At 40.8% G+C, this 144,179-nt stretch overlaps 1 long non-coding RNA gene across 2 annotated transcripts; it reads right to left on the reverse strand.

The window, feature by feature from the left end:
• Positions 1 to 45,825: 45,825 nt before the first annotated feature.
• Positions 45,826 to 101,454, reverse strand: LOC116569487. 2 transcript variants are annotated; one of them, XR_004277056.1, is made up of 5 exons: positions 101,346 to 101,454; positions 100,688 to 100,827; positions 47,999 to 48,100; positions 46,119 to 46,258; positions 45,826 to 45,965 (listed from the first exon to the last, which is right to left on the reverse strand). It is a non-coding gene; the product is annotated as an uncharacterized LOC116569487 (long non-coding RNA). The 2 variants fall into 2 exon arrangements; XR_004277057.1 differs by lacking the exons at positions 47,999 to 48,100; positions 100,688 to 100,827; positions 101,346 to 101,454 and adding exons at positions 61,352 to 61,531; positions 63,150 to 63,255; positions 63,399 to 63,479.
• Between the last annotated feature and the right edge of the window lie 42,725 nt (positions 101,455 to 144,179).

The following is a 144,179-nucleotide window of genomic DNA, read 5'->3' on the forward strand; positions in this document are numbered from 1 at the left end:
GCAAAGGAGGAGTCCAGAGAAACATGTGCTCATTGGCAATTCTGAGCTGAATCTGCTTTGATGTTGGAATAATGATAGTGATTTTCCAGAAGTAAATCTCTCCTCAACTGGAGATTACAAATACCGATTACAGCTGAATATCTGCGGGACCCGTTCCAGTCTAAAAGTAATGATAATAATCCTGAGAAGAAAAGATAACATAGAATTGTACAGTGATGAATTTGCAGTGGAAAGAGGTGCAATTTTCCATCTTACGCCAAGGGCTTTGTTCCCCTTTTGAGTGAAACAGCCAAAGGAAGACCCAGAATAGAGAAGAAGAAGTACCGTTTTCATTTTTATGGGATTCCTACTCCATTTGCAATTTGACCATGTTACCTCTGATAAGCATCCTCAGGGGCCCGCCCATGATAGCCACGTCTCTGAAGTTCAAAAGAAAGACACACTTCCTGTCGTCGCTTTCCGCAGAAGAAATCACACAAACTACTCTGGAAGCAGAATAATAACATCAGAAAAATCAGAAAACGGGCCAAAGTTGTTTTATAGCATGATATAGTAGACTCCTTGAAATGACAGAAATTAATTCCAGGAGACATCTTTAGTTCCCATAGACCCCCCCCCTTCCCTCCGCCCTATGGCACGTGCTTTGGGACACAGCCCCATGTGCTTTCCAGTTTAATTACATCCTATCTAGTAGACGTCTTTGTCATTGTGTTTGCAGACAAGATGGCATTGTCTTCAAGCTGAAGTGAGTTCTTCCTGGTTGAATGTGGATTCTCCCCTCTCTGCTATTCTCCACTCATAATATGCTCATGGTGACCATGCAGCCCGTACATCACAGAACTCCAATATCCTACAAGGACACAAGTTAGGATATAGGTTCCACTGGCCAACAGAAACTTCAACAGTTTAGTGAAGATGTGTGCTATCTTTATCCTCTAGACCACCCATTACAACGCCAGCTAAGCATCAGGATAGGGGGCTGCCATGGTGAGGCACAAAACCACAGAGCTTGTGACTCAGGGTGTTGTAGAGTCCAGTGCCTTTAAGCATTCTTGCCTTATGGGTCTGATCTCTCCAGGCAGACAGAGGGGTCCCATGTCTCCTCTCCCTCACAGACTCCAGGTGAGTATACGTCAGCAGTCAATGTTATATCCAGAATCTGAGCTGCAAAGGACTTGGGACAAGTCCTTAGTACTTTTCAAACCTTATCCTACATGAACGAGTTGGAAATGAAAACTGAATGCAGTAGACAATACCTTGCTGTCTGTGAATGGGGTTGGAAACACTGTCTAATATCAGAATTCCATCCTCACTCCTGAATCATGTTTCAAATTGACTCGGGCTGTAAGATGGAAATTACTTTACCTCAGCACTTAGAATCATTTTTGTGGGCTTTGGTGTTCCACTACTTTTTAAAAAATATTGCAGATGTTTTTAAGATTTGTATTGCCTACAATGGCCCACTGTTCTCTCTGCTGTTTCTAGGTGTCCATTATATTTTTACAGATCCAATTCAGCATTTACTGTGTTTCTTCAAACTTAAGATTCACCAGTCTTTGGTCATGGAAACTCGGCCACATTCCCTTTGAAGAGAGCCTGTCGCCTTTCTGTGCTTGCTGATTCTTGAGAAGGCCTGTTTTATGTCTGTCTGACAATCTCATCATCTCACATGTTTATGGAGGCTCCTCTCTCTCTTCTCCTGACCCAGTGTGGTATTAAAACCCAGGTGCTCATCTTGATGGTCATTCCCTTCAGGGATGCCTTGGCCTTTCTGGCACACAGGCCTTTGCATCTTTATTCGGATCCATTTCCCTAAATGTATCTGATGTTGTATTGAATCTGGAATTGCTAGAGGCTGAAGTGAGGAGAGTTCTGGTTTACACGGTTCTCCTTGTTATAGGCAACAGACGTGCTTGATCTTCACTACTTTGGTTGCTTAAATATGTTCCTCCTACAACAAACCTCTCCCTTCAGTCCCATGCTAGTTCCCATTATTGGATGAGGATTATTTTTCCCATTATCGAATGGGTAGGCTCTTTAAAAAAATATATATATATATATCATCCAGGGAAGAAACAAGAAAGCAAGTTGATTCACAGGCATTCTAGAAGCCTGCTCTGAAAAGTCCCTTATTCCTCTAAGTATTTCCCATTGATACCAATAATGTCTCTGTTCAAGGCTAGTTAAACCTGTGTGTGATTTTTACAGATCCAATCCAAGCCCCAGAATGCCGTTCATCTTATGTGAGTGATTTAGCACTTCCCTCTCTCAGCTGACCAGTGTCATTAGCTACAGAGTCAATTCTTGCACATTCCCCCTCCCGGCTTTCCCATACCCACAGCCCGACAGCTTGCTTTTCTTTATTTTTTTCCCTAGATCTACTTATTTATTTTTAGAGCTGGGTGAGGGACAGAGGGGAGAGAGAGAGAATTCCAAGCAGACTCCCTGATGCTGCAGAGCCTGATGCAGAGCTCCATCCCAGGACCCTGAGATCATGACCTGAGCCAAAGTCACCCAGGCACCTCTAAGTAAATTCTGTCCTACATGTTAGAAGGAAATACTACTTTTGTTGCATTAAGAATTTCTTCTCCAACTCAGCCAGCACTGAGGTGTGCTTCCATAGAAAAGACCCAAGAAGGAAACCAAGCCTCTTCTGAGCTCAGCAGGGAGGCTGGTCTTGGCTAAACAAGAAGACACCATTGGCTTATGCTAGTCAGAGCCTACTGGGCCAAAGCTTGTGGAAATATTTATAACCACTCACCAGAGGAGGAGTCCACACATTCCCTCAGGAGTCCCGGACAAACGCTGTTATCTCTCTGAGAACTGGCAGCCCAGAACCTTATCTGTGTTCCTATCTCTCCATCACAGACTCCTCCAGCAGCATATTTCAGCTTGTCATGGAAAATAAACTCCCTCCTGGGCTAAGAGGAGTTCTGGAGCAAACCCCACGCTGTGGGGGTAGTTACTGTTCTCACGAGCCAATCTCCGGTGAGGAACAAAGCTATTCCATTGGGACAAATCTAGCAGATGTGTTCTGGCTGTGACGGTGGACCTGAGCCTCCAGGCCATGGACAAGCAGCCTGGAAACTTGGGTTTTTGTCGGAGCTGCACTTCTTGGGGGCAGTGCCCACGCTGGAGGAAGCATCTGCCAGGAAACAAAAGGATGCTGAAAACACCTCTTCAAAATCACTTCCTGATTGGTCTTTGAGATGATAGTTTGGGGACTCCACACAGTATGGCCCAGCCTCCCACTGAAGGGCTGGACCAATCATGGCAGGATAACGGTGTCAACAGGCTGGAATCCTGGGGTGGCGGGGACATGACACAAGGCACTCAAGTCATACCCTTCAGTCTAGGACCAAACAGTCCTTCCTCTCTATCCTCCAACATTAGTGTCTAATGCTCAGACTCACCTCAAGGGTCCTCCCTGGGATCTGTCCATCCACGCATCCCCACTAAACCAACAGGAGTGTTAGGGACCTGAGGGAAAAGCAGCATTAAACACATTCCAGATGCAGTTGGTTCAAAACCACGTTGTGCAGGGATCTGGACAGGTAGAAATGAGTTTTCAGTACTTTCAAACTCAAATGGGCTTCCTATAAAGCAGGCGTAGAAAGGCTTAAAATTCCCAGACTCTCGACTAATAATCATGCGTCTAAAAAACAGTACCAAAGGACTCCCTTCCCTCTACTTTCTTTTGCAATGAGTTATTCGGGGAAAGCTCATAGGTATCACTTTTGAGAAGGGCTCATTCTGGGAGGAGGAAGAACTGGTCGGCAGGGGGAAGAGAATAAAAGTCAGTTGTAGGATTGACGGGCTAAAATCCCAAGGCCTCAGAGAGAAAGTCTCTTTTCACACATCACCTCACCTGAAAGAGTTTCATCTGCCAAATTTTGGCACATTCTAGAAGATCATGTAACTCGGGGAGGTGTCAAAAAGAAATTATGAATTTCTCTAAAATGAGCTTAGGAATCGGCAGCGAGTCATAGTGTGTTACAGAGAGTTTGAATTCAGATGGTAAACTCCTAGAAATTAGTCTCGAAAGACTCAGGCTCATGCACTCGAATTACCAATCACGTGTTTGTATTTGGTGGTGGTACTCAATTCCACATTTTTCCCCACCAGCTCGTTGTCACTGTAAAAATGGCATCCAGTACAGAAATACTGAGATCTGCAAGCAGGTCTCTGTACGAACACTAAGATACCCTCACTAGAAAAGATAATATTATAACTTTCATATAAGGACTCTTTTTTCTTTTCTTTTCTTTTCTTTTGAAACTATTGCAGACTCACCAGAAGATGCAGAAACAGCACGAGGAAGTCCTGGGCACTAATCCCCAATGGTAATATTTTATATAAGGTTAGCACATTATCAAAACCAGGAAATGGACCGTGCATAATACCAATGAACCAGACAACAGGTGCGACTCAGGTTATATCCGTGTGTGTGTGTGTGTGTGTGTGTGTGTGTGTGTGTCCCATTTTATAGCTGAGTGTTTAGTTCTATGAAATGGTACTGCATGAATGGACTCCTGGAGCCAACATCACAGCCCAGACAGAACACGTCTGTCACCATCAGGGGTTTTCGCCTCCTGCCCTTTTATATCACATCTGCTCCCCTCCCAAATCCCCAAAAGTCACTCATCCGTTCTGGCCCTCTATTGCTGTTCCTCTGAGCATGTTATATGAATTGAATCACACCGTATCTTACCTTTCCATATGGGTTTTGTTCACTTAAAGGAATACCTTTGAGATCCATAAAAGTTGCTGGGTGTATCAATAATTTATTTTCTAGTTATTATGGAGTGGCATTCCATGGCGTGGAGGTGTCACACTTTCTGTGCCTGTTCACCTGCGGAAAGGTATTTGGGTTGTTTTCAGTTTGTGAAGATTATAAACAAGGCTGCTATTGTAAATAAACACAGGTTCTTAAGCAGGTTTCAGTTTTCCTTTCTCTAAAATTAATGCCCAAGAGCATGATTGCTGTGTCATCCAGTAAGCTTAGTTTACTTTACTTTCATTTTGTAAGAACCCCCAAAGTATTTTTCATAATGTCTGTACAACAGACATTCCCATTCAGCAACACAGGGGGGATCCTATTTCTCTGCTTCCCCCTCAGTATTTGGTACTAACTTGCAATGTGTTGCCTTGTGTTGTGTTGTGTTGCCATCCTAACATGTGTGCATGCTTTCTGATAATTATTTTAAGTTATATGTACCTAACGGTTAGCCATGTTGAACATTTTTTCATGTGCTCATTGCTATTTATAGATCTGCCCTGTTGAAGTGTCACTTTACGTTTTGGGGCAATTTTATCATCAGATTGTTCATTTCCTTACTGTTGAGTTCAGAATGTTCCTTCTGTATTCTGAATGTGAGACCCTTATCTGATAACGTGACTTGCACATAGTTTCTCCCAGTCTGTGTCTGTCCTTTTCATTTCCTTAACAGTGTGTGTCACAGAGCAAGAGTCTTTCATTTTGGTGTAGTCGGGTTTATATATATATTTTTTTACCTTTAGGGTTCATGTTGCAGGGGTCACATCTGAGAACTCTTCACCTAAACTCAGGTCACAGACTTTTGTCCTGTGTTCTCTTGTAAAGGTTTTAGACTATTTCACTGTAATCCATCTTCAGACAATTTTTTAATTAAGTATGAAAAATGTGTCACTTTAAAAAAAATCAGCCTGTATTTGTCCAATTATTCCATCACTATAACATTATTCTTGTTTCTTTCTGAAATCAGCTGGCTGTGCTCACTGGGTCTATGTCCAGACTTTCCACTCTGCTTCATTGACAGGTACCTGGCTCTCAGCCAACATCACACCTACTCAGTTGTCCTAACTACAGAATAAATTTTGAAATTGGGTGATGTGATTCCTCTTTCTTCTTCTCTTCAAAACTGCTTTTGCTAATCTAGTTACTTTGCAGTGCCATGCTCAGTATCAACAGTCACCAGGAAAAAGTGAATTAAAAGCAAACAAGACACATTCTCCATGAACTAGGATGGCTGTCATCACACAGTACCAGGTGTTGCTGACCGGGTGGCAGAGTTGCAGCCCTTCGATGCTGAGGGCAAGAATGTAAGATGCTATTTCCATTTTCACACACTGGCCATTTCCTAAAGAGTTGCACATATGATATGATCCAGTAATTCCAATACTAAGTACAACTTCTAGATATTTATCCCAGAAAAATAAAACTATTTATTGACACAAAGTTTTTTTTGTGACTATGCATGACAGTACAAACATGAAAAAGAATCCAAATGTCCATCACCTGGGGACTAGATAAACAAATGCAGTATCTCCACTTAATAGATTACTGCTTATTGAAAGAGGCGGTTGCTACTGATACATATTATGATTTGGATGAAGCCCAAAACAAAGGATTGGAACCAACTTATGAAGAGAAGCCATTAACAGAGTCAAAAAACAATCTGTGGGATGGGAAAAAGATATTTACAAACCATTTTTCTGATGGGGGTTAGTATCTAAAAAATATATGCAAAAAACTCACACAACTCAATGGTAAAAAAAAAAAAAAAAAATTCAATTTTAAAAACAGACAAAAGACCTGAATAGACATTTCTCCAAAGAACATTAATGAAAGGCCAATAGGCACGTGAAAAGATGCTCAAATCACTAGTCATCGGGGAAATGGAAATCAAAACCACATGGAGATACCACCTGGCACCTGGAAGAATGGCCGTCTTCAAGAAGACAAGAGGGAAGAATAGCTGGCTGGGATATGGAGAAAAAGGAACTCTGGTGCACCAGTGGTGGGATTATAAACTGTAGAACCACTCTAGAATACAGTATATAGGTTCCTCAAAAATTAAAACTAGAACTGCTATGTGATCCAGCAACTCCGTTTCTGAGAATATAACCAAAGGAAAAAGAAGACAAATTTAGAAAGATATGTTCACAGTTGTATTATTTATTTTATATTTATATTATTATATGTTTAGAAAGGTATGTTCAGGGGCGCCTGGGTGGCTCAGTGGGTTAAAGCCTCTGCTTTTGGCTCAGGTCATGATCCTGGGGTCCTGGGAAGGAGCCCCACATCAGACTCTTTGCTCAGCGGGGAACCTGCTTCCCCCACTCTCTCTGCCTGCCTCTCTGCCTACTTGTGATCTCTGTCTGTCAAATAAATAAAATATTAAAAAAAAGAGAAAGATATATTCACTGTTGTATTATTTATTGTAGTCAAAGGAAGGAAGTACTCTAAGTATCCATCAACAGATGAATGGATAAAGAAGTAATGGCATACACACACAATGGAATATTATTCAGCCATTAAAAAAAACAAAACAAACAAACAAAAAAAAAAAAAAACAAGAAAATCGTGCCACTTGCAAGAACATGGATCCTGAGGGCATTATGCTAAGTGATAAAAATCAGACAAGTCAAATGCTGTATGATCTCCTTCATACATAGAATTTTAAAAAATCTGGGTGCCTCAGGGTTCAGTCAGTTAAGTATCACCACATAATAGATTACTGCTTACCCAGAGCAGTTGTTGTTACTCTCTCTGGCTCAGGTGATGATCCTGGGTCTTGGGATTGAGCCCCATATCAGGCTCCCTGCTCAGTGGGCATCTGCTTATCCTTCCCTCTCTGTTGCTCCTTCCTGCTTGTTCTCTCTCTCTTTCCCAAATAAATAAATAAAATCTTTTTAAAAAAAAAAATCAAACTCATAGAAAAAGTGATCAGATGTGTGCTTACTAGAGAGGAGTGTGGATAGGAGGTTGGTGGTTGAAGGTTACAAACATCCAGGTACAAGATAAATAAGTACTAGGAGTACAGTGTCCAGTGGGATGACTATAGCTAACACAGCTGTGTAATACAGATGAAAATTGCTAAGAGAGTACAACCAAAGAATTCTCATTGCAAGGAAAAAATTATTTTTCTTCTTTTTTGTTTTCTCTTTTTATCATATTTTTATCAGATTATGGGTGCTAAGTAAGCTAATAGCACTAATCATTTCACAACATATGCAAGCCAAATCATTATGCTATATACCTACACCTTATACAGTGATCTGTATCAATTATATCTCAATAAAACTGGGGAGGGGATTAAAAAAGAACCACCTTAGAGTCATTATGTGACTCTCTGCAGTCAGCCCAGCACACTCAAGGGGGTTGAAGAGATCCAATGTTCCAGCCCAGCTAGGAAGGTTGGGGTCATTTGTAGGGTCCTGGGCTCCTTGAATGCACCATACATTCTATTGGCCCACAGGTGTATCAACCACATTCTTCTTGATTCTGTCTAAAGTTGGGTAACTTCTTGCATAACTGAAAATATAACTTGTTGAGGAGTTATACAACTCTTTAGCAATACATTCCGGAATGCGTCTGTGCTTTCCGAAGCACATTACTGCAACCCATCGACGATGTTGAGGTGACCAGGTTTAACAGGAAAACATGTTTATCAACAAGGTGACATTTTGGTGGGAACTCTAGTTGTGAATACAATGAGAATATTTATATACACACACATTAAAATGAAGAGTGGGAGAGCACTTGACTTGTAAGCATTAAGTCGCACAAACACAAAAGCACCCTAGGACATCTCATCCTTAAATCCCATTATATCACTGTTAGACGAAGACTATTTCTTCGTAAATCCAGTTTTATATTCTATGGCCTTGTTAAGAAAGCTCTGGGGCTCCTGGGTGGCTGAGTTGGTTAAACATCTGACTCTCCCTTCTGGCTCAGGTCATGATCTCAGGGTCAAGGAATAGAGTCCTCCACTCAGCAGAAGTCTGCTTGAGCTTCTCTCTCTCCCTCTCCCACTGCCCCTTCCTCCATTCACACTCCAAAAATAAATAAATAAATAAATAAATAAGTCTTTAAAAGAAAGCTTTGAAGGATGGATGGTCTCGAATATACATCTTAACTGATGAGTGGATTCATGGAATCATGGAATATCCCAAAAATGGAATATTTTTCAACAATGAAAAGGAACAAAGTGTTGGCACACACTACCTTAAGGGTGGATCTTGAAAATATCATTCTAAGTGAGAAAGCTGGTGTCAGAAATTATCATATGGTGTGATCGCATTTATATTAAATTCCAGATAGACAAATCCATAGAAATAGGAAGTGCTGTTTGCAGAGCACTAGGAGAGAGAGGGTGCGGGCTGTAGCAAGGAGCATGGAGAGTGGCTGCGTAGAGATACCATGTTCTTTGGGGATTGGTGAAAATGCTCTAAAACGAGACTATGGTGAGAACTGTGTGTCACAAATATACTAAAAAGCCATTTAGTTGTCCACTTGAAGTGGGCAAACTACACATGTAGATTATATTTCATGAAAGTTTTTAAAATTCATCTTTAATAGTGGGGTATCATGATCATGTCTATTAGATCAATTCTCTTAACCTAGATTTGCTAAAGATACTATGGGCTGCAGCACAGCACACGTTTCCACCTGCAGGATTTAGGAGTCGTCTCTCCTTGCCTATTATTATCAATAATACAACTAAGGCACCTATTAGAATAACAGCTTTGATAAACTGAGCAATATCAAAATGATTCCAGGGGCGCCTGGTTGGCTCAGTGGGTTAAGCCTCTGCTTTCAGCTCTGGTCATGATCTCAGGGTCCTGGGATCCAGCCCCGCATCGGGGGGCGGGGGGGTCTCTGCTCAGCAGGGAGCCTGCTCCCCTTTCTCTCTCTCTCTCTCTCTGCCTGCCCCTCCAACTACTTGTGATCTCTCTCTCTGTCAAATAAATAAACAAATCTTTAAAAAAAAATAATAATTCTAATGGGTCCAGTCTTTCCAAGAGTCCAAATCAATAGATGATGCATCTCCAAACATGACACCTAGCCTATACCTTGTCAGGAACTTTTTCGTCATTAATTCTGTATATTTAGTGTCTTCTAGATGGTCTCCTCCAGTTGGTGACTTTAGGATGCTTCCCTCTTTATGTAAATTTAACCCTCCTTGATATAAGTGAGGAGGAGGCTGTTTCTTACAGTTACTTCATTTCCCCAGAAGAGCTAATTGCCCCCTTTTTCTCATATTCATTACTTGATGCATATTTAACACCCCACATGAAATTCTTGGGTTTTGGCTTTTCATCACATTTCCAAGTCTATTTCTGTTGTGCTTACAAGGCGAGACATCGTTCATGGGAATCATTTCTCAATGGGTACCTCCATAAACTTTTCTCTCAAATTTAATTCAGTTACTTTTAGAGTAGAATTAGCCTTCTATTATTCCAAAGACTAGGGCAGGGAATGACTGGTTAACTATGGGTCTCCTAGGAAAGTCATGTGATCGTTGTTGCTCCTCTGGAGATTACGTCTAATGTATTTGACAATTTCTTTTACCACCACAATCATGATTTCCTTTTTTTTTTTTTTTCTTTTTTTAATTCTTGTCCACATGTGAAAGCCTACACTTGGGTCACATATTTCATTTCATCTTGTGCAGCCACAGCTTTACTTGATCCACTGGATGATAATATCATATCTTCATATATTCCTTTTTTGTAAAGACAGGATTGCTTCATAGGATGCATTGCTCTGGTTGCCTACATCAGTTTTTTAGAAGATTTATTTATTTATTTTGGAGAGAGAGTGCACTCAGGGGGGAGTGCAGAGGGAGCAGGAGAGAGAGAATATCAAGCAAACTCCCCACTGAGTTCAGAGCATGATGGGGGGCTCCATCCCAGGACCCAGAGATCACAACCTGAGCTGCTATCAAGAGCTGGATGATTTTTTTTTTTAAAGATTTTATTTATTTATTTGACAGAGAGAGAGGAGGAAGCAGGCTCCCTGCTGAGCAGACAGCCCAATGCAGAGCTCCATCCCAGGACCCTGAGATCATGACCCAAGCTGAAGGCAGAGGCTTTCACCCACTGAGCCACCCAGACACCCCAAGAGCTGGATGATTAACTGAGCAAGCCACCCAGGTTCCCCCCGGTTGTCTACATCTTTAAGATCGTATTAACAATCTCTACATTACTGGATATGTTAGTTAATTTTGTCATCATGGGTCATTGAATAACCACTGAAGTTCAAGCCTTTACCTTCTATTCACTTCCTCCTTTCTTGTGTTTTATATTTTCTTGAGTTGTTGACATTCCTGTTTTGATACCGGGCTTTCTGAAGGGCACTTAGGTCTACTTCTGTTCCTATACACTTAGTTGGATCTCTCTCTCTCTCAACTATATGTTTTAGTATTTTGTCTCCCAAAGAATACAGTTAGAGTGACACTTAGCCTTCTTTCTGATCCTAATGGTATAGGATCAATGAGTCCAACCTTTTGACCAAGTAGTTTTTATGTGGGTTTTAATGTTATACCACATGTTATTTAAGCCAATGCCTAATTTTTAAAAATTTCTCTCATGATGGCAGGATATCTCCTTTATGGAGCCACACGGGGAAGTCAGGTCGATAGCCCCACAGGTTTCTGACAATCTGTAGCCATTGTGAGATTCTGTTATTTTATTTTATACGAAAGCAACAATATTTTAGATGACTGTGATAATAGCTGCTATGAATATTTTGGCCCCAATTATATTTTATAGTCATAATGTTTCTCACAGTTCCAAACAAAAACCTCTCACAAGGTGTATTGAGACTCTAAATTTTGGGGGTGTATATATTTTTGAGCTTTACTGGTACCAGGAACATATTTGGGGGTCTACCTTCTAACATATTTAAATATATAGATACAATTCTTGATACTGATTTTTTTCAGGTATATATGTTATCCATTCCTCTAGATTAGAGGCATCTACAACTTTTTAGCCAAAAGTTTAAGAGTCATTTGCATATATAACTAAGTTAATTTATAGGTTTCTAAACTATATAGAATCTAGGCTCCTACTTTCTGTCCACCTAGAATTTTTTTATTTTCCAGTCATGGAACACCTGAATCAAAGAGTTACCTCCTTTCAAAGACTCTTGTAATCTGAGTTTGCTTGGTCAGCACATTTTTCTGGTGGTCTTTTGGGGAATTGACTTTTGGCTTTGGGGAAGATCATTTCCTGAGATCTGCCAGGCTACATCTTCTCTGCCATCTTATTCGTCTTTACAAAATCTGGGTTTTTTTTTTTTTTTTAAAGATTTTATTTATTTGACAGACAGAGATCACAAGTAGGCAGAGAGGCAGGCAGATGGAGAGTGAGAGAAGGAAGCAGGCTCCCTGATGAGCAGAGAGCCCGATGTGGGACTCGATCCCAGGACCCTGAGATCATGACCTGAGCCGAAGGCAGCGGCTGAACCCACTGAGCCACCCAGGCGCCCACAAAATCTGGGTTTTTAAAAAAAAATCTTTAAGTAAGATTTTATTTATTTGTTTGTTTTAGCGAGAGAGTGTGTGTGCAAGTAGAGGGAAGGGGTGAGACAAGCAGACTCCTCGCTCGGCATGGAGCCCGCTGGTATGGGCTTGATCTCATGACCCTCAGGTCATGATCTGAGCTGAAATAAAGAACTGGATGCTTAACTGACTGAATCACCCAGGTGCCCCTTTACATAATCTGTCTTGATAAGGTTAATTTTCTGAAGTGCCTGAATTCACAACAGAATATTCAGTGACTTTTTTTTCCCCCAAGGTATGGATCTTGATAAATAGTTTCCTTTTTAATTTTTTTTAATTTATTTGTGAGAGAGAGAGAGAGCACAAGTAGAGGGTAGAGGCAGAAAAAGAGGGAGAAGCAGACTCCTCTCTGAGCTTCTGAATCAAGGGCTCGATCCCAGGACCCTGAGATCATGTCCTGAGCAGAGCACCTAATCAATGTGCCACCAATGCAACTTGATAAATAGTTTTCTGCACTAGTTTGTCCTATTTTTTGGTCATTGTTTTGAGGGAGTTTATTTTTTTCTTGCTTGTTTTTTAATGAACATACTATCAATTCTGTGTCCTTATTCTTTTTTTTTTTTTTTTTTTTTTTGAGGTGAAATTCACACAGCATAGAATCAATCATTTTAAAGTGTACAATTTGGTGGCATTGGTGTTTTCACAATATTGAGCAACTGCCTCAAAAGCATCTTTGCCACCCTCCCAGGAGGACTCATACCCAGTCACTCCCCACTGACAGACGAAGGGATCAAACAAAATGTGGTCTATGCATGTGATGAAATATTCTCCAGCCACCAAAGGGAAAGAAGTACTAACAACGTAATGGCAGGGATGGAACCCTCGAGTGCCTTTTGATCGTTATTCATATAGAGATATGAGGTCTTCTAGGATCTAGAATTTGCAGAGAGTTTATGTGGAAGGTGGAGCAGGTCATGTTCCACTGGCAGGAATTTCCACCCGTCCACAGGATCACGATGTGCACGTGCTCCGCTCCAGCCTGCAGCACTGAGCACCCAGGTGGAAGCCATCTCCGCCATAGCCACCCTTCTCTCAAGGAGGACAGGCTCTGGGACTCTGTCCTGCTTTGTCTGGAATCTACAGCCACCTCCCATGGTCCTGAACTCCAACTACACCCCAGTCTTTCCTTGTACACTATGTCTCAGGATTAGGGCTATTTCCTAGTATTCTTGTTCTTGTTTTTGATTGGTGTTCGGGGGAGTGGGCAGAGAAGGCAGTGTGATTTTTACTATGCCATTTTTCTGAGAACAGCTGCATCGTGTTAAAAGAGCACGTGCACGGACTACTCACCTTCTGTCCGTGGCTGGGATATTCTTCCCCAAGGTTATAAATCGCCCAGCATCAAGGAGACTATAAATGGCAGCACCTTGATTGGAACCAGGTTCCTCTGCTTCTGAAAGTTTGCACTTCAACATTTTGCAACGCGACTTTTAGTACTTGAAGAAAATGAAAATATCTGCCCCTCGAGTCTTCATACCTCAAAAGAGGAGAGCCAGGTTATTGCAAGGATTGGATGAAATAATGTGTGTTGGCTACGAAGCACAAAGCATGTGCTCCTTGGATGTTGAATTGAGTTGCCCTGAAATGAGTGAAATGAATTTAGGAGATGGGTATTCTCTTTGCTGGCAAATGTGTGACTTTCAGAGTGCTGGGCCTCTGAAAACAAGGTCCAGTTAAGATACCACATCTCACCTGATCTGAGGAGCACAGAACATTGAATTGCTAAGTGTGTTACAGTAAGTATGGTGTCTGTGTGCTGATTGTCATGGGTGCCAAGGTCAAGATGAAGAGAGCATCTGGGAGTGCTTCAGTGCCTTGGTAAGTTAAGCATCAAACTCTTGATTTTGGCTCTGGCCATGATCTCAGTGTTGTGAGACCAAGCCTTGCGTCAGACTCAGTGCCGAACACAGAGTCTCCCTGGGGTTTTCTCTCTCCCTCTCCCTTTTCTCCTCCTTCTCCCATGTTCTCTCACTCTCAAATAAATAAATAAATCTTTACAAAAGAAAAAAAACAGCATCTGTGCTAGTGTGTGGGGGGTCACAACCCACCCCACTGCTCATTGGCCATGTCACTTTTGGCTGAGAAAAGCCAGTTTCCTTTCTGAAAATTAAGGACAGTAACCGTCCTAACTCATAGGTCATCATGAGTTTTAAATAAGATCTGATGCATCCAGGGCTTATGTCATACCCAACATGGTCTCTGCAAGATAAATGTCCACTGTTGTACCAACGCAACTCCACACTCACACTCCAGCCAGTTCAGCCTCCTAGATAGGATGGAAGCTTCTGCCAGCTTAGGGAAGACATCATCCTTGTCCCCGGGAAAGAACATCTCCCATTCTCATCACACAGGTTGGCCTTCTGGTTTTGAAACCAGTCTCCTGGTACTTACTCAGCATCTGTTTTCCTTCCTGCATCTGATCAACTCTGGTTGCCTTTAAAACAAAATTGCTGAAACCGCAAAGCTGAGAACCAGAATCCAGATCATGGGGAAGCTATAAATGGCGCAGCCTAAGAAGACAGCTGGCCTCCTCAGATGACACTTGTCCTCCCACATAACCCAAATTCCAGCGGAAGGAATGTGTGTAGAAAGCACATTATTCACAATTTGATGTTCTCTGTGATCTAAGCTCCTTTGGAATGCGGGGGGCTTCTTCCTTTTGCCTCAGCCCAAACTACTTGCTTACCGAAGACCATAACACTCCATTACTCAGAGGAAATGCTTTACACTTGCAAATCATTCTGGGAAGCCAAATGAATTGGCATTTCTAAGCCACAAATGTGTGTGTGTGTTTTTTTTTTTCCTTAAGGAGGCTTACCAACCTAACTGTGCAACAGATCCAAAGTGTTACTCATCTTGTTCAAGAAACAGCATAATATAGAACTCTCCCATTCAATAAAAAAGAAAAAATCAGTTATCCCTTTACTACGTGAGCTAAACCTACTGTAAATATCTTAAAGATTCCCCCAATGACATCAGAGAGCTGATAACAGCAGTTGGAGTTTCATTGTCATGAGGTAGGTGCCCACAGGGGAGACAGATCCAAGCTACTCCAGCCGGCAAAACAGGTGTAGGGGAATGTCGTCACTCTCCATTTGGGAGGAGGAAGAAGAGGTCTGCATAGTGGCCCAGAAGGATCACACTAGGAAAAGGAAGTCAAGATGGCCACAAATAATTGAGGCTGTCTGTCTTGGTTCTGTCAGATAGCCTCTGTATTCTCAATAGAATCCTTCAACTTTTTCTTAGAAAAAGAAATCTCCAACACTTGGAAATGAAAAGCCTTCCTAAGTTCTGATTGTTATTGTCAAACCAGAGTTAGCCAAATTTCACCATATCGCTCTTGTGCTTTTAGGTTAGCTTGGCACACAGATACACCCAGCGAGTTACAGACACCAGGGATGTCTGCTATAATCCCTGGGGTGTTTTCCCCTGTCCTCATGCCAGACCTTCTTTCCCATTTCTGATTCCTTTTGTTTATTATTTACTAATGGGTTTATTATAATCTCAGTGGTCCTTTCTTTAATTTTTTTATTTAAATTCAATTTAATTTACATATAATGCATTGTTACTTTCAGGGGTAGAATTTAGTGATTCATCAATTGTGTATGACAGTGTTTGTTGACATACAATGTTATGTTAGATTCAGGGGTACAACAGAGTGATCGGACAATCACTGCAGGTACCCTCTGTCCCTAAACAAAGTTATTACAATATTTGACTATTCACTATGCTGTGCTTTTCATCCCTGTGACTTACTTATTTTATAAGTGGGAGTGTATACCTCTTAATCCCCTTCCCCTACTTAGCCCCTTACTGCCCACTGGGCAACCCCCAATTCACTCTCTGTATTTATAAGACTATTTTGGCTTTCTCTTTGTTTGTTTTATTCTACTCTCATTTAAATTTCTGCCTTTGAACAAAGCCTTCGTGCTCCTCTCTATGACTCTGACCTTCAGCATAAGCCCAAAGATGCCGAATCATCATATGTTTCAGGATCTAGCTCCTGAATCCTCCTGAGAATTCCACATCCTGCCACCCTGGGAAACCAGCCCTAGTCCTTGCCTGTGAATCACTCAGACTGCTTGTTGCCTGAGCCCTGTGACGGATCTCAGCCTCATGAACTGGATTCTATATCCCCCTCTGAGATCAGTAAGACAACACTGGCTTTGGAAATGGTTTGGTGAGAATCAGAGAACATGGCCCCTTAGGACTTACTCAGAGAGTATGGCATTTCACCAAGGAACATTTACTGTTCACCCAGGAAACCCTGTCTGCTCAGAGACTAAATAAAGACTGCTTCAGAGCACTCCTCCTATGCAGTAAACACCCAGGGGGTTTAGAAATCTCCCTTATAAATCTCCTCAAATAATTATCTCTGAGAACTTCTGTGGGCAAGCCCTGGAAGGTAAGACCCATTCCCTGCTCTTCAGTACTAAAATGACCATCCATCAGCAGACACACTCTTCCCTCTTGACCAGCAGTCACGTCACAATGACCGCTGCCTGTTTCTATGAATAAGATTTAATGGAATTCAACTGCACCATCTGTGGTACCTTCCCACTACACTGGCAGAGATGAACAGTCACAACAGAGACCAGGAGATCCCAAAACCCAAAATACATGTTCTCTGGGCTTAATATACAGAAATTAATGACTACTGCTCAAGACCATGAGCTGGTCAGCTTTTTGATAATGTTGATACCTATTTTACTCATAGAGTATTCTTCTCTGTTATCAAATAGCCTGTTCAGTGTTACGTGATTTTTCTCTAAAACTGATTGAGATGAGTAATGGTGAACATTACTGGTCTGCTTTTCCAGAATGAGATTGCTCCGTAATAGAAAGTGGATCTTCACAAGTTAGTATTAAAGAGAACACAGTTCAGTCACAAAGTCATCTATAAGAACCAACACAGCCTGGGGTAACACATGTCCTATCATGCAAATCAATTCATAATTTAAATATTTTTCTTGTTAATATAGCAATTTGTTCTCAATTCCTACAAATGTCAAAGAGAATTTGAAGACTTCTATGACCTAATATTTTCCTTTGAAGTCAGCTTGTGGAAGAGTTAACCCATGTGATCACCAGGCCATGCCACTGAGAGGGAGTTGTACACAGTCTACAGTGTAGAGTCCTTAAGAATTGTGCAGTACCCAATGTACCCAACTGTACAGGGTGGACCCATGAATTTCTGGGGCAAATTCACAAATAGATCGAGATAAAACAGGATCAGACTGTCCAATTGCAGACTGTCCAAATTGCATATCTTTTCCAGTAATGATGTTTATCCATAATTTGAAGGCAGGTGAAGCAGAGACAGGTCTGAGGCTGTTGCCATGGGTCTCCAGATCATTTCCGACCACATTGGATACATGCTGACCCATTTTAGCATCTGAGGTCTCTAAGTGATGTATGTAGCTACATGCTACGGAAAAGAGAGAGATCTGAGTCATGAAACATCTTTGATTTATATTTAACTTATTTATAGGTAACTGTTTGGTTTATACGACATTCTCTGTCTTGTCATGCCTTATACATCCATAGTCCTAGGTGTTTCTATCATGAGCAACCATAAACAAGTAAATATGTTTTGCTTGAATTTCCCAGGGATAGTTACTGTCTTTTCTCTCCAGCAGACACTGTTTTGTTCACCAGTAAAGCAGTAACAGGGATATTTGATGGAGTCACTTTCTCTTTTCCCTGAAACGGCTCCTTAACCTTCCACTTCCCAGAATGTTTACTTGAGACAGCCTGAGCAAAAGAAGCCAGGTAGAATCTTCATGCACAATAGCTAAAAGGCAGTGAATCTAGCAGTAGGTCAGTATCAGTTTGAAGAGAAACACAGATTGAGGCAGAGAACAAAGAAAGTGTCCTCTGAATCACGCTCCTGCAGGATCAGGGCACATATTTTTAGGCTGGCTGCCATTTCAGATGGGGGCCACACAGCTCCTTAGAAGAAGCAGAAGATTGTGGCAGAGGGCACTCAGGACGCTGGAATTGGGGAGAAGAATTGCTTTCCATTAGACTTCCATCTACCCCAACCAGAGAATATGTGAAGATGTTAGCTCACTTCCATGAGCCGTGGTCCACTCCTCAATGGAGATGAGTGGTAGTGCTCACTGTGTGGTGAGGGGTAGCGGTACGCAAGTCCTGGCACCTCTTGGCACCGTGAAAATACTGCCTGTCCTGTGGTTTCCAGCCTTGCCACCACCTTGTGCAGGCTTCAGACCAGAAAGACCTTTATCTTAGAAAAAGGCAAAAGAAATTTCTGTTAGTCTTTCAGTGCAGTGCTGGTGCCGACCTTCTACCTCATAGACTTGCTTACAACTCTCTATGGGCAGAGGGTAATTTATAAATTTTTATGGAGTAGAGCTGCCAGTAATTTCTATCCAGTGGAACGCAGGATCCTGAGTTGTGTGGCTAGTGGCCCTGTTGGATGTTAACTAGCATTGTATTTAACCTAGCCATCCACTAGACGCTTTTATATCTCTCGGTTTTCAAATGCTGCCTGGACTGGCATTAACATGGCTAAGTCAGTGTCCCCTGGAGAATTCATGACCTGAGTAAAATGCCTGGCACATGCTTACTTTATATTACTATGAAATCATCTGTCATCTTTAGAATGGTACAATTTGATGAAACACACTCAACGGATTGCTGGCAGATTGAGACAGAACTCTCTGCCCTACATGCTATGTGGGAAGTTCAAGGCCAAGAGAAGACATTTTGTTGACACGGGGCCAGATGTAGAGTGTGGATGGAAAGGGAGGGCCCTGAATCTGCTCACGGAAGTTTCCCCAGTCACCCCACCCTGTTGTCCCTGGGGCGTATGTCCCATCTGTCTGCTTTAGGGAGATCCAACACCATGGGCAACGAGACATGCTTGCTCTAAATCTCTGAGGTGTCAACCTTGTCTTTTTCCTTTTGATTGCCACTCTTGCTTTTCCACAGGATCGCTTGCTTCCATCCTCAGATGATTTTGCAGACCAAGGTAAGGAGTTAGATTTAGGAGCAAAGAGACTCAAGTAGTCTCTCAACCTGCTCTTTCAGCCATTTTAGCCAGCAAGGCAAAACCAGTTCTCCACGCCACTTAGGATATATCACCAGAATTTGGGGCAAAATTAACGAGAGTTCACTTTACAGACTTGGTCCTCCATTCTCGTGTCCTCCTTAGGCAACACATAGGTATCTGAGGACAGAGTTACAATATGTGAGATTTTGGTGACTGGTCAAATGTCATTGCCTCCATGACAGTACCTCTTTGGGATGAAGACTTTCCTAATTCCTTCTCATGAAAATTCTATCCACATATTCTCTTCAACAGCTTGGCAGTGACCTTTCTCTTAGCATTTTCCTTACTTTCTATCTGAAGCCACCTCATCTGTCCCTGAAGGCTTCTGATCCACCCCCCTTGGCTCCAAGCTCCATAAAGAGACTATCTTCCATTTGACTTATCCTTGAGAAATAAGGCTTATATGTCTTCACTTTGATAGCTTGCTGAAGGAAGCCCATGGCCCCCAGAAATCAGGACCACTGAATTTATTCCATTAAAGGGAATTGGAGATAATGCACAGGCCAAGAAAACTGCTGTATTTGTTAGTCAGGAAGGACAACACTAAGAATAATACTTCTGCTAACTTGAATTGGAGACACATAGGGTAGAGCCTGGAGCTGCTGAAAAGCTTCTGTGGGAAATTCTTAAAATTAGTGTTTAGAACCCTTCCTTCCTTCAACAGAGTGGTTCTCCACCTTCAGTATATGTAGGTCTTCTGAGGAGGCTGGAGAAGTCCCAAGACCCAGGCTGCACTCTAGATCATTCGATCAGACGTTTGGGTCTTTTCTAAACTTCCTCAGATTCCCCGGGGTTCCTGTCTTAACACTGCTTCCAGATGTCTGCAAGTTAAATAGGTTATATGTGTGTGTGTGTGTGTGTGTGTGTGTGTGTGTGTGTGTGTATATATATATATAAATTATATATATATATCAATGAAAGATGTATTTTATATATTATATATAATATTAAATATATATCAAAATAAATAGTGAAGCTTACATTTTATAAAATTAGCATGTGAGATTTTAAGTTGCATAGTCCTATTTTGTGTTATCTCATCTTATTTTTTTAAAGATTTTATTTATTTATTTAAAGCATGCATTGGGGGAGGCAGAGGGGAAGAGAGAGGGAGAGAGAATCCCAAGCAGGCCCTATATCAGCAGAGAGCCTACTGTGGGGTTTGATCTTAGAACCCTGAGCTCCTGATTTTAGCCAAAATCAAGATTCAGGCACTTAACCAACTTAGCCATCCAGGCACCGCTCATGTTATCTGATTTTAAATTAGACATACTCCTAACCACCTTACAGGAGTTTCCCAAGTAAGGCAAGATTCTCTTTTGGCAATTTGAACCCCAGGAAGTAACTGTGTCTGGAGTTAACTTAACAATGTTCACACTTCCACAAACTCACCCAACCTTGAGCTGGACGTGGCTGTTTGAAGTCTCTCGCCCTTCCCTCATCAACTGCTCACTCTCACATCCCACATGCACTTGCCGATATTCCTCCCAACCATTCATCACGTTTTTAATGTGCAGGCACATGCGTGCTATTTTTCCTATGTGGGAATCCAGCAAACAGCTTTATGCAGCTCTATTTATTGAAAAGAATCCACTGCACCCATTACTGAATTTAAGAAGATGTGATTATTTTCTTATACTTTCACTGCAATTCTTTTGGCACTCTCAAAATAAGCTATTGAAGCAAAATCACATTTCCAATGATAACCGTTTCCTGGATGAGTTCTGTCACTTAACTTCCCCTCCTGCTGGTTCTGAGACTTGATTGCTTAAATACCTTAGAAATATTATGACTCATTCTGAATTTCGTTGGTATTTATGATAACATCATCCAAAAATCAGAGTGTATATTCATTTAAACCAAAGTACAGTGATTGAATTAGTTGATTTTCAGCTGACTCATCCAGTGTAGATTAAAACATAAAAATAATCTATGCTTCCTAAATATTTAGTCAGTTTTTTAGGAGTTTTGAAAGGGTTAATCAGGAAAAGGCCTCAATAATTACACTGCTCAATAGTGTAAGTGCTTAGGACTACATCAGCTGATTTCCCTCAATCTCAAAAATGGTCTTTCAAGCACATGGTTGAGCGAGTTGCTTTGTCATTGACATCCCCAAGCATTAAACTAGGTGGCAAAGTTTTGTTCTCGGATAGGGACACAGCCGTAATGTTCCAAATTAAAATATAATCTTTATAGACCAAAGGAATTCAAGAATTATTCCTGAACTTCAGCCATGCTGTATAAATTGTGCTGGGTGAACAGACTATACTTGTGAAAATTCCCATACCTAAAAGTAAGTCATGGTTTAATGTCGAAATGGAAAATTAAGCAAGCAATGACCATGCAGTTCAATACTTACTGTGTAAGAGAAGCTCAGGAGGTTGTGGACTTTAAAAAGGAGCTGCCTCACTCGTTCTCATAGTCATTGAAGAAATATCTCTGGAAAGAGATATTTCAGCCAGGACTTACCAGTTCAAGTCAGATGGTAGGAAAAGAGAAAGATGCACGAATGATCAGAAGTAAGACTACACCATTCACAAACAGCATCTGCAAGTATCTCGGCAGCTTTCATGAGGGATTTTGATGATGGCTCACAAGCAGAACTACTTGACACAGGTGTGCGTGCTTATGTGTGTGTGTGTGCTTGTGTGCGTTGTAGTAAGACAGACAAATCTGAATAACAATGTAAAAAAATACAGTTTCAAAGTAAAGAATGAATTGGCACAAATATAGACACATACAACAATAGAACAGAATAGAAAGCCCAGATATAAACCCACACTTGTATGGCCAACTAATCTATGACAAAAGAAGCAAGAATATCAATGGAGAAAAGTCAGTCTCTTCAATGAATGCTGTTGGAAAAACTGGACAGCCAAATGCAAAAGAATGAAGCTGGGCTATTTTCTTACACCATATGCAAGAATAAATTCAAAATGGATTAAAGGTCTACATGTGGCCTTTAAAACTTAAAACACTTTTAAATTTATAGAGGGCACGGATTGCATGGAGCACTGGGTGTGGTACAAAAATAATGAATACTGTTATGCTGAAAATAAAAAATAAATTAAAAAAAAACTTAAAAAACTTAAAACTTAAAAACACTAGAAGAAAACATAGGCAGTAATCTCTTGGACATCAGTCACAGAGACATTTTTCTAGATATGTCTCCTTGGACAAAGGGAACAAAAGCAAGAATAAGTATTGGGACTATGCCAAAATAAAGAGCTTTTGCACAGTTAAGGGAAAATTAAAAAAAACATACTGAATGGGAAAAGATATTTGCAAATGATATATCTGATAGGGAGTTAATCTCTAAAATACATAAAAATTTACACTACTCAATACCAAAAAGACACCAAATAGTCTGATTAAAATGGGCAGAATATATGAACAGACATTTCTCCAAAGAAGACAGCTCAACATCACTCATCATCAGGGAAATTCGAATCAAAACTACAATGAGATATCAGTTCACACCTTTCAAAATGGCTAGCATAAAAAAGACAACATATTCCTTTTGGTGAGCATGTGGAGAAAGTATATCCTCTTGCACAGTTGGTGGGAATGCAAACTGGTACAAACACCCTGGAAAACAGTATGGAGGTTCCTCAAAAAGTTAAAAACAGAACTACCCTACAATCCAGCAATTGCACTACTGGGTATTTACCCAAAGAATACAAAAACACTAAATCAAAGGGATACATGTACCCTAGTGTTTATAGCAGCATTATCTATAGTAGCCCAAGTGTCCATCAACTGAAGACTGGGTAAAGTAGATGTGACATATATACACAATGGAATATTAGTCATAAAAAGAATGAAATCTTGCCATTTGCAATGATGTGGATATAACTAGAGCGTATTATGCTAAGTAAAATAAGTCAGTCAAAAAAAGATAAATACCAGATATTTTCACTCACGAATGGAATTTAAGAATCAAAACAAACAAGCAAAAGGGAAAAAAAGAAAGAGAGAGAGATGAAAATCCAGAAACAGAGTCTTAACTTCAGAGAACAAACTGGTGGTTACCAGTTGGGTGGAGAGACAGGAAAATGGGAAAGGTAGGTGATGGAGTCAAGATGAGCACAGGGTATTATACAGAAGTGTGGAATGACTGTATTTTACACCTGAAACTAACACAACATTGTATGCTAACTAACAGGAATTAAAATAAAAACTTCTGAAAAAGACAACAAATGTTGGCAAAGATGTACAGAAAAGGAAAATTTTGTGCACTATTAGTGGGAATGTAAATTCATGCAGCTACCTGAAAAACTGTATGGGGTTTCCTCAAAAAACTAAAAATAGAAATACCATGATCCAGTAACTCCACTACTGGGTATCAAAAACACTAATTTGCAAAATATATATGTACTCCTATGTTTATTGCAGCATTATTTATAATATCCAAAATAGGGAGGCATTGATAGATAAATGGATAATATAAATATTCTGTAATATATATTATGTATATATGCATATATACCTGTATATGTGTATATGCATATATACAGTGTAGTATTATTCATCCATTAAAAAAATGAGCTTTACCATTTGCAAAAATATTGATGGGCATAGAGGGTATTAAGCTAAAATGAAATAAGTCAGGCTGAGAAAGACAAATGCCATATGAGTTAATTTATATGTGGAATCTAAAAAACAAAACAAAAAAACAAACAAAAGACTGTTAACTATAGAGAGTAAACTGGTGATTGCCAGAGGGGAGGTGGGTGAGAGGAATGAGCAAAATAAATGGAGGAGACAAAGAGGGACACACTTCCAGTTACAAAATAAATAAGTCACAGAGATGAAAATACAGCATAGGGATAACATGCCCATAATATTAAAATAACATTATATGGTGACAGAAGGTCACCATATATTACCATGATGAACACTGAGTAATGTATAGAACTGTTGAATCAATATGTTGTACATCTAAAACTAATATAACATTATATGATGAGTATACCTCAAAAAATAAAGACAAAATAAATACGTCACAGGATGAAAAGTATATCATAGAGAGTATATCTAAGAATATTGTAATAACACTGTATAGTTAAAAAATCAATAAATGGGAAAGACTTACACTCAACCAAAATAGAAAAAAAAAATAGAGATAAAATTTACACTCCGTCCTAAAGTAACAACGACAACGACAAGCTGGACAAAATGTGTTAAGCAATGGTTTCAAAACACTGCCTTTGAGCCAACAAATGAAACAAATGATCTGAGGCTGGAGATCAAAGGCTCAGGCTGGGGCACAGACAAGATGGAGTTGAGTGGACTCTGAGTTAGAGGAAGATCCTGGAGTCTGGAGAGACCACAAGGGAGTGCCAGAGACGAGAGAGCTAAATGAAGCACAGACTCTGGAGACCAACAGAAGGTTCCTTATGAGGGTTCATCTGAAGGCTGACCACACATATATAGGTGAAAAATAGGAGTCTGGGCGAAGAAGCATCTGACAGCACTAGAGGAAACAGTGCCTGCTCAAATATATTCCAGAAACAGCCGGTGCTTCCAGCCAGCCACTAGGGGCATCAGGAAAAGTACTCAGCTGTTCCTCAATTTAGCCACAGAACATAATCCCTAGCCCGAGCACTGTTCTAGTGTTCTAGTACACCTAACAATTTTTTGTTTTGTTTTGTTTTTTAAAACTAACCCTGAAAAGATCGTACTGTTTCAAAGTAATTGAACTGCATCCCAGAATCTAGACCAAGAATACTTACGGGTGGTGGTAGGGGGGACCTGGGGGGCTCCGTGGGTTAAGCCTCTGCCTTTGCCTCAGGTCATGATCTCAGCGTCTTGAGATCAAGCCCCGCATTAGGCTCTCTGCTCAGCAGAGAGTCTGCTTCCTCCTCTCTCTCTACCTGCTTCTCTGCCTACTTGTGATCTCTCTCTCTGTCAAATAAATAAATAAAATATTAAAAAAAAATACTTATAGGAAGTTAAAAGTAACTAGCACAAAACAAGATAAAAATGTATCCTTTTTAACATCCAGTCAAATATTACCAGGTACACAAATAAGTGAGAAATTATGACCACCAAGGAGGAAATTAAAGCAATTGGAACAGATCAAACAGATGTTAGAATTAGCAGACAAAAGCCTATGCAGATTTTATAACTTTATCCTATAAGTTAGAAAAGTAAGTAGAGAAATGGAAGATATAAAGAAAGATTGAAGTTAAACTTTTGGTATGAAAATTGCACAATCTGATTTTTTTCTTTAAGTGCTGGATGATATTAACAGCAGATTGTATCACATAAATGGAAAGATTAGCAAATATGAAAACATATCAATAAAAATTACAACAGTTTGAAACAGGGAATAATAAATTAAGAAAAAAATAAAAAGAGCATTAGCAGTGGGACAGCTTTTCAGTGGTCTAACATATATGTGACTGACTGAAATCCATGATGAAGGAAGTAGAGCAGAAAAACATATTTAAAGAAATAATGGTCCGAATTTATATAAATGTGATGGGAATTATATGCCCACAACTCTGAGCAAATCATCAAAACTCAAGCACCAGAAATAGGTAGAAAACAACATCAGCGCACATCATGATCAAATTGCTTCAAAGCAGGAATAAGAAGAAAAAACATTAAAGCAGCTAAGGGTAAAGTTGGGCCCTGAGATACGGCAGTATTTTTAGAAAAAAAAAAAAGTGAAAAGAGAATGGAACACTGTCTTTAAAGTTCTAGAAAGGAAAAAAGTGTATTTTGGTTTAGAAATCTCTGTGCATTGAAAATATCTTTCAAACACAAGCTAACTTCATCAAGTTCCTGCCACACAACAGCTTAAAGAACTCACCATAAAGAATCTTACACCATCAGGGATGTCTGGATGGCTCAGTTGATTAAGCAATTGACTCTTGATTTCAACTCAGGTCACGATCTCAAGGTCCTGGGATCTAGCCCCTTGTCATGCTCCATGTTCAGTGGGGAGTCTGCTTGAGATTCTCTCTTTTCCTCTCCCTCTGCCCCTTACACTGCCACCCCATGCTTTCTCTCTCTCTCTAAAATAAATAAATAGATCTCAAAAAAATAAAAAAGACTCTTGTACTATAAAACAGGCTAGAAGTTGTTGAAGGTGATGTAGGAGAAAATCTACATGACTTTGGGTATGGCAATGAATGTCTTTTTAGTTGCAACTCCAAAGACTTGATCACGGAAGAAAGAATTGACAAGCTAGACTTCATTAAAACAAAACAAAACAAAATTCTGCCCTGCACAAAACACAGTCAAGAGAATGAGAAGATAAGCTACAAGATGGGAGAAAAATATTTGCAAAAGACCTCACTGATAAAAGACTGTTAATCAAAATATACAGAAAATACAAAAAATAACAATCAGAAAAATGAGCAATCCTATTAAAATATGGACCAAAGACTGTATCAGACATTTCTCCAAAGAAGATGTCCAAATGACAAGTAAGCATATGAAAAGATGATCCACATCATATGCCATTGAAGTGCTGCAAATTAAAACATCAATGAGACACCACTTTTGACTATAAGCATAGTCAAAATCTGGAACGCTGACAGCAATGAATGTTGGTGAGGATGTGGAGCACCAGGACTTCTCATTCCACTACCGATGGAAATGCAAAATCACAGTCAATTTGGAAGACAGTTCATTGGTTTCTTACAAAACCAAACATACTGTTAACCATATTATTCATCAATCATGCCCCTTGGTATTTACCCAGAGGAGTTGAAAACAGGCCCACACAAAAACTTGAACATAGATGTTTAGAGCAGCTTTATTTGTAATTGTAAGGATGTCTTTCAATAAGTGAATGGATAAATAATCTGTAGTATACCCAGACAAGGGATTATTACTCAGCACTAAAAAGAAATGAGCCACGGAAAGACATGGAAGAAACTTAAATACATAGTACTTAGTAGGGGGAAAAAGCCAACCCAAAATTCTGTATGATCTCAAATATATGACATTCTGACAAAAGGAACTACTGTGGATAAAGTTAAAAGACCTAATGGTTACTACAGCTCTCATGGTGAGCATTTCAAATTGTAGAAAATTGTTGTATCACTATGTCAGACACCTGAAACTAATATAATATTATATGTCAACTGTATTATGCTAGCTCAAGTTCCAAATTTCTAATAACATTGTGATTCTTTCTTTTTAAAAATTTATTTCTTTTATTTGAGAGAGAAAAAAGGGGGGGTGCAAGAAAACATGAGTGGGTGGAGAGGAGGAGAGAGAGAATCCAAAACAGACTCCCTGGTAAGCATGGAGCTCTTCATGGGGCTTGATCTCATAACACTGAGATTATGACCTGAGTCAAAACCAAGAGTCAGATGCTTAACCAGCTAAGCCACCCAGTTGTCCCAACATGCTTGCTCTTTCTGGTGACCAGCCTCCATCCTGAGTCATTTCCTAGCACAAAGTCAAGTGCGATTCAAGTTGTTCATGAATAACAATGACATTACTATTGTTGAAGAAATTCCAAAGGTTTCCAATGTCTCACTAAAGATCCAAAGATAAAGGTCAGTTATTTTTTAATTATATAAGTCATGGGTAATATAGTTAACATCGTATATTTGAATCAATATTAAGTCAGTTTCAAAAGTATAACATATTTACTTCTATAAAATCCTGTCTCCAACTTATGTTTTTATTGTCAGAAATTACATATTTATACATATGTATCCATCAAAATGATAAATATTTTTCACTCACTTTTTATTGAGTTATAATTGACATATAACATCATATTTCAGGTGTACAACATGATATGATGTCTGTATATATTGTGAAATTACATGCAAATAATTATACATTATTTTTCAAATAATGTATACAAACCAAAAATACAGTAATACTATTATATTTATCCACATAGCTACTTTAAAAATTGTTCCTTATTTCTTGGTATGGATGTGAGTTGTTGCCCAGTGTCCTTTTATTTCAGTCTGAAACCCTCTTTGGCGCTGCTTGTAGGACAAGACCTACTCGTGAATATTTCTTTTTGTTTTCCTTTATCTGGGCATGTCTTAATTTCCCACTGATTTTTTTTTAAAGAAAAGTTCTGCTGTATATATAGAATTCTTGAGTAATACCTTTTTCCCTTTGAATATGTTGTCCCACAGTCTTCCATCATACATGATTTCCAATGAAAAATCAGGGCGGGTCTTAAATATGGCTGGTATGTTAAAGTCATTTACCCTTTGTTACTTTCAAGATTTACCCTTTTAAAATCTTTCAGCTGTCCGATGATTGGGTCTCTCATTGTATTCTTTAGACTTCTTGGATATGTGGAATCATGTATGACCTCAAATTTGTTTAAGTTTTTGATCATTATTTCTTAACATATACTCTCAACATCTTTCTCTTTCTCCTCTCCTGAGATCACAACTATATCTATGGTGATATATTTAATGGTGTCCTATCAGTCTCTTATGCCCTGTTCATATTTAGTAATTATGTTTTCTTTCTGCTTCTCAGGCCGAATCATCACCTAGCTTCGAGTTCACAGACTCTTATTTCTCTTCACTCATATCTATTATTAAACCCTTCTAATGAATTAATCATTTTATATAACTTTTCAACTCCAAAATTTTTATTGATTCCTTTTGTAGAATTTCTTTCTCCTTATTGAAATTATTCTTTCTGTGAAACAGAAAATACTTTTAGTTTTTAAAGAATATTTAAGAGTTAATGACACTTTTGTCTAGTAAATCCATGTCTGGATTTCATCAGGGAAACTTGCTGTTAATTCATTTTTTTGTTTTTTCTGTGTATGGGTCATGTTTTCTTGCTTTCTTGTGTGCCTCAAATTTTTTTTGTTGCAAAGCAGACATTTTAAATATGTTTAATATGCCAATCAATTCTGGAAAACAAGTTATCCCTCTTTACCAGCATTTGACATTGCTTACTGCAGGACTTGTTATATGTTTAGTGGCTTTTACAAATTAATTTTATGGAATCCATATTCTTTATCATGTGTGGCCTCTGAAGGCCCTGTTCCATTAGCTCACTGGATGTCTAGTTGTTTGACAGAATTCATTAAATACCTGAAACAAGCAAACAAAAATCCCAGTCTTTGCTGATGGGCTCTGTGTGCTTGGAAATGCTTGGAACTGCCAGCCAGTTTGAACCTTGCCTTCATTTTCCCTTCCTATTTGCAAGAGTCCAAAGGTCAACCAAAGACAGCTACTCTCTGAGATCTTTCCTGACTATGTGCCCAGCCCTAACCTTGCACATGGCCAAGATTCCCAGGAATCTTGGAATCCCAGGAATAGGTGGGGGCTCTTCAAATCCTTATTTCCTAAGCGCCTCATTCCTTAGCCTTTCCTCTAAAGCTTTCACTTAATCTGTTGTTCTCTCTATAATTTATACCTGCTCCAGGTGGCAGCAATATATTTGTCTTTAATTGTTTTAAACAAACATCTCTGATTAGGTTAATCAGCCCTGGGAGAGTTATGAGTCATACAAAAATAAAGGCAAGTCACTTTAACCAGCCTTCATGGACACACCATTTTCCAGCTGGGTTGAAACAATCAACCACAATTCTTTAAGAAGAAGGTCCATCCTGCTCTCTTCAGTAATAGCCTTGTATACCAAGAATACAGTACAAAGTTTTCAAGGCCAATATTCAAGGCCTCCCAAGGAGGGAAGGATGGTACCCACATCAATTAAACACTGCAAAATTCTCTTCCTTTATATTCTTTTTTTTTTTTCTTGACTAAGTATTCTCCTGATAAAAGTAAGCTTTTTTTTTTTTTTTTACTTCTAGAGTTCTGGAAAAGTTTATTCTTATAAATTTTGCCAGTTAATTTATTGTTTTGTGGGGGAATAGACTCTTGGAGCTCCCTACTGATGTCTCCATTGAGGATCTTGTAGAATGAGAATGTAAGGATGTACTAAAACAAAAACATCTTGCACTTGTGAGAACCCACAAGTTGGTATTTCAGAATAAGCCCATATGTAAATGAAGGACTTCAGTTCATAATAATACATCAATATCAATCCATTACTTGTGATAAATGTACCATAATATCTTAAAAAATTAACAATATAGAAATCATGATAAATGGATTAGAGTAAGTTATTAAAGATGTTAAGGGAGATAATTTCTCAGAACCAAAGCACAGCCTATTTTTTATTAAAATTTCCTAATGACATATTTCACTCAGAAATAAGTCAAGCAGAGAGAGTCAATTATCATATGGTTTCACTTATTTGTGGAGCATAACAAATAACATGGAGGACATGAGGAGATGCAGAGGAGAAGGGATTTGATGGAAATTGGAGGGGGAGATGAACCATGAGAGACTATGGACTCTGAAAAACAGACTCTGAAAAACAATCTGAGGGTTTTGAAGGGGCAGGGGGTGGGAGGTTGGGGAAGCCTGGTGGTGGATATTATGGAGGGCACATACTGCATGAAGCACTGGGTGTGGTGCATAAACAATGAATTCTGTTACACTGAAAAGAAATTAAAAAAAAAGGTTTCCTAATGAATGTGAAATATGATGAGTTTTAAAAGTAATCATCAACTTACTCAAAATTATGAAATCATAAGCCATCTAAGATAAAGACCACATTCTGCAAACTTCCTGGATACAAAACAGGTCATCACAGAGAATGAAATATTTGGCTAATGTCAGATTTTTCACTACCAACCCTATGTATTAGAAGACATAAGACTATTACCTGTAAATTCTCAGGAACTTTAATTTTTAAGATTCATCACCCAGTCAAACTACCAACACATTTTGAATCCAAGGTAAACAAGCCTTTTGACAAGTGCAAGAGCATACATATTCTATTTATTACACTTTTTAGGTAGATACTTGAGGATATGAGGCAGAAATTAAGGGACTAAGCCAAGAAAAGAATCAATCACAGATGAAGGAAATTCCAGACAGTAGAAGAACAAATCTAAGAAAAACAGTGGTGAGTAGTTGGAGAGATAAAATAGTCCATAATAAAACAAGGCAAAATTACAGAATTTTTTAATGAATCAAAATTATAATACATTGGGGAAGAGAGAAAAACCTAGAATAAAATAAAGGTATTTGATGAGGTTTGAAAATGGAATTAATATCAACTTTATACCAGGCATGTCTCTATTAGATACAAGGTATTGACACCCAGAGCATATAATTTAATCCTAACATAATATTAGATTTTACTCAATCTTGAAAATGTAAAAATTCTGTTGAAACTTGGAGATTGGGAATAAACTAAGAATACTGACATCACATCTTTGTTCAATATCCGGTAAAATAATACAAATATTTCAAAGGAAATAAACTATCATTACATGCATACTTTTTTTAAACTGGGCATTTGAATAGCACAGAAAGCTCAAATAAACATGAACTAGCTAAAGTTTGGGGTTGCTGACATGTAGATTTATAAAAGATGTTGACCTAAAAAATGGAGTGGTATCCTGTGTACACAGATTGGATCAATATTGTAAAGGTGACAGTATTTTACAAAGTAGTTAGCCCTTGGACAATGTGGACTTGGGTTGTATGGGTACACTTGTACATGGGTTTCAGAAATCTACGTACAGTACTGCAAATGTATTTTCTTTTATGGTTTTCTTAATATTTTTTCTTTAGCCTACTTTATTGTAAGAATATAGTATATAAAACATACACAAAATACTTGTTAATCAACTGTTTATCCAATCTATAAGGCTTCCAGTCAATAGTAGGTGAGCAGTAGATAAGTTTTAGAGAAGTCAAAAGTGATATGTGAATTTTCAACAGTGTAGGGAAGGGGGGTTGATACTGTAACCCTCCATGTTGTTCTGAAGTAATCTATGTATTGTTTCATCTCAAAATAAAATTCCCAGTGGGGGGGTGTGTGTGTGTGTGTGAATTAGTAGGATAATTATAGTTTATATGGAAATAAAAAGGACAGACATAGAAAAATAGTATAATGAAGAATTGCTTACTGCACAAATATAATTTATTTGATATTAAACTTGTTCAAAATTGTAAGTTAAGACATGACCACATTTTTCTACCGGAATCAACAAACAATGGAATAAAATGGGAATTACAAAAATATACACCAATATAATGGATACTTAATTTGCAACAAATTGGTATGATAGAGTAATTGAGGAAAGCTTTATCTTTTGTTTACCATTGTTGGATCAATTAGACGACAGCATAGAAGTTCATGAAAATTGATATCTAACGTCAATTACACATGGATTTTAAGTCTAAGTGAGAATTATAAAACAATAAAGACTGTAAAAAATAAAGACTGGAAATATCTCTGTATTCTAGGCATAGGGAAATAGTTCCCAGAAAAAGAAACCAATACTTGTCATAATGGAAAATATTAACAAATTGACTTTATTAAAATTAAGAACTTTAGTTTCTTAAAAGACATCACCTAGAGAGGCAAATGGCAAACCAGAGAACGGGAGTATATTTACCACTCATATAAGCATCAAAAGGCTTGTGTCCAAAATATATGAATCAATTCTACAAAACCATTCATCAAAAACCAATAACCCAAGAGAAAAATGGGCAAGAAGTACTGAAACTGGCACAGCAAAAAGGGAACAATGAACCTGTGAAAGGTGCTCAAGCTTACAACCAATAACGGGAATTAACACCCAAACCACAATAGATATTTACTGCTAACTTGACGGCACGACTGAGAGCCCTATTGAGCATAAGTAAATAGACATGATAATGTATTTTTTCATTTGTCTGAAGTTTTCCAAGGCACACAGGACCTGAGAACAGGGACTTGGCAGGAAAGGGAGCCTTCTGCAGGCTGTTTATTCCCTCTGTCCTGCATAATACCCAGGCAAGGAGAGAGGCCTGGGGAGGCTGGTGGGTCACAGTGTCCCTCAGAGTTCTGGGCGGTATCACAGAGGCACCGAGGACAACAAAGTAACATGGGCACTGCTGAGGCTCATAGAACCCAGGGAACCAGGACCCCAGAGAGCAGGAGGATGAAGAGAAGTGATGCCAACACTCATCACCAGTTTCTCCCTTAAAGTATTTGCCAGTTAGGCTTCTCAGCTCAAGAAGCAAAAAGCATAAGCACAGCAACTAAGCAACAGAGCAAAGATTTTCACAATCACACGGTTGTGAGGAGCAAAACGAATATAGGAGCTACCAAAGGGGAAAGATTAGTACTCAAGAGACCACAGACACTCACATGGGACCCCAGGGTGTAGATGTTAAGAGTGGGGATCATTCAGAAAGGACTAAGACATACCAACATGGAAACCAAGCATGTGTAAGCTCCTGGGTAGATGGAGGTGATGTGCCTCTGGGCTGCCCAACCCAGGAATTCTGAACCCCAGGCAAACTTCTCCCAAAATGAAGGCATCTATAGACATTTGGTGGCATTGATTCATATGGCCATGAAAACAAAGACCAAGATGGTAGATGTCAATGCAAATGTAACAGCAATTACAATAAACTTAAATCAAATTAAAAGACAAGAGTTGACAGATTACGTTATGAAACAAAACTTGAAAATATGATGTTTATAAAACACATGTTTGTTTTTTGTTTTTTTAAAGATTTTATTTATTTGAGAATGAGAGAGAGAGAGCACTAGAGGGAGGAAGAATCAGGGGAGAAGCAGATTCCCTGCTGAGTGGGGAGCCCAATGGAGACCTTGATCCTGGGTCTCTGGAATCATGACCTGAGTGGAAGGCAGACATTCAACCAGCTGAGCCACCCATGTGCCCCACAAGACACGTGCTTAAATAAGATTTGAAACTACAAGGTTGAAAAAGGTTATTTCATGCAAACATTAACTAAAGAAAGCTGGTATAATTAGGTCGATATTAATAATATTAAGACATATTACTAGATATAAATAGGGACATTTCCAAATGACAAAGGGTCAATTAAATATGAAAGTATGGAAATCTTAAATTGCCTGCACCTGTTCACATTGCTTGAAAACATGTAGAGCAAAAGTTGAGACATAATCATTGCTGGAATTTAACACACTTATCTCAGAAACCAAACAAGTTAAGAAACCAATCAGGAAGGTTATTGAAGCTATAAACAAAAAGGATAACATACTTGATTGACTTGATGACTTGATATATGTAGAATGCTTTAAGCAACAACTGCAAAAAATACTTCCTTCTCAAGTGGAAATGGAATATTTGCAAAACTGATCATGTTTTCTGCCTTACCACAAGCTACAACAGATTGCATATGACCAAAATAAAGTGAGGTTTTTGTCTGGTCACGATGGCAGGGAGGAAGGCAGAAATCTGTAATTACAAGAAACCTGGAGAATTTCTCGAAGTGTGGAAAGGAAGCAACAGATTTCTAAGTAACTGATAAGTCAAAAAAGTTTAAAAAATATCAAATTAGACCCAAAGAAAGTAAAACAATGGAATGTATATAAATAAGAGTAGAAATTGATAGAAAAATATGTCCTTCGAAGAAAAATCCACAAAGATGTAAGTCAGTTCTTTGGAAAGTACTTTAAGGTGAATATCTAAAGTCTTTCTCCTGAGATCATTAACAGGACAATAGCTGCACTATAAATTCTTACTTTGTCATTCTACTAAACATTCTAGAATGTGAAATAAATCAAGAAAAAGAAATTTAACATGACCCGTGTGTGTATAATATGGAACAGAATCTTCAGTGAAACTATTTGAATTTTAGTGAATGATTTTAGCTGTTTGCTTTATACAAAGTCAACACACACACCAATTTCACTGCTTTGTGTCACACCAAAGCATTAAAACTGAAATTGGGGGGCACCTGGGTGGCTCGGTGGTTAAGCCGCTGCCTTCGGCTTGGGTCATGATCCCAGGGTCCTGGGATCGAGCCCCGCATCGGGCTCCCTGCTCGGCAGGGAGCCTGTTTCCTCCTCTCTCTCTCTCTCTCTCTGTCTGCCTCTCTGCCTACTTGTGATCTCTGTCTGTCAAATAAGTAAATTAAATCTTTAAAAAAAAAAAAACTGAAATTGGAAGAAAAAAAATCATTTACAAATTCATCAATCAACCTGAAATACTTAGGAATAAATTCAAATAAAGATTCACATGAGCTCCACGTTGAAGACCTACAAAAATAGAGGGACATATCATACTGGTGGATATTGCATATTATATTTTCATTCATGTTATATCAGCCGTACATACATAGAATCACATGTATGTACAAGATGAATCAATGGGATATATATGCATGTGTATGTATGTGTATGTGATGTACACATTCTACTGATTCTGTTTCTCTGGAGAACACTAATACACATATTATCCTAGACCTATTATCCCTGCTGCTATTTCATCCCCAGTAGTGCTAAGAAATAATTAATCTACTGTCTGTATCTATAGGTTTCCTTTTTTCACAATTTCCTGTGAGTGAAATTATTGAATATGTGTACCTTTAGGACTAGCATTTTCCATTTGACATAAGGTTTTTGGGGATGATCCACATCATAGCATTAATCAGTGATTCATTCCTTTATAATAGCCCATTGTATGATATACCACATTTGGTTCAGCCATTCATCTGTTGATGGACATTTAGGAGTTCTGACTAGATTGGGTTGTTGTCGTTTTCCATTGACCTTAATTGCTGGCCATGGTAATACTAAGAGACTTCCAAAGGGGCCCTCTGTACTCCAGACATGCCCTTCCTCAGCTCCACTGTGGAGTAGCCGTCCAATTTCTCCTCGGGGGGGTCAACACCCCAGCTGCACAGAAACACCCTTTTCTGCCCACATGCATGAAGAGACTCTGTGGGTGGTGGGCTCTGCTTCTGGTTCCCTGGAATCCTGCTAGAGATGTAAATGACCTTCCTTCGGAAATAAGACCTCAAGGACAGCAGAGCATAAGGTCACAAGAACAGGAAGCCAACCTTTTGCTAGTGGGTCACTAGAGGTAATAGTGAACTGTACTAACCATTCCCATCCCTTGATTCCTGGACCCATGAATCCAGGCTGTGGGAGGGACAGCACCACCTATTCAACAATGATTCAGAGCATACACCCTCTCCTGGAGAAACCTGGCCCAGCCCTGAACCGTATTGTGCCCCAGCTGTCACTGTAACTGAGCTTTCAAAAACTCATTCCACTGTTCTGTGAAGCCAGCTGCTGCAGGAGGGCGGGGGATGCGGTAAGATCAGGGTTTCCATGAGCAAGCACCCATTGCTGCCCCTCATTTCCTGTCAGGTAAGTTCCTTCGTCAGAAGCGATGCTGTGTGGAATATTGTGATGGGGGCTGAAACATTCTGAAAGCGCAAGGACGGCAGTGTTGACAGAAGTGTTGTGTGCAGGGAAGGCTAGTCTGCCTCCGCGTTAGGTGTCTATACCACTAAGAACAAAACACGGCCCGTTCCATGATGGAAGTGGTCCAATGTAATCAACCTGCCACCAGGTAGCTGCCTGAGCACCCTGGGGACTGTGCCCTATCGGGGTGCAGTGCTGGTCTCTGCTACCGGCAGACTGGGTACTGCCAGTCTGTGGCCACTGCCAGGCAGGTTTTGTGAGTGGAAGCCATGGGACTGAGCCTATGTATAACTTCCGTCTCAGCCACCATGGCCATTTTGTTCATAAGGCCATGGGGGGATGGCAAGATGGCTGAGGAGAGAGACAGACTGGTATCCACAGAATGGGTCACCTTATCCACTTGATTATTAAAATCCCCCTCTGACATCTTCCTCTGCTAAGAATTCACGTGGGACACTAATACCTTTATGGTTTTTGTTTGTTTATTTGTGTTTTTTGGCCAATTCAGCAATGTCTGTCCATGTATCTTTTGCTCAAATTACATTTTCATTTTCATCCATTTGCTAATGATGTCCTTTCTAAGTCCCTGACCATCTGGACAAACGATTGGCCACTGCCCATGAATTGATATATAATCACCCATCTAGCCATTTCTCATTCCAAGTAAGGTGAAAACACAGATGCAGTCCTTGAAGTTCTGCCCACTGGCAGGATTTCCCTTCATCACCTCCTTCTGGGACATCCACCAGAGGGGCTCTAGGGCTACAGCTGCCCACATTCAAGGGGAGCCTGTACACCATACAGAACCACCCATAAACCAGGCCCAGTCTTCTTTTCCTCCATCAGTTGGTAACAGGGAACACTATGAAGTCACAGGTACAGACAGGGAAAGAAGGCAGGTGTAACAGGAGTCAGGACCATGTGCCTTGGGGACACTTGTTCCTGGAACATATACCTTCAGGGCCTGGGTGGAGCTGATCTCACATGTAACTCTTCCATTTGATGGTGGAGAGCTGCTGAGTGTGCCTGCTTGACTCGTGTCAGATAACACCTAGTTCATGATGGACAGAGCAAGTGGCACCATAACTAGGTGGCTCACAGAGGCCTGGTAGCAGGCAAAGAGCTGCTTCTCAAAAGGAAAGTAGTTATTTGCAGAAGGTGGCAAGGCTTGGCTCCAAAATTCTAAGATCCCTCACTGTGATTCTCATATAAAGGGCTTGAGAAAGGCTCTGAACCACATCCTTGTCTGCCATTGCATGTCAGGCACCACTGGACCTCCTGGGTCAGCTTGCCCAAGGAGAAGAGCAGCTTGTAAAGCAGTCTAGACCTGTTGCAGAGACTTCTCTTGTCTTTGATTCAACTCAAACCAGCAGCTTTCCAAGTCATGCAGTCAGTGGACTGGAGTAGCCCGCCCAAATGAGGAATATGTTCCCCTCCCATCCAGAGACCCACTAGGCTTGATGCCTCTTTTTTGGCTGTAGAAGGAACCAGATGCAGCATGTTATCTTTGACCCTAGAAGAGATCTATAAAGGGAATGATAACCATAGGATGGGCTCAGGGTCCCGCTGGGTCCACTGCAAGGTGGACCTGAGTTAAACCAGATGTCCCTAAGCTCCTGCTCCCACTAGCAGGCTACAGTGGTATTCTGGGTCTCCTGGACTTAGTAACAGTTCAGAACCAGAATCCAGTAATCCCTCAAAGTTCTGATCATTTCCTTTACCCCAGTGCACAGTTACCCTGATGCAAGGCCACCGATGCCTTTGGGGAATGCTGCACAAAAGGTTAACCATATGAATCTTGGGCACTGTACCGGTTCCTTCCTTGAGGGCACCCCGCCTCCCCTTCATTCAAGGGGTCCTAAACTGACTAGCTCAATCCTGGGAAATGACAGAGGGGCCATGACTCTCTTCTTATGATTCAGGTTAGACTTTCCTTCCCTTAATCTAGAAGTTTCCTGCTAATCCAGATCTACAAATAATGTAGTAAGCTTCCCAATGATTTCACTTCCAGAAACACCATGATCCACCCACTGCCGGAGGCTGCCTGGAGTCAGAGTGTTCTGATTGCTGCTTTGGTTCCACTGCCCATCATGGCAACCACACCCATCTTGCCTTGGGTCCTTAAGTGCCACCACCACGTTGAGTGCCACCACGTGGCCCTGCCACCCCAGGATCCAATTACTCGCACTTGACTTAGGATTCCTTACTCAGTGGCTGCAGTGTCCACTGGAAGGTCTGGGCCACAGAAACAGCAACCACAGAGTGATGAAGCAGTGAAGACCGCCGCCAGGGCCACTCTCACAAATTTATTTCTCCTAGTCTCCTGGACTGTGTCCTTCAGTTGGTTCTCTGTCATTAAGAATCTGGTCTTTTTGACCCCCCCCCTTTTTTTTTGTTCCCTTTGTTCATCTGTTTTGTTTCTTAAATTCCATATATGGGTGAAATCATATGGTATCTGTCTCCCTCTGACTTACTTTGCTTTGCATAATACTCTCTAGATCCATCTATGTTGTTGCAAGTGGAAGACTGGATTCTTTTTGGGGGGCTGAATAATATTCTATTGTAAGGCTATACCTTATCTTCTTTATCCAGTCATCTCTTAAGGGACACTTCCATAGTTTGGCTATTGTAAATAATGCCACAACAAACACAGGGGCACATGTATCCCTTTGAACTAGTAGTTTTGCACTCTGGGTAAATCCCAGTGATTACTGGATTAGAGGGTAGTTTTATTTTAACTTTTTGAGGACCCTCTATACTATTTTCCACAGTGGCTGCACCAATTTGCATTCCCACCCACAGTACACAAGTCCCTGAAGCTATAAAATCCTTCTACATTAAACCAAGGTGAGTCTGGCATTTCCAACTTGCTCACTGCGGACCACTGTGGTCTGCATTCCAGCCAACCATCCAGTGACACTGTCCGGGGCTGTCCTTACTCCCAGAGCTGCCACCACAGATGCAGACTCTTACTCAGTTCATCAGCTGGGTCTGGTCCTACTTGATGCTCCTTTCATCCTATTCCACCCACCACATCCATAATGAGAGCTAAAGCAGTCGGCCTTTGCATTTGAGGCAAATTTAAAACTGCCTCTGCTGCTGACTGCAAATATGTGTGAAAATACTAAAAACCCTTGAATTGTACATGTCAAGTGAGTGAACTGTATGGTATTTGGGGTCTATCGCCAGAAGTCATTAAAACAACAGCTGGGCCATTAGCAATAATGTTCCTTACCCAGAATCTCCTGTCTTCGGCGGGGTCTGTGGCAGCCTGACACAGGCCGGGGAAAGTCTCCCAGCGATATTTCCTTTAGAAAGCGCCAGCCTTGCTTCAACCTTCTTCTCTTCCCTCAGCTGAATGGATCCAGGGGCAGAAAGCTACTGAGTCAGGACGTAAAGTTCCTGTGGACTTTTGAGCTTGCACTTGATTTCAAGAGGTGAGATGTGAATTTAAGAACGCCGGGAGGAGGTATGTTTCCCGGAATGTGGAGTAAACTAGTTTATAAAGAGAAGGGAGATGGTGAGTGTTCCTAAAATTCAGCTACTGTGTGGATCCTGGGGTGCAGACAGCACCGTGTCCTTCTTGTGGCTTGTTTGCGCCGTGTGCACGCCCCGTATCCTTCCATCAATTACGAACCTCTGCCTGATCTAACTACTAAAAGAGCACAACGTTATTTCAATTTTAAATAAGTATTTAAAAACTACGGCACGCACGTGCCCAGTTGCCAGGTGCGCTCACTGCGCCAGTGGTTAACTAACAGTAGATTTTGCCCCCATGGGGCACTCGGGGTCCTTCACAGCAGCGGCTCTTGTCACTGTTCTCACTCTTTCTCCAAAACTGTCACATCCACGCATCGAAATAATATACTTCCAATGCTGTGGCTGGATTTTTTTCCCTTTTATAAAGTGTCTCTTTATTTCCTGATTTGAAAGAGAAAATTGAGCTTTATTGCAATGTCTACTCCACTCTTACCCTTTCCAGCTGAATGCAATCCGTGGTTCGTACTAAGCAATAAGCAGGAGGCTCCTATGACAGCTGTTTAAATGTTGTCGACTGAAGAGTCCAAGAGTTTATTATGGTCCTACATTTTGTTTTTCTGATATTGTATTTTTCTTTCTTTCTTTTTTTTTTTCCTTCGCAGTGCCATCTTTTTTTTTCTTTTTTCTTTTTTCTTTTTTTGAAGTTGTTAAACCTTCCTAAAACTTGCAAGTATACTACCAGCAACTGATACTCTCTCCCCTAGATCAGCAACTTCTAGCATTTCAACAGTCGCCTTCTCTTCCTCTCTGTCTTCGACAAGCACACCGTCTCCAACAAAGCAACCTGCAGCCTCTCATCCCCTCACTCTGAGTGCGTTTGCATGGGACCCCTAAGGACAATGCAGGGTTCCATAGATCTTCGATCCAATTAGTTCACAGCTCCCCACATTCTCACAATATTTTAATATAATATATAAGCCATGTTCAGATTTACCCAGTTGTTAGGTAGCTTTTTAATTTTTTCAAACCCAGACTGCAAACCAGGACCACCCACTGTATTTAGCTGTCGGATCTCCGTCTCCTCCGATCCGGAACACCTCTTCAGCTCCTCCTCCTGTTCTTCTTGTCTTCCCTGATGTTGACACCACCAGAGCCTCCAAAGCAGTGATTGTACGATTTTTTGAACTCCATCATACCAGATCTGTGAACAGTTTTGAGTAGTCATGGGCTACTTCCTTTCCAGACCGTAAGTTTCACCCCCACCCAGTCTGCACTGACCTTTCTCTCTTGGAGCTGCTGAAAAAACCCATGCCTACCTACCTTTTCTTAGTTTCTTAGTTTTCTGGAACATGTATTTAGTAGCTTTGCAAGAAAAGATGCATGGGAACAATTAGCATTAATTTCGAGAGTTTGGACCCATTGCAAGGTTGTCTCCTAAATGAAAGGCATGCTTCCAGGGAGCCTGATTTTACTGGATTTTCTTGTCCTTCCCCCCTTTGTCTTCCTATTGCTTTCTCATACCTGCTAGGTAATCCCTCATACTGTTTTGTGCTCAAATTAGTACACATTTTTATTATAATTTAGTAAGGTCTTGAAAAGGAAAAAGAAAGCAAATTTGCCCCCGTCGCCATCTTCAACAGGAATTAGTACATAAATTAAATATTTTTCTCTCCTGTTTTTTTGCCATGTATTTGAGAACCCACTCCATTGTCTTGGATTTTTTTTTTTAATTAGCACCTTCTGTAGAACTTCATTTTATGATAAAGTTCATTAATGAAATGTTCCTTCTCACACCCATCATCTCGTGTGTGTCTGAGGCCAGGCTTTCCTGACAATGCCTTTGTATATATCATATTCTTTGTTCTGAGTGTTAACCCCCTATTATGGTTCTATTTAACTAATTTTCAAATTTGCCCATAATAAAACAACTGCTATGACCCAATTACATAAGCAAAAACAATTTTGACACACTCCTCCATTCTTTCCATTGAAAGGAAGGAAAAATTCTTCACCCTTCAGTGTCTTCCATCTGGACTCGGAATTAAATTGGCAGGAGACAAATTAACGAGAGAAAAAAAGAAAGTTTTGCTATATGCACACAGAGGCCCAATGATGGAATCGAGACCTGAATAAATGACCAAGATAGGCAGCGTTTATGCTTTTTTTTAGACAAAGAGATAATCGGTGAGGAAATGACAAGACAAAGAAAACTTAACTTTGTGAGTTTTAATTAGTAGGGGATTCTACGCAGAACTGCCGTGGAGGTGGTAGATAAGAAAAAAAGGAACCAGATTTGTTTCTACAGGTTTCTTGGCTTTCAAGTCCCTATCTCCAGAGATAAGGATGTCCTTTACTTGTTGGGAAAGGAAGGATGTTTCTCAAACGGGAGATGTGTTTCCTGCTTTCTGGGGGACAGAGGAGGGTCTGAGTGTCCTTGAGCCGACTGTTTCTTCAATAAATTTTATTTAAAACCATCACTATGGCAGGGTGCTGGGTGGCTCAGGTGTTAAGCTTCTGCCTTCAGCTCAGGTCCTGATCTGAAGGTGCTGGGATGGAGCCCCACATCAGGTTCCCTGCTCAGCAGGAAGCCTGCTTCTACCTCTCCTCCTGCCTCATTGTCCTTCTCTTTCCAGCAACTAACTCACTAAAAACAGTCTTTAAAATCATCAAAAAACCGTGTGTGGGGAGACACGCCCTTGTTCCTTCCACTACCACCATCGTCAGACTTTGCTGAGGCCTTTTCTTTCCCAGTTTATCTTACACATTAAGTCCTAAATAAAGTCTTTGATATTCTACTCAACTTTATTACAACCAGAGTTATAAACAAAAGACTTAAAGTACCCCCTTAACTGTTGTGAATCATCAGAGTAGTCTTCCTATGGCATAAATATTTCAATTTCAGATTATTGCTTTGGATTCATCCATTAACATCTAAATATGCTACATGACATATTTAAAACAGCTCTTCAGAGAAAGAAAAAACAGGCAGAATAATTCTGAACCTTTTCATACTGCCAACCTTTATTTTAGCCCTTCAAACTGCTTTCATTAAACAAGCATCTCGCTCTTAACATCAGCCATTCAGCACGGAACACTAACCCTATGCCCATTTCTAATTAATTGTGAAAAAAAATGAATTTGCATGACATCCAAAGTCTGCAGGCTGGATCCTAAGACACAGTAAAAGCACTCCATATAAGAAACTATCATGTTAAAATGTAAATGTAATGTTTAAAATGTAAAAGGCTGAAGAGAATCTTCTCTTAGGATCAGGGATTATGAATTCCGCTATTTGCATCCGGTCCCTTGGTAGGCAGCCACAGCACCTCCCAGGGCTGCCAACATTCAACAGATAGATACGCTCGTTTTTAAACCTGGAACGAATTTCAAACATTACCCCTGACTACGATGAATTAATACATGGGCTTGATATGGAATGAGAGATGACCTTCTCCTCTCCCCAGCTTCATTGAAAACATGGTGCGAAGTCCTGGGGACAGATCTCTCTCTCTCTCTCTTTTTTTTTTCAAGATTTACCTCCTGAAAGGAGGATACATTGTAAAATATGCATATTTTATGTAGATTGAGTATGTAAAAGCAAAGGTAAGCCTGCCTCGAAGATGTTAAGCCAGGAGAGGTCTGGCAAGATGGGCCTCTGTTGACTGGACACAATGATTTCTCCTTCCAACTGAACGCAGGGTACATTTTCTACGGGTGTTCAATGATTGACACCTCGGTCACCCTCATTTTTGTATCTTTATATGTAACCTTTAGGATTTTAGCCTGCAAAGGGCTCTTTTTTTTAAATACTTTATTCATCTATTTATCAGAGAAAGAGAGAGAGAGAGCACAAGCAGCAGGAGCATCAGAGTGAGCAGGGAGCCCGATGCAGGACTCCATCCCAGGGCCCCGGGATCATAACCTGAGCCAAAGGCAGCCGCTAGACCGAATGAGCCATCCAGGAACCCCCAAATGGCTCTTTATTTATGGAAAAGAATGCGTCTGGCTATAGCTAAAGATTGTTTTCATGAAATTTGCATCAAGTATCCATACTCATATTTTTAATAAATTTTTCTAAGCATCTCATCTGTGCCAGACGTGGTGCAGGGATACAGTGGCCTTTGGAGCCCTGGTAATTCCATAATCGTTTCTGATTCCTATCAGTTATTGTTTTGGAGAGCTTTTTGGCTCAACTTGCATTTCATCTCAGTCACAATCATGCTGTTAAAAACAGTGGGTCCAAACTCGAGTCACTTATGTTAAGCCCCATGTCTCCAAACTCAGACTTTACCATTACAGGTCTGTCTCACCCAGATATCCTCAACCAGTCAGTCAGGTGTCACCTGAGCAGCACCTGTGAGGTCACCTGCCTGACAGACCCTCCTGTCCCTGTAAGGAACATAACCTTGTAATAGCCAACCTTTTTCACCTGGCACAACTTCCTTGTCCTCGCTCCCTTCTGTCTACAACAGTCTTTCATCTCGGACAGCCCCTTGAATCCCCGTCCTATCTGCTAGACTGGATGCTACCCACTTCCAGCTGATTTTTGCTCAAGTAAACTGCAAAACTTTTTAAATGCATTTTCTCCCCTGTGTGGTGTAGTGGGAAAAACTAAACACCTAGAATTGAAGATCTAAAAAAAGGTATGAGGCTTAGGCATTATATGAAATGCTCAGAGATTCGGTTTCCTAATACAAAAAGTGGGAATGATAGAGATTTCAGAGATTAAAAAGATAAAAAAAGTAAACAAAATAGTAAACATTTGTGGGAACAGTGGAATACAATGACTAAACATCAAACTTTGGAATCTGCAAAATGCACACCTGCTTGTCATTGAGTGAGCGACCCGGAACACATCTGGGGGTTTGTCTGAGCCTCGTTGTCCTTATACGTGCTCCGTGGATTCAACACAGGGACCAGGAGTCACAATTCCCTACATTTCTGTTGAAGTAAACCTTTTAATTTCTGCCAAATCTGGGCAAATATTAAAGATCAGTGAAGATACAGTCACGAGTGACATTCAGAATATGTCTAGGCTAAGTGTTTTCTAAATGGCATTTGTGGGGCACCCGGGTGGCTCAGTCGTTAAGCCTCTGTCTTCAGCTCAGGTCATGATCTCAGGGTCCTGGGATTGAGCCCCGCATCGGGCTCCCTGCTCAGCAAGAGGCCTGCTTCTCCCTCTCCCTCTCCCACTCCCCCTGCTTATATTCCTTCTCTCGCTGTCTCTGTTTCTGTCAAATAAATGAATAAAATCTTAAAAAAATATATTTTTTTAAAAAATATTTTTTTAAAAAATATGAGTATGGATACTTGATGCAAATTTCATGAAAACATTTATTCTGTCAAATAAATAAAAAAAAATCTTAAAAAAAAAAATAAGCGTATGTTTGTGTTGGGACGCCTGGATGACTCAGCTGGTTAAGCATCTGCCTTCAGCTTGGGTCATGATCCCAGGGTCCTAGGATTGAGCTTCATGGGGTGGGGAGTCTGCTTCTCTCTGTCTCTGCTGCTCCCCTGCTTATTCTCTCTCTCTGACAAATAAATAACATATAAAAAATAAATAAATAAATGTGCTTTTGTGGGTCTGAGTGTGTGTGTGTGTGTGTGTGTGTGGTGTGACACTGGGGCCTCATCATCCTTTTATCTACTTTTGTTATTTGGGAAGACAGAAAACCAAACAACCAGCCGACACGCATTACAGGGAGAAGCACAGCTTTATATCACTGAGAAGATCCAGTTTCCCAAACCCACAGTTATTAGATGAATACCATTAAGCAAGACATTACCGAGACCATGGCAGCCCATTTTCCACATGGGTCTCAAATGAGTCCTGATGATCTTCGGGTCTGAAAGGGAAAGCAATTTGGTCCTGACCGGGCACTGCTGGACTGAGCCATTGAAATGAGTCAGCCAGCCTCTGTCAGGATGCCTTATTTGCAGATCCCGCTGGCCCGAGAAAGTCCACACTGTAACTGGCTGCTCACAGTGAGGACTCTGACCTTTCTGCTGGTTGGTGGGAAGTAGGTGATGGCTCCGAGGTGCCAGAACCCATGGGAAGCCGGGCATTCATTCCATGGGGTGACTTTTCAGCCTTGCCTTTAGTTGAACAGAAACCTCGATGCAAAATTTTGTTAAGTACCTCAAGGAAAGATGGAGAAAAAAATCAATTTTTTCAGTCAGATCAAAGATGCTTGTCTACTCTTTCAATTCCTATTTACAGAGAGTTTTTTTTTTAAGGGTGTTATTTATTTATTTGAGAGAGAGAGGCAGAAAGGGAGAGAGCACAGAGGGAGAGTGAGATGGAGAAGCAGACTCCCCACGGGGCCAAGAGCCCAACACAGGACTCGATTCCAGGACCCCCAGATCATGACCCAAGTGGAAAGCAGACGCTTAACTGACTGAGTCACCTAGGTGCCACTGCGCAGAGTTATTAAGAACTAAGTAAAAAGCTATAGGCAGATTTACCTAGGAGAAATGACAACTTCTTGATCCTAACTATTTCAAAATAATGAAATTACTATTAAAAGGTGTATGGGGAGATAGAGAGGAGAAGGGAGTTGGGGGAAATTGGAAGGGGAGGTGAATCATGAGAGACTATGGACTCTGAAAAACAATGTGAGGGGTTTGAAGGGGCGGAGGGTGGGAGGTCGGGGTATCAGGTAGTGGGTATTATAGAGGGCACGGATTGCATGGAGCACTGGGTGTGGTGCGAAAATAATGAATACTGTTATGCTGAAAATAAATAATAAATAAATAAATAAATAAATAAATAAATAAAATGTTAAGAAAAAAATGAAACAAAAAGGTGTATGGTATATGTTCTATAGCTTTTCATCTTCAAGTAAATAATTCATTATTTGGATTGCTTAGTATTAAAATGTGTTTCCATAGAAACTAAAGTGTCACAACTTGACTTAATTTAAAAGTTAATTCTGATACAAATGGATGTTTGATTAAGTTTCCAGAAACCTGCCTATGTTTCTTGATTGGTGTTGTGGTTTATTTTTCTAAAACACAAAAATGAAAATAGGACCGCGAGTAAGAATATTTGAATAAAGATGGGAAAGCCTGGCAATGTTTTACATACAAGTAGTGGTTATGAGAAAGAAAACGGATTTGTTTACTTTAATGTAAATGTGACCCAAAACATTTTTTCAAAAAATGACAGTTAAAATTTTGTACAAATCCAGGCTTATAGACACAAATAACACACAACTGTTATGTTTCTAATAGCATTTATTGCATGGATAATATAATATCCATGTTATTTTCAATAATCATCCACTATATCTATATCCTATCAAGTACATTTTTTTTTTAGTTTTTTTTCATGTTTACTTGCAGTGCTTATCCATTCGTTCTTTATGTCCTGTACAAACCCCAATTAAGATGTAGTTCTGACTCCATACAGTCATCCCACAGTGTAGCAGAAAGAAGAAACCCACGATAGTTAAGTAGCAATTTTATGTTTGAAGAGCCAAGTGGAAAACGGTTTCTTCCTTGAACTTTTAGGTACTGTAAAAGTAGGCTAAATCCTGAAGGTTTCCCCAGATTCAACCCCTCAGTGGAGGTCGTAGTGGGGAAGGAAGGCATCATCCTCTGTTAGCCCTGGAATCATTACTGTTGGATTGGATCGCCGCCATCACAAGGACGTGACTCCTGGTTGACCTGGGAGCTGGAGCCCAGCAGCAGGGGACTTCCATACTAGAAGCTGCTCCACAGAAATAGCCTTGAGACAGCGTTATGGTGCTGAGACCATTGGGATGGTACGCTTGACCGAGACCAGATAAAGCCTCAGCAGAAACCTCAAGATTTGGCAGGTGGGAGCAAAGATCTCCTTGTTTTGTGGAACCCAAGGCAAGCCTTACGTATGAGTTACCTTGCTCAGTGCACCCGTTGCCTGCCCATCTGGCCTGGCCTGCCTGTTCCGTCTTTCCCTGCCCTTCACAGGGGCCTAGTTTCAGATCACACGTGGGAGGCTCTGAGGACAATGCAAAGCAACAATTAGGTCAGTGCACATTAAACCTGTGCCAAGAACACATGATAGGACAGTAACTGAGATTAATTTGTAGAGGGGTGAGATTGCCTGATAGTTACATAGCACCTTCTGTTTGACCAAGCAATTTCACATGCATCTCTTGCAATCATTCTTTGATGAAATTATGGTTACTTACAATTAACAGTTCAGACTCCTCATCTGCCTTTGGGGATTCTGAGTTTCAATTAGCAGGTAACTAGATCGTACTGAATAGCAAAGCATGCACTTTTAACTATAGATCTAGCTTTCTGGGATTATCACTTCTGCACTTTTTTTTTTTTTTAGTAATGTATGAAACATACGGAATTTGTTGGTTTTCCTGATTTTGCCTGTCAGAGGACATTTGAAATGGTGCTCAATTCCCAGACCAAAGTGAGTGGCTCTTTTTTTCTATTATGTATTCATGCTTATCTCTGGATCATTTTCATTTAAGTCACCATCAAAAGTCTCTAATTTAAGCTGACAAATATATATTTAGTGTAGACAAAAGGATTTGGAGAAATAAAGACACTTACAAGGCCAAGACAATTTTTATTAAGAATTCTTAGAATTGGAATAGGGAAGGTATTGGAGTTATTTAACCACATTATAAAGATATAAGTGATGTGAAACTTAAATATTATTGTGATAGAGTCAACTGTTCAGAACAGACCCAAGTAAAATGTCAGTACAGAGGGAAGATAACATTTCACAGGGTTTATCAGCAATGGCTTTTATTAGATCATGGGATTGGGGTTTATAGCAAGCCAATTAAAAGAAAATTCTTTTTTTTTTAATAGTTTATTTATTTTAGAGTGAGAAAGAAAGAAAAAAAACATGTGAACTGGGGGAAGGCAGTGGGAAAGGGAGAGGGACAAGACTCCACACTGAGCTCAGAGCTGGTTCCAGGGCTCAATCTCATGACCCTGTGATCATGACCTGAGCCCAAATCAAGGATTGGATGCTTAACACACTGAGCCACCCAGGTACCCAAAAAAGAAAAATTTTAATTTAGATTAATACTATAAGCTATACAGCAAAATAATTCACAGTCAGGTTGAAGTATGAGAATAAAAATGTAAACCAATGATATATGCTATCTATAGTATAGGGCAGGACTTCCTAAGAATCATGACACCATACACAAAAATCAGAGAAGAAAAATGAATAATACTTGCAACTTTGTATTCTAAAAGTTTACTATAAACAAAACTTAAAAATAAGGGAAAAAACTAAAACATACTTTCAAAATAATTGAGAGATAAGGATTCATTATAAGATGCTTCATTACAGAAAGTTCAATAGAAAATGGGCATGGTACTGAGACAGATAATGCAAAAAGGAAGGAGTAGAAAAAGAAACTAAGCATACAAAATGTGCATTAAAAAAATCAAAGATGAACACATTGAAATGGCAAGAAAGTTCATCATAATAGAAATGATGACAAAAATGTCAGTGTAGGAGGGAACTATGAAACACCATATTTCCACAAAAGCAATATATAAAAAGGCAAAAATGGTCAGAATCAAGTTTTTCAGATCTGTAGAATCTGTAAACAAAATTTAAAACATCCAGGGTAATGCTTACTGAAGAAAGAAGCTGATGAATTTTGTAAGAGCTGTAGTATCTCAATTACTGGCTTACCATCTCTCACCAGCTTTTACACTAAAACTATAAGATGTTGCTCAAAAAATTAAAGAAGCCCTAATTAAATGAAAAGACACATCATGTTCATGTATTAGGAGAGATAACATGGTTAAGGAAATAATATTACCTAAAGGGGTCTACAGTTTCAGTGCAATCCCTATCAAAACCCATTAGCCCCTTCACTTTTTTAAACAAATGAATATGTTGATTCTAAAATTCAAGTGGAATTCAAAGGACACTAAATAGTCAAAACAAAGAAGAATGAAGTAGAAGAACATACACTTCCCAATTTGAAAGCACACTACAAAGTTAAAATAAACAGAAGAGTGCGGTACTGACATAGGATAAGAATATAGGGCAATGAAGAGGCCTTAACAGTGTAGACAGAGTCCTACAGCTACATTCCATTAATTTTCCACAGGGTGCCAAGATCATTCAACAAATAAAGAATTGTTTCTTCAATATATGGTTCGGCGACTATTCTAGATGCAAAAGAATAAAATTGAAACTTTACCTCAGACAATATAACATTAAATCAAAATTGACCCCTCCCCCAAATAATAATAATGATGTAAGAGCTAAAGTATAAAGCTTACGGAAGGAAGCAAAGGTGTAAATATTCATGGACACAGATTAGACAATGCTTCCTTAAATACGACACCAAAATTACAAACAGCTAAAGGAAAAGATAAATTAAATCCCTAACCCCAGTGTGACTCTATTTGGAAATGGGTATCTTCGGGGGAAGTAATTAGGGTTAAATGAGGTCATAAGGGTGGAGACCCAATCCAAAAGGACTAGTGTCCTTATAAGAAGAGGAAAAGATACGAGAAAATCCCTCTCTCCTTGTGCATGTGGAGGAAAGTCCATGTGAAAGCACAGAGAGAATTGGGCTATGTCAAGCCAAGGGGAGAGGCTGCAGAAGGAACTAACTCTTCTTACCTTGATCTTGGACTTTCAGCACCCAGAACTCTGAGAGAATCCATTTCCATTGCTTCACCCACCCAGTCTTGGGGTTTTGTTACTGCAGCCCCAGGAAACTGACACATTGATGAAAGCAAAAATAAATAGTGAAATAAAAAAGAGATTCAATCTAGAATTTACACTTCTAGAGATAAATGTCAAGACATGAATGGAGACATGTGTCCATTTTTACTTATTCCTTTTTGCATTTTTTTTTTTTTTAAGAGGGAGCGAGAGTTCTAAGTGCGCTCTGCGGTGAGCACAGAGCCCAACATGGGGCTCAATCTCTGAGACGGTGACCTGAACCAAAACCAAGAGTCAGATGCTTAAATAACTGCACCATCCAGGCACCCTGATATGTGCTTATTTTTAACAAAAAACAAGTTGTGGTGCATGTTATGCAGCTCAATATAGAATATACAGAAAGAATATAAATTTGCTATCTAAAATAAAGAACAGTTATTATAAATTTTACACCTATTTGAGGGAATAGTAATTGCTATTATAAAGAACTTCTACATAAATGCATTTATACACCATTTTGCTAAGACAAAATTTTGACTAATAAAGTAATAATTCTCCATTAAATACATTTCTGGAATGAAACATATATTAGCATACTGCAAGATCTACAGACTAACATTGATTATCTCCAGATGAAGCCATGGTGTGGTTGGCCAACCTACACTGGCCAATAACAGGTGATATTCCGTATACATGTCATTCAGTGAAACCAAGTTGATACCTTGAAATTGACTGTTGTGGAAGTATTTACATCAGACATTAAAAATCAAGTTTTAAACCATAAGTGACTCTTAATCTCACAAAACAAACTGAGGGTTGCTGGGGGGAGGGGGTTTGGGAGAAGGGGGTGGGATTATGGACATTGGGGAGGGTATGTGCTTTGGTGAGTGCTGTGAAGTGTGTAAACCTGGTGATTCACAGACCTGTACCCCTGGGGATAAAAATATATGTTTATAAAAAATAAAAAATTTAAAAAAAAACAAAACCAAAAAAAAAACAAAAAAACACATATTGAAATTAAAAAAAAATCAAGTTTTAAATTTCATTTTATTTATTGTTTAGACATACTGGCTTGCTAGCCTACTACTGGCTTTACATTGATGGTATTTTCTGTTTGTTTTAATCTTTTCTCTGTGGTTCGTGACACCTTCTCATGTTTTCAGTACTAATCAGTTTTTGGTTACAGCTATCTTCTACTCTTCACATAATTTCACTGTTATATGATTTGTGATTTTATTTGGTTGAGAATTTTAATTTAATTTAGCACAATTTATCAAATTTTATTTTTCACATTTTATTTTTAAGTTTAATTTTTAAAAATTCCAATATAGTTAACATATGGTGTTATGTTTAGTTTTGGGTGTACAATACAGCGATACAACAGTCGTGTTCTTTACTTGGTGTTTATCATGACAAATGTACTCTTAATCCCCTTCACTATTTCACTTGTCACACTGCCCACCTCCTCTCTGGCAACTACCAGTTTGTTCTTTATAGTTAAGAGTCTATATTTTGTTTGTCTCTTTTTGTCTTTGTTTTGTTTCCTACATTCCAGAGATGAGAGAAGTCATATGGTATTTGTCTTTCTCTGATTGAGTTGTTTTGCTTAGCAAAATACTTTCTAGCTCTGTCCACATCATTGCAAATGACAAGATTTAATCTTTTTTATTGCTGAGTAATATTCCAGTGTGTGTGTATGTATGTGTGTGTGTGTGTTTACCACATCTTCTTTATCCATTCATCTATAAATGAGTGTTTGGTTTTTTTTCATATCTTCTTTATATACATATTGCTGTAATAAACATAAGGATGTATATTTCTTCTCAAATTAGCTTCATGGTAGGGGGGCAAATACCCACTTTTCTCAAATGATTCTAAAAAATAGAAAAAGAAGGAAAGTTTCCAAATTCATTCTGAGGCCAGTGTTACCCTGATACCAAACCAGATAAAACACTACAAAGAAAGAATATAGGTCAATATCTCTGATAAACATAGATGCAAAAATCCTCAACAAAATATTAGCTAACCAAATCCAACAATACCTTTAAAAAGTTATTCACCATAATCAAGTGGGATGTATTCCTGGATGCAAGAGTAGTTCAGTATTTGCAAAAGAATCAATGTGATACATCACATCAACAAGATACAAGATAAGAACCATATGGTCATTTCAATAGATACAGAAAAAGCATTTGACAAAGTACAGCATCCATTCCTGATAAAACTGCTCAACAAAGTAGGTTTAGAGGGAACATACATCAATGTCATAAAGGCCATATTTGGAAAACCCACAGCTAACATCATACTCAGTGACAAAAAGCAGATTTCACCTACATCAGGAACAAGACAGGGATGTCCACTCCCTCCACTTTTATTCAACATAGTATGGGAAGCCTTAGTCACACCAATCAGGCAAGAAAAAGAAAGAAAAGGCATCCAGATTAGTAAGGAAGAAGTAAAACTTTTTCTATTTGCAGATGACATGATACCATATACAAAAAACCTCAGAGTCCACTAACAAACCACTAGAACTCATAAATAAATTCAATAAAACCACCAGAAAAAATTCAATGTACAGAAATCTGTTGCATTTCTATAAACTTATAATGCAGTAGCAGAAAGAGAAATTAAAAGAACACAATCCCATGTACGATTGCATCAAAAACAATAAAATGCCTAGGAATATTCTCAAATAAATGATTAAAAGATCTATACTCTGAAAAGTATAAAACATTAGTCAAGAAATTGAAGATGATACAAATAAATGGAAAGATATCTTATGCTCATGGATTAAGAGAACAGTATTGCTACACAAAGCAACCTATAAACTTAATGGAATCCTCATCAAAATGCCAGTAGCAATTTTTGCATAATTAGAAAGAGTAATCCTAACATTTGTGTAGAACCACAAGACACCCCAAATAGCCAAAGCAATCTTGAGTTTTAGTGAAAACTAAAGGTATCACAATCCCAGGTTTCAAGACTACAAATCTGTAGTAATCAAAACAGTATGGTGGTGGCATAAAAATATACACATAGATCAATGAAATGGAATAGAAATCCCAGAAATAAATCCATGGTTTCTAGGTATTTAATCTATGACAATGGAGGCAAGAATATCCAATAGGGAAAAGACAGGCTCTTCAACAAATGGGGTTGGGAAAACTGGACAGCAACACACAAAGAATGAAACTGATCACTTTAACATTTGATTTTTAAAATCTGCTCAGATTTAGTTGTTTTTATGATATGAGACAAGTCTAACTTATTTTTTTACAAAAAATAACCAATTTTATGGAAGTATTTATTGAATGATACCTAATCCCCCACCACTCTGCTATATGTAGTCAATTACAAATCAAATACATTTATATGCATAGATCTATTTCTGGACCCTTTCGTATTTGTTATTTGAACTGTTTTCTTCTCTGTGGCCGTTTGTGATAGACAGAATAATGGGTTGCCAAGGATGTCTTCAGGCTAAACCACAGAATGTATGAATATGTTACTTTACTGGCAAAATGAATTTTGCAGATGTGATTAACTTAAGTCTATTGAGTTGGGGAGATGACCCTGAACAATCCTGGTGGGTCCAATGTGCAGTTCCTCATGAGCAAAAGGCTGAGATAGGAGAGTCAACACCAACAAGCAAGGGCGATGGCTGAAGCACAGTCAGAGACACGGGATTGAGAAAGTCTCCACCAGCCATTGCTGGCTCCCACGGTGGATGGAGGCACTAACCAAGGAATGCAAGTGGCCTGTAGAAAGTCAACGTGCAAGGACAGAGATTCTCCCTTATCATCTCCACTGAGGAATGCAGCCCTGTGGACACCTTGAGTTTAACCTAGACTTCTGTCCTCCAGAGTTTTAAGATAATCAGTTTCTATTGTTTTAAGTCACTAAATTTGATGTGATTTGTTACCACAGCCGTAAGAAATAAAAATACCATCCATCATGACCTTCACCTGGTAGTGCTCTGTAATAAGCACTGTTGAGTGAGGGCCCAGGTCTCCGTGCACTGTTCTTCAGAAGTCTCCAGTCTTCCTTGATCGAACACTTACAAAGCAAGGAAACTTTCCTTCTCATAAATAACCACAGACACACCTGCTTTGTGTACACGCATATATGCACATATATGTGTGCATGTCCAGATATGCCAAACTTCTTGGGACTTCAGAACATCAGACATATAGATCATCATTTCTCAAAGTAGGGTCCAAGGATACTAGAAGTCCCAAGACCCTTTTAGGAGAGTCCCAAGATTCTCCTTTCGCTGTTCATTTATATGTTACAACAAACCGACTACAGAAACAGACCTGAGAATCCTGCCGTCTTCTACCAAACAGATAGTATCTTTTCAAAAATAGAAAACAAAGCTACTCTCCTTGTGTTATGGAAACAACAGTTATTTTTCATAAAATATGTGTGATTTATGTTACATCTAATGATTTCTTATGGTCATTTAAGAGCTAAAAATACACACTTTAAAATGTTCTAAACTTCAATGTCTCATCAGATAAATGTCGACCGATGCAATGCACACAAGAAAAGCCTCGCTGTAATCTTTAAAAATTTACTGGAGGTGAAAGTAGTATGCAGAACAATAAAGATTTAAAACTGTTAATACATGTTAAGTTTTAAGCAAGATATATTTATGATGCCAAGTTTCTCTATGAATGAACACATCTCTTTCATGTATATCTCTGCTTTTATTAAATAGTATCTGATGAAAAAAATAGTATCTGATGACTTCCAATAACATTTTAAAATTATTTCAAAATATTGTGTGTTTTTTGGTAAGTTTGTTGCTAAATAATTAGTACTTTTGTTTCTGCTTTATGAAGTTTATAAATGTTATAAGCATGTTTTATTTATTTTATAAGGTCCTACTATACTTTTAAAAATGGTATATTTTCTATTTTCTGTGACCTTGGGATATTCCTAAAAATTATCTTTAGATTCTTTGGGATGTTTGTTATCATAGGCAAAAATTTCCTACATTTTCAATACTTACAAGTGTGTTTTTTCTCAGTGCCTAATTACACCATCTAAGATTTTCAGTAGAATACTGAGCAAATCTGTAAGAACAGGGCATCTTGTGTGTAGGTGCCTGTAATTGCCTTAAATTAAAGGAAGGTTTCAAAAATTCAGCATTAATATGATATTTGCTGGAGGAACTTTTTCTAGGTTAATATTGTTAAATCAAGATAAGAAACATTTCTGTTTTCCTATATTCCTATAATTTTTTAATGCCAATAAATAAGTGTTGAATATCACCACATGATTTCTCTGTACTGTTAACATCTAACATAAGGTTAGACTAGACTCTGGCAGTTACAAATATTCCCCAAATCTCACTGCATTACCAGAATAAATACTTTCCTTAAATTACATCATTGTCTATCACAGGATAAATGGGGTATCTTAATACTTCTGTATCTACTAAAGAGTTTATGTCTTTAATTTAAAACATTCTCATAAGAGTTTCTGGGTGCCTCAGTCATTAAAAGTCTACCTTTGCCTCAGATCATGATCCTGTGGTCCTGGGTTCGAGCCCCACATCTGGGTCCCTGCTCAGCAGGGAGTCTGCTTCTCCCTCTCCCCCTCCCCCTGCTTGCATTCCCTCTCTCACTGTCTCTCTCCCTCTCTCTCAAATAAATAAATAAAATCTTTTTAAAAATTTAAAAAGTATATATTCTTACAAAGAAAATTCCATGCCCAGGCAACTTCAATCATAAATTCTTACAAATCCTTCCAAGAGGATATAAAAATAGAAAAAAAAAAAAAAACAATTTGCTTTAAGAAGTTACTGTGGTGTAACCTTGATATGATCTGAAGAAGAGAACTGTAAGAAAGGAAAATATCAGGAAATTGTCTCTCATTAACATAGGTATGAAAATAATAAATAAAATATTAGCTAGTGTAGTTCAGCAATGTATAAAACTCTAAATAGACCATGATTAATTGGTGTATATTCCAAGGTTGGTTTAATATTAAAAAAATAAATCAGTGTAATTCACCACATTAAAAAATAAAGGCACAAAGACAGCAATCTTGGTGGTTGCAAAGTACAGCATTTGATAAATTGAAAAATCTGGAAAAAGAATTCAAAAATTCCGAAATTAATGGAAACTTTCTTAATCTGTTAAGGATCGTTTACAAAAATATATATATATATGTAAGCAATACCTTCTTCATGGTGACAGTTTGAAAGCTTTCTTTTTGATCTGAAGAAGAAGAAAAGAGGTCTACTGTCAAAACATCTTTTCCCCTTGTGTGGGAAGTCCCAGCCAGTGCAATAGTAAGGTCAGAAGGAGCAAAGTGTGAAGATTCAAAGTAAGGGAAAGCTGTGATGATTTGCACATGACATTCTCATGTACACAGAAAACACAGAAGAATTCACCGTTAAATTAGGTTAATAAGTGAGTTTGGTAAAGTCAATCAGTTCTGGATCTGATCCATGCTGGACCTATAATCTGTTGCTGATCAAAAAGTATTAATTGATGGCATGAACTAACAAAATATACTTATAAACAGATTTAATAGCAATACATAAGGGCTCCACACAAAAATTATAGAGCTAAATAAATGGAAAAAATGTAAGGTGTTGATGGACTGGAAAATGCAATATTACAAAGATGCCATCAACTTCCAATTGAGCTGTTGATTCAGTCAAGACGACAGAGCTTTTTACAGTCCATATTTACGAAGTAGTTCTAAATCCATATAAAAATGTAAAAAACCAGGCTCCTGGGTGACTCAGTCTGTTAAGCATCTGACTTTTGATTTCAGCTCAGGTCGTGATCTCAGGGTCATTGAGATCGAGCCCTGAGTTGGGCTCTGTGCTCAGCATGGAGTCTGCTTCAGAGTCTCTCTCCTTCTCTCTCTGCCCCTCAAATAAATAAATAAATCTTTAAAGGAAATGGAAAGGGCCAAGAATAGAGGAGATGATCCTATGGAATCAAAACAAAACTGGAGATCCAAGATTGCCAGGGGTAAAGGGAATGCAATAAAGATGTAATGAAGACAACATCACTGTCCAGGAACAAAAATGGAAACACTGGACTGAGAATCATAAGAGAGGCTGGAAAGGGACCCACAGATAGTTGGACATCTGATTGACGGCAAAGGTGACACCCATGCTGAGGAAGAAAGAGTTAATTTTTTTATATGTAACTGTTTCTTCATTAAGAGAATATTCTTATTTCTACATTCCTTTTTGAAGCAGGTGGCATACCAGGTGTCTTACAGATCTAAAAGTAAAAGGTAAAACAATAATATTCCTGGAAAACATAGAGGACTCTCTTCTGGAACTTAGGAAAGGGAAAATGTCTTATGCAAGACACAGCAAGCACTAGTCATAAAGTAAAAAATTAATAAATATGCAAAGCAAGAATTTCCATTCATTATGATAGCTAAGGAAAGCAAAACCGTCAGGCACTATGTCAAGGAGACAATTCCCAAACTTCTGACAATGGACTTGCATATGAAATATACTTCTTCCTTTTTTTTTTTTTTAGGAAAGTGGGGAAGGATCAGAGGGAAAGTGAAAGAGAATCTCAAGCAGACCACCTCACTGAGTGTGGACCCCAATGTGGGGCTTGATCTCAAGACCCTGAGGTCATGACCTGAGCCAAAATCAAGAGTTGGACACTCAACTGACTGAGCCACCCGAGCGCCCCTAAAATATATTTCAAACTCTTTCTAATCACTCTTAAAATGAAAGTGCCATAAAAATGGGGAAAATATTGTGGATTTTCCTCTAAAAAGAGATCATTGCCATGACCACGATGGTTGACAAAATGTAAAACTTCATTCATTAGAAGGGGAATGCAAACAAAATCATAGTGAGGTAGTTGGAAGAGCTATATTTCAAAGGTGGACGATGGAAACACACTTAAAGAGATTGTGAATTAATTGAATCACTTCAGAAAACTATTTGGCTGTATCTACTCAAGGTAAACACATACCTACCGTCACCTAGCAATTCTATCCGTAGGTATATTCTCAACAAAAAACAAGTGTGTGTGTGTGTGTGTGTGTGTGTGTGTGTGTGTGTGTGTGTTCCCTGAAATCCCCAAACAAATTTTCATGGACATATTAGTCATAATAACCCAAAGTTAAGCATCACCAAAATGCCCATCAAAAATAGAATAGGGGGGTGCCTGGGTGGCTCAGTGGGTTAAAGCCTCTGCCTTCGGCTCAGGTCATGATCCCAGGGTTCTGGGATCAAGCCCCACATCGGGCTCTCTGCTCAGCAGGGAGCCTCCTTCACCCCCCTCCCTGCCTGCCTCTCTGCCTACTTGTGATCTCTGTCTGTCAAATAAATAAATAAAATTTCTTAAAAAAAAAAAATAGAATAGGGACTAAACAATGCTGTATTCTTAGAATACTACTGGAAATTGAAGAGCGAATATAACACACAGGGTATCTATAATAAATACAAATGTGAGCAAAAGCAGCCAGGGGCCATGCTGTCTACTCTGTAGGCTAAGTACAGAAACAGGGGCAAATCTATGGTAAGCTATGACAGGGTTACCTTTGTAACTGGGTGGTGTGCCTGAGAAGACTTATGAAGTGCATAACTGTGTTCTGATAAGGTTCTGACAGTAACAGATGTGTTTTCAATTTTGAACATTCATTCAGATATAAATGCATGATTAAACACCTTTCTGTAAATTTCAATTAAATTAATTACCTCCTGGGTGGCTCAGTGGGTTAAAGCCTCTGCCTTTGGCTCAGGTCATGATCTCAGGGTCCTGGGATAGAGGATGATAGAGTCAGGCTTTCTGCTCAGCAGGGAGTCTTCTTTCCTTCCTCTGTCTCTCTCTTTCTGCCTACCTCTCTGCCTTCTTTATCTGTCAAATAGATAAAATCTTCAAAAAAAATTAATTACTACCCTCTCTATTGACAATGGTCTTTATCTGCAGCTCCTGTGTGTTTTTCTCAACCTAAGATTCACAGATCTATCCGATTACTCAATATTTCCACTGGGCATCAAGTGGACATACCAAAAGTCATCTGTTCAAAGGCAAAATCCTGCTCTTTCTTCCCAACTACACTGGACCTGCAGCCTCCCCATTTTAGTTGATGGCAACCCCATCCTTCCATTGAGAGAAAAACTGGGGAGTCGTCATTGATTCTGCTCTTGCTTGCCCACTACCAACCCCTTCTGCTCAGGAAATAGGGTTGGCTCTACTTCCAAATATATGCGGATCCCCACCACTTCCCCCTCTTCCAGTGTTTGCTGCCTGGTCCAAGGCACCATAATTCTTTGCCTAGGTGACTAGAACACTTTGGTCCCTGTTTCAACCAGTGCCCCCTTTCGTCCATTCTCCATACAGTTAGTGTGATTCCTGCAGGACTGGAATTGCATCTGTGGAGAGAACCCTCTGGACTATCTGGATTAGGCAGATGTGAACTACCCATCCCCGGATGCCTCTCACTTTGCCCTTCTAAAGTATACAGATGGGAGTGAGGGGCACCTGGTGCATAATGGGAGAGAGCCAGGATTCATTCTGACCACCCACTCAGACATGGGAGAAATGAGAGGGCCCAGAAGAAAGGTAGGGGACAAGTAAACAACTATGACTGGCCATGCCCAGTGGAGGCTTATTTGTAATCTATTTCTGAATTTACACCATTGATAAGGTATGACTCTCTGGATATTCTTTAATTTAAAGTATTTAACCCCAAATCCTTAATTTAATGTCTTTACCCTATGAAGAGTAAGATAGGGGTAGGGAGGTATAGGGGTCGCAGGTCTCCTGGGCAGTGTAGCAGTAAGGAAATTGATGGATGTGACCAAGGGTTAACCTTATTCACACTTTCTGTTCATTATGCAAATCCTGTCTCAGCGCGAGGCCTCCCTTGCCACCTGGGTGAAATTAGGGTGGATCCCATGACTTTTCTGGTGACTCTCAGATAATAAGAATGTAGCCACCATAGGCCATTTCCTTCGGCTTTTTGTCTGTGAGTAATTTTCAGGCATAAGCCTAATACCCATTCAACATGTCCCCTAAAACACAGAGAATGTGTTTCTTTGTCTTCAAATGCTTTCTTTGGAATACTTTTCAGAAGTTAGACATACTGGGGACATGTGACTTCTAGCATACTGGCATTTTTCTTCAGAGAACTGCTTTTCTTCTTCTCCTTCTCCTTCTTCTTCTTCTTGGTGGGGACGGGGGGTAGAGAGAGAAAGACTCCTAAGCGGGCTCCACATTGAGCATGGAGCCTGTCTCGGGGCTTGATCCCACAGTCTTAAGATCATGATCTGAGCTGAAATCAAGAATCAGATGCTTAACCAGCTGAGCCACCCAGGCACCCCAGAGAAATCCTCTCCTCTGATCACTCAAGCTCTTCAAAACTGAGCTGCAGGAGGGCCCTGGGTTGTGGGATTCTAAAGTCTCTTTGACCATGGTTTTTGAAAGTCCTCTATCAGTAGTGTTTGGGTTGTCTAGGCACTTGCCACTCTTCTTCTCCAGGGCACTAAGTCTATCTCACATTCCTTGTAAGATCCTGTTCACGGGCTCTAGAGCTTTCCTTTAATTGGGCTCATTAAGCCCGTCAGCATGAACCTACCCCCCTCCTCCCCGCCGCCAAGTAGGGTGGAGATGGACATTCACAATCGTGCCCTGGCGCCGGGGGAGGAACACGGGGTTTCTTATCATGGTTGTGTGGTCTTGGACATATTCAGGACAGCTCTTCTCTTCAGTTTCCATGTTGTAAATCATGGCCTTTGACACCTGCTCGTTACGATGCCTGTGAATTTGATAAAGCAACAGTATGAGTGACTTGCATATGCCACGAGGGACCCTAACATGCATTCTGTGTGTTAATCATGGTGCTGTGAAGTATAAAGTTTGAAAAATAATTTCTAAATGCATACTCTCATTAACCCAGTGCAGTATTTTTTCTAGTACGTTTATTGATGTCAGAAAAAGAAAAAAAAGCAAATGTATGGGTGTGTGTGTGTGTGTATGCACACATAGGCAAATGGAAACATGTAGTTTTCCTGATTCCAATCAAGCGTCCAAGCTCCAAGCTCCCTGCTTCCTGTGTGTGAACAGAGTACACGCCACAGTGTGCCTCCAGCATGACGTTCTGTGAAGGCAGTGGGTGGCAAAGCAGACTGAGATTTCCAAACCCCTGTCCTTAAAAGATTGAGTTCATGCCATGCCTATTTTCTGACCACAACACTATGAAGCTTGAAGTCAACCAACAGCCAGCCCTTACCTGTCCAACTCTGAAGAGACCATTCTTCTGAATTTCTCTTAATCTGAACATCTGTTCTCTCTGTGTCAACTGTCAAAAAATCTTCCTCTCAAAGTGCTCAAGCACTAACAATTAATATGTTCTATTTGAGAAAGTAATAATCCATTGCCTGGATAAGAGGCTCTTACTGAATCTTAAAACAATAGTAGGACAAAAATCTTACTTTTCTGGGGGCTTCAGCAAGTTATTTCAAGGAAGTGTCCTCTGGTTTTCTTGAGAGCACTACTTAGTTGTTATTTAACACTCCCTTCTTAAGTGCCACATCATAATAAAACCTTCACATATTCAAATATTCAACCTGAGTCTGGTAGTGTTCCTCAAAATCAATAAAATGTTTAACATTTTTTAAAAGATTATAATTGTGTATCCCCACCCCCCCCCCTGCAGCTCTGGTTAAAGTTTTCATTTTGTGTCTTCATGATAAGGATCTGAGTATTAGCAAATGTAATTGTTCTAAAATTCTATATGCCGGGGGCCAGTGACAAGTGGACAGTATAGGCTTGCCTCCCTCAAGCAAGTGTGTAAGAACATGAGTATAATTAAAAAATCTGGGGACTCAGACTGGACCACCATAAGTAAAGAGGTAGGAAGAAATTATTGTATGCCATGAATCTTAATACTTGTCAGGATTTCTCTGATGCTTGAAAATAATAGTATTATTAAGTACTGTGCACTTGGATAACAATGACAGAGTGTCTTGTTTTCATAACTGCTAGGAATAGACTTCAGATGTCTAGGGAGACATAAACACTAAGAGCTAATTCAAATTGGTCCTTTATTGTTCAGATACTGTTCCTTTGCCTAATCCAACCAATTTCCCCATAACTTACCACGAGGAGACTTCTGCTGCTCACACATTAATTCCTGCATTTATCCACCTCATATATATTAAACTAAGTTTCCTGTAAGATTCCAGATACTGGAGATTATGCTGCTTACAGACCCACTGAGGCTTCCTCTCTGGTTTCTAGTTGATTCATGACCTCACCTGAATCCTGCTATAATTTTTTTCTTGTTTATCTTATTTATCAAATTCTTGTGATTTGACCCTACCCTCTTTGACTCCGTGTGCTACCTGGATTACTGGCATTTTGTTGATACTCACATCAAAGGGGTTTTAGTTCCCAGGAGGTTGTCCCTGAGTGGGGGTGGATGAGGCATTCTATGAATACTCTACTGTCATTTGTTGGTCTCCCTCGGTAAGGGACAGTCTATGGAGAGCAAGAGAAGAAAAGTGGAAGCCAATCTTTTAGACCATTCACTTTCATTGATGAACTCAACGTTTCTAGCAACCTTCCAAAGACAGGAGTGGAACTTTGTCTTACAACAAGAGAAACAGAAAGAATAGGTTTACGTGAAAGGGTCTTCTCCCCACTTCTCATGACCAAAGTTCAGGCCTCCATCCCAAAAGTTCTGGCAAGATCCAGGCATAGAGTCAGTTCTTTCTGCACCTGTTGACACAATGGCTTTGGAACTCCCTGAAATTCTAGGTAGCATCCTCTATAGGATAGGTCTAATACTGTGTGTGTGTATGTGTGTGTGTGTGTGTGTGTGTGTGTGTGTGTGTGTGTGTGTGTATCTCAATATAGGCAACAATTTTAGAGCTTAAGGGGAGAAGAGTGAAAAAGAAGTTTTGCTACTTGTCTTTAAGTATGTTTGTTGTTTCTAATTTCATATGATGAATATCTTAGTTTTAGTCACTTTTATATAATACCTACTATATGTATTTGTTCAGGTAAAATAGGTAGACATTGAGACAGGAAGAGCTCTCTTTTTGCTGCTTTTCCTCCTCTCTGCCCTCTCCCTAGATAGTTTTCCTTACGCTCACGATGTGATGACAACGCTCACATAATCGACTCCTCAAGATACATGGACAGTCCAGAGAGCTCTTCTCTGCTCTAGACCCATTACCAAAATGATGGTCTTTACCCTAAAAGAAAAGAAAATGCGTTCTATTTTGTCTGCTGTCACCACCACCCATCATTTTATGTAACTTGGAAAGTTAGTTTTTGATGCCATTCTCCATTTCTTGCAAAGATAATTGATCACTTAGTCCTGGTGTGTTATTATTTCTAGCAAATCTCTTCCCTCTGTTTTAGCCACGCTCTCAATATCGTAGTCAAAGTTAACCATCATCTCTCTTCTCTTCTGGAACTCTAAGAGCCTCCTAAACAATCAACACACAACTTTTTTTTTTTTTCACCATTCATTCCCTTCTCCACATACAACCAAAGATGCCTTTCAAACTCTAATGTTCAAAGTCTATGGGACCTGCAATGTTCCATAGAATCTGGGGCTACATTTGGGTCCTGGCCCTATGCCATTCCTCCACTCATGCTGTGATTCGAACTCTCTTAATGTTCCCTCAAGTTCTCAATTTCACCATGCACCTTGGCACCCCTGCCCCAAGCCTTTTTCATAGGGCATCTACTCACCCAAATGTCCTCTATCTCTATCCCTAAGCAGGGGTCAAGGCCGTCTGTTGACTTAAATTGTCAGCACAATCCCATCTTCCCATGAAAACTTATTCTGGCTTCCGTGTGGGTCCTGTGCCTTCTCCACGACCCTGCGCATCACGTTCTTCTCCACATTCCCCATTACGTTGGAGATGCTTTAAGGCTGATGTTAGTCTAATATTGGGTGGGTGGTGACCTACTAGCCTGGAGACAACCTCAGAAGAACTGGTAACTTTTCAAGTGTCTATGGCAGCTCTCCCCTTGCCTCATCCTTTTAGCCTTTTAAACCGGCTCATTTTTTTGCAACAATGTAACACATACATTTGTTAGAAACACAAGTTACCACCTATCCATTTTTCTCCCCTCACACAACTGCATACATGATTCAATGTGGGCCAATACTCTTTCCCAAAATTCTCAGCTTAAGGAATTTCATGGTAGCATCTTTGAAAGAAGTACAACTTCTCTGAACACTGTATTTGGGCCAGTAGCTTTCTGTGTTTATGGATGTGGTATCTGTCACAGTGGTGATAGGAGGAGATATTGCAAAAGCAGAAGCAGCAGGGACAAGCAATAAGACCAGTTGGGGTTGAAAAGGGTGGCACAGCGGCTTTCCAACATTATCTGCAAAGAAACTCAAATTTGAAGATCGTCTACAGCTGAAAAATAGTCTTTGAGGCAGCAGCAAAAGACAGTGTAATGTCCCAGAAAAAAATACCTGCATCTCTTCAAGGAAGATCCTCAGTGTTCAAATAACCATTCGCTGGGGATCAAATTGGCAACAAAATAAAACAAAGAGAAAATCTGAGTCAAGCAGGTTGGTTGCTTGTGTCTCACACAAATAAATGATTGGGTTTTTTATTTCCAACCTATACCTGTTTTTCTTTTCATTAGGAGTTTTCTCAAAAAAATATATAATTTAAGGCCCCAATATAAGAGTAACAAAAAACCTTTTGTAACTTTTCTACATTTTGGAGTATCTACATTATAAAATTCTTGTTTCCTGGTCCCCTCATTCTTATATAATTTGGTGTTAATACAGGCAAATTGGGTTCTTCCCCAAGACCATGTCTTCATATTCCTCCCAAGAAGCATGGAATTCAATGGAGTCACTCAAAATTGCTGAATTTACTCATATTTATTTGTGAATTATTTGATTAAATGAGAGTAATGATAACGACAATGAACATTCAATGTAATAATCTCCTTTCAAGTATCCTCCACCCTCCCTGGGCACCCACCAGCCTCCATAAACCATTACTCATGGCGCTCACACGACTCTTTTTCCTGTTCATTAAATACACTAATTTTGACTGAGAAAACAGCTCCTCCTCTTCTTTTCAAGATGCAAGTGTGAAACGTATGATGAAAAAATGAATCACTTCTGGGAGGAGCTGTTAGGAAGAATGTAAGTGTATGAATGAGATAGCAATTTGCAAGCATAAATGGAAATTTCCACTCCACCAGCCCAGAGGGAGAAAGCAGCGGAAAACAGATTCAACAGTGACATAGACCCTGCCCACACTCACAGGTGCAGAGCAACCTGGTCTGGGAGAGGTCAGAGAGTATAGGGTAGACAGCATGGCTGGGGTGGGGGTGGCAGGTATGCAGTGGAGCTCGTCGCCAGGTGTGGGGAGGGACAGTCTTGATGGGATGTGTCTCCTCGTGCTCAGAACCATCAGTATGGGCACGCACAGGGCAGTCTGAGCATCAGTCTGGAACTGTCTTTCCAACCAAGACAAGAGACCTGAGCCCTATGCATATCAGGTTGCCCTCCAAGCTCAGTGCTCTGTGTCTGGGATTCCTGTTGAACTTCACAACACACCTGATGGCACAGGTTACCTGCCCATTTCATAGGCAAGCAAACAGGGAGAAGGCTGGGTGATCCCCACGTTGGTGGCTAGCCTCAGCTTCAAGGGGCCTGGGAGTGTTTTTTTGCGGGGAGGGGAGCTGGGGGGGGGGCAGGGAGCCACATCCTAGGGCTGCTCTAAAGTTCAGGGAAGCTTGGGGAAGGGACAAAAAGAAGCTGATGGCTCCTGACCACACTGCTCTCAACCCTGGCTGGAGGGGGAGGTGTTAGCTCAGAGAAGCCACAGGCTCTGGACTAAAGCAACTGGCACTCTTAAACCAGTTTTGCCATTTTTCATCCTTCTTATTCTAGACTGAGGGTTTCAACTCCATAACCATATCAACTCCATTTCAATACCATAACCCTGCAGGAGGGTTTCCCCTCCTGCAGGGTTATGGTGAAGATCCCACAAGAGGACACTTATAACACACAGTCAGTACTTCATAAATGTTTCCCTGTGAAGATGTGTAGCCCAGTGCCCAGTACTGAGTGAATGTCAGAAAGCATTTGATAATGCAATTAATAAATTAATTAATTGTACTAAGAGACAGGAAGTAAACAGCAAAGGAAAATGCATAGGAACCATAAAATATCTGCTCACAAGATTGAAAGACATTAAGAGCTATAAATGGGCTGGATTCCTCTAATGCCAAGGAGAAGGAGGCATTGAGAAGATCCATTTCCTTTTCTACATTTTATTTCACAGTTTTGTCTTATTTGCTAAAAGTGGCTTCATGTTCTGCAAGCTGCAGGAACTATGAGACCTAAATGCACCCCTTCCCAGCACCACGGGGTGAAAAACTGACATTTGTTAACTTGTTGCAGTCTTGTTTTATTTTATAAGCTTCCCTTTTTCCCCATTCCTTGGGATGACCTTGACCATCATTCATTATTGGTCTTTGGGAGAACACAGGTCTGCAAGGAAACAAACAGACACCTGTCCTTATGAGCACAAGGGACACCACTCGACAGATTGTCACAAAGGGACCCTGACAGGGGCAGGGTCACACAGCCTGCCCCCGCTGGCTTGGTTATATGACCAGAAACTACATTCAGTTGAAATCTTAGATAGATGAGACTTCCATCCAATGCTGCATCAGAAAGTCACATCTCAGGTATCTTCCCCATCGACACGTAACAATAAATGAGATTTTTAAAAAGCAAATAAACATGGCCTGAGATTCCCAGGCAGAATGGATCTATACACTCATATCACCACCTTTGTTCCAAACCCAAACCCACAGCCATTATAGAAAATGTGAGGATAGAAAATTCAAATTTCACAGCCATGTTCAGAAATAAAGCTATCAATTCCACGGGCCAGAAATGTAAGTGGAAAGTGGCCAGCAGGAGCCAGGGCTTGGGCGTGGGTCAGGACACAGACTCAGGCTCCCAACATCTCCTGCAGGTGACAGGAGGTGGGGGCAGAGTGGGGGGGGGGCTGCTTGGGCTGGACTGGGGCTCTGCACCTGGGGCAGGACTCCAGAAACAGCTGTTGCCAATGACTTCCTGGGCCACCGCAGGGGAATTTACGTTTTGGAAGCTCTTCTTAAGAGACAATAGAATTTGATGAATACTAAATTGGTACAAATGTGAACATCTATTGAGATGAAGAAAGGAAATCACAACATATTATACATTTTTAAAAGCTGGAAAATGCCACCAACATCACAAATCTAGAAAAATAACAGTATGTATTCACTAATGAACTGATCTAGTGCTCTAACAATTTGCATCTTGTATTTTTACATATTTCTTTACCAAATTCTTCGTGCTTATGATTTACAGAACAATGGCATTTTCATAGAACGCCATGTGTCCTATTACTATGTATTATAAATTCTCTCTAGAGGGCATATGAAGGTTATGCAGACTTGGTTCTAGCACAGTTGATATAAATAATTTTTGTGATATTGATACTTTGTTTTTCTTCTTTTGGTCCTACAGTTATTTGTTGACAATGACTTATAAATTTTTGGTAGCTTTGAGAAATTTGAGAAAACTTCTAGTAAGTTTTTATTAGTGAGTCAATTGTAAAATTGGTGGCATTCCAAAACTGATTGACCAGTGACTAATAAATACCCTCAAATTAATACTCATTAACTGATTTGTTATAACAACTTCCTTTAGTGCGACTTAACTTTTTATCTATATCAATGTCATTCTTCAAATAATGTTGACAATACATTTAGAGAAAGGTCTCTATGTAAATATGATTCATTTTTCATTAATTAAATTTTCAAACAATCTAAGAACCTACTTGTTACTTCTTTTTGAAACACATCTTTTTCTCTTAGTGACTTAAGCTGGGTTCTAAGAGCAGGAATGAGGACTTGGTTTATTGGATACAGTTTCAGTTTTACAAGATAAAAAGTTCTGAAGATGGACTTCTGGTGATGGCCCCAGAACAACATGAATGCATTTAATGTTGCTGTGAGTACACTTAAATATAGTTAATATGGTCATTTTAAATTTTTTAATTTATTTTTAATTTTTTGAAGATTTTATTTATTTATTTGAGAGTGAGTGTGAGACACCAGGAGCAGGGAGAGGGGAAAAGGGAAAGGGAGAAGCAGGGAGTCCAACATGGGGATTGATCCCAGGATCCTGAGATCATGACTGGGGGACGCTTAACTAACTGAGCCACCCAGGTGCCCCAATATGATACAGTAATTTTTTTAAGGTAATATGGGGCTCCAACTCACAATTTGGAGATCAGGAGTCAGATGCTCTACCGACTAAGGCATCCAGGCACCCCTAATATGGTCATTTTTATTTTATGTATATTTCACCATAATAAACAAAAAAAATGTGATTGATCTATATGTACTAAGAAATAACCACTATCAGGCTATAGTATGACAAGAAAATAATGTCAAAAAATAGAGAAACATTAACATCTTTATTGAAACGAGCTACCACATCCACAAGCCAAACTTCAAAAATCAGACATTCTAAACATTATGAAATCTTAGTACAGGGGGCATCCCATAAGTAGATTAATGTCTTAATGACTCTGAGCAGAGTAGAAGTATTTCAGGATTTAGTGTCTCCATCCAAAAAACAAAACAAAACAACACAGAAAACAAAAACCTCTATCCAATGATTATATAATCAGAGTACTAAACTCTACCTTTTACTGTCTAGCCTGTGAGAGGCAGATAGTAGCAGGGAAAGGCCATTTCGATCATTCTCTCCACAAATATTTATCAACCATGAGCAATTTCCTAAGAACTAAGTACTGGGAAGGCAGCAGTTAATTAAACAACCAAAACCATGCCCTTAGGGGGCTCAAATTATAGTGAGGATACACAGACAATAAAGATAATTTTTAAAGTAACATATAGACCATGTTAACACCAGGGTCCTCAGGTTCAGTGAATTAAAACAGAGGACAGTAATTGGTGCTTACTTATGCTAAGAATCGCTCACTGTTTCTCTGAAATTCAAATGTAGTGGGGCACCCTGTGTTTTTTCTGCTAAATGTGGTGGTCCTGCTAATTAAGCAGAACTTATTTAATACAAAATATGATGATCACTGTTGAGAGGAGGAAGATTCAGGGGCAGTTACGTAAAAATAAAAACGTGAAGGCTTTTGATCAAAGGAAGACATATAAGTCGACAAGAAGCCGTAGAGAGAAAATACCAAGTGTCAGAGGTCGTCACTATGGATTATTCCCATTTGGGTTCTACAGAATTGAGGTGAGGTCAGAGGGCAGCTGCGGTTGAACAAACGGAATACAAAGTTCATTTGAGAGAAAACTGTTACCCTGCACATAGCATGCTGATGGCAGCCCGATGAGGGAATATGGTGTCTAAAACATACACTGTATCTGTAAGGGTCCTCTTCATGTTCTGTGACCAGCATGCTGACCACAGGTATGGGCAGGGATTTGAAAGACATTTGGACCACCAAGAAGTAATAAAGGAAAAGAATCCTGGCTGAAAAAGGGAATGAGAGTGCCTGCTGAAAGGTCTCTGGGCACCAATGTTGGATTTTTCATCTACTACCTCTGGCTCCCATGTGAGTAGAACCCTCCATGGGCAGGTATGGATTCCACCTTCCATCAGCTCAGAGGTCAGAAGTGACAGAGACCAAAAGTGCCACAAGCTCCTTCCAGGAAATCTGTGCTCCACTGGTCTGACAAGGACAGAAAACCTCAGCAAGCCTTCCACAGATCTCCACCCCCTTGTTGGCCAAAGGGAAGAAGAAAGAGTCACCACCTCCATTCTGTCTATGAGTTCACTATTTATCAGGTCACAATAGAATAAAACTATCACTGAAACTTCAACGCCTGTCTTGTCACAATGGCTCAGAGACAGTGACCGGAGGCTTACATCTCTGCTTCCCATCAGCGACTGGTGTGCATCTTAGATATTTTAAAGTAATGTTTGTAAGTCACCCATACCCACCTTCCTTGTACGTTCTTGTGCTCATCTTTTTCCCTAAGTCATTTCATACCGACAAAATCATCCACAGTCTGCTGGCCTCTGCACCTGCTGGACATACACTTGGACATCCACTTAAGGACATCTTTGAGCTATTCCATATCCATTTCCCCATGACACCAGGCTGGTTTTCCTTTGAATATTTGGGGATCAAAACTGTGTGCCTGGCTTACATCACTGTCCACCCAGTGGATGGGTGGACATCAACCCATCCTGGGTTACAGCCACACCTCCACCAGCTTCATCTCCACATGGTTTTTTGTCCCTCATTCATTCCCTTCTACATCCACTAATTCCTTTAATCAGTGATGCCCACCTTTGCATGTTAATACAGCCATATGATATATAAGAAGTATCTACTCTGTGTCAGGTACATGAGACATGCTTTCTAGTCACAAGCCCATTTTATCCGTGAGCTATTCTTAACCTACCCAATTATAAGGTTGACACTAAGTCCAGAATTATTTCTACTGAATTCTATTGTCCTATGTACAAAACTGAAATCAGATTCAGTACAAGCTCTCTAATTCAGACTCAATCACATAAGAAACCTGTTCTTATCTGTTACCATCCATTTCAGAAGATTCTAGACAGAAAAAAAAATCAGAAAGATATACATAGGACAGTTAGTTGACAATGGGGTTAATTGTCTCTTTGGACAGAATTATGTCACCACAAAAAATTCATATCCATGTCCTAACCCCCATCTCTGTAAATGTAACCTAATTTGGGGATATGGTCTTTGCAGCTGTAATTAAGGATCTTGAGATGAGATCATACTCAGTTTAGGTTGGATTCCAAATCCAATGAGTGGTTTCCTTATAGGAGAAGGAAGAGAGAGAATTTTGATGCAGAGAAATAGAGGAAAAAGTCCCATAAAGGTGCAGGCAGAGAATGGAGGGCAGCCAACAGCCAAGGAATGCTAAGCTTCGCTGGTGGTCACCAGAAGCTAGGGGAGAAGCATGAAACGGTGTCTCCCTCACATGGTCCAGAAGCAAAAACCCAGCCGACACCTTGATTTTAAATGTCTGGCCTCCAGAACTGACAGAATAAGTCCCTATTGTTTTAAGTCAGCCAGTTTGTGGTCATTTTTCATGGTGCCCCTGGGACACTAGTATACTCTAAACAGAAACTGCTGTCCTCTCTTCAAGGATGTTCCTGATGGATCATTAGTGTGAGCGGTGAGCTCAGTATAAGAGCGACACCTTGGGATGTGCAGGGAAACTGTTTCTATCTCTCTTTCTGTATTTCCCTCTCTGGTACTTTATTGTCTCTGCTAGATGGTGTGAGGCAGGGAATTCCTGTTCATATGGGTGTCCAGGTGGCTCTTTTGCAAATACATCTTTTCTAGCTGTGGTTTCATTGGGTGTTGAAAACACCCAATAAATATTACCTCTTTTCCTCTGATTGAATGTTGTAGAAATTGAAAACCAAAGTTGATTATAAGATGGAAACCAAAATGTGATCTTCAATCTGACAAAGTCTAAGCTGGAGGGTAGAGTATGGTCTTGTGTGGAGACAAGTGGGCTCTGCATACTAAGCTGCAGAACTAAGCACATTTACTCACAGTGCTGGGCACTGGGGCTTTCTCCTCTCTGGTAGACCAGACAGAGCAGCAGAAGCAGTAGAACATCTGCTCTCAACAGAGCAAAATGAGGAGATTAAACAAGCATACCCACTGTAATCTTCCTAAATTCCCAATCAAAATGAGCCATGCTGCCGCCCCTGGGATGAAGCTAGTGAGAGGACAGAAGACACCTGGTGGGTCCCACCAAAGACGTTGCATTGCCATGGAGGGAAGAAGCATTTACTGCTGTAAAATCAAAAGGTCTACATTTAAGAGGAGAAAGCTATATATAGATGACCATAGTGACCTTTCCCAAGATAACTTTATCAGTAATTCATGTAATTAAAGAATGCTACGTTGTCCTGAAAACAAATGATGGGCTTAAAGAAGAGTCACCACTTCCTTTCTCAATACCCCAACAGCATTTTGCCTTTAAATTTATGGTAGGATTTTGGAAACGGTGTTATATATCAATATAATGTATATCAACTGATATAATGTATACCAATCTACATGTTTGACTTTCCGATTAGACAGTAAGAACACTTACATATTTTATTGATGTCTATATTCTTGACCCATTGCCTGATCTTGAAATTATTTCCTTCATTAAACTTTCTCTCTTCCACTGAATTATTAGCTCCACTCAACATGTTTCACACCCCTGAAAGTAAAAGCAGACTCCTGGAAGTTAAAGTGTCATGTGAAGGGGTGACTGGGTGGCTCTAAAGGTTGGCTGTCCAGCTCTTGATTTCAGCTCAAGTCGTGGTCTCAGGGTTGTGGGATCAAGCCCCACATTGGGCTCCACACTGAGCGTAGCGTCTGCTTGGGATTCTTTTTCTATCTCTCCTCTTGTTGTCCCCACCATCTTTCTCTGTCTCTCAAAAAAAAAAAAAAAAAGCTTGATGTTTTTAATTTAAATCATATCATATAAGCATAAGAGAATAAAAACACAAAGTGTGGTTTATGACACAGAAATGATGATATATAAAGAAAATATAGGATACTGGGAAAGTGGTAGGCTGTAATGGGAAAGATGGATAAAAGACATCCTTGAAATAAGGTGAAAAATCTAAACATCCCCAAGCTGTGATTTATTAATTCATTACAATCCTCTGGCCACCAGGTCATTTGAGAGAAGTATGTGTAGGAAGAATAGGTCTGAATGAGGTTTCAAGGGGTTGGCCGCTCAAATGTTGATCCAAACCCATACATCCAAGTTAGAAGTGGTGGCTTTAAAAATTACACTGATATGGGGGACATGGGTGCCTCTATTGGTGAGGCATCTGCCTTTGGGATCGAGTTCTGAATTGGACTCCCTGCTCAGCGGGAGTCAAATAAATAAGTAAATCTTTTAAAAGAAACAAAAACAAATTGCACTGATGCAAACTCAGTCATCTACTCATTCATTCATTCATTCATTCATTCACTCACTCACTCAACAAACACTTTATCGAGCACTTCTTTTGACACTGGCACTGGCACTGGCACAGACACTGGCATTATCTGCCTATGGGAGGCAACTGGACATGTGGGTTATAGCTTTTCCCTTACAGGATTTCTAGGGATGTCTTCATCTTAGCTTGTTTATCCTATTTGTGGTTTCACCACTGACATAGGCTTATTGCAGCCCCTACCCCGCCCACTGCCTCATCACAGTGGGGCCTGGTTATTCTTGTAGAAATGTTTCCTTTTGATGCTTCACTCCTTTAAGATTATCTATCTTTATTCAAAGAAAATAGAATAACTTTGCTTTTATGAAAGATTTTCATGTTTTTATAAAGTTTAGTAATGCATGCTTTTAAATAAGCTAATAAAAAATTCCTAAATTTGAGTTAAGTATACATTTGTCATCTGAAGTACAGCTTGAAGTGGTATTATTATAATTTTATATAGGTTAACATCAATTAGACCTAAAAATATATTCTAAAGTACTATTGTTCATAAAAAACATATATAATGTTTTAACTAGATTCCTTGTATCTATGAATTAAGTTTTATCCATTGTATTTTTTTTGACTTATTAAGTTTTTTTAAAAGATTTTATTTATTTATTTGACACACAGAGAGAGAGATCACAAGCAGGCAGACAGAGACAGAGAGGGAAGCAGGCTCCCTGCTAAGCAAAAAGCCCAATGCGGGGCTCAATCCCAGGACTCTGAGACCGTGACCTGAGCCAAAGGCAGAGGCTTAACCCAATGAGCCACCCAGGTGCCCCTAAATTGTTTTTTCTTTTTCTTTTTTAAGATTTTATTTGTTTATTTGACAGAGAGAGAGAAAGAGAGGACAAGCATGGGAGTGGCAGGCAGAGGGAGAGGGAGAAGCAGACTCCCCTGCTGAGCAGGGATCCCAATTCGGGACTCGATCCTAGCAAACTGGGATCATGACCTGAGCTGAAGGCAGACACTTAACTAACTCACCCAGGTGCCCCTAACTTATTAGGTATTTTATTTTAGTTACCCTATTGTTAGCGTACAGTGTTTTATTAGTTGCATAGTGATTCAAGTCTTCCGTGCTATCACCTGGTACTCATCACAACAAGTGCACCCCTCTGTCCTCAACATTTATGTCACCCATCCCCCACCCACCACCTCTCTAGTAACCGCCAGTTTGTTCTCTATACTTCAGTCTGCTTCTTGGTTTGTCTCTCTCTCTCTCTCTCTCTCTCTGATTTTTTTTGCCTTTGTTCATCTATATTGTTTCTTAAATTCCACCTATGGTGAGATCATAGGATAATTGTCTTTCTCCGACTTCTTAGCATTCCACTCTCTAACTCCATCCATGTGTGCAAATGACAAGATCTCATTCTTTTTTATGGCTGAATAGTATTTGATAGTATAATATACCACATCTTCTTTATGCATTCGTCTGTCTGTGGAAACTGAGACCACTTCCATATCTTGACTATTGTAAGTGCTGCTGCTATAAACATAGCGGTGGGGGTACTGTCTCATATTATGTTTTTCTATGCTTTGGGTAAATACCCTTTAGTGTGGTTAGTAGATCACCTTTTAATTCTGTTCATTCTATTTTTAATTTTTTGAGGGAACTCCAGAGTGTTTTCTGCAGTGGCTGCACCAGTTTGCACTCCCCCAACTGTGCACAGGGTTCCTTTTTCTCCACATACTTGCCAACACCTGTTGGTTCTTGTGTTGTTGATTTTAGTCATTCTGACTGGTATAAGGTGGTATCTCACTGTGGTTTTGATTTGTGTTTCCCTGATGCCGAGTGATGTGGATCACTTTTTCATGTGTCTGTTGGCCATCTGGATGTCTTCTTTAGAGAAATGTCTGTTCATGTCCTCTGCCCATTCCTTAATTGGATTATTTGGTTTTTGTGTGTTGAGTTGTGTAAGTTCTCTATATATTTTGGATACTAATCCTTTATCAAACATGTGATTTGCAAATATCTTCTCCCATTCTGTGGGTTGACTTTTAGTTTTGTTGACTGTTTCCTTCATTGTGCAAAACTTTTTATTTTGGCATAGTCCCAATAGTTTATTTTTGCTTTTATTTCCCTTGCCTCGGGAGGCACATCTAGAAAAATGTTGCTAAAGCCAATGTCAGGGAAATGGCTGCCTGTGCTCTCTTCTAGGATTTTTATGATTTCAGGCCTCATATTTAAGTCTTTAATCTGTTTTGAGCTTTTTTTGTGTGTATGTAATGCCAATAGAGTATTACCCCCACCTTAAAAGACCACCAGAGATGTGAGTCAAAGCCAAACAGCAAGGGTCGTTTATTGCAGGTTCGAACCTGGACCTCTGCGCCGCTCGTTGCCGATAACGCCGAGAGGTCCAGAGCTGGGTTGGTGCAGGATTTTTATAGACAGATACAAACAAGTTTCGGGTGGGGCTGAGCTGATTGATTGATAGTTTGAACAGGCATACTTGGCGTCAGTGGATTGGGTCAGGGGACCCCGCGCGAAAGCAGACAAAGCAATCTTACAGAAGCAGAATGGCCGGTTAGCCCACGCATGCGAAAAAAGCACTACCAGGATATTGAAGGCCTGGTTACTTATCAAGTAAAGACAATTGGGAGTCTCCTGGTGGAATGTTACATTCCTGCTATCAAGCATCCTTGTTAATGAGATTTAGGTTTAGAAGAAATTTAACTTTATTTACTTTTCCTTCTACCTCCGCCTCCTTCCGTTTTCATGGAGGGGAGGGTGACATTAGGGCTTGAGGAACTGAGTTCTGTGTCCCTGGAAATTGGGCTATTGATAAGGTAACTTCTTTGTTGTAAATCTCAAGAACATTTGCAAACCAAGGGAGACTCCTACCTTGCAGGACTGTGATCTCTGCAAGTTAACTATTTATCGTTTTATGGCAGTCAGGGGTGCCTGAGGAATGCTACACATATGGAGGGGAGCGGGTGAAGGGGGGTGGTGTAAGGCGCCAGCTTTTGCTTTGTCCTCAGCCAGCCTCCTGCTCCTTCATGTATGGTGTAAGAAAGTGGCCCAGTTTCATACTTTTGCATGTAGCGCTCCAGTTTTCCCAACACCATTTGTTGAAGAGACTTTTTCCCTCATTGCATATTCTTTCCTGCTTTGTCAAAAATGGATTGACCACATAATCATGGGTTTGTTTCTGGGCTTTCTATCCTATTCCATTGATCTATGTGTTTATTTTTGTGCCAATACCATGTTTTTTTTTTATTACTTTACAAATTAAGTTTTTAAAATATTTATTGTTTTCTTTCTGTTTTTCACTCTCCCACTGTTTTGGCTCTCATGAAAATATCCATAATTTTTACCTTTCACAATCACAAATATTTTCCTGATAGCAACAAAGATTGGAAAATATATTTAGATAAATTTTAATGCAAAAATATGTAAGTTGGTAAAATCGTGCTTGCCAGAGGAGGATGTTTTCCAAAATCTGACAGTAGACATTCACAAACTGTAATGATCAGTACTCCTTTGTATGTAAGAACAAGTCAGTGTGGTAACAGGAAATTAGACATTACTGTGGAGATACGAGTTATATGTGCAATTTGCCACTTCTGAATTATGGAGACTTGAGGGTATTTTCCACCTATTGCCTGAATTTGTTTCCTATCCTGGCATCTGTAATCCCAGTTTGATGGTTCTATCTGTATATTTGCATCTGTCCTGGGGTCCATCTTATTAAATTTTCCTACTGGATTATTTATTTTTCAAATGTTCACAAACTTATTTTGAAGTAACACTGAAGTACCACTGATGCAGAAAAGTCCAGAGACCATAAGTGAACTGCGGTATGAATTTCTGCAAAGAGAAAAACTTGCAAAGTCCCAAGATCAAAAAACAGAGTAATGCCAGCTCTATAGAAGTCCATCTCTGGCCACTCCTCGCCTTCATCGGGACTGCGTTCACAGTAACCCCTTGACTTATAACCATATACCAGTTTTACCCCTTTTGAAGTTATGTTAATAAACTTGGATAATAAATAAATTTGGGTTATTTGCCTTAACATTATTTTTTTTAAGACATGTTCCTTGTGTTGGGGGTTGTAGTGGCACAGGGATAAAGCTTGCTGCATAGTAATCATTTAAGAATATATCACAACTAATGTAACACTCCCCTTGTCATTAAGTATTCACATGTTTCATTTGTTTGCCAATTTCAGTTACTTCTTCAATAAACAATCTCATCCATGTTTTTATTTGTAATTTTGTATGATAAGCTTTATAAGTACATTTGTATTGCTTACGTATTTAGCCTTGCAATTTTAGGGCCATAGGCAGTCTAAGTTTGGAATTCCAAAGTTCTGTATCAGCAAAAAGACTCCATACCTCCCCACAAGGGAGAAAGTTGCTGCAACAGAGCTGGTGTTGTTCCTTTTTAAAATTTTTTTTTTTCATTTTGTCTATTTTAGGAAGTCTATTGTTAGTACCACACTGAAGTTATAATTTTTATTTTGCTGGTAGGCAGGTAATATGAGATTGCATACATTTGTCAAGTGTCTGTTTCACCCTTTTGCCTATCTTTATTATATTTTCATTATTTGCCAACATTTTCACACTAGGATGTGTATCTTCATTATCTTAATGTTTTGATAAATGTTTTGTTATTTTATATAGAGCAATTTTTTAAAGGTTTTATTTATTTAACACAGAGAGAGTGATCACAAGTAGGCAGAGAGGCAGACAGAGAGAGGTGGGGAAGCAGGCTCCCTGCTGAGCAGAGAGCCTGATGCGGGGCTCGATCCCAGGACCCTGAGATCATGACCTGAGCCAAAGGCAGAGGTTTAACCAACTGAGCTACCAGGTGCCCAAGCAAATTATTTTATTTTTTTTTTAGTATCCTGTTTGTGAAATCTTTACGAATGCTGAAATCATAAAGATATGTATTCTTTTATATTATTTAACATATCATAATTATACCCACAACACATCTGGAATTGATGAGGTTTGTTTTTTGGCATAGAATGAGATTAATTTTCTTCCAAATAAACATTCAATTGACCCAACATAGTTCATTATTTTTTCCAGTGTGATACAATATCATCTTTGTCATAAAGCTAGTATTCTTATATTGGTAAGGGTTTTCTTAACCTTACTATTGACACACCATTGGCCTATTTCTCTTCCATATGTGTGTGTGTGTTGTGGTTGTGTGTGTGCCAGTACCATCCTGTCTTAAATACCATCACCTTTAAGAATATTCAATATTACCTCTTACTTGTTTGAATGGCTGTCAAAAGAGAAAACAACAAGTGTTAGCCATGATGTGGAGAAGTTGTGGGGATTATTGGTGGAGTTGTTGGTACAATTGTAAAATGTTACAATTACTATTGAAAACATTATAGAAGTTCTTCAAAAAACTAAAAACAGACTCATCAATCCCATTTTTGATTAAATATCCAGAAGACTTGAAATCAGTCTTAAAGAGGTATTTTTACATCCCTGTTCAGAGCAGCATAGCATAGCCAAGAGGTAAAGGCAACCTAAATGTCCACCAATGAATGAATGGATATTAAAAAAAAAAAAGTTATATACATAGAATGGAATATAATTCCTTCCCCTTAAAAGGGAAGGAAATCCTGTTCCATGCTGCAACAGGAATGAAATGTCAGGCTAAAGGCAATCACAAAAAATCAAATACTGATTCCATTTATATGAGGTATCTAGACAGTTAAATCCATAGGAACAGACAGGAGAATAGTAGTTATCAGGGGCCGTGGGAAGGGAGGAAAGGCAAGTTGTGTAATAGGTACAGAGTTTCAGATTAACGCAATGAAAAGTTTCGAAAATTTTTTTCTGCTTTAATGTGAATACACTTCCTACTGAATGGTACACTTAAAATGATTCAGATGCTAAATTTTATATTGCTTTTTACCACAATTTTTTTAAAAACACATGTAATATGATAAATAATTGATAATTATATGATAATAATATGATAAATTACTGTGTCTTTAACATTGTCTTAACTATTGGAGCCCTGGGAATTTGTATACATTTTTAAACGTTCTTCTAATTGTCTACAGAAAAAAAGAAATGCTGAGGTTTTGGATTGATTGTATACTATAGATCAGTTTTAAAAAATAAATTTTTACGTCTGTAATTTTAAGCTTTAATTTTCGAAGATACTATATATCTTGGCTCACGTATGATGCTTAATTTCTCTGATATACTTGTAGTTTTGAGGGTATAAGTCCCATTTATCATTTATTACATTTATTCCTAAGAGTTTATTTCCAAATACTATTGTGATCTTTTTAATCCCATTTTTATTTGTTGCTAGAACATAGAAATACTAATGATTTTATGTTGATATACTCAGTGATTTTGCAAAATTCATTTATAAACATGATAGCCCACTTGATGATAATGTTGGATTTTCTATGTATTCAACAATGTCACCAGCAATATGACAGACTTTTTAAAAAGATTTTATTTATTGTGCTCGCTTCGGCAGCACATATACTAAAAAAGATTTTATTTATCTATTTGAGAGAGAGAGAGAGAGAGAGCAAACATGGTGAGGGAGAGAGACAAGCAGACTCCCACTGAGCATGGAGCCTGATTCAGGGCTTGATCTCAGGACTCTGAGATGATAACCTGTGCTGAAAACAATATTTGGGCACTTAAGCCGCTGAGCCATCCAGGTGCCCCAATATGACAAGACTTTTTTTAGTTCCTTTCCCCTTATTTATTTCCTTTTCTTCTTACTTAGGCTAGGGCTTCCAGTATAATGTTGAATTCAAGTGTGAATGGCAGATACACTTTTTATTACTAATTTCAGTATAATGGAGTTTCTTTACATATTTTGTTTCTGTATCTTACTCTGCATATTTTTGATTGGTCTGTATACCAATCAAATAATAATAATAATAATAAACAGCTAATAATAGTGAAAAATAATAATCATTATTTACCATCTATCAGCACTATAGTGTATTATAATAAATGATAATGGTAACCAATAATATTTAATAATAAACAATCGTAAGCAACTAAATCATAATAATAAACAATGAAATACTAATAAATAATAATAACAAATGACTAATCATAATCATTATAAATAATAATAATAATTAACAATAATAATAAGCAACTACAAACAAGGCACCTGGGTGGTACACTCCATTAAGCGTCCAAATCTTGGTTTCTGCTCACATTTTGCTCTCATGCTTATGAGATCAAGCCCCACACAGGGCTCTGTGCTCAGTGGAGAATCTGCTTGAGATTCCTTCTCCTCCTCCCCCCTTCTACCCCTCCCCAGCTCACATTTGTGCATTCTCTCTCAAAAATAAATAAATAAATAAATTTTAAGAAATAAATAAATGAAATAAAAATGATTAATATAATCAGGCCACTTCCATAATCTTTTTTACTGTGTCTCATCTGCTGATAAAAATAGAGTTCTTAATTGCTGGAGAATATTTTTTCAGTTCTATAACTTAATTTAATTATCAATGTTCCAGTTGTATGGTAAATGTTTCTATTTTTTCAGATATCTATTCTGTAATAATAGCCTTTTTGTTTTCTTCTTTTTTTAAGATCTTTTTTAATTATTTGAGAGAGAGACAGGGAGTGCAGGAGCAAGGGAGAGGACCAGCAGGCTCCCCCCTAAGCAGAGAGCCCGATGCAGGGCTTGATCCCTAGACTCTGGGACCATAACCTGAACTGAAGACAGACACTTAACTGACCGAGCCACCCAGATGCCCCTAATCATAGCTGTTTGAAGTTATTTCCTCTTAACTGCAGTATCTGGGTCACCTGTGTATTTGTTGCTATTGTCATATTTTTTCTTGCTTTTGGTCATGGGGTCCTCTATCTCGGAATGTCTGGTAATTTTACTTTAGTGTCAGGTGTTGTTCATGAAAAATTTTACAGATGTGTGTGTGTGTGTGTGTGTACATATATATATATATGTTGATGAGAAACATACACACACACACACACACACACACACACACACACACATATATATATATATATGTTGAAGAGAAAAAAACATGAGTATGCTTATAGCAGCAACCTCTATAGCAGCCAAAACCTGAACACATTATAGTGCTATCTGATAGAAGGTAAATAATTTTGATTCTTTTATACCATGGACTGCCAAAAAGAAGTGAGAATAAACAAAGTATTATTATATATGACCACAAAGATGAGTTGCCACAAAAACAAAGTTAGCAAAGCAAAAGAAAAGCTCTAAGTAAGAGAATTTTCTGTATTATTTATACATAAAAGGGTGTACCAATAGGCAAATTAAACTCAGAATTTCAGAAATCAACATAATAATTACTTTTGGAGAGATGAAGCTCTTGAGTGAGGATTTCTGAGATGCTAAGATGTGATCATATTCTTAAACCATGGACTGACCCTACATGTATGCTCACTTTGTGAAAAATCACTGTCTGGACACTTACAGTTAGTGAAGTATTTGATATACATTAAAGTTTGATAAATTTGGAAAGAAGCAATGCACTCAGATTTGACTTTCATGTCACGTTGAGTGAAATCCAAATGCCTGATGACATAATGTGGTGGTAAGGCTGCAGAAAAACAGGTACTCTCATGCAAAACATTGACTGTGAAGAAGAGAAATTGGCACTATCTAGCAAAATTTTATCTGAGTCACAGTTTAGCTGAGGAATCCCACATTCTGGATGTGTATCCCAGAGGCAAACCGGCACATACATAAGATAAATGTACACAGAGATGTCTCCCGACTGAATGGAAGGGCAGAAGACTGGAAATGAGCCAAATACCCATTAGTGGGGAGCTGCTTAAATGACTACTAAACCCCACTGGGGAGTACTATGCAACTGTTAAAAAGGAAAGAGGACCATCTCTAAGTACTGCTAAAAGGAGTGCCCAAGATACTTTTTTTTAAAAAATGAAATGAAACAAAAAGGAAGGAATAGTGATTGACACAGTGTCTTCTATTTAACAAAAGGGAAGAAAACCTAGAAGTGCATCTGCCAAAGTTTTCCAACAAGAACAGTAGACTAATTTATACACTCATGAAAATGGTTTCCTAATGGGGAGGGAAGGAATAGGATGGCAATGCATAGAAATTGGGTAAAAGCAAGACTTTCCTAACACCGCATACTTTCGTGGTTATATTCCTATCATATGTAAATGCTTCATACAAGATAAGACTGTTAAGTCAAAATGAAAAACAAATCTTAACGCTGACATAAAACCATTCATGGGTGAAAACCATTTTCAATGAAACAATTTGATGTAGAGAAACTGCCTTGAAACAGTCCAGTGGGACTGGAAGGAAATGAGTGGGGCAAAGAGCAGGGTTGAGACCGTGAAAGCTGAATGATGGAGATACGGACACATTCTGCTATTCCTGCTATTTTAACATACATTTGAGACTGTTTAGAATGAAAAAATCATGCCAAGAAAGAAAAACCTACAGTAAATATTAGGAGTGACCAGCTTGGTCTGGTATCATAACCAATTTTGGGTGGGGAAATATTTCCTATTTTGCAATAAACATGTATTCCTGTATTGTTTTTTCTCCTTTAAACATTTATTTGTTTGTTTTGAGAGAGAGAGAGCAAGGGGAGTGGCAGAGGGAGAGGGAGAGAAAACATCTCAAGCAGACTCCATGCTGAGCTCAGAGCCCAATACAGGGCTCAATCTCATAACCCTGAGATCATGACCTGAGCTGAAACCAAGAGTTGAATGCTTAACCAACTAAGCCATCCAGGTGCCCCGACATATATTGCTTTGTAATAAGGAAATAAAAATAGCAATAACAAAAAAAGCATTAAAGAAGAAATTCCAGCTTTTCTTTGACCCATCATAGCTAAGTTCTCTAAAATAACATAGGAATTCACATGGTATGTGGTAAGTAGAAGACATCTCATTCATGAGAAGTGAATGATGTTCATGTTTGCCTTAAAAGTTCATTTCTGCATTAACATTTGGTTAATTTTGCATTATTTTGTTTTGTTTTGCCATATTAATGATCCATATCTCTATTTGTGTATTCAAAGCATAGATTTATTTTAACTGCAGGTTATATAAGATATAGTTGCATACTACTTAAAGTGTCTCCAAAATCATGAATATAAAACTTTAAGGACATAAATTGCAGTTAGGGAAATGTATTTTATCCATACAAGTTTTATTCAATTTGATTGACATCCTAATGAAACATAACCACTGTTCTAACCCAGGAGACAAAGAGCAGAACAATGGCATAAACAACAGGGACAGGGATCTGGAGAAGGGGAAAGCCCTGGAAAGCATGCCCATGTTTTCTTTATGGAAATGTTATGGCAAAGTGATGAATTACAGAAGTGTCTTATAAAAATCATTTGACATCTGTTTAGGGAGATTTTTACCTCTGCAGTCATAATTACATTGTGTTTAATTGAAATTTGTTAAACCAAAAATCGGGGCAAAACTTTTCCTAGCCAGCTGTTGAAGGGTAACGAGATAGTATGTTTCCCATCATTGTTTAATTTCCCTTCAAATATAGAATCTGTTGACATCAGTTTCTTCATAAAGGAGAGAGAGAATACACACTTGATGTGCCCTAGAAATTTGTTTGCATTTAATTGAGTTTCGCCTTTATTTTCTAACTCAATTTGACACGTGTTATGTTAACAGAGTGATTAATTGTTGACTTGTTCCTAGGGTTCTATCAAAATTTAGCTTTTTTAGTAACCCCTCCATGTAAAAAAAAAAAAAAAAAAAAAAGCTGATACAATTCAGCAGCTAAATTCCAGTAAAGCAATGGGGGATAGCTATCTATCCCAGCTGGTGAGACACAAGCCGTCATGGTATCCAGGCGCCAGCCTGTCCAGAAGCCTTAATTTCGGCCACGTACGAGAATGGGTTCCATGTGCATGGAATTCAAAAGAGCGCTGTGGTCAGAGAGGCGGACTTCTATGACCTGCTCCTGTGGATACTTGGTGGCACTTTTTACTGGCCGTATGTGACCTTAGATAAATGCCTACAGCTCTAGTTTTCTTTGTGACAGTTACTTAGATAAATGCCTACAGCTCTAGTTTTCTTTGTGACAGTTACTTCATTTATAAAAATAGAAATAGTGGAAATAATAATATACCCACGAGACACAGACCATCAAGTGAGCACGTGCACACGGCACTTCACAAAGCACTTATTGTTTTTGTTTTTATTTATTTTTTTATTTTCAAATACTTGAAAATTTTTATAGCACTTAACTGTATATTGCTTATGCCTTAAGCAGTATTTAAGGGTGAACCAGTGTTAGCAGTATGAATGCGGAGTCTTGACTCCATATCTCTGGAATTAGTCCATTTTCTCTTTACCCACCTAAACATCCACTTTCGTCGTTTTCACTGAGCTCCTGATCCACATCCAGCTCTTGGTACCAGATTCCTGAGTTCCATTCCTCCTCGCATCACTTAGCAAATAGTGCCTGAGTGTTGTCCGTGCCCCACGATTGTTGTGCACCGGCTTCTCCTTGCTCATCACTGGTTTGCTGTTGAGCTTTATTTCTTTCAATTCCTACATCCTTTTTAAATTTCCTAGCAACTCCAAGCATTCTGACTTGATTACCCCTGTGCCCACCACTGCTGTGCAAAAGAATTCCACTGACCCGATATCTCGTCTGCCTTAGAATGTGGGGAAAGGTCTGAGAAACAAAACAAGGAGCTCTGAGAAATGCTGTGCATTAACAGGCAGTGCCAAAAATGTTTTTAGGAAAGTCAGTGGAGGACAGTAGAGGAAGATAGGAAATTATCACTGCTTCCACTTTCATAACAAAAATTGGCAGTGCTCCCTGAAATTCTCACAGACAGGCAGATAGAGCCAAGACAACTGAAAAACAAATGATAACAGTAGGCACAAACTAATAAAGTTGAGTTGATATTGCATTTATGAAACTTGTGATTCGAAGGCTAGATTGACTCTTTTGTAATTAATATATTAGTCTTCATGTGGAGAAGCACGCAGGCCAGTAAGAAGCAGAGCATCAGGCAAACAGATGGAGGGCCTCAGGCAAGCAAACACTCTTTGCGTGGCCATGGTTGAGTACATTTTAACAGGCAAGAATTTCCACCATAAGCACCTAGAAAACTAGACAAAATATATGAAATAACTGTTTTCAGACATCAGCCAACAGGCAGTACAGGAACGTAATCCCTGAAAGGAAACAAACGCAGTGCACATCATCATGATTACCCCAGTTCTGCCTGGAGGCACCTTCCACATGGCAGCACTGGGCAGGGAAGGCTGAATGAACTCAGCAGTGTTTTCTGAGCTGAAGGGAGGGATCCGAGTTTGGAGCTCTGGGGGTAGCTGGAATTTGCAGCAGACGTTAGGATTCTGAATAGGTGTTCCCTTTTACTATTCAGCTGTGGATGTATGGGTCAGGATCGCAAGAAAAAAGTACCAGAGAAACTACTTGGAGCTGTGGGCTGAAAAGCTAGCAAACTTTGCAAAAGAAGATGTTCAAGTTCCGTCTACGGCCATACCACCCTGAACGCGCCCGATCTCGTCTGATCTCGGAAGAAGATGTTCAAGTTCCAAGCAGCCAGATAGTGAAACCTTGTTGAATCCCCCGGTGACCGGAGAGAACACAGAGTGTCCATACCCTAAGAGAAATGGGAACCAAGCCTTTGTTCACAGAAGTAGGTACCACCAAACATTAGATAACACAAGCATTTTTCAAAAGCTTAAGCAAAAATACTGAGAAAGCCGAAGAAGAGAAACCCGCTACATAGCACGCACTCCAAATGGAAGTCATACTGCCCACAAAGAGAAGAAAGTGGGTTCTTGGACAGATAAGCCAGTGAGGAGGTTGAGCTATAATTTTTCAGTGAATGTGAGCTGTGGGATTTGCACCTTTCTGAAGACTCTTCCTCCAGGAACCCCACTAAGACCCACAAGAAAATTTGGGGAGAATTGTAAGAAAGCTCCTCCATGGTGCAAGAGCCTGGGGGCAGGAGCGTGCTGCAAGCAATACTCGGACTTCTCCCTGGCTCATGTGCTCCATGGAAAAAAGACTCAATCTCCAGACAGAAGGCCATCCAAATGGGTAGGCTGATGGTGTGCTATTGGTTGGGTGAAGGGAACAGGGCCACCACGATGAGCCACCTAGACCTGTCTCCTGTCCCACTAGGGAACAAAAATTTTATCTTCTGGGAATACAGCATCAAAACCGTAATGTGAGGATGCTGGTTGAAATAATCTCAGCTGGGAACAATAGGAATAGAAAAACAGCTCTGATCCAGGGGACCCAGAATTACATCTCGAGGAAGAGCAGGAACACTGCTTTACCAGTTGTAGCCCAAGACCGAGACAAAAGCAGAACGTCAGAGAGAACTCGTTGCCCCTCCGGCTGCTGCAGATGGTGATGGTTGAGTAAAGGAGCAGGAGAATAAACACAGGGGTTTGCAAGGGACAGCCTCTCCAGAGGGCAGTGAGAAAGAGAAGACACAGAGCTCTTACTGGATGAATTTGATGTCTTTGGTGCATCTACAAATATAAAAACTAACCCAGCTCTTGATAAAATTAACATCAATACACAAAGTTCTCGGAAGGAAAAGTGTGCTCATCTTCAAGCATACAAATACCTCAATATCCTTTGTTTTATACAATGGGTCTGGTTTTCAGTGAAAACTTATGGTGCATAAGAAAAGGCAAGGAAACACAGTCTGAGGTTATAAAGCAATCCTCAGAACCACACTCCTGTAGGAAGTGGAGGTTGCCCCTGTCAGGAGAACTGTGGCGGATACCTTAGTGGTCCTAATGCAGTGATTCTCAGCTGGGGCAGGGAGGTGCTGCCCCCACTAGGGACATCTGGCAATGATGGGCTCAACTAGGGGTTGCTACGGAATCCAGAGAGATGCTGCCAAGAATCCTGCAAAGAATGGTCCCTGATGACATAAAATTATCCAAACCCAAATATCAATAGCGCTATGGTTGATACATTTTGCTCTAATAAAAAAAGTAAAGAAAATGTAAGCTCAGGTAGGAAATTTTACCAGAGAGATACAAAGTAGAAGAAAGAATCTGTTGAAGATGGTAGCAATTAGAAGACAAAAACAAGGGGAGCTTGGGTGGCTCAGTGGATTAAGCCTCTGCCTTCGGCTCAGATCATGATCTCAGGGTCCTGGGATCGAGCCCCGCATGGGGCTCTCTGCTCAGCAGGGAGCCTGCTTCCCCCCTCTCTCTTTGCCTGCCTCTCTGCCTACTTGTGATCTCTCTCTGTCAAATAAATAAATAAAATCTTAAAAAAAAAAGATAAGCCAATAGAAATAACCCAAACTGAAAAAAAGCAAAAAGAGAAATAAGAGTGGAAACAGCTCTTAAAGAAGAGAGCATTTAAGAATTGTGGAAATTTAGCCAATAAAATACCATAGTTGGAATCAGTAGATGAAGTAAAAGAGAGAAAAGACAGAAATATTTCAAACAATTTTGGTGAAGAATTTTCCAAAATTCCTGACATGACTGAAGTCCAAGAATCTCATAGAACTTCAAGGAAAATGAGTATCAGTGACACAAACACTCAGGCCTAACCTTCAAGTTGCTAGAAATCAAAGGCAGTGTGCACCCTGCAGAGGCATATATATTAAACTTGGAAAGAGACAAAGAAGGGCATGATGTGTGCCCAGGGACAACATGAAAATTTGTGAACACGGCTTTACCCTAAATTTCGGTTAAGATAGTAACCTTCATGGTATGTGTTTTGTTTTCACAAGAATAAAAGGAAAAAAATTAAAATATTTTTCAAAAGCTTAAGAAAAAATATTGAGGAAGCCAGAGAAGAGAATCCCATGACATACATGGCACACACTCCAAATGGTAGTCCTATTGCCCGCAAAGAGAAGACGGTAGGTTCTTGTCGGGGGGAGGGGAGGGGGCAAAAATTCTTCTCTATCGCCATGGTCTGTAGCCATGAAGAAAATAATCGTATTGAGAAAAATGCCATTTGTTGGTATTTAACTTTTATATTTAAGGAGAAATTTAAATTTAGTTTATTTTTCCCATAAGGGGGAGGCATAATAATGATGAAAGCAAGGTTGACGGAGACCACTCCCTGCAGGAGAATAAGGATACGCCTCACGTGAAGGGAGCCTGCGGTAAGTCCTCCCAGCAGAGATGCCTTAACTGAGTATCCCAGAAAGAGCGTATGGTGGTTTCCCAAGGGTCGAGGTGCTCCACCAGCCTCCACCACACAGAACGACTCTGAGAACTCTCCTCCAGAGGAGAAAGCTGGCAGTCAAGAGGAGTTACCTGTCATCAGTCCTGAAGCCATGTCCCAGCTGAACCAGCTCTCCCGCTGGAATCCCTCCTTGGAGATTTTGCAGAAAAGTTACTGCACATTGACTTACGACAATTATCTGGAAAAAGCAGTTTTACTAAGTAGTTCCCCAGACCTGGTGATTCAGAATGCAGCTTAGAACTGATAGGCTTTTAACAAACTCTTCTCTTATGTGGTGGTTATGTTTTTTTAAAGGGTTTTAATCCTTGGAGATACCAATTCCACTTACAGGTGGAATTATAAGATGTCTGTGATTTACTCTAAAAGGTTGGAGGGGTAGAAAGTGGGCAGAGCTTTGAATTGAACAGGATTGGGCAGGAGCTGATAATCGCTGACACTTGGTGGGTGTTGGTAAACGGTGTGATATTTCACTAAAGTAGAACATTAGAGGGTTATCTGAGATCACCAAGAGTTGTATTACTGTGAACGCTAGTTTTCCGAGATGGGAATTTAATTCTAATGAACTAATTTTACCCTAGCAGTCAAGGGATGGGTTGATACAGGATATCAAAGAGACACAGGCTCTCAAATGATTATTTGGGATTTCCCCGATGCCTCCCACGGAACTGTTTTCCTCCACACTAACTATATTCTTAAACAATCTCCTGACATATGGCAGAAAAGACAGCCACAGGCCGTTCCAGCCTTGCAATTCAAAATACTCTCACAGTAAATACAGTAACCCCTTCCTCCTGTGCCCCTTTACATACTGAACAGTGTCTGTGTTATACTCATCAAATCAAGTTGGTTGGTCCTGCCCTGGTCACTGGGCCCAAGGGACAAAAGAGGTGAAGACTGGCAAGACAGATCCTTATATTGGCCCCCAAGGACCCTCCTGTTTGTGACCACTGGCAACTCTGTAGCTACATCTACTCTCCTCCAACCATACTGGTCTTTCTTCTGTTCCCCTGATATCCCAGGAACTCCCTCCCCTTATGACTTTGGACCTTGGCTGGAATGTGCTTCCCCCAGAATCCCCATGGCTAACTCCCTAACCACCTTCAAGTCTTGGCTTGAAAGTTTCAAGTGTTATGCCCTACCTTCTTCTCTCTTAGTCTCCCTTATTCTATGGTGTCCCTCCTATACAAGTGTCTTACATTTCTATAGGATAATACACACACAGAGGGGAAGCTGGTGGAGAAACTGGCAAGCTGTCAGCATTACCCATGGTAGTGAACAGTGTTACAGTAGCAGGTTATGGTAACAAGCTTGGACTTCAGCCTGTGGGCATCAGGAAACCACTGAAGGCTTTTGTAAATGGAAGTGGCATAATCAGGTTCATTTAAAAATGTTCTCTCTGACTGAAGGATAGAAAACGAACTAGAGAAGGCCATGCTGGAAGACAAGAAGACTGACTTCAAGCAATGTGTAAAGAAGTGAGCGATGGGTCCTGATAGAAATACACACCACCCTACCCAGAGCCTGTGTGGGACAAGACATCTTCTCAAGTTGCCTACAGTATACAACATTTAGAGTCTTTACCTTAACTCAGTTAATATAGCTTTCTTCTTATAAATAAAAGTTGACTGTAGAGCAAAAAATTGGAGTTCTTGGTTTATAGTGCACTTTCAGAAATTATCAGTTGGATCTTCAACTGAAAAGTCTAAATTTAGAGTACCCTTCAAGACATAATTACAGGTAGTATAGGACCAAGTATATCTTTTTTTTTTTTTTTTTTAAAGAGAGAGAGAGAGAGAATGCACAGGCAAACCGTGGGATGAGGGGCAGAGGGAGAAAGAGAGAGAGAATCTTAAGCAAGCTTAAGCAAGATGTGGAGTTCCACGCAGAGCTCGATCTCCCAAACTTGAGATCATGACCTGGGCAGAAACCAAGAGTGGGACTCTTAACTGATGGAACCACCAGGTGTCTCTAAGATTGAGTGTGTCTTAATTGAAGGCAAAGGAATGTGAGGATTTCAGCTTAGGACGTGTCAGCTAAGGAGCACCTTAAGTCTGGCTAACTCTGTGTGTATTTATAATAACAGGTGACCAAGGGGTTCACCCACAATTAGTGTACTGCAAGCCAAGTCCTTCATGTATTGAATGTGAACTACTGAATGTCAGAATGTGACTTTCACATGGAGATGACATAGAGGGTCCTCCCCAAGTTGAGAAGGGTTTCCATGCCATGTCACCAAGGTTGAGTCTCAGTCTGTGAACACAGATTTAGATCTTTTTAATTAATTACTCAGAGTTTTGTAGTTTTCCGCATATAGATCCCATACATAATTTGTCAGATTTATAACAGTTACCCTGTCCTTCTTTGTTCCTACCTGGATACAGACATTTCAGCTATACTGATCTCCAAGCCATCTTGTGAGGCTCAACCGGGTCCTTCATTCAGTGCTCTGAAAGGCTGGGAAAGCTTTGGCTCACTCTGCCCATGATTTCCCTGCAAGGAACTCATGGATGGGGGAGTTAATTCCCTCTTGCTCTCAGCACTACAGCACTGGGAATGGGAGGATGCAGGCAGAGTGTAATTATGTAATTTTCGTGTGGTTGTTATCAGGTTCCTTGCTCCCGTGTGTTGTTACAGCTTCTCAAGTGCACTCCAGAGCACTTGCCAAGCTACTCTCGTTTGTGGACAGCTGTCTAATTGTATGCTTATTGAAAGCCAGAGCCTGGGAACCTCTACTCCACCTTAACTGTCATTCATTTTTTGTTGGGTTGTTTTCTTATTGTTGAGTTTTGGGAATTCTTTATATATTTGGACACAAGTTATTTATCAGAGAGATGTTCATGAAATATTTTCTCCCTGTCTTTGTCCTATCTTTACATTCTCTTAACAGTTTTTTTTTTGGTGTGCCTGGGTGGCTGAGTTGGTTAAGCATCTGCCTTTGGCTCAGGTCATGATTCCAGGGTCCTGGGATCAATTTCTGCATTGGGCTCCCTGCTTAGTGGGGAGCCTGCAGCTCCCCCTGCTTGAGCTCTCCCTCTCTCTCTCTGTCAAATAATTAAATAAGTTCTTCGGAAAAAAGCCTTTTTTTTTTCTTAACAGAGTCTTTCACAGAGCAGAAGTTTTTCATTTTAATAAAATACAACTGAACACTTTTTCTTTATTGCACTTTGCTTTCAGTGTTGTCACAAATATTGCCAAACCCAAGGTCACTTCAATTTTCTATTTTTTTTTCTTCCAGAACTCTTAGGGTTTTACATTTTACATTCAGGTCTGTGATTGATTTTGAGTTAATATTTGTGAAGGTTGTAAGGTCTGTGTCTGGGTTCATTTTCTGCACATTTTTTTTTTGCATACTTATATCGAACTTTGTCAGCACCATTTGGATAAAATATCCTTTCTCCATTAAGTGTCCTTGCTGCATTGTCAGCATGTGTGGGGGCCCATGGCAGGCTCTGTTGTGTTAATATATTTCTATTAGTACATTTTTTGTGTTGTTGTCGTATTGTTGTAATTGTTGTATTAGTATATTTGTTATGTTGTACTGTTGTAATTGTTGTATTAGTATATTTGTGTTAGTATGTTTGTTGTGTTGTACTGTTGTAATTGTTGTATTAGTACATTTGTATTACTATATTTGTTGTGTGGTATTGTTGTATTTGTATTAGTATATTTGCTGTGTTGTTGTTATGTTGTTGTGATTGTTGTATTAGTACATTTGTATTAGTATATTTGTTGTGTTGTTGTAATTGTATTAGTATATTTGTATTAGTATATTTGCTATGTTGTACGTTTTGTCATATTAGTATATTTGTTGTGTTGTTGTAATTGTATTAGTATACTTGTATTAATATATTTGCTGTGTTGTACTATTGTAATTGTCATATTAGTGTATTTGTATTAGTATATTTGCTGTGTTGTTGTACTGCTGTATCTGGTGTATTGATCTATTTGTCTACACTTCCTCCACTACCATGTGGCTTTACTTTCTGTAGCTTTAAACGAAGTCTTGAAAATGAGTAAATCTTGCAACTTTGTTCTTCTTCTACAGTATTATGCTGGCTTTTCCAGGTCTTTTGTCCTTCCACACAAACTAGAAAAGCAGCTTGTCAGTATCTTCAAAATATCTTTTTGGGATTTTGTTGAAATGGTACTGAATCCGTAGTTCACACTGAGAAAAATTAACATGTCACCAAGGTTGAGTCTCAGTCTGTGAACACAGATTTAGATATTTTTAATTAATTACTCAGAGTTTTGTGGTTTTCCACATATAGATCCCTTACACAATTTGTCAGATTTATAGCTGTTGTTTTTTGGGTACTATTGCAAATGATTTTTTTTTTCATTTCAAATTCCAGCTGTCCATTGTTGATACACAGGAAAACAGCCAAGTTGTGTATAACTTTGTCTCTTGTGACTTTTTTTATATTTGATTATTAATTAGTTCCAGAAGATTTTCTCTCTATTGTTTGGAATTTTCTGCATAATCATGTCATCTAAACAGAGGCAGCTGCTATGTTTCTTCCTTTCCAATCTCTGTACCTCTTATTTCTTTTTCTTGACTTTTTATCTAGCTAGGACTGCTGGCACAATCTTAAATCCCAGTGACGGGGCTTCCTCCTCTCCTTGTTCCTTCTCTTGGTGGGAAAGAATCTAATTTCTCCCCATTAACTGTTAGCTGTGTATCTTCATAGATATTCTTTATCAAGTTGGGAAAGGGTTTTTTCAATTTCTGTTTTACTGAGAGTTTTTATGATAATTGGGTGTTGAATTTTGTCAAATGCTTTTTCTTCATCTATTGATAAAATCATGTTATATTTTGAAACTCTGCATTCCGGTGAAGTGGCGGATGAAAATGATGAATTTCAAATACTGAGCCAGCCTAATTTGGATAAATCATACTTGGTATATTTACTGTATAATTCTTTTTGCACATTATTAGGCTTGATTGGTTAATAGTTTGTTGAGGCTTTTTGGATTGATTTTCATGCAAAATATTAATCTCTATAGATTAATGTCTTTCTCATAATGTCTTTATTTGGTTTTGGTTATTGGTGTAATGCTGACCTAATGCAATGGATTAAAAAGTGGTCCCTCTGCTCCTATTTTCTGGAAAAGATTGTGGAGAATTGCTATCATAAATTCTATAAGAGTTTGGTAATACTGACCAGTTGAAACCACTGGACCTAGTTCTTTCTTTCTTTTTTTTTTTTTTTTTGGAAGGTTAGTAATTATTAATTTAAATTCCTTTTATAGATTTAGCCATTATCTGATGATCTACTTCTCCTTGTGTGAGTTTTAGAAATTTGTATGTTGCAAGAAATAGCCCCATTTCATCTAGGTAATCAAACTAATAGGCAGAGAGTTGGTCATTGTATTTATTAAACTTTTAATGTCTATGGGATCAGTAGCAATGAGATCTCTTTCAGTTCTGCTATTAAAAATCTGTGTCATCTCTCTTTTTTTCTTCATAAGCTGGAATAGAATTTTATCATTTTATTTATCTTTACAAAGAACCAGCTTTCAGCTCTATTGATTTTCTCTACTGTCTTCCTGTTTTTAATTTCATTGATTTCTGCTTTAATTTACATTTTTATATTCTTCTCCTTCCTTTACCTTAAATTGCTCCACTCTTTCACTGGTTCCCTAAAATGAAAGCTGAGATTATTAATTTTATGTGTTTCTCCTTTTCTAATATATGGAATTGATACTATAAAATTCTAAGTAAATACTACTTTCACTGTCTCCCATAATTTCTGATAAGTTGTAAGTTCATTTCATTTAGTTCAAAATACTTTTTATTTTAAAATTTTTTTTCTATTTTATTTTATTCTTTTATTTTCCTGTTATTGTGTTCCGTTAGCCAACACACAGTACATCGTTAGTTTTTCATGCAGTGTTCAGAGATTCATTAGTTGCATATAATACTCCGTGCTATCTGGAGACTTCTTCTTCGACCCATGTGTTATTTAGAAGTGTGTTGTTTAACCCAGTCAGTTGTGGATTTTCCAGCAATTGTCATGTTAATGATTTCAACTTTAATTCCACTGTGGTCTGAGGACATAGTGACTATGATCACTGTTCTTTTAAATTTGTTACGGTGTCTTTTGTGGACCGGGATGCTAGCTGTTTGAATAAATTTAGGCAAGCTTAGGAAGTATATATTCCCTGTGGTTGGAGAGGGCATTTTGTGCATATCAATTAGATCACATCGATTGATATCTGGGCGTTTTTGCTTGCATTCTGGCATGCCCTGTAACTTCTGTTGCAGGTGGATATGTTGCATTGCATAGCAGGAACAGAGGTGGGTGTTTAGATTTATGTTAATTGGGCCAAGAGTCAGGCTGGTTTAATATTTGCTGTAGGTGTAAATGTCTGAAATTTCCCATTCATTTAGCAAACTTGTCTGTGCCTCCTGTCATGTTCTTGAGCTTCCCTGAGACTTCGTCCTTGGATTACATAAATTTATTTCAGCTCTTTCTAGTGTAATCTGTGTCACTATGCTGGGGCCTTGGTGTGGTGGTAAGGAGGGGGATGGAAAAGTTCTAGGACCTTAGGATCACATCTCAATACTACAGGAGACTGTGTTCTTCCTGGACTCTGACTTCACGAGTGTCTCTCAACTCTCTCTTCACCCTCTTAATTGAAAATGGAAGGTTAAGAGGACTGGAGTAGGAAAAATGTCCTTCCTCCAAGGGGGGATGAATCTCAGATAACTTTTTTCCCTAGAGTCTACATCTTTCTTATGAGGCATGGTCTGGAAATGTTCCACAATGTGCATATGCCCTTCCTCTGCCAAAGCAACAGTGCTTAGGAGTTTCTGGGTCTGGCTTAAGGACATGGTGGGATTCCTGGAGGTTAAACCCATGATATGTGGGGATGCAGGGGTTCCTGATTCTCATGTTAGTGCATACCCAACCTGTAGCATCTTGTTGAAATAGCCATGTAACTTTCCTGTGAGTGCATGGCTCCCTGAAGCACATCTGATCTGTGAGTCTCCTGAGAATGAGAGGGGGACATTTGCCCTGCAACTTCTGTCCTTTTATGGGTTCACGATTTCTGAACTTCCTTTCAAATCCCAAAAACTTCTCAGATGAGTTGATCTGCCTTTCCTCATCCCCATTTCGAAGATCCAAAGAAAAGTCAACATTTTTCTTACCAGGAATATTGCAATGGTCCCCTCACTGATCTCCACACTCTACCCTTGTGCTCTAGCTCCAATCAATTCTACACGCCACCCAGAAAAATGTTTTAAAATAAAAATTAAATCAATTCTCTCCTCTGCTTAAAGCTCATCAGAGGTGGTAATGAAAATTGAATGGTGAGCTTTTCTGTGTACACTTTAAAGCTTTTGCCCATGCAAGACATGGTGAAATGATCGCTAAGGAATGTAAGATCCTTCCTATGGAAAGAACAGAGCAATGTGGAGAGAGGACCATGGCTAGAGACGTCATAAAAGATGGGAAATGTATAAATGCATGGCAGCATGAGAAAGGCAGAGAATACTAGAAGATGAGGTTGGGGATGGTCCAGCATGTGAGACGTGTGGTGAGGGGTGCACGAACTATACAAGCACCCTGCTCGCTCTTCAGGATGGTGAGATACGTGGATAATGAGAGACCCAGGACTCCGTGGACGATGCCAGCTTACACAGGAAATTAACTAGAATCTCTCTGAGGAGCAGTTCAACACTCAGAGACACTCCACCACTACATGCACCAACAGAGCTACCCCAGCTCTGCCCTAGAGAAAAAATCAAGCTTGAGATAAATCTGACTCACAAAAAGACTAAAGAAAACCGCATAGGAAGCAGACACTAGTCAGAGCTAAAGGCGAGAATGAGGTATCACCATGTCCAAAGGGATCAGATGAAAATATGTGAACAGTTTTCCTCACCCTTTGTTTCTATGGTGCCCCCCTGAATGCAGGAATAAGTAACTGAATGAATGAGTGAGTGCATAGGGAAAGACTGAAGTGGCTGACTTCTAAATATTTCCAGTTTTATGGTTTGGAGATTTTACAATTTTTCCAAGTATCTCTCTAGAAAGAAAATTCTAGAAGTTAACTGTTGCAGCACTTGGGTGTCAGTTAAGTGTCAGCTCTCAGCTCAGATCACAATCTCAGGGTCTTGGGATCCAGTCCCACATCAGGCTCGTTGCTCAGTGGGGAGCCTGCTTCCCCCTCTGCCCCTCCTACTCCCTCGTGAGCGCGCGCTCTCTCTATCTCTCTCTCCCTTTGTGTCTGAAATAAATAAATAAAGTCATTCAAAAAATAAAATAAAAGCTAACTGTTAATTGGAAGTCCCATATGTGCAGGGTGCTGTTGTCTGATAGTCTGTTCCCTGTGCAAGGGTAAGGAGATGGGTTCCAGGGTGCTTTAGCCGCCTGGTGTGTCTGCCGCAGTGCATTTGTGCTGGAGACGTGGATTCGCTAGGTCCCTCAGCCTGGCTTTCAGTGACACAGGACATCTCAGCTCCTCCTGCAGATGCCTAAATCAGTGGCGACTTTCATAAAAGAGTGGCAACTTTCGTTCAGACCTGGCAGGCACAGGAAGTCGTAATTCAAATTCTATTCACTAGTTCAAGACACGTGCTCGTCCTTGGGCCAGCATCCACTCTGCATGTTTAATGCACCAGTTACTGCTGAGACAGTCCTCGCGTGTCTATTAATCTCTCAAATTAAGGAAAGCCAGGTACTTCTTTAGCAATTTATGTTTATGCCCGTTGAACTGATTTTTAGTAGGCTCGGTGTAAATCAGGGCCGGTGAGCAGGATAAACAAAACACAGTTCAAGAAAGGTCAGTAGTATCGCTTATGAATATGGATACAAAATCCTATACTTAATATTAACAAACCAAACAGAACAGTGTATTAAAAGGATGATGTATCACAATCAAGCCAGGTTTACTCCAGAAATGTACAAAGGATCTGACATTTTAAAAAGTCAATTAATATTATCAACACTAACAGAGTTAAGGTCTCCAGATGTTTTTGTTACCTCAACAGATTAAATAAAAGCATTCAATAAAACACAAGCTCCATTTGAGATTAACAGACACAAGCAAATTACTGACTCAATGAGCCGAAACAAAAAACAAAGGACTTCCTCGACCTGATAAAGGCTATCAACACAAAAACTAACTTCGAGTTTAAGGAACAAGAGCGTCCACTTATCCCTACCATGCAAGGGTGTACTGAACGTTTTGGTCAGTGGTGTAGGGCACGAAAAAAATATTTGTATATGTATATGGATCAGAAAGAAGAAAAAAAATAAAACTACCTTTTTTACAGATGACTTGTTGCATAATAGAAAATGTAAAAGTCTTTAAATAAAATATTAAAGTGAATAAAAGTATATAAGAAAACATAATAAAAAATAGTATTCAAAAATCTTATTTTTTTTAGATTTTTTAAATTTATTTATTTGACAAACAGATCACAAGTAGGCAGAGAGGCAGGCGGGGGCGGGCGGAAGCAGGCTCCCCGCTGAGCAGAGAGCCCTATGCAGGGCTTGATCCCAGGACCCTGGGATCATGACCTGAGCCGAAGGCAGAGGCCTTAACCCATTGAGCCAACCAGGTGCCCCTCAAAAATCTTTTACATTCTTATGTATCAGAAAAGAGATACCATTTAAATAACATCAAAAATGCAAAGTATCTAGAAATAAATCTAACAAAATATTTGCAAGATTTTTTATGGAGATCTTTATTGATAATATTTAATGTTATTATGGAAAAGTATCGAAATCCATATAAACGAGGTAATAGACATGTAGTAGAAAATCATGTTCATGCATTGGAAGACTAAATATTTCAAAAATTCTACCTCTCTATGATTTGATCTAGAGTTAATGTCATCTTCATTAAACCCCAAGGTTCTTTGTTTTGTTTTGCTTTTCTATTGCTTATTGACTAGGGGTTGTTTGGGAGGGTGGGGTAGGGAAGGGAGTTGGGAAGAGCATGGCCAAAAGAGTCCAAAATCTCTCTACACTTCTAAAACACTGAGAGGGTTGGCGGGCGTGGAACAGGACGAGGTGAAGAGATTAGCCATACTTAACACTGAGGTTATTTTGAGATGATCATAGAACAGTGTGGGTTTAGAATGAACTCAATGGGATTCAGATCCCAGAAACACATGGATGGCACAGGTAGTAGGGCACACTGAGGGGAAATTGAAAATTGAAATTGAAGCATCTTCATCAACTGAGGTGAGAGAACATGTATCCACATGGGCAAAAAGGAAGTCGAACCACTTTCTTACACCAGTTCCAGGTGGATTAAAGACCTCAATTTCATTTCTTTTTTTTTTTTTTTACGTAAGATTAGGGGCAGAGGCAGAGAGAGAAAGAGAATCTCAAGAAGGTTGATGTCCAGCACAGAGCTTGACATGGGGCTCCATCTCAAGACCCTGAGATCATGACCTGAGCCAAAATAAAGAGTCACATGCTTAGCTGACTCTGCCACCCAGTGCCCTGAAAATATGCTTAATATAATTAATAAGCATGAAAACACAAATTACAACTGTGGTCAGACACCATTATAACCCAATGGGTTGGCAAAAATTAAGATCTCTTACATGAACAATTGTTAGAATGTGGAGGATGTCAACTCTCATATGTGGCCAGGGAGTATGTCAATTGTACAGCTACCTTTCAGCATCAACTAACACTTACATGTTCTTAAATCCAGAAAATTTGCCTCTAGACATATTTCTTAAAGAAAACCTTGCATCTGTGAACAAAAACTATCCAGCATTGTTCGTACCAACCAAAACCTAGAAACAACTTAGATCTCCATTCACAGCATATTTAACCCATTGTAGCATATTATACAATGGAATACTGCAAAGCAATAAAAAGATTGGTAATAACAACCTGAGCATCCACACAGATAAACCTTAGGTATTTCTGAGTAAAATAAGCAAGTCAGAAGAATATCTCTGTATGATTACATTCATCTGAATTTCAAAACGGTGCAAGATCGAACATCACATCTTTAGACATTCGTGCACAGGTGATAAAATTGTATTTACAAATGGCAAGGGGCTATTTACTAAAAATGTCAAAATATCTCTTGGAAAGTGGTGGGGAGGGACACAATTTGGGGATAGCATGTGGGGGTTAATCTTTATAGTGGTTACATGGATTTTCACTTTATCATTCTTTAGTATGTATATATTTACTTCTTATATGTTATATTATATACTTCTTTGCTATATATCAATTATGCATATTTAATATAAATATTTAATATATATGAAATGTATATTTAATATAAATCTTTAATATTGACTTATGCAAGTATACTATCTATGCTTTTTGGTCTCATGTCCTTCTGATAAATAGGATTCTTATAAGAGGACATAGTATTGAGTAATATTGCATGAGTGGCATTATTAAAGCATGAACAGTACAGTGTGCTAATGAAGTCACACACTCATTAGGATAATTGGAGGAGAGGGTGAGTTGTAAAAGTGGAGGAAGGAGGTGGGAGTTGATTTTGCAAAGGAACATTGTAAACAGTGGAGAGGGCTTAGGTTGTCACCCAAGGGACTTAGAACCATGCTGTCAGCTAAAAGATGCCAAAAGTTTTAAAAAGAGGTGTGATATGGATTATAAACTCATCACAAATCCTTAGGGGGACACATGCGCACTTGCACACATGCACATGAATATAGACCACGTGAAGCTTTAGGAAGGGAATACAGAAGGTCTTACCTGACTCACTGAGCAGAGCAAGTCCACGGACTGTAAGTTGTCTGGTCATTCAGATAATGGAAATATATGCCCCTGCAGGTCCTTGTGTCCATTTTTGAAAGTGCTACTTTAGAGAAGCCTGAAGGATAGCCAAGTGGCACCTGGTTGCAAATACAAGTGAGGAGATGAGAGAAGGTGAGAGAGAATGATGTAGACTGAGGCTTCGTCTTCACGAATGCTCAGAGAATGGGGCCCCTGAGGAATTCATATGGTTGAAAAGGACAGAGGAACAAAGGCAGAAATCCAGCAAAAACGTATTCATATGAAAGAAAAGAGAGAAGCCAAACCCATAATGGGGCAGAAAAAGAGGCTGAGAAGTGGTAGGAAAACAACTAAAGTAGATTGATAATCAGAAGTCAATGAAAGAGAGAAGTCTCGGGGAAAATCCCAAAGACCTAAGTAGGTTTTTCTTTTGAGGGCCTCACTCTCTGGAAGTGTTGTCTTCTCTGGAAGGATCAGAGATCGATCAAGGCAGAAAGAGACCCCTCCCAACCATGGCAGAACAACTCTAAATTCGCTTCCAAGTCTCCAACTCTTTGAAGTCATGTTCTCCATCCCCTGAGTGTGGCCTGCTAATTACTTCTGAGCATGCCAGAGAGGAATGTCACTCCACAACTACCACATATAATGATCACATCTTGCTAGTAAACTCCCTCTCGCTTGCTAGTTTGATGAAGCAAGCTGCTGTGCTGCAAGCTTCCAATGGAGAGGCCACAAAACAAGGAACAGAAGATGGCCCCATCCAACTGCCAGCCAGGAATTCAAGCCACCAAGCTTACAACTGACAAGGAACTGTCAACTGTCAACACCACACGAGCATGGAAATGACCCTGAGAGAAAGCCGCGGCCATAACCAACAGGTTGCTTGCAGTCTTGTGAAAGATAAATAAGAACACGATCCTGTAACATCATACTTGGACACCTGACGCCCAGAAACTATGCAAAACTAAATGTTTCTCCTATGAAGACACCAAGTCTGTGCTACTTTGGTATCTAGCAATAGATGTCAAACAGTTGTCATGGAAACCAAATTCACCCAGTGATAAAGGGTCTAATGGACATCTCACTCTACTGGCTTTCATGTCCAGGATAGAGTCAGCCATGTCAAATCACTGGAAGTGAAAACTAAGAGTTTATGGCAGTCTTAGCAAAGTCAGTAAAAAATAAGGACAAAAAAAATTTTTTTTTTCAAAGTAGGGGTGGTGAGTTCCACATTGAGAAAGGCAACGTGAAGATATCTTGGCAGACAAATCCCTTGGTGAAACTTGGGAAAACTATTTAAAAAATGTAACCACATAATATGTCTAGAAATTGTCCTGAGGACATACAATAATTGACCAAACAATTATTCAAGAAAATCTACTATCACTTGGTAACAACACTGAGTCTTACATTGAAAGCATGACCTCTCCCTCCTTTTCCCCCAAGTTCAGTGTAAAAGAAACTCCACTCCAGATAGTGCAGCCTAGAACTGCTCTCTCCCATTCCCCCAGCTGCAAATCAAGGGCTGTAATACCTTCCCAGGAGGAGCAGGACTTCAGCATCTCTCATTCTGTCCCCTAGCCACTCATGGCACAAGCTACACTCTGGGCAACTGCAGCTGGGGTATCACAGATTCCTTTTTGCACCCAGCTTCTACTTGTGAGTTGAGAGTCTGTATATCTGGCAGGAGCCCTGAGAACACTGAGGATGAAGTTACCCTCATCTTGGCTCATCCCTAAGGTAGGTGTTACCAGCCAGGAGATACAGTCCATGGAGGCAGGTAGTCATGCAAAGGGACAGGTAGAGAAAGTCTTCGTCAAACCACTGTCACCCCAGAATGACAATGCATGTGCCTAACTGAGAAGCAGTCTCAGAGGCTTCCTGCTATGGGAGACATAAACTTTATGAAGATAACTCAGCTAGTCAATAAACAGACAAATAACGACAGCAAGCTCCAGAGATAGAGGTGGCACCCAGGGTTGCTACAATATATTATCTAAAATGTCCTGTTGGCAACAGAAAATTATGCAAAATGCAAAGAGCAGGAATATATACACAGGAGGTCAGTAACATGTAACACGAAAGTTCCCGTGAGAGTGACCAGAAGTTGTATTTATAACAATTTCTGAGCTGACATCTACTCCAATGTCCTTTCATTAAAAATAATAAAACCAGGGACGCCTGGGTGGCTCAGTTGGTTAAGCAGCTGCCTTCAGCTCAGGTCATGATCCCGGCGTCCTGGGATCGAGTCCCACATCGGGCTCCTTGCTCGGCAGGGAGCCTGCTTCTCCCTCTGCCTCTGCCTGCCATTCTGTCTGCCTGTACTCGCTCTCTCCCCCCTTCTCTCTCTGATAAATAAATAAAATCTTTTAAAAAACAACAAAAAAAAACAATAAAACCACAACAATAGCAAAATCAAAAGAAACCCTCCAAATTAATATAGTAGAAATAGAAGGGAACTTCCTCAACCTGTTAAGAAACATATATAATATAAGAAACATATATAATATATGTTCTTATAATATGTTTATATATATATAATGTTAATATATGTTAATTATATATGTTTCTTATAATATAAGAAACATCTACTCCATCTCTTATTATATAAGAAACATATATAATATAAAGGGGTATGATGTTACCCCAGCTAACATCATACTCAATGTGAATGGCTGGTGGTTAATACTAGGACTATAAGGTCAGGAATGAGAAAGGCTCTTCACTCTTACCACTTGTTCTCAAAATTTACTGGAGGTCTTAGCAAAGGCAACTATGACAGAAAAAGAAATAACAGGCATCCAGATCAGAATGGAAGAAGAAAAACCATCTCCACTCACAGGCCACGTGATCATGCATCTAGAAATTTCTAAAGAACCCACCAAAGAACTATAGAACTAATGGATTAAATAGGCTGCAGGCTTCAGGATCAATATGCAAAACTGTATTTCTATATTCACAATGAACAATCCATAAGTGAAATTAAAAGAATAATTCAACTTATAATAATATAAAAAACACTAAAATGTTCAAGAATCAATTTAACAAAAAATATGAAAACCATAATCTCAAACCCACAATATTGTTAAAAGAAATTAAAGAAGGGGGTGTGTCTGGGTGGCTTAGTCGGTTAAGCAGCTACCTTCAGCTCAGGTCATGATCTCAGAGTCCTGCGATGGAACCCCATATCAGACTCTTTGCTCAGCAGGGGCCTGCTTCTCCCTCTCCCTCTGCCTGCCACTCTGCCTACTTGTGATCTCTATCTCTCCATCAAATAAATAAATAAATAATCTTTTTTAAAAAAAGAAATAAAGGAAGGTCTCAAAAAATGGGAAAAGTATCCCATGTTCATGATTCAGAAGATTTAATATTCTTAAGACATTGATATTTCCATAATATGATATAAAGGCATAACATAATTGCTATCATAATTATAGAAGAATTCAGTATAGAACTTAACAAGCTGGTTCTAAAATTTAATTGCAAAGTACTACTAATATCCAAAACAATCTTGAAAAAGAAGAATAGCGCACAAGGACTAATATTTTGTGATTTCAAGACCTAAGTACAAGATATAATAATCATGACAATGTGAAACTGGCATCAGGATAAAGATATAGATCAATCTTATAGAACAGGGATTCCAAAACTAAACACATGCATCTATGGCCAATTGATTTTCAATAAGGATTCCAAGACCACCCATTGAGGAAAGAAGTATTTTCAACATATGGTCTTGGAACAACTGGATAGCCATACGCAAGGGAATGAAGTTCTACCTCTCACCATATATAAATGTTAACTCCAAATGGATTATAGATCTAAATGTAAGAAGTAAGACTATAAAATCCTTAGAAGGAAGTATAGGGGACAAAATTTTGTGAGCTTGGTCTACCAGTGATTTCTTAGATATGATACCAAAAGCACAAGCAAACAAAATAAAAAGGTAACTTGTACTTAGGCAAAATGAAAAATCTTTGTTCTTGAAAGGACATTATCAAGAGGGATATAAGACAATGCACAGAATTGAAATATTTGAAAATCATACATCTGATAAGAGACTTGCATCTAGAATACATAAATTATTCTTGAAATCCAATAATATAAAGCCATATAACCCAATTAAAAATGTGCAAACATTTTTTCATTTTTTCTGAACATATGCAGAAAAAGCATTTGACAAAGTACAACCTCCAGCTATAGTAAAAACCCTCAACAAAGTAGGTTTAAAGGGACCATACCTCATATATGGAAAACAACAGCTAACATCATCCTTAAAGGCAAAAAACAGAATTTATCCCTTAATGTCAGGAACAAGATGAGGATGTCCACACTCACCAGTTTTATTTTTAAAATGTTGATTTGTTTTTAATAAACAAAATATATGAACTGACCATAGATTAGTCTTCACAAAAATTTCAGTAAGATAAAAATGTGGAAGGTTTTTTTTATTTAATTTTATTTCTTCAGTGTTCCAAGATTCATTGTTTATGCACCACACCCAGTGCTCCACTCCCCAAACTCAACACCCCAAAACCAGATAACCACATCAAAAAATGGGCAGAAGACATAAACAGGCACTCCTCCAAAGAAGACATACAAATGGCTAACAGACACATGAAAAAATGTTCATCATCATTAGCCATCAGGGAGATTCAAATCAAACCACATTGAGATACCACCTTACACCAGTTAGAATGGCCAAAATTAACAAGATAGTAAATGACATGTGTTGGAGAGGATGTGGAGAAAGGAGAACCCTCTTCTTACACTGTTGATGGGAATGCAAATTGGTGCAGCCACTTCGGCAAACAGTGTGGAGATTCCTTAAGAAATTAAATGTAGAGCTTCCCTATGACCCTGCAATGGCACTACTGGGTATTTACCCCAAAGATACAGACGTAGTGAAAAGAAGGGCCATCTGTACCCCAATGTTCATAGCACCAATGGCCACAATCGCCTAACTGTGGAAAGAACCAAGATGCCCTTCAACAGACAAAAGGATAAAGAAGATATGGTCCATATATAGAAGGAAGCCATCAGAAAGGCTGAATGCCCGACTTTTATATCAACATGGACGGGACTAGAAGAGATTATGCTGAGTGAAATAAGTCAAGCAGAGAGAGTCAGTTATCATATGGTCTCACTTACTTGTGGAGCACTCTCACCACTTTTATTCAATATAGTACTGGAACTCTGAGCTGCAGCAATCAGACAAAAGGAAAGGGGAGGGAAGGGGAGGGAAGGAAAAGGAGAAAAGAGCATCCAAATCAGCAAGGAAGAAGTAAAATTTTCACTATTGGCAAATGGTGTGAAACTATATATAGAAAATTCATGAGTCTAACAAAAAACTGCTAGAACTAATAAACAAATTCAGTATAGTTGCAGGACACAAAAATCAATGTACAGAAATATGTTACATTTCTATACATCAATAATGAAGCAACAGAAAGAGAAATTAAGAAATTAACCACATTTAAAATTCCACCAAAATTAATAAGATAACTACGAATAAACCTAACTAAAGAGAAGAAAGATCTGTACTCTGAAAACTGAAAAACACCAGTGAAAGAAATTAAAGACAACACAAAGAAATGGGAAGATGTCCCATGTCTGTGGATTGGAAGAACAAAAACTGTTAAAATATCTATACCACCCAAAACAATCTATAGATTTAAGAAAATCTCTATTAAAATACCACAAGCATTTTTCACAGAACTAGAACAAAAACATTAAACTTTGTATGGAACCACAAAAGACCCCAGGTAGCCAAAGTAGCCTTGAAAAAGGAAATCAAAGATGGTGGCATCACAGTTCTGGACCTCAAGTTATATTACAAAGATGCAGTGATCAACACATATGATATTAGCACAAAAACAGACACATAGCTCAATGGACCTGAATGGAAAAGCCAGCAACGGAGCCATAATTATATGATCAATTAATCTTCGACAAAGCAGGAAAGAATATCCAGTGGAAAAAAGACAGTCTCTTCAACAAACATTGGGAAAACTGGACAGACACAAACAGAAGAGTGACACTGGACCCTTTTTTATTCCATGTGCAAAAATAAACCCAAAATGGATTAGGGACCTAAATATGAGACGTAAAACATAAAAACCCTAGCAGAGAACACAGCAATAATTTCTCTGACATCAGCCATAGCAACACTTTTCTAGATATGTCTCCTGAGGCAAGGGAAATAAAAGGGAAAATAAACTATTGGGACTTCATCCAAATAAAAAGCTTCTCCACCGAGAAGGAAACAATCAACCAAACTAAAAGGCAACCCACATAATGGGAGAAGATATTTTCAAGTGACATATCTGATAAAAGGTCAGTATCCAAAATATATAAAGAACTTATAAAACTCAACACCCAAAAAACAAATAATCCCATTTAAAATAGGTCAGAAAACATGAATAGACATTTCTCTAAAGAAGACATCCAGGGGGCGCCTGGGTGGCTCAGTGGGTTAAGCTGCTGCCTTCGGCTCAGGTCATGATCTCAGGGTCCTGGGATCGAGTCCCGCATCGGGCTCCCTGCTCAGCAGAGAGCCTGCTTCTCTCTCTCTCTCTCTCTCTGCCTGCCTCTCCATCTACTTGTGATTTCTCTCTGTCAAATAAATAAATAAAATCTTTAAAAAAAAAAAAAAAAAAAAAGAAGACATCCAGGGTGGCTCAGTTGGTTAAGCATCTGCCTTTGGATCCGATCATGATCCCGGGGTTCTGGGATGATGCCACACTTTGGGCTCCCTGCTCTGTGGAGAGTCTGCCTCTCCCTCTTCTTCTCTCTTCCCCAGACACGTAAAAAGATTTTCAACAGCACTCATCATTAGGGAAATGAGAATCAAAACCACAATGAGATACCACCTCACACCCATCAGAATGGCTAAAATCAACAACACAGGAAACAACAGGTGCTGGTGAGGATGTGGAGAAAAGGGAACCCTCGTGCACTGCTGGTGGGAATGCAAACTGGTACAGCCACTGTGGAAAACAGTATGTAAGTCACACAAAAGCTAGAAATAGAACTATTTTGTAATCTAACAATCACACTAGTAGGTATTTACCCAAGGAATACAAGAACACTAACTGATAGGAGAACATGCATCCCCATGTTTACAGCAACATTGTCTACAATAGACAAGATATGGAAATCACCCAAATGTACGTTGACAGATGAATGGATAAAGAAGATTTGAGATATATATATATCTATAGATATCTATCTATATATATAGATATCTATAGATATATATATAACAGACTATTACTCAGCCATCAAAATGAATGAAATCTTGCCATTTGCAACGATGTGGTTGGAGCTAGAGAGGATTATGCAAGTGAAGTAAGTTAGTCTGACACTAATAGCCTATGATTTCACTCCCATGTGGAATTTAAGAAACAAAGCAAATGAGCAAAGGGAAAGAAAGAGGAGAGAGAGGCAAACCAAGAGAGGGACTCTTACCTCTAGGGAACACACTGATGGTCACCAGAGGGGAGCTGGGTGGGGGATGCGGGAAGTAGGTGATGGGGATGAAGGAGCACACCTATGGTGAAGAGCACCAGGGGACGTAGGGACATGTGGAATCACTACATTGTACACCTGAAACTAAGATAGCACTGCATGTTCACTATGCTGGAATTAAAATAAAAACAAAGGAAGGAAGGAAGGAAGGAAGGAAGGAAGGAAGGAAGGAAGGATGAGGGGAAGGAAAGAAGAAAGGAATAAAGAAAGAAACAAGGAAAAAAATAAAATAAAATAAATGTATCCATAGCTTGGGGGAAAAAAACTTATGTTTGAAAATTGGAGGATGTTTCCTTTTTGTTTTAATCTAAATGGACAATACACACAAAAATAAAGGAACTTGGAAGTATCCATCGCTGTTTGTCTAGGACTAGGTGTTTTCATTATCATTACATTATTTAATACTTACATTAATCTCATGAAGTAGGAAGTGACAATTCCCTACTAAAACCAGGAACTGGGCATTGCAGGAAATAGGAAAGGTCACTATAAAAGTGGTCAAAAACACCTCACCTAAAAATGTTTATATATATAATAAAGATTGAATATATATAATTAATATTTATTTATTTATTTATTTATTTTCCTTTTCAAGCCATTTTCAATTTTATACACTCCAACTTTAAAAACAAGAAGCGTTTTTTTTTTTTTAAGATTTTATGTATTTATTCATTTGAGAGAGAGAAGAGCACAAGCAGGGGAAAGGGGCAAAGAAGCAGAGGTAGAGGGGCAGAGGGAGAGGGAGAAGCAGACTCCTCACTGACTGTGAAGCTTGACATGGGACTCAATCCCAGGACCCTGAGATCATGACCTGACCTGAAGGTAGAGGCTTAACCCACTGAGTCACTCAGGCACCTCAAAAACAGGAGGTTTAAAAACTAGATAGGTGGACAAAAGATGATGATAGACACATGATAGATGACTGATGATGATGATGATGATGATGATAGATAGATGATAGATAGATAGATAGATACTGGAAGATACAGATAGATTGATAGACTGGTGATAGACAGACTTATGTGGCCCTCAACCAACAAGTTGAAGTCCCAACCCCCAGTACCTCAAAATGTGTCTGTCTGGAGATAGAGCCTTGAAAGAGATAGTGAGTTGAAACAAGTCCATCAGATAGCCCTGATCCAGTCTGACTTGTGTCCCCATAAGAAGAGGTTTGGACACTCTCAGGGACACCAAGGGTGTGTGGACGCAGAGGAACGGCCACATAAGGACACAGGAAAAGACAAGCATCTTCAAGCCAAGGAAAGAGGCCTCAGGAGGAATGAAATCTGCTGCCACCGCGATCTCGGACATCTGGCTTTCCGAACTGTGAGACAATACATTTCTGTTATTCAAGCCAACTGATCTGTGGTGTTTCCTGATAGTGCAAGAGAAAGACATTTTCATTTTTCTGGTCTCTAATTTTGTAGTTCCAATTATTTCTTGAAAAATAATATAAAGGAGGCACTCAGAGAGGAGTATATTTTTAGAAATCATTCTCTCATTTCATTCCTAACTGCACAAATAATCCTTATTGATACATCGCCAAGGTAATCTTTGTCACTGGCTGATTTGTCTGGAAATAATCTAGCTGAGACCCTCACTTTCCCTACTGCACAGTGATTCTCCTTAGCATTTCATCATTGAAAACAAAGGTTTCCTTCCGGGGATACACAAATAACAGATGTTACTACTGTTCATGAGACTGCCCCCCACCCCTTGGGGCAGAAAGAGCTTCCCTGAGTCCGAACCACCCGCCAAGACTCCCATTTCCACAATCACGGGGCTTAGGTGACTACTAATGGCTCAGATTTTATGAACCTGCTCACCAATCACTCCATGGCAATCCTAGCTCGAGATACACATTTAACACGCATTATTATGAACACTTTTTTCTTCCACGGATTGTTTGCACCTGCCTTGATGACTGACTTTTGTTCATTGCCTTGAATTTAACCTCCTAATCCCATTACTGTTGATGGGAACTGCCCAGTTAAAGCCCACGCACACAGACGAATATGCCTTGGACATGAGGCTTTGGTACATTCCATCCCATTAACCTCATTCACAGATGGATTTTTCATTGTTATGAATAGACATCACGAGGCGGGGTGCCTTCAACAGGAGGGGACTAAGGGGCCTAGTCCCAAGGGGGTTAATTGAGGAGAAAACCCATCCAAAAAATTCGGGTAGGGCTTTCATAGAATGTTAGGAGTGACTCAATACCCCTGTCAAACATCTGGCCTCCCGCCTCTGATTCGGGCAAGTTTTGCACCTGCATGAAGTGTGGCCTTCTGCGGGCCTTCAAAGGAGCCGGTGCTGTCATCCCTTCTGGAGTGAAGGGAACTGAGCACGCTTCCATTTCCCCGGGGAGGACAAGAACCCACAGGGGTGTTCACACTGCTTTAACCGGTTTTATACCCTGTTGGGTCTTGCGCTCAGTGGAGACATGCAGGATCCTCCTGCCAACACAGTATTTGTGGACTTTCAGAGCAATGTTTCTGGGTCTCTCTCGGTGACCTTCAGAGAGCAGACTTGAAGAGAAAGGTAGAGTCAGGGCTACTGCCTCTCGCCCATGCACCCCGCAAACCACACACAAAACACAAGCCCAGAAGGAATGGCTGTGCTGGAAGGCTTTTCAGCCACGGGTCAATGTCATTGTGAGAGCCTGTTCAGCAGGGAGCTGCCCCGGATCCCAGCCCACAGGCCGGTCCTCCTCGGCTGAAAGTACCACTGGCTCCTGCTCTCACCCTTGCCTTTAATGTTCTTCTTGTCTCTTTCTTTTGTTGCATTGTGTTTCACTGGGATATGAGGCAAAGACAGAAGGAAACAGAAGAGGTAAAGCCTGAAATAAAGCACTATGGGCTAAGAGACCAGAATCTACCAGGCACAGCACTTTACAGTGGACGGAGTATGCTCTGTCGTTTTAGACCCAGAGAAAGGGATTATTTTCCTATTTGGAAGCTCAGAGAATAGTCTCACCACTCATTTCCCAGCCCGATGTGACAGGAGGCCCCAGAGCTTCGGGGCGACCCCAGCCGCAAACACGAAGACAAAGTCAAGAACAGTGGGCCTGGGAGAGGAACGGGGTCTTTGCCTCCAAACACAAGCTGGCTGTGAACTTTCCTCTACATCTGTGAAAATATGTTCACTCTGGGGACGTGAGTTTCCAAATCACCAATGAGACGTCGTGCTTCCTGTGACGCGGGTAGCATTCTGTTTTTCACGTATTAACGGATTCAATCTTTCCTGTGATCTTTGATCTTTGAGGTGGGGGCCAGAATATAACTATTCTGCACAGGAGAAATGGATACATGGAGGGGTGAAGACATTGGGGAGGGGGCAGGGGAGCTGGGTTTCTGGGCACTCCAGCTTTAGGGCCGCTACCCACATACTGTCTGCTCTCCCCATACTGAAGGACTTCCCCGGGAGCATGCACTGGCTGGTCCACGTGGGGCCTGCTTAAGGACAAGCTAAGTTGCCATAGTTCAAATCCTTGAAAGCAAGAGACAAATGGTGTGTGGGGGGGGGTATTACGCACAATGAAAAAATATGCATAAGAATATATAAGTATTTGTGTTGGCCTCTGGTCTAGTTTCTAGCACAGAGCTCTTAAGTCTCTTGGATTGTCTTGGTGACAGCAGTGGCTTTGGATCTAATGAGGTAACTCTTGGGTGGCTCCTGGGTGGGGGTGGGTGACCAAAAGGACCAACCCATGATTAGAAGCTTGTCATTTTCTGCCCCATGTCTCATCCTTCAGTGTAGAGAGAAGGACTGGAGATGGGGTTAGGTACCAGTCATACCATGTGAAGAATCCTTAATAAACATCCCAAAAGTATAGAGTTTGGGGAGCTTCTAGGTTAGTAAACACATCTATGTGCACCCCAACTTCACGGGGACAGAAGCTCCTGTGCTTGAGAACTTTCCAGAATTTTCCCTACATTTCCGTTCCTCTGGCTGCTCATCTGTGTCCTTTGTTATCTCTTTTGTGATAAACCAGTAAACATAAGAAAGAGTTTCCCTGAGCTCTGGGAGCCATTCTAAGAACTACACAACCCAAGTGGCTGGTCATGAGAACGCCAATTTACAGTTAGTCAATCAGAAGTAAGAGGACAACGTGAGACTCACTGGTGTCTACACTGGCTGGGGATGCAGGGGACTGAGACCTTAACCTGTGGATGTCAGAAGTCTTATGACCCTGATAGCCATGGAGAGAAAGGAAGACACATGTAGGACCGGTGCCATTTTCCTGTACAAACTACGAGATGGAAAGCCTTGCTTGTTAAGCACTGATTACAGGACACATTTACATATTTCCTAAGTACATAAATATATATGCATATATTTAATATCTGATATGATATCTGTCTCACTATGTGATATAGAATACATAAAACACGTAATAATCATAATAACTCTTAAAATGGGTGTTTGCATCTCCATGTATTTATTTGATATCCTTTTATTTTTAAGATTTATTTATTTATTTTAGAGAGAGACAAAGAGAATGTGAGGTGGGAGACACAAAGGAGAGAGTCTTTTTTTTTTTTTAAGATTTTATTTATTTGTCAGAGAGAGAGAGGGAGAGAGAGCGAGCACAGGCAGACAGAATGGCAGGCAGAGGCAGAGGGAGAAGCAGGCTCCCTGCCGAGCAAGGAGCCCGATGTGGGACTCGATCCCAGGACGCTGGGATCATGACTTGAGCCGAAGGCAGCTGCTTAACCAACTGAGCCACCCAAGTGTCCCCAAAGGAGAGAGTATTAAGCAGCCTCTGTGCTAAACGGGGAGCCTGACACAGGACTTGATCTCACCACCCTAAGATCATGAGCTGAGCTGAATCCAAGAGCCAAACACTCCACCAGCTCTACCACGCGGGTGCCCCTTGTTTGAGATCCTTTAATATGAAATATTTTAACCTCCATAAATAGGAAAAAATACCTGCTTACACCATCCCGATTTTTTTGAATTTTAGCAATTTGCCATATTTCCTTTGGATTTTTCCTTTTCTCCCTGTTCCTTTCTCCCTCCTCTCCTTTATACACTTTCTTTCCTTGATTTTTTCTTCCATTAAAAATTTCAAATATTGCATACACAGCGGAGTCCCATTTCTCTACATATTCAATCCCTAGAGTTTCCTGAAGGTGGTAAGTTTATTTTCTATACATTCAAGAGTCATACTGAATATTTCTGTGCCGTTAATAACATAGAATATTGTGTGACTGTGACTTTTTAAATTTTCCCAGGATTGAATTAGCAGATAAATGTATATTTAATTTATATGCATGAAGCATACACACACACACACACGTGTGAATATAAATGTATTATATAACATTCATTGTATATATTATCACACACATGTAATTTTATACCCATTTCTTGTCCCTGTTACACACAGTGGGTCATCTCAACCTCTCACTAAGGCAGCCCCAGCTGGCAGCCAGCTTCCCTGTGGGTCCCCCTTCCTCACAAGCTTTTGCCATGGACCGGTGTGCCTGGTCCCTGACAACACCACCAGGTCTTGAGCTCTTTTATTTTTTTGAATGATTTATTTACTGATTTGCAAGAAAGAAAGCACGTGAGTGGAGGGAGGAGCAGAGGGAGGGAGAGAGAGAGAGAGACTCTTAAGCAGGTGCCATGCTCCCTGCCGAGCTCAATCCCACAACCCTGAGATCACAACCTGAGCTGATACCAAGAGTCAGACCACCCAGGGGCCCAGGACTTGAGCTCTTGCTTTGCTTCTAAACCTCCCCTTGTCCAGCATCTCAATTTTTTCTCTTGAGCCCAGGTCTGGATGTAGGTTTTGTTTCCTTTGTTCTGTTTATCCAGGCTTTGTATGTGTGTTGAACAAGAGAGATTTTGAACTAGTCCAATGTACTCTGCTGCTAGACAAAGTCAAAGTCGCATTTTATGGATGGAAAAACCAAGCCTCAGATGATCCGCTGACTTCCCCGAGGGCACTGGGACAGGCTGCACCAGGGATCAGCATTGGAGCAGAGCCCCACCTCCAAAGTCCACACTCTGTCTTCTCTCCCTGTCCCTGCTACAGATGTCCTTGTTGGGGAGGTTAAATACTGATGATTTATTCCAAGCCTATCACTTTTTCCAAAGCAATACAAATGGGAATATTAATTTCAGTTTTTGCAGAGTTGTTGCTGGAAATGTAAATGGATATAAGCCAGACAATTATTTTCATTTTCATTCCCATTTGGGGTTTAATGGGGTGATAATACGCCTCTTGTGGAGACTCATCCACTAAGAGACAAAGTCTTGGGATCCAAATCCAGGGCTGTTTCTTCCAGATCATCCCACTACCCCCCAGGGACTCTATGTCCCAAGGTCCTTTCTGCAGATGCTACGTCTATTTTCCTGTTCCTCCCTGGTCAGCATTGTCCTCACTGCCCACATAGTCACGTCTTTCCAAACTGGAGGTATGGTTTCCATGCACATGTTCACAGCTTCCTGTATTAGCTTTAGGGGGTCTTGACTCTGATTTCAGCTCTTTTTTTTTTTAAGATTTTATTTATTTGAGAGACAGCAAGCATGAGTGGGGAGTAGGGGCAGAGGGAGAAACAGATTCCCTGCAGAGCAGGGAGCCTGATGCATGACTCCATTCCAGGACCCCAAGATCATGACCAGAGCCAAAGTTAGACACTTAACCAACTGAGCCACCCAGGCGCCCCTGATTTCAGCTACTCCTAAACGCCCACAAAAATGTAACTCCTTCCTGTTTCTGAGTCTTTGCTGTCAAAGGAACTGAACAAAATCTCCAGGCATTTTGCATTTGAAAAATGCTAAAGTACATGGAGGGGAAGAAAAGAATATATTCAGATTAAGCTTACCTTGAGTAATTCTTTGTACTGTATCATATACCGTGTTAATTAGAAAACCCACCACCTTTTTTTTTTAAACACTTTTTAAGGTTTTATTTATTTATTTGACAGAGATCACAAGTAGGCAGAGAGGCAGGCAGAGAGAGAGAGAGGAGGAAGCAGGCTCCCTGCTGAGCAGAGAGCCCAATGTGGTGTTCGATCCCAGGACCCTGGGATCATGACCCAAGCTGAAGGCTCAGGTGAGCCACCCAAGTGCCCTCCCCCTTTTTTTTTGAGAGGGAAGCACATCACAGGATACCTGGAGACCTTCTTTCAACCTGTAGAACAGTTAGTGTCCACAGAACTCATCCATCCATTGAAATATACAGCCCCTCCTGCTGCCCCTCAACTGTCCACTGTGTGTCAGGCATCATGGGTCTGGTGTCCTCTAGAGCTAGGGTGTCTCCCTCACATATTTAGCATACATGTCTTGCTCAGGGATCCATTCTGGAAGCTGAAAAGTAAGTTCATTTGCTCGGGACCCTAGAACAAGAACCATAGACTGGGCAGTTTCTAAATAACAGAAATGGGTTTCTCTCAGTTCTGGAGGCTGGACATCCCAGATCAAGCTCCCGGCTGGGTGAGTGCCCTCACATGGTCTTTTTTCTGTTTGCCCTCTGGTATCTCTTCCACTTCTCATAAGGATGCCTGTCCCATTGGATGAGGGTTCCCCCCACCTGATGGTCCCGTTTAATCTAGTTACTTCCCCCAAAGACCCCACCTCCAAACACAGTCTTCAACGTCAACTTTTTGAAGGGGCACAGTTCAGTTCCTAGCAATGGGTTTCTATTTTTTTGTTTTGTCTGTTTCCCCCTCAACACAAGTTCAACTTGGATTCAATCTGTCATGTCCTGGAGCTCCTCGACCTCTGTGGGCCCCATACACTCAGAGGGCAGCCCCATATCTGAGCACCTCTGCCCCTAGAATTAGCTACTGTGGGACCTTATGGCTTCCTTGAGCTTGGCAATAAAAGTGAAATTAATTTTAGAGGAGGAAGATCGTCATTGGTCCCAAGTATGAGAACAGGGCTGGGGGGTGGGAGGGTTCCTAAAAGATGACATCCACACAGACAGAATGTTCCAGCCCGCACACAGTCAAGCCAATAGAAGTGAGCGCAGGCATCCTTGGTGGAGACAGGGGTCACAAGGAGCCTCAGCGGCCCCAGCATCACCTGGAGCCTGGAGGGGGGGGTGCTCTCCAGACCTCAGGGGGAGGGGGAAGGGCCGTCTACTGAGGGAGAGCGAGTCAATATTACAGACTCAGGGTCCAAACGTAATTACCGTAATTACCGTCAGCCTTTCTTTGCCTTTGGGAGGAGAACGTGTTAAAAGGCGGCAGACTGAGCCCTCAGTCTCCCCCACTGAAGACTCGAAGAACAGCAACCTGCTGCACTGTTCCAAAGTCGCGTGGTAAGGGGCCTCCCTCGAGTGGGTGCCGGGGAAGTGCAAGGACACCGGCTTCCCTGCCCGTGGTCTGTATCTTCAGCAGAGCCAAAACAAGGGCAGCAGGGAACCAGGCAGGGAACTAGAACAGAGGGGCATCTGTTCTGACCATCTTTGTCCTGTGATCCAAGGGCAGAGTTAGGAGAATTTGGGAAGACATCAGAAACAGTTGCCAAAATCAATATAGCCCCTCCCCCCTCCAAATGCAAGGGGCTGTGTGGGCCAGACCACAGGGTGGGGGTAGGGGGTAAAACCGCAGGCGCGCACTCTCTGGAGAGCAGCCGCAGGGACCTAGAGGACTTTCATGCTCTCAGCTGTCACCGGGGAGGCCCTGGGGCATTCAGACTGGCACCGAGGACAGGCATTAGGACAGCATCTCCACATCCCTCCGAAAGCACGTGATTATTCCCAATCCCAGGATCGTCCTGACAGCTGACTTCTAATTGCAGTAAGTTTTTAGAAAATAATTCATGGGTGCACAGGTGCATTCTTGTTCCCTCGACAGAATTAGAAGAACAAAAACTTGAACTCTTCCATGCTGAACCGCAGGCCTGTCAGAGCTCAGCATGAGAGGAGAAACGGGAATGCATCCAGGGCAAAGAAAGCCACTGGCAGCAGGCAGGAGACAGATGGAAGAGACCGGACAAGGGCAGGAAACCGAAGTCAGATGCACGGCTCCGGGAGACAGATGAGAAGTCAAGGAAGATGACTGAGGATGGGAGGATCGGGGAGGCAGATGGGGGGCTGGAGCAGAGAAACGCATTCCAGGAGACACCAGCCTCCTCCTGAGGCACCAAGAAAGGGGAGACAAGGCTGATCCATGTCTTCTGGGTTCTCTGACAACAAGCACTTCCTTGAGGCTAGTGACACTTCTTCTCAAAGACTCCCCAGCATCAGGGAAGGGCAGACGTACCCCCCACTCACAAGTCTGCCCTTTCAAGGGCCTGAGCCCAATAACGGGCTGCCGAGTCAGTACTGCTTCCAGTGACCGGGGCTATGGTCCCTGCACTGAGACACAGGCAGTCGGCCCAACAAGGAGATGCCCTCCGCTGCTGGAGAACTGCATGTTCTAGCTGTACTTCGTGCCCCCAGCACTTAGTGATCTGACACACTGGCCTCACCCCACGTGGCAGTCCAGGGCAGTACCAGGCATTCAAGTCATACCCGCCTTGAACACCCCCCCAGGAGTCAAAATTGAGCAATGCAAGTCTGTCACATGGCCACCACCTACGCTTGCAGAAGGGACAGGCTCCCACTTCTGTCCTAAGCATCCTCGGCTCTCCCCAGAGCTGGACAGATCTCTAAGGACAAAGCACTCAGCTCAGTGGAACAGAAGGAATGAGCACAGAAGTTTCAAGTTGGTCTGAGGATTTCTGAGTATGGCATCTGGCCAGGTAAAGTCTTCTCTGATCTTCAGGGCAAGGAGAAAGCCCATTAGTGATACAGGATCTAAGGGATCTGCCTCTTGATCTGTAATGAAAATGAATCGTGATTATGTTTCTTTTCAGCCAGTTTTCCCCAAAGTTGAATTTTATGCTCCCTCCCAACAGAAATTTTGAGGTTCCCTGCTTAGCTTTTGAAAGCCTCTGGTCCTCTCACCAACAGAGTGGATGTTCCTTTATATCTAGTGGTATATAAATCTCCTTGAGGACTGACCCCCACACACAGACCTCCATGTGCAGGCCTTACACACAAACCCCACCTGCTGACTCCCTTATGCATAGACCCCATATGTAGACCTCCTTATGTATACAGCCCCCATACAGACCCACTTACACACAGACCCCCCATATTTAAAAGCCTCCATACAGACCTGCTTACACATAGACCCGCACACACATACCTCCTTATGCACAGACCCCCATTGCAGACCTCCTTTTATACAGTGTCCTCAGAATGGGCATGACCCCCACTGGAAAGCACCCCTCTAGTTTAGCCTATAGCCTGTACCCCACTTCATCCTAGCATCTAGGAAGATTGCTGGAGCCCCAGGATCTCAGGTCACTAGAATGATTACAGAGTTTCATAAAACCCGTAATTGAGCCTAGGGTTCTGCTGAAAACAGGAAAATGAATGCAATCAAGAAGAAGCAGGATCTGGGAGGCAGAGTCAAGTTTTCACTTTTTGTAAATCCCACGGAGCCCCACAATCAACATATGCTTCACAGATATGTGTTTGAGCTAAAATTTTCATAACTTCACAGGATCTTGTATTAATTTGTTGTCGGCAGATAGAAATAGAAATGAACATGTTTTAAAATCAAACAGACCTGTCTCCAAATCTTTCTTCCTCCACATCCTAATTTTTGGCTCCTATGGCCTGTTTCCTCATCTAGAACACAAAAAGTATGATAACTACTTCACAGAAGGCTGTGACCCAAAATTGAGCTCATGTACATAAAATTCCCTCCACACTTGTTATTACAGAGGAGACAACCAGTAAACCAAAATCCCCTTTTTTTTCTCCCTGGGGACACAAAAGATAAGAACATCCGAGTACTCTCTTTCCTCAAACAGGATGTTTTTTACTGGATGGTCATTTGTTTTCTTTATTTTTAAAAAGATTTTATTTATTTATTTATTTATTCATTCATTTATTTGAGATAGAGAGAGAGAGACCAGAGAGAGGAGGAGAGAGACAGGGACAGGCAGATTCCATGCTGACCATGGAGCCTGACGTGAGGCTCCGTCCCATGACCCTGAGATCATGACCTGAGCTGAAATCAAGAGTCACATACTCATCTAAGTGAGCCACCCAGGTGCCCTAATGGTCCCTTATTTTATACCCAGATCTCCCATAATTAAAGAAAACCAGACCAACTGATTATTTTTTCTTCCAAAGAAAATCACTGTAGTCGGATTTCCAAGGCCATATATGGAAACTACCAGAGCAGAATTCGATGAATTCGATGATTTAAAGGAATGACTTTTTCTAGATCCTAGCTTACAAGAGATTTAGGTAAAACAAGACAAACAGGGGAGAGAATCCAAGCAGAGGAAGTAATTTGGAATATAAGAATACCCCAAAGAAATGTTACCAGTGTCAGGGGCTACCTCACAAAGGAAACCTCAATTTTTTGTTGTTTTGGGGTTTTCTTCACTTAACTGTGCAGCATTTGTGCACAGAAGCTTCTTGGGGGACCTGCCTGCTTTGGCCTTGCAGCGGTGGCATTCACTGGCCACTGTTCCAGTTGAACTTGAGTGCGGACAGGTTCCAAGAAGCAGCAGAAGTAAGCCTATTAGAGGTGGAAGTATCTAGAAGGGCTTTCCAACCTGCTACCCCTTTCAGATGACGTAGGTCATCCCCCAAAATGGGCACACATTCAGATTTTCTGCTCCAGGACCTAGACCTCTACATGGTGCCAAATCCACGTGGTGGTGCTCACGAATTTTTACCAGGTTTTCTGAGCTTCTGTGATGCGCCAACCATCATTCCAGGTGCCTCATATGTGTGAGCTTATTTAACCCTCAAGACCTGTGTGTTGGAAGTTGATCCCTATGTTATAGGGCAGAGCTGGAGCTCAGAAGCTTGAGTCACGTGAGTTGAACTTGGGCTTTCCAGCTCAGGAACCCATGCATTTTTCCTCACTTCAGTCTCGCACCAATTTCAGGGCTCAAGGATTTTTATCTCCCTCCATGGCTGACCATGGTCCTCGACTTCTCCTGGGAACCATGTTGCTTCGGCACCATGAACCCACCTCTCACCACCTCCCCCTCCCCAGCACATGGGTCTCTGTGCATGTACTCCCCATCTCTCCCAATACTGCCAGCTTCTAGACGCCCACCTCCAGTGCCCTGCTTGCAGCTCATAAGTGGAAACCACATCACGTGACAAGCAACAGCCTCAGCAATATCCCAACTGTAAACACAGCAGCACATGCCACAAAGCTCCTTCAGTCTGTGATCCGAAGCACCAGCAGCTGGTACAAAGCCAGCTGTCAAGTAGACCTATCCTGCTGCAGAGGGGGCCAGTTCTTGTGTGCGAGCATGCTGTCCTCTGTGTGTCCTAGAGGAAGCTGAGAGCCCTCTGGAAGCAGCTGGAGGAACAGGGAACAGATGCTCTTCAGACCTTTATCCATGAATGTGGACCCGCGAGATAGGACATACATGGCCGGAGTTGGAGACCATCCTCCCTAACAAGAATCTGGGGAAAAGCAATCCCATGTTGCCACCCGAAGGCTATCCCCACATGTTGATACAAAGGCAAGAGCAGTATTTAAATCTTTTCTTTGGGGGCTCCTGGGTGGCTTAGTCAGTTGAAGTTCTGCCTTCAGCTCAGGTCATGATCTCAGGGTCCTAGGACTGAGTCCTGCATCAGGCTCCCCACTCAGTGGAGAGTCTGCTTCTCCCTCTGCTCCCTCCCTGCTCACATGCCCTCTCTCTTTCTCTCAAATAAATAAAAAATCTTTAAATAAAATAAATGCTTTCTTCACCAGTGTTTGAAGGTAGGTGGCTTTGGGAAAGTTATGATGGGTCAAGGGAGAAGTCCCGTGCCTTCACTCTCATTGACAAAATGCAAGTAGCAATATTTAGCTCACGGACCTATTCTGAAGCCTAAACAACATAACGTAAGTGGATGTCCGTAGCTAATGACTGACACATCAAGTCATCAGCAGACAGATGTTTGTTGACTGTTCAGCCAAATCAAGACCCTTCTGTCTTACCACCCGGCACTGGCACACTCCCCCACCCCGCCCCGCCCCATGTACATGGGGTTCCTGAGGAGCTCTTCAACTCACCAGTTTTAACAGCAGAGTTTAACTGACCAACACTGGGTAATGTATTACATCGACAAAGGATATTTCCATTGGAAATTTTCATAATAAATCATCTCTGTCAACATGACATTTACCAGTACAAGTGCAAATGGCTCCCTTTTCCTTTTCTTTGGAGAGCCTTACCTAATCAACGTTATAATTAAGGAAGTTGTGGACAGGAGATCAATTGAGAAGAGCAAGTGGAATTATTAACGAGGTCCTGTCAGCCAAATGTCTTTGCCAACCTGTCAACATCCGTGTCCCACGCAAAAGTGAGTGTGGACTCTAAGAAGGGGGCACACGTGAGTGACAGCGAGGTGGGACCCTGTTCTCAGATGTTCCCAAACATTAGCCATGAATTTTGACAAGTGGATGATACATGTATCCACAGTTACAGTATCATACAGAAGAGGTTCCACTGCCCTAAAAATACTTTGTGGGTTGCCTGTTTAGCCCTCCCCAAGCTCCAAACTCTGGCAACCACTGATCTTCTTACCGTCTCTATAGTTTGTCTTTTCTAGAGTGCTGTACAGTTGGAATCATACAAGATGTAACATTTCCAGAGTAGCTTCTCTTTCTTAGTAATATGCATGGATGGTGTATCCATGGCTTTTCATGACTACATAGCTCCTTTTGTTTTAGCACCAAAGGATATTCTCTTGTCTGGACAGACCATGGTTTATTAGCCATCTCCTTCCTGAAGAACACGTTGGTTCCTTCCAAGCCTTGACAATTATGAACAAAGCAGCTGTAAAAATCCATGTGCAGTTTTTTGGCATGACCATAGGTTTTCAGTTCATTTGGGTAAATACCAAGGAGCAAGACTGCTGGATTCTATATTAAGACTATGTTTGGTTGTGCAAGAAACCACCAATGGTTACCATTTTGCATGCCCAACAGCATTGAATGTTTCTACTACTCCATTTCCTTGGTGCTGTCAGTGTTCTGGGTTGGGGCCATCCTAATTGGTGTGTGAGGGTATCTCCCTGTTTTAATTTGCATTTCCCAGAGGATCTGTGTTGCATCTTTTCATATGCTTACTTAACATCTTCTTTGGTGGGATGTCTGTTTAGACCTTTTGCCTTTCTCGTAATTGCTCCCCCCCCACCCCAGTTTTCTCATTGCTGAGTTTTAAGAGTTTCTTAAAAGATATTTTGGATATCAGTCCTCTAGTGGAAATGTGTTTTGGAAATAATTTCTACCATCCTGTGGCTTGTCTTCCCATGCATTTAACTGTGTCTTCCACTGAGAGGAAGTTTTAATATTAATGAAGTCCAACTTACCAATGTCTTCCTTCACGGACCGTGAAGTTTTATAGATTTGCATTTTACATTTAGATCTATGATCTAAGTTAACTGAATTAGTTCTGGGGGTAAATTAAAGTCTGTGTCTGGAGACACTGTTTTGCATGTGGCTCCCTAGCCATCCAGGCGTCTTCTGGTAAAAAGAATATCCATGATCGGGGGCTCCTGGGTGGCTCAGTTAGTTAAGCATCTGACTCTTGATTTTGTCTCAGGTCATGATCTCAGCAGTGTGAGATCGAGTCCCATGCAGGGCTTGGTGTGCAGCACAGAGTCTGCTTGAGATTCTCTCTCTCCCTCTGTCCCTGCCCCCACTCAGAACTCTCTCCAAAAAAAAAAAAAAAAAAAAAGAATATCCATTCTCCATCGAATTGCCTTTGCTTCTTTTTCATTTCTCATCAAAAACAACTCAGAATTACCTACTTTGTGGTTTTTTGAATTAAAAAAAAAAAGAAACAAGAGTTGGAGACTTAGGGTGTTTGTTGCTGGGGGTTAAGTGGTAGGCAGCCAGTACCATTCAGTCAGAGTGGTAGGCAGCCAGTACCATTCAGTCAGAGTGGATGAGCCCCTGGCACTTCCCTGAACCAGGTTTGCTCCACATGGAAGACCCTTGAAAGAAAAATTTACCTATTTACCTATTTATTTGACAGAGAGAGAGCTTGGGAACAGCAGAGGGAGAGGGAGAAGGAGACTCTTGGCTGTGCAGGGAGCCCCAGGTGGGACTCAATCCCAGGACTCTAGAATCCTAACCTGATTTGAAGGCCAACGCTTCACGGAAGGAGCCCCCAGGTGCCTGGTGGTGGGCATTTTCACATGCGTTCCCGGTGCCTAACCTCCACTAAGCAGCCATGGCATGAATGCCAACTGGCTTTGGCTTCTAAAAGGTCGTAGGCAGCGGTCAGGATCCGAGGAGCGGAGCCGGCATCTCCCCACCAGTTCTGGAGAGGCCAGCCCTCCTGTAGGCCAGCGTCGATTTGACCCCCGCAGAGAAGGCCCAGGGTAGCTGGGCAGGCGGAGGTCAGCCAGTCTGGAAGCCTCCTTTTCAAGACTCTCAGGCCCTCCTAGGCTTCAATAGTTTGCTTCAGTTGGACCAAATGACCTGCGCCATGGCCCTGGGGATGGATCTGGGCGGAGGGCACAGGGCCCCGGAGCAGGGGAAGGGAAGGGAAGGTGCCCTTGCCAGGTTGGACACAGAAAGAAACTGTTCCTTTCCCCTCAGGGTGATTTCAGTTGTAGTTTTCAAATATTTCCACCAAACCCAGAGGCTTGTGTGTCAGTTCTGCTCACTTCAGGATTGGTGGAACCCAGCACGCCCTGGGAGCCCCACGTGCGCCCAACGGCGGGGAGTGGGTAGCTGCGGGGGCCGGGGCAGATGCAAGTCAGGGGCAGGAGCTGAAGATCAGCAACTCGGGGGATGCCTGATGCCCCTCGCAGCTCTCTGGGAAGGATCTGCTCTTGTCCAGCTCTGCATCTGAAGAAACTGAAAGACAAAGACCCCTGTCCGAAGTTTGTTTGTGGATGGCAGAGGCTGCCATTACTCACAACAACGGAGTGCCTAGGGGGCCCAGTCAGTGATGCGTCTGTTTGCCTTCGGCTCAGGTCATGATCCCAGGGTTCGGGGATCGAGTCCTGTCAGGCTTCCTGCTCAACAGAGAGCCTGCTTCTCCCTCTCCCTTTGCTCACCTGCTCTGTCTCTCTTTCTCTCTCAAATAAATATATAAAAATCTTAAAAAAAATATTTCCAACACCTGCTAGGTACTTAATAAATATTTCAAAATGGAAGAATGAATAAATCGATCAATTCCTCTGCTCCGTCAATCAATAACGCAACACTTGAAACCTCAGTGGGGACAAGAGGGTTGCCAGGGGACAGCGTGTGGTGGGGGATGCAGCCCCTCACCGAGGTGTCAGCACACTGAGACGTCCAGCTGTGGGACCACTGGCATCATGCCTCAGAGACCTTTGATCTGACTGCCAGAAGTTCGGTGCTGGGCACACAGCTGGTTCTGACTGGCGCCTGGGTGTGGAGGGAGAGGGACATGGCAAGGCAGAGCTGACTGAGGGCCTATGGGGACCTCCGCATTGCTTCGCAGGGGAGCAGAGCTCACCAGGTGTCAGTCTGACACACCCCCTACCTGGAAGGCAGCTGACATGGGATCAGGCCAGGGAAAGAGCTGAGATGTGCTGGTAGCTTCTATGTGCTTGGTAGGAACATAAGGCTATTAGAAAGGCAATCCATGTTCAGCGCAGTTCTGACACATGCAAGTTCCACCTACCATAATATTGAAGGCTCCTGTGCCTTCACACCTTGGACCACACCATCATCATCAGCTACCACAGCTACCACTGTATTAGCTGTGGGTGATTGCAAAACCTCAAACTACCCTGCAGCTCTCTGGGCCAGAAATCATGGCATGAATTAAAGACGTACATCAGGATCGGTGAGCAGTGACATCTTTTTCTGTTGTGTCCGCCAGGCATTGGCCCCTGCTCGTCTGCCACTGGGTCCCTGCATGGCAGGAGCTCCAGCTAGCTGCAGAGAGGGTGGCCTGCCTGGTGGAGGAAAGCAAGAAGCTGACACAGAATTAGCAACCCAGCCTAGGCCACTGTCCTACGAGCAAGAAGCTAAAATGGACCAGGGCTGACTCCCCGCTGTTCCGTTGTCCTCATGGACAGTGTAGATCAGCATAGACATGGGGTCTGCTCACTCCTGAGGATACCCCGATCCAGAGGCTTCTACTTTTTTTTTTGGGATCCAGGAACTGGGTGGGGTGGGATCCATCCAGGAGTGACAAGTACTGAGTCCTGAATCAGGAAAGTGTCTCCAACATTTCCCCATCCCCTCATGAGCTGAGGGACGCCTCAGCAGAGGGTTTAGAAGAACATATCAGGAGAGACACCTGGGAATGGACATGCCTGAATAAGGGGTGCCAATATGCAAGCCAGGGTGCCAAAGTCCTTGAGTGTAAGCCTGCACAAAGTCTGCCCTGCTGGCTGAGCCCTGGGTCTGCTGTGGGCAGGAGGGCCTCCCATGTGAGCTTGCCACTTGGAACCTGTGCAACTAACTGTCCATGGTCAGCCTGAACATGGCACACAGTGCTTGGGCCAGGAACCAGAATCCCAGGAGAACAGAGAGAAAATTATATTCTCGTGTTAACCCTATGTCTCCCAGGAGAAACAAGCATGATGTTTTACCAAAACGGGCCACCAGAAACAGGACAGTGCAGCTAAGTGAGGCAAAGTGAGGGTGTAGGAAGGGAAAGTGAAATCCAATACAAAGGGAGCTTTTGAAGAAACAGCAGAGGGTGGAATGTGTGTGGTGCTGTCCTTGGCACTCTGGAGGTGCCCAGAGGAGCCCACTGTGGCGACTTCCCCTACAGATGAACAAGGTGTTTTTGACAGACCAGTCATGAGTGATCCGGAAATGATCAGCGCCTGGAAAAGTCTTCCCACGGAAGGAGAGTGTAGAGGACAGAAAGCACAAGGGACAAAAGGCCAGCAGCTGATCCACATGGAGAAAGTGCAGGCAGTTTGCTGAGACACAGAAAAGATGCTGGCCAGCTCCCCTGAGTCACATCAGGAGAAGAAGAGGCAAATGCTGTCCAAACCTCTCTTTATATTTTTTTAAAGATTTTCTTTATTTATTTGAGAGACAGAAGGAGCACAATCACGGGGAGGGTCAGAGGCAAAGGGAGGAGCAGGCTCCCTGCTGAGCAGAGAACCCAGTGTGGGACTCCATCCCAATGCACACATAACACTGATAGTCAACATTGCTGATGTGTTAAATTAGTGTGTACTATAAACATCTTTTACTGTGTTCTATTTCCCTATATATTTGTAACCAATGATGGGAGGGTCTTCCATGTTTCCACAAAAATTTTTCAAAGGTCATGAAACAATCATCTTTTCCTGCATCAAATATTAAGATGGCCTTGGGGTTCCAGGTCGCACAACCATTCTAAGTCTCCATACTGCTATGTCTCACGAGGGTTGCCTCATGATCTGATGCGATCCTGACAACAAATCTGAAAGGATGTGGACTCATTTTTTTTTTTTAAGATTTATATATTTATTTTAGAGAGAGTGAGAGAGAGCAGTTGGGCGGGGGGGCAGAGGGAGAGGGAGAGAGAGAATCTCCAGCAGATTCCTCGCTGAGCATGGAACCCAATGCAGGGCTAGATCCCATGACCCTGAGACCATGACCTGAGCCAAAATCAAGAGTTAATAGCTTAACCAACTGCACGACCCAGACGACCCTATATTGACTCATTTTTAATTTGAAGGTGGACATTGAAATCAGCACAGTAAATTCACCTATCAGAAGTCACACATTATAAGGTGTTCAAATATTTGGCTTGAGGAAATAAACCCTACTTGTTTTCCAGAGAAACAGTTCCCGGGATCAATCCACTGGACACGGACAAGGGCCCCTGTGGTTCCACAGCCTCTCCAGAGCTGACACTTCTGGACTCTTCTGTACACCTGCAGAGTGACCACATGTCTTCAACTTCCCCTTCCTGGAGCTGTTGAACATCTGTTGGTGGGTTTGCTGCTCATGCATTCTCATGTTTTAGGACACCAGTTCAGGTCTCTGCCATATTTCTATCGATCACCTCTGCTAATAATGAGCCTATCACCAGAGAAATGACTCCGCATCTCACCCTGAAAAAACACGGCCAATTTCAGTCCCAACCTGATGTCATTCCTCTCACTAGTCTTATCTGCAATGAGTTTTACTGTTTTAAGACTTTGGAGCAAGTTGTATTACCCTAGTACTCACCCTGAAGGAAACTTCTGGAAGTTAGAGAAAAGGGAGAGATTAATCTGGCTCAAGACAGGTCCCCAGGGAAGGAGGATATATTTCAGACCAGGTTCCAACGAGTGCCTTAGAGATTCCCAGTGGGTAAACAGGTGAAGTCTCCAAGTTGGGCCCGTCTAGATGTCATTCAGGTAACAATGGATCTCTGTGGAGGGGATCCAAGCTTCGGAAAATAGCAAAGGTCTTGTGGAAATATGTGCATCCTCTGGAAGCTAGGTCCGTGGAACAAGAACAAAAGTAAGGACGTCCCTCTATGAGACAGGCTGGAAATCTACACAATGAGAATGTTGAGTTAATATGAAGAGGGTGGGTAGGGCTGGGTTTAAGTCAAGCTAGGATTTAGTGATGTCCTGCACGACCCCTCCTGAAGTGAAAGAGTTGTTTTCTAGGATAAAAGGACTGGGTGTTATTAGCACGAAGGAGATTCTGGAATCCATTCTGGGTTCTGGGAGTCGTGCCTTCCAGGTGGGAGCTGATGGCTTCTGTGAAGGACCAAGTGTTGAAAGACAGAGCTGTTGACACAGTTTCTGGTTCATTCAGGACTGACTCGAGTACCACTAAACTGTCATGCTGGAAGCCTCTTTTTGAGGAGCTACAGAGGAGAAAAGGATTACAATTTTTTAAATGATTTTTTTTAGTAGTCAGTGTATTCCAAACACCTGAGTTTGTTCAGGGACAGAATTGAATAAGATATAACACCGCCTGGAAGTTGATGGTAATCACGGCATGGATTTAGTTTTTAACCAGTGTGACTTTGCTGTACCAAACACTTTAATGGATTATATCATTGAGCCTTTAAAAAAATCACATAAAGCAATTACCAATAGAGTCCTCATTGAAAAAGGATGCATAAAAAGAAATTTCCCCAAGGTCACCCACACAGTAAGTGGGAAGGGAGGAATGTAACCCTAAGCCATTAGACCTTGGAGTCCACATGCTTAACCCCCTGACCTCTGTTTCCCAAACTTTGACAGGGGAAGGAAGGTGCTCCCATAGCCTCCTCAAACCATAATTCATTTTATGGTACTGTTAATCACCTAAAGACATAAATCCAAGTGTAAAGTCTTTTGGATCCCATGAAAATATGATATAGAGCACATCTACAGGTAACAGACGAACCACAACACCAATATAATTTAATATAATACATGAATGAGGCAGGAGATGTGGTTTTCAATAGTAAATTGCAAAGGAATATCTGTGAGCCCAAAAGCCTGTCATGACTCACGCCTCCCACAGGTTCCCTGTGTTCCAGCAACGGTGAAATTCATTAGTGTGGTGTGTCGTGGTGCCATCTGGCCTCCACCAGTGAAAACACATCACTCAGGACTTAATTCACCTCATGCTTTTCCCATTAGCGGGGGACAGAGAAAGAAGCATTTCTTGGCACCAACTGAAATATAAACCCGAACCCATATGTGGCCATTGAAATTTCCCACCTGTGATCAAGTGTAAGTGAGCAATCTCCTACAGAAATGGGGACCCTGGTTTGAGAAATACTTTGTTATGTTCTTCTACCTCGCTCATAACTGAAAATAGCAGTTGTCTCCTTGTATGATAAATGCCAAGATGGAGGAAAAAGCAGGGGTCCAGGGGATTGTTGAGAGCATCAGCCATTGGCCCTAAGAGGATAGGAAAGTTTTCCTGAAAGTGTGATTTGTGGGCTCATTGTTGAAGAGCTCATTCCTGAAGAGGAAGAGAAGGGTGTTCCAGGAAGAGGACACAGCATAAGAAAAGGCAAGGGGACAAAAAACAGCATGACATATGCACAAAACAGGGGGAAAAAAAAGTGTAATCCATGAAGAATAAGAGCAGGGAGAGGACGTTTGGGAAGAAAATACAGGACAGATCATGGGATATTTAGATCCACTGGTACATGTATATCCACATCTGCATCTGCACCAAGAGCCACACCCACATCTGCATCTACAGCCCCCTCTGCATCTGCATGTAGAGTCACACCTACATCTGCTTCTAGAGTCCCATCTGCCTCTGCATCTAGAGCTTGATCTGCATCTGCACCTAAAGCCGCACCTATATCTGCATCTAGAGCCACATCTACATCTGCTTCTAGGGCCCTATCTGCTTCTGCATCTAGAACTCCATCTGCATCTGCACCTAAAGCCACACTGTATCTGCACCTAGAGCCACATCTCCATCTCCATCTAGAGCTGCACCTACATCTGCATCTAGAGCCCCATTTGCATCTGCATCTAGAGCCACACCTACATCTTTACCTACATCTACTGATAATTCATATCTATGTTCACATCTACATCTATATTCCCAAACCCACCCATGCCTATGTGAGGCAATATCTCTGATGTGTTCAGGTCCATTCCCTCCACAGTAGCTCTACAGAGAACACCTCTGCGGTGTTTGCAACAGGGGTCAAGAGCGTGGATGAGGCAATTCTCCACAGTGCCCCTGGACATCCACTTGCTTCGTCAGCTTCCTTTATCCTGACCCGCCAGACCTGCAGAAGGGAGGACTCCTCAGTTGATAAGAATAGCATTTGGAACTCTTTTATTTCCTACCCCTGGCATTTGCTCCTGTGATGTGGCCACGGACTGCTAGGTCCTTAAAATTAGATTCGCAGTTCCCCATGCTCTGATCACTGCATCTCTCATGGCTACATTCCTTAAAGCAATAACTTTCATTTACTATAATGTTTCTTTAATAGGAACATGTTGGCCAATATTCATGTGCACTTACTTGCAAAGCATTTTTTCATCCAAGAGCTTGTGCCAACATGAAGTAGGTGAATTCAGGAAAAGAAGAAAAGCAGAAGGAGAAAAATAAACATGATCACAAGCCCCCTTCCTAGAGTTACTGCTGACATTTGACATGTTTTGTCAGACTATTTCCTTTGCATATTGGGAACATATGGAACTCTGGGTTGTACCATTAACATTATAATGTCACCATGTCTATATAACTTTGACTATACTGGAACATAATTTAATGGCCATATACTACTTCTTTATATTCCTTCATACCCTTACTGGCACTGCTACCATATTTTGAATCTTCTTTGGCTCATGTTTCATTTATCAAGTTTCTATTGAGTCTTTATCACCAATTAGGGCAGAGCACTTAGATGAATAAGACAAGCTAGGTCCCTGTCCTCAAAGGGCTTGCAGTCAAAGGGACAGAAGCAGATAATGACCAAGTGGACAATGAAATTCCGAATTTACCTATATTGTACTCCAACTATTGCAGTGAAAAATTTTCAGTTTTTAACTTTTATTTATGACCCATGGTCCACATGGGTCAAGTGCCAGTAAAAGATTAAGTTCAATACATTTTAGGACACACCAAGAAACTGAGGCTGACTTACAAATCTGACTTACAAAAAGTTGAATTCTGAGCTTAAAATATCCCATCACTTAGATTCCTGCTCCTTGAGTGGTGTTGCTTCTTGGGATGCCTCCCTCTAGTATCCACCATGAAACCCTCCTGCCTGTGAGGTCATCTTAATCCTGACCCTAGGTTGGCCAGGCCACTGTATTCTAGCTTGCCTCCTGGGGCACATGAGAATTTCCGGGTCCTTTGACTGAAAAGGGAAGCCCAGGGCACCTGAAGGGACACCACCCAACTCCTTCACCACCAGCACAAGCAACATGTGAGAAACTCTTGGAGGAGCAAGTTCGTGTGCTCCACCCACATGACCCAATTCAGAAACTACATGGAGCTCAGCTATGGGGCGTTAAAGGGTTTGGAGCACGCTCTGGGAGATGCAGATGTTCACTCAAGTTCAAGAAGCATTACTGTATGTGACCGCAGTGTGCGCTGGCCCCAAGGACTCTGCAGTCCGAATGGCTATAGCATATGTGCTATCAATCTAGATGTCTCTAAAATGCCATCCCTGCGTCAAGGCACAACCCCACATAGCGGATGAGAAAGGAGACTTTCCGGGGTCCCTGGGGGGCTCCGTCGGTGAAGCGTCTGCCTTTGGCTCCGGTCACGATCTCGGGGTCCTGGGATTGCGTGAGCCCTGCATTAGGTTCCCTGCTCAGTGGGAAAACCGCTTCTCCCTCTCCCGCTGCGGCTCCCCCTGCTTGTACTCTCTCAAATAAATAAAATCTTAAAAAGAAAGAAAGAGGAAGGAAGGAAGGGGAAAAGAAAAAGAAGGCTTTCAGAGGTGACCTGTCCCCGTCCTCGTGTGGCACCTCGTACAGCTTGAGGGGTTGCCCTGGAGGTCCCTAGCCCTGCCTGTGCCCTCTCTCCCTTCTCCTGCTCTGATTTCCTGCAGCCCCGGTGCAACACTCCGCACTCCCACGAGGGGCGCTGTCGTACGCCTCCTCCACCTGCACTGCAGGATGCTGCGGAGCCGCCTGGGGAACGTCCCTCCCTCCCTCCCTCCTGCTTTTCCCACAGGCTCCTGTGTATCCCCGCAAAGCCTGATTTACAATCGCTTTATCTTCATATTGGTTCAAACAAACAAAAAAAAATCTACTTGACAGTCAAACTGGAGGAACTAGCTTATTGATTTAACAGGTATGTCTTTTCCCTCTGAAGCATTGTTTTAATGAGAGTGAAGTCGGGTTGTGGGGGGGCGGGGGCGGTGAGAAGATGGAAATCCACTGAAAAAAATCCACAAGTAATGACCCTGTCGTGCCAACACAAAAATCAATATGGATTCTTTTGTTCAGAAAGTACTTACTGAGGACGTACAGAATCTCTTAGCCTAGGTATCAGGGAATCAGCAGACATGATAGAAGTTTTGTAAATCTTGTTTCATCATTCCACCCTCACAGCAATTGTGTAAGGATAAATCATCATCCTGTTCTCCCATAAAGGAGACATGGGAGGAGCAGAGTCTGAGTCGTTGGCCCGAAAGTGCTCATACAAGAAGGGCTGCCTCTCGCACGGTCCCCTGAGTGTCAGCCAGAGGCAAAGGACACACCTGTCCCTCTCTTCCTCATGGTTGACCACTTTGTCCAGTAGACTATCTCTGAGTCTCGATTTTATTCCCGATCACATCTTCTGTGCTCCGGTCGACTGCTACCTTCTTCAGTATGAAATTTTGCATAGATGTTTACATTCATAGAAATGCACGCATTTTACTTTATCTGTCTGTCTGTCTTTCCTCAGTACAGGGTGTGGCGGGCAGGTCATAATGCACCCACCATCACCAAAGACGACCACTTCCTAACCTGTGGAACTTGGGATTGTATCATGTTACCTGGCAAGGAGGAAGCCGGCTTGAAGGAATGAAGGACTCCTATAAGCTGACATTGGGATGGGAGATTATCTAATGTGATGGGACGAGTAAGAGACCCGATCTATCTGCAGAAGGGCGTCTGTGTCCTGCATCCTCCCCACCAAGACCTTCTTGTCATAGTCTCTAGAATGTACTCTCTGCTTCCGGGTGAGATTTTCTCAAGTTTAGATCTACAAGATGAGTCCCCTCAAAGACCACCAGTGGTCATTCACACCCCTTTGCTCAGTCTTTAAAGATGTCACAGTATGGCTCTGACTTACACATCCTTCTGTCCTTCTTTTTAACTATCAGTTGTGTGTACCCAAGTCTAACCGCTAGCTGCTTGCCATGGGTGCCCCCAAATTCCCCCAGAGCCCTGTTCCTGCCTCTGCCTAGATTCCCCGACCCTGTTCTCCTTGTGCCCCAGTGCCAGGCAGGAGACCACATGCGGAGCCCCGTTTCATGGCATGTGACGCCCCCATTCCCACCACGTTGGTGTCGGGAGCACAGACGTGGGAGCTGTCATCTTTAATATCAAAGAGTTCCACACATGACAGTCATGTGGAGAACCACTGGTCCAACTACTACCTCTCCAGAGATCCCCCAGACTATTCTGGAACCCTTCACCAGCTGGCGGGGGGTGGGTGGGTTGGGGGACTCTCCCTCTGTACTTTTACCTCTTGACAATTCACAAGTCTTCACTTTAATTGCACACTTTTTCCCCCTGACCACTGAGCTGCAAGCCCACGAGAGCCAGAAGGGGTCTGCTCTACCCTAGGAGCCTCCCGCAGGGGCAAGCAGGTGTCTAAGCCCGTAACTAGAGAAGTCAGCAGAAGAGATTCTCGAATGAGCCACCACGCACTGCTCTTCCCAAGCTCATACTCTACAGCCTGCATAAATCAGGTCTTTTAATTATCCCCCAACCTGCCAGGAGAGCAGGATTCTCAGCCTCATTTTAGAGCTGAGGAACTGAGGCTTTTAATGATGTTCCATTGTTTGCCAAAGGGTCTGACTACCTGGCTGGGCTCCCTTCCTGCCCAGGAGCAGAGAGGTTTTTCAGGATCCTGTCTTCAGATCGGGGAGTTTCAGGAGGGTCTGCTTTCCACCCCTCCACCCTCTCACCTCCTCGCCTGCACATCATTTCCCAAATTCTGCCCTTATCTGCCCATGCCCAGATTTGCCCTCTGCCAAGCGCCTCAGACTCATGACTTCACGGCACGCTTTCCTGCTCCGATGTTCACCTCCCACACCACCTCCAGGATTTTCCTCCAGGTTTCATGCTCCCCCACAGCTGGCCTGGGTGGCTCAGATCCCCAACAAGGCTGAGCCAGGAGCCGTTCGCCTTTCGATTACTCAGGAGATGGGGGATCAAGCCAAGGAGAGCATCTTGCACAGAATGGGCACCAGTAGACATTTGTTGGACTGGCACACGGTTAAAACGATCTACTGGGGTGCAAATGGGTCCAGGCATGGGGAGAAGTCATCCTCAGCCCCTCGCATAACACGCTATGCCATCAGATCCACGGCCCGATACCCAAAAGCTGGAAAAATCGACGGTGAAATAGAGATTTTTATGGCCACAAGGACCGTGGCTGAATAGTAAACTCTTGGTTGAAAATTATATGGCCACAAATCTGGGAGTGAACTAAAGCAATCAATAGCAAGGCAAGGAGTGAGTAACAGAGGCAAATCAGCACTAGAAGCAGGTTTAGCCCCTGTGCTCAGAGCATCTTGCTCTGTTCTCTGCTTCCCACTTAAAATGCAATAGATTCCAAAGTGGGCAGCTTACTCAGCATCATGTTCCCTGTTCCCTGGGAATCATATACTGCCATATAGTCATTAGCATTGAAACGCATGCCTCTAGGTTAGAGCTCCAGCTCCAGCTGCGTGGGGGGCTGCAGGGAAAGCCTACCCACCGTCGCCTCCATATAATCAGCAGCTTGCCTCTTGTTTGTGTGTTTGTTTTTCCTTGCTGATGTTCAGCCTTTTGCAATTAATCCATTCATTCCTTCTTTCTGCAAACATTTACTGAGCATTTCCTCTGCCCCAGCACCAGGCTACTTACAGAGATTACAAATGAAGGAGGCAGAGCCCCTGCTATGGGAACACACACACACACACACACACACAATGATCGCAAGTGACCAAACCTCCAGGTTTGCCCCAGGACTGGAGTGTCTCTTCTGTCTTATCAGTCCCCAGATCAGGGAAGTCCTAGGCCTGTCAGGGCATCTGCTCACCCCTGCCAGAGTTCAGTGGTTGGTAGATCATGATGACAGGGTGACTTGGTAACCTTAGATGTTCCCGATTTTAGGACAACCCCACATGGGCCGTCATCAGCAGGCTTGGGCTGCGGCCATAACTCAGGAGGAGAGTCAGGAGGGAGTATGGAGGACAGCCATGGCTGTCCGTGTGGAAGACATGCAAGGAGGTCTATATGCAGCCAAACACCAACGCTCTTCCCTAAGGAACATGAAAACACCCACCATCTGCTATAGAATGACTATTCGTGTCCTGCTCCCTGCCCAAATTCACATGATCCCCAGTGGGCTAGTATTTGGAGGTGAGGCATTTGGAGGTGAGTAGGTCATGAAGGTGGAGTCCCAGAGACCCCCGAGAGCTCTTTCCCTCTTCCACCATGTCAGGGGTGAATTACCATGACTGTGCTCTTTTCCTTGTCGGGAGGCAATGCAAGCTGTACCCCATCCCCATCGCCGGGCTGAGTTCCATCTACTTCACACCAGCCCCGAGCTACCAGGGTAGCTGGTGTCCCACAAAAGCAGCTGCTGTGAGCCGCAGGATCAACAAATGAATTTTTAGCAATAGACCTACATGTTCAATTTGCATTAATGAAGGGTAATTGTGTCCATGCTATATGAGGAAGGATCAATTTCCTTTGTGATGGTAAGAACATGGAGAAACATTCCCAGGGAGGATCACCAGGAATCGAAGGCATCTGGGCACAGACAGAGATGTCCTTCTTCTCTCCCACACCTTCTCCCCCACCTCACATGAGCACTCGCCTGGCACAAATCCTGCCCTCAAAACCCAAGAGGTCTCCGTCCGACCTCCTTGTTGCAAGCAGTTCCATTTGCCAGTGGGTCCCTAGATGTGAGCTGAAGCACCTGACAGCCCAGTCTCTACGTCTGGAATCATGTTGGGATGTCCTCTGGCAAGGTCTGTTCCTCATGACCCATGCTAGTTGGACGCAGGATAACATCTGACTCATAAAGGCCCATCCACAGGGCGAGTTGAGTGAGTCAGACCCCCTAAAAGTCATCTCTTACCATATATAAAGAGAGGAAACAGGCCAGGAGAAGAATAACTGGGGAACAGACCTGAAAGAGACCTTGCAGCCCCTAAAAGACCTTGAAACCCAAAAAAGAGGGTTTCAGATCCCAATGTTCTTGTGAGTTTCTTAAATGAGACAATATATATAAAAGCTTTGGAAGACCACGTGGCAAAAGTCAGGGCACAGTAAATGTTGACCTCTATTATTCTGGGTTTCTATGAGATTGCCTGTGGTAATGTTGGAAAAGAGATGGATTAGGGAAACCTAGGTGGATCCCATTGGTCCACTCCCAAAGACTGTGCAAAATTACAGGATGCAGTGAGCCTCCCTCACCGCCTGGAATGAGCAGAATTGTGAATTTGGTTATTATTCAAATGAACCAAATAAGCCAAAAGGTTGTTTCCAGGATCCACTAATCTCCAACCACACATTGGTTCTGGTGTTTCGTTTTCTCTGATTGTCCGTAATATAACCCTGCATAATTGGGCTTGGCCCAGATCAGAGAAAGTTTTATATTTTACTAGAGTGACTTATTTTTAACATCTGCCGAGCTCCCGTTAACGTACATTCATCCAATGCAACAACTTCTGGTCATGAGTCATAAATTAAACCTAAGCCACAGAACATAGAGTTTCATTTTAATACCTATGCCCTAAACCTGGCAAAATCTATGACTCAGATGACTATGTGGGGCATATGGCTAAGTTTGACTCAATACAAGTTACTTCCGGGAAGCCATATGCCGGCAGGCATTCAGATGTACCTCTTGTCATATTTAAAGGAAACATGTCTTTGTGTTGTTAGCGTGTGCACGGAAGTTCGGAGATGAAACACTGAGTGCACATTAGGTTTAATACTCAAAAAGTATGGGTAGACCTCATCCTGGCATGTCAGAAGCTGGACAGGCCAAGGTCAGCAGAAATTACCAGGGGAGGGGCACCTTGGTGGCTCAGATGGTTAAGCATCCAACTCTTCATTTCTGCTCAGGTCATGATCTCAGGGTTGTAGGATCGAGACCTGGGTTTGGCTCTGCGCGCAACATGGAGTCTGCTTAGGATTCTCTCTTCCCCTTACTCTCCCCCTCCTACCTCCCTGCTTGCACGCACTTTCTCAAAAAAAAAAAAAAAAAAAAAAAAATTAACGGGAGAAAACCACAAGTCTCATCAGACCCAGACCTGGACCTGGGAGTGACTGTCAGGGATAAGCAAGATGCTGTCTAGGGTACACTGATGCGGGGAAGGTCCATTCCTGGTCTGTCACTGTTGGAAGCAAGGATTCTCTAGGCAGTTGTTGTGATGTCATCTGTACACAGACGGCCACCCAATGGGCTGAGTGGGAGCTGAATCCCAGCAACTTCCTTTAGTGAGCTCTGCTACCACCGTGCATGCATGGTGGGAAGGGGTGCCTTTCCTAATTCACTCCAAGATGCATTAGCGGTTAGGGACCTTGGAAGGAAGTCACTACATATATGCAAAGTCAATCAAGTGGTCAGTCAATTATTTCACAAATCCTTATCAGAGATAGAATCAACTTCCCAAAGAATGAAAAAAATGCATTCAAATTATGACCCTTAGGTTGAAAGAAAGAAGATGGGGAAGAGAGAAACAAGGGATCATCGCCCCATATGACGAACTCTTGAATACCATTTATTTTATAAGTCTGTGACCAGGTTACTTCATTTGAAATTTCTGAATTACGGAGAGATATTTCTCATAAAACAGCTGAACAATAAAAGAGAGACAGGCTGAACCACTACCCAATATGACGGTCAAAAATCAGTTCAGTGCCACAACACCTCTCCCAAGGAAGCTGTAATCTCCGTGGTAACCAAGGGAGCACCACCAGTGGGGAGGACTCCAAAGACAGACAGAATTCAGACCTGAGAACAAGGTATTTCTGTCACCAGTTCCCAAGTGCCAGTCCATGCCAATGCACCAGTGGCCCCTCAGTCCAGTGAAAGCAATGGGTATCTTATCATCAAATTATTTTTTTTTTCAATTAGAAGGAATGGTCTCTCTTCAAATCATCAGGTGGATAGAGTAGGGAGGATGCATTACAAGGATTCATCTAGCAGGATCAGACTCCCAGGAACACAGGAATCGGTTGCCGGCCCCATCAAACAGCAATTGTATGGATTGTATACATTTTTAAAAACTCAGCTTAATTAACTATTCTGATGATTTGTTTTCTTAGCTTTGACCACTGGAACCCTTAAAGCCATGATGTATTGAGTTTTGTGTTTTTTTAGTAAAAGGAGTGAAGTCGGGACCTGTTGATCCAAGTTGGAGCAATCCCTTCGACAGGATTCAGCAGAAATAGAGGGAAAACCTACAGAGTGGCAGCATTGTTTAAAATAAACGAAAACAAATAAATAAATCATAAAATACTTGGGTGATAGTTACGTCTAAATTTAAAGAAAGCTGGATTTAGAAAATAGATTGGTTTTCAGCTGGTTAATGCCATTTAGCTTTAAAATATAAACACTTACAAATAAACACAAACACAAATAAAAGAAATGTATCTTAAACTAAAAAAAAAAAAAAGAAAGAAAGAAAGAAGAAGAAGAACCAATCAACTAAAAGAAAAGCACATAATTACTTGTCAGATACACAATCCACTCCCAGAAGAATTTGACACAAAGCCTTCAAAGTGACAACTCTTAGGTGGAAAGCAGGTGTGCGGGGAGGAAGAGGGTGAATCGTTCTCAACGGGGACGTGAGAATGAATTCCGTCCTCTGAACGTGATAGTATATAGTAATTCATTACATTGAATAGTATTTTTTTGAGATTTCTAAGTTACCAACCCCATGATTGTGTCCTCATTTTATTTGAATTACAAGCCTTGAGCCCACTTTATAGATGGGTATATTGATGTCCTAATCAATTCAACCCCAAAAGTGGTTGGAAAAAAAGAAATGGAATATGCATTAGATAGTGCTCATTTGTTGAAACAGCTTAGGGGGGCAGAACCTAACCTCGGGGGAATTAATAAACTGGTTGACCATCCTGGAACCATACTGGCAACTAGTTTCTTACAGGTGAAACTCCTGTAAGCGTTCATTAGTACAGTCAGCCCTCCAGTCAACGACTTTTGTGAATATTTCCAGTGTTCCAACCAGGATCCTGGGTGTGAGATTCAGGAAGACAATTAAGGAAAACAAAACGCTTCCAGAAAAACTACCATATAAAATAGGACCCAGGTCATATGATGAATTCAGAGATGGTCTAATAAACTGATGTAAAAGATGACTAGATTTATGTCTTATTATGCAATGATAAGTATTTTAAGCATTACACTACTTTGAGAAACATACATTATGAACTTACATATATATATATATATAATATATATATATATATCCTTTATTTTATTTGAAATATCCAGAGAAATAAATATTTCAACCCGTAGACATGGAGGTTCTAAGTATTTGCAACCTCTCATAGAAGCAGATAGTTCCCGCTACATCAAACAAATCCCCAAACCAGTCAAAGCAAATTCTCAAAGTTGCTTTGACCAGTTACCTATATTTATCCCCAGGTATTGTCATGAACACCTATCACAAGGCTTCCGACCTCCCCAGGGTGGTCAAGGCAGACCTGAATACAAGAGGAAAGTCAAGTCCGTCTAGTTTGTGTTAAGGTCAGAGTGTCAAAGACTCTGATAATTGTTCAATGGTATGAATCCATACAAATTTACGAAGAAAGAAAGTTACGAATTCACATCTGTGGTGTATGTAAGTAATAAAATATTTTCTAGAAAATATTTTCAAAATATGTTTACAGAAGCTTAACATTAGGCTATCCTCTGACCCAGTAATTTTGTTTCCAGCAAAAGTTTTGAGAAAATTATCAGAAAAACAGGCAGAAATTTATATATTCATCACGCTTTTGTAAGTAAGAGCAAAAATGTGGAATCTCCAACATAGAATAACGGTTAAAAAAAACTATAGTGAACCCACAAGTTGCAATCAGAAAATATAACTTAAAAAAAAAAGTAAGTAATGACATACGGAAATTCATATGATTGGAGGTTAAGTGAAGAACAGTGGAATGGGGAACTAATAGGCCAAATGATTACAATTTTTTAAAAAATGTATCATGACTTTCTGAGAAATGGGAATTTAGTTGGTTTGAGTTTTTGTCTTTGTAACTTCTACAATCTTAAAAATGTATACAAGGAGCACATAATTCACCCATTGCTGGGGGAATTCTCTCTTTTTGAGATTTTGATTCTCCATGCCACACACTTATATATCCAATTTTGTTAGAAAGAAATTTTCCTTTTGCTCCTCTAAGGTCAAAGCCTGGTCACAGTTTGCAAGAGGCAAGTGACACCGAGTTTCCCCACGATGCTCGTTATCCAGAGTGTCAGTTTGATGGAAACCTCTGCCCTGTGTGCTCTCCAGACCAATGCACTTGCTTTAAAATCCATGTTAGAATAAAATTGCTTCCTATTTTTTTGCAAAAGTGGCTTCCAAGCACAGCACAAGCACTAATAATTTGCAGTCTCCAAACAACTGTCAAACTGGCAAGCCCTGGGTTTACAGCTGCCACAGTTCCCACTCGCTTTAGGAATATGTGCACTTTATTATGGAAAAGACCACCAGGCACACGGGTGACTCTGGTTTATATTTACACATGCGTGCTATTCAGAGTATCTGCTTGATGTTCATGTTTGCTTGCTATTGATGGGCTACGGATCGATCATAATTTACTTCGGAGCTTTATAAGAACATTTTCTATGTAGTGGTGCCTCGGTGGCTCAGTCGGTTAAGCGACTGACTCTTGGTTTTGGCTCAGGTCATGATCTTGGGGTCCTGGAATTGAGCTCCATGTTAGGCTCCAAGCTCAGCATGGACTCAGCCTGGGATTCTCTCTCCCTCTCCCTCTGTCACTCCCCACCCCTGCAACCTCTCTCCCTCTCTCTCTCCAATAAATAAATGAATAAATATTTTAAAAATGAGTATTTTCTGCATACTGAAAGTTTTGAAGTGCTTATATTCAAGTAGTGAAGGATGAGGTTGACACTTTTCTAATGAGAAAAGAAGACAGTGTTGTGGCTGTTGTTTAAATCAAATCACACAGTGGCAATTATGTCGGTGCAGGAGTTAGACCTCATTGCTTCCAATCCATCAACTACTATCTGGTATGCCAATGAAGAAATTGATCTCCAAAGACACTACATGATTTTCCCAAGATCACACATTACTAGTGTAGTGGAGGGAGCTCTAGAACTTAAATACTCCTGGCTTCTGGCACGAGTCCAGTGCTTTCTGGAGGGTACATATATTTTGAGACATCTATAAGGAGGAAAGAAAAAAAAAGTCAGGTAATGTTTTGATGACAGGCAATAATATTAGCATGGACCACATATTGAGGCATTAGTATTGGAAATGGTACAATGTATTCACACATAAAAATGGAAAAATAAAGAAATCCTCTGGTCTCAAGTATAATGTCTTCATATCCATAGAATCACAAAACACTTATTCCTTTACGGCTGGCTCTGTTCTCTCCATTACACAGGGGCATACATCCTGCATCATTTATCACTTTTTAAAATATATACATTTTGAGAGAGAGGGAGGGAGCCTGCGCATGAGTGTGATCAAGGCAGGGAGGAGGGAACAGGGAGAAAGGGAGAGAGAGAATCCTCGAGCAGCCTCCCAGCTGAGTGCGGAGCCCAATGTGCAACTCAATCTTACACCTGCGCCCAAACCAAAAGTTGGACACTTAAGCAACTGAGCCACCCATGCACCTGTTATCATCTATTTTCTAAAACTGCTTCAATCCACTGTTTCATAATTTTATCTTAAGTATTACTGATTAACTTTTCTGCAAGCTTAATCCTACTCTGTTTCCAAATCCAATTTGTTCAGTTAATTAAGGTCTTCCTTTCGATACATCCCTATCTCTATTTATTTGATACATAAAATACTCTCTAATCAAATTGAAATCTGTAACAGCCTTTCTATAACCTTATTTTACTTTACAAAATACTTTCAAGTGGAAGATTTTCCTCACATGCCCAAATGTTATTCACTGGATTATTTCAGATGATTGTTTATGCATTGATTAATAAATGTGATACTTCATCATTGGAATGACCAATACATTTTTTGTTTAGAGAGAGTGTGAGTGGGGGTGGGGGAGGGGCAGAAGGAAAGAGAGAATATCAAGCAGGCTCCACACTCAGGGTGGAACCCAGCACAGGGCTTGGTCCCATGACCCTAAGATCATGATCTGAGCTGAAACCAAGAGTGGGATGCTTAACTGAATGAGCTACCCAGGTACCCCAACAAATACATTTCCAAGAGTTGGCTTTAAAATCTAACTAGACATGCTTATTGTAAAAAAGAAAATGGTTCAGTTCAAGGGGCACCTGTAGAGATAAAACATCCCAGGATTCTCAGTGCTAAGGGACAGTCCTAACCGGAGTCGAGATGATATTGTTGGATATTACCAAATCCCCCTTAGTAAGAATGGAGCAAACACAGAGAAATGGCATAGGTACAAAATTATGGGATGACCAAATGGGAAAACAGAGTACAGCTTATATTTCTGAAATTTTTGAATGTAGAAGCCTTATGGTCTTTCCTAGAAAAGGTCATTGCTGTCGATGCAGCCGTGGATGCAAACGTTCTTTCTTTTGGATGCCTTTTACGGAATCCTGAACATCACTCCGATTCTGCCACACTGTAATAAGGATGTTTTCATGAGGTTTTTGGCTACTATGTTGTGCTCTAGGTCACGAGAGTTGACCTAGTAATCAACCAACACTTCCTCACAACATTTATCACCGACCTGCTATCAAATCAGGCATTGCATGGCTTACAGAAACTATGAAAGAAACATATCATGAACATTAAAAAGTGGAACACCATTGTATTAATTAAGTCGGGCTCGTGTGACCATAACAGCCATGGATAAATCTCTTATTTAACACAATAGAATATCTTCTGACTCAAGAGACGACCCATATTAATGGTTCTGGCTGCATGACGACACTTTCACACAGCACGTGCTTAATAACCCCACTTAACTACAAGGAATGTTCCAAAACAGAGCCTTAGTCAGTCCTTGGGGGAAAAGAAATAGGAATGAGGAACCCAGAGCCAGTCTCTGCCAGAGCCAACCCTTCTAGCACCCAAACACCCATTCCATTCTTTTCCTCAAATGAAGGAAAAGTCACTCTTACCCAGGGAAGATACTTCCTTTTCCAGTTAAGCACCAGCAACCAGCTCAGACATCACAAATGTCTAGGTGATAAGCAACATCCACCTTTCAGGTGCAGATGGCTCTAAATGGGGTGATGACTTGCAAACCAAGACTATTATATGATTGTTACCTACACACACAATGCACATGGGAGACCAGGCACTGTGCCCCTCAATGATCTCTCCTTAGAATGTGGATAATCAGTGTCCCCAAGGCTGTAAACTTCCCAGCTCTGAGAGGTAACTACCATCCCTGGTTAGGGGCAGGGGTGGGGGGGAGCTTCTTGATTAGCTCCTGATTTTATTTTGGAGGAAGAATCTCCATAGTCCATCATTCTTCACGCCCCATGGCCCCACCAATTTAGAGTTTCCTCCTTCCTTTTACCCTGTGGTTTGTGAAAATGTGCACCCTTTGGGCTTTTAAATTTCTAAGAGTTAAAGGAAGATTTGCATAAACTGGTGAGCCTATATTCTCCAAACGATCAATACTTCATGTACCAAAAATCATGCATGAATAAAAAATATCTTCAAAGTACAAGTTAAATAAGAGGATTTTCATGTATATGTAAAGTTTTTGTAACTAATCTTCACCTGTTAAGAAATTACTTCTTATCCAGATTTGCTATAGAATCAAGTAAGAATGTCTATAATCATAGCTACAATTGATGTTGACAATTAGAAGATGACTGTCATGTTATTTCATTTTGCAAACTATGTATCTGTGTGAGGTCATATTTCTTTTTCCTATATGTCAAGCAAAACAACAGATTGCAACAGATTGAATACAGAGACAAGTGTGTGAATCCAACTACATCCTGTCAAGTTAGACATTAAAGAACTTTGAAAACATACAATGCCACTTTTCTCACTTTTTTTAGGGGATGGATATAGTTATTTTTCAAGAGAAACACATTACTTATGTTGACATGTAGTATATTTATTATTATTTTGAAATAAACTATTTTAAATATCGGTTTAATTTCTCGTACAGTAAATATCAAAACACAGAAGGCAAACAAACAAAAGCATTTGTAAGGTC

This window comes from Mustela erminea, chromosome 11 (genome assembly GCF_009829155.1).
Source record: "Mustela erminea isolate mMusErm1 chromosome 11, mMusErm1.Pri, whole genome shotgun sequence".
Classification (NCBI taxonomy): domain Eukaryota; kingdom Metazoa; phylum Chordata; class Mammalia; order Carnivora; family Mustelidae; genus Mustela; species Mustela erminea.